Source organism: Oncorhynchus nerka, linkage group LG2 (genome assembly GCF_034236695.1).
Source record: "Oncorhynchus nerka isolate Pitt River linkage group LG2, Oner_Uvic_2.0, whole genome shotgun sequence".
Classification (NCBI taxonomy): domain Eukaryota; kingdom Metazoa; phylum Chordata; class Actinopteri; order Salmoniformes; family Salmonidae; genus Oncorhynchus; species Oncorhynchus nerka.
Window position 1 is genome coordinate 84,544,767 of NC_088397.1, and position 144,179 is coordinate 84,688,945.

Below are 144,179 nucleotides of genomic sequence, written 5' to 3' on the forward strand. Positions count from 1 at the left end.
CCCATGCCAAATGTTTTCATTTTCCTGAGGGAGAAAATGTTTTGTGCACTCTTCACGACTGTCTTGGTGTGCTTGGACCATGATAGATCATTGGTGATGTGGACACCAATGATTGTCAAAGACTCCAGCCACCCCAGTCATAGATTGTTCTCTCTGCTACCGCATGGCAAGCGGTACTGGAGTGCCATGTCTAGGTCCATGAAGCTTCTAAACAGCTTCTACCCCCAAGCCATAAGACTCCTGAACAGCTAATCAAATTGCTTCCCAGACTATTTGCACCCCTACCCCCATACACTGCTGCTACTCTCTGTTATTATCTATGCCTAGCCACTTAAATAAGCCTATCTGCATGTACATAATTATCTCAATTACCTCAACACCGGTGCAACTGCACATTGACACATTAACTCTGAACTGGCACCCCCTGTATAAAGCCCCGCTTTGTTATTTACTGCTGCTTCTTAATTATTTGTTTTTCTTATCTCTTTCTTTTTTTTTTAGGTATTTTCTTAAAACTGCATTGTTGGTTAAGGGCTTGTAAGTAAGCATTTCACTATAAGATCTACACCTGTTGTATTCGGCGCATGTGACAAATAACATTTGATTTGATTTAACATCGGCTACTGAGAGCGATATCACACAGTCATCCAGAACAGCTGGTGCTCTCGTGATTGCTTCAGTGTTGCTTGCTTCGAAGCGAGCATTAAAAGCATTTAGCTCGTCTGGTAGGTTCGCGTCACTGGGCAGCTCGCGTCTGGGTTTCCCTTTGTAGTCCGTAATAGTTTTCAAGCACTGCCACATCCGATGAGCGTCAGGTCCTGTGTAGTAGGATTCAATCTTAATCCTGTATTGACTCTTTGCTTGTTTGATGGTTCATCTGAGAGCATCGCAGGATTTCTTATAGGCGTCTGGATTAGTGTCCTGCTCCTTGAAAGCGGCAGCTCTAGCTTTTAGCTCGATGCGGATGTTGCCTGTAATCCATGGCTTCTGGTTGGGATATGTACGTATGGTCACTGTGGGGACGACGTCGTCAATGCACTTATTGATGAAGCCGATGATTGAGGTGGTGTGCTCCTCAATGCCATTGGATGAATCCCGGAGCATATTTCAGTCTGTGCTAGCAAAACAGTCCTGTGGCGTAGCATCCGCGCCATCTGACCACTTCTGTATTGAGCAAGTATTTGCTTGTAAGCAGGAATCAGGAGTATAAAATTATGGTCGGATCTGTCAAATGCAGGGCGGGGGAGAGCTTTGTATGCATCTCTGTGTGTGGAGTAAAGGTGGTCTAGAGTTTTTTGAGTCTGGTTGCATTATGTATGTGACATGCTGGTAAAACTGATTTAAGTTTGCCTGCATTAAAGTCCCCTGCCACTAGGAGTGCCGCTTCTGGGTGAGCATTTTCTTGTTTGCTTATGGCCTTATAGAGTTGGTTGAGTGCGCTCTCAGTGCCAGCATCGGTCTGTGGTGGTAAATAGACGACTACAAATAATATAGATGATAACTCTCTTGGTAGATAGTGTGGTCTACAGCTTATCATAAGGCACTCTACCTCAGACGAGCAATACCTCAAGACTTTAATATTAGACATTGCGCACCAGCTGTTATTGACAAAAAGACAAACACCACCACCCCTCGTCTTACCAGACATAGCTTCTCTGTTCTGCCGGTGCATTTAATATCCCTCCAGCTCCATATTCTTCATGTCGTCGTTCAGCCACGACTCTGTGAAACATAGGATATTACACTTCTTAATGTCCTGTTGATAATAGTAGGTCATCCATTTTATTTTCCAATGATTGCATGTTAGCAAGTAGGGGTTCATTTACCCCCACCCCCCTTTCTTTTTACACTGTTACTACTCGCTGTTTATTATCTATCCATAGTCACTTTACCCCTACCTACATGTACAAATTACCTCGACTTACCTGTACCCCCACACATTGACTCTGTACCGGTACCCCCTGTATATAGCCTCATTATTGTTATTTTATTGTGTTACTTTTCATTTATTTTTTACTTTAGTTTATTTAGTAAATATTTTCTTAACTCTATTTTCTTAAAACTGCATTGTTGATTAATGGCGTGTAAGTAAGCATTTCACGGTAAGGTCTACACCTGTTCTGCACATGTGACAAATAAAAGGTGATTTGATTTGATTACTTGTACATCATGCTGCCACATGCTACAGAAACAGGAGAGGCTTGTGCTCCTATCAGCCATTCCAGCTCACTCGTGCAAGGCTACTTACTTAGTTAAAGCTTGGAGGTACAATTAAACAATAAGGCCCAAGGAGGTGTTGTATATGGCCAATATACCACGGCTAAGGGCTGTTCTTATGCATGACGCAACGCAGGGTATATGTTGGCCATATACCACAAATCCCTGAGGTGCCTTATTGCTTTCATAAACTACTTGTTTACTGTTCTATTTATGGTTAGAGTTTGGCCACTAACCAAAAGCTTGCCGGTTTGAAAACCCAAGCCGACAAGGTGACATTTTTAAAATCTTAATGCAAAAAGGCACCTCGAGGGTATGTGGTATAGTAACTCAGTTTCGCATTGTGCATAAGAACAACCCTTAGGGGTGATATAGTCCCAGTCGGTAGATAGAACACCCGCCTGTGGGGAAAACAACCTGTGGTTTTTCAAGGTCAGGTTATATGAATACGGGCCTTGACCTCCATTTTTTTTGTTGTATGCTTGTTTTAGCCAATTACAAAACTACATTTTTAAAAAGTACAATATGTCTAAAGATGACTTTTCAACTTTGCCTTCTGCAGAGCATTCTCACTACTTAGAAAAACACATAATATTGTAGCTTCTCTCATGCCCATTTTCATGATGTTGCTAGCAGCCATGTGAGTCCTTGCTAGCTACCGCCAGAACATTAAGCTAGACAAGACCAACAACACAAACAAACAGACTATACAACTACAAGTTCTGAGTGGAGTTACAAACGGACTATACTAAACAAGTTAAACGTCTTACCTGTGATGAAATGTTTCCCATAAACATAGCTACGTGTAGACTACTTGGGCACTGGGTCCCTACATTTCCCACTCTCCCACCCCGAATAGCCTGAAGCCACAGGGCTCTTCTTGCAGGCTCTGTTTCCCTACATGGGAGCATTGCGAACCAAAGGTCAGAATTTTTTACCTGGTTACATGTATACCACGGTTTTCAGCCAATCGGCATCCAGGGCTCAAATGGCCCGGTTTATGATGGCCATTATAAAACGGGTTGGTTGAATCCTGGATGCTGATTGGTTGATAGCATCCATTCCTGAAAAATGTCATAATGCCATAATTCCATTTCAAGTATCAATGCAGATCCACTGTTACTTCCCCATGCTTCTTCCATAGCATTGTGCCTTTCTGTATTTTGAAAGTCCTATATCTTGGAAACTTGATTGGTGACATGCAACATTTGTTGGGACTATATCAACAGTGGACTAATGAAACAAATACCAAAATATAGTTTTTGAGTGGAACTTTCCTTTAAGTAAAGTGTTATTAACTGAACAAATTACATGTTTGAGTTACAGATCCACAAGTCTATCAATTCTCAGGTCTGCAGTACAGTGTACTTAGAGTAGAAAACCATTCAATGATTTTAGCTTAGAATGTATTGAAGCTGCATTTCAAGAGCTGCAAAGGATCCAAGTAAGCAGTAAGTTGCATGGTGTTCTTTGGCACTGGTGTGTTTCAGTGAATCTCATGGGCTTTTCATGCACATGTGCTATTGATCAGTCACACCTAATATCACCTAGCAGCCTGTGTCGAGCAAAACACAGCTGCTGATATATTAATGGTGTAAATCACAACTCTAGTCCCCGGAGCTGGAGCGGTGGTGGTGGTGGTGGTGGTGGGGGGTTTAAGAGGGGAGTTGTTGCTTTGTAAGCACTTCTAAACTGGTGCAAGTTGTGATTTAGCCCTTTTTTTATATAATCATCTGTCATAAAGACAACTTATTGCTGTCATATTGACTTAAATGTCTTTTCTCCATAACACACGAGGTCATCTTGTTTGAATAGTTGGTTACCTCAACTCTGATAATATAAGGACAAAAAAAAAATCGATATTTGCAGTCAGTTAGTTACCGTTATCAGATTTGGAATGTTGTCATGTCACCAAAATTACTACATTACTGTAAATGACAGGTGTCACAAAGTGGCATTGCAGTGGTGCGTTAAGTTACAGCCAGTCCCACTCCCCTCTCTATCTGCTGTCCAACAGACGTGAGTTCAAACAAATGTCTAATACTGTAGCTGGGCTCAAGTGAGCTTGCCTGGTTGCAATGGAACCAATGGAAGCGTCCTAAACCACGCCCACCTGGCACACTAAAGCAAACGCTCAAATATATGAACAATTTCAAATAGTATTTGAACCTGATATGCTGTCAAAACAAATCTAAATAGAAGCTGCTGCTGCCTGAGCTTATCCTGAAAGTCTGGGTCTTGGGCTCACAAGGGCCCCTTCAAATGGCTCCCAGAGGGCCCCAAGGCAGGAAGATGTCACGGAGGAACAGGAAGGAAAAGCCGGAGCAGCCAACACGGCAGAGGCCCTCCCTGTGGGGCCAGCAAGTGCTGGGTCAGTGCCAGTACTGACATCAGCCTGCCGAGCTGGGGTCCAGATGTCCAGCTTCTAATTTTAATTCCTGGGTGGGAAAACCTGGCATTCCATCATGTATTATACAAGTCTAGAGGGATAAACTGTAACACCAAGTCCCTAACAGCTGATAAGGTTACAGGAGAAAAGATGTTACACTGTAACAGTATGGCAACCTGTACTGTAATACCGCCAGACATGGAGGCTGTTGTTTTTATTGTTACGTACTTTTATTTTACCGAGTAAGTTGACTAAGAGCAGATATTTACAGCAGCAACCTGTACGTCGTTGAGAACAGAACATTTAACTGCCATGGGGTTAAGACGGAATAAAAGGAACTGTAACGGAATTCCTCTTCTTCAGAGGAGGAGTAGCAAAGATCAGACAAATATGCAGCGTGGTAAGTGTCCATAATGATATATTTAATAAATCAACAGAACAAAATAACAAAAGTACAAACAAACAACCGAAACAGTCCCGTATGGTGAAAACACTAACACAGGATACAACCACCCACAAAACACAATAGAAAACAAGCTACCTAAATATGGCCCCCAATCAGAGACAACGACTGACACCTGCCTCTGATTGAGAACCATACTAGGCCAAACACATAGAAATATAACAGAACAAAACATAGGAAAACAACATAGAATGCCCACCCCAACTCACGCCCTGACCAACTAAAATAAATACATAAAAAAGGAACTACGGTCAGAACATGACAGTAGCCCCCCCCAAAGGTGCGGACTCCGGCCGCAAAACCTGAATCTATAGGGGAGGGTCTGGGTGGGCATTTACCAGGGTGGCGGCTCTGGAGCGGGACATGAACCCCACTCCACCGTAGTCTCGGCCCACTTATGTGGCACCTTAGGAGTGGCAACCCTCGCCACGACCCCGGATTGGGGACCCTAGCAACGGGTCCGAATGGACAGGAGATTCCGGTAGCACCGGACAGGCGGGAGACTCCGGCATCTCCGGAGTGAAAGGCGATTCCGGCAGCTCCAGACCGGCGGCTCCGGCAGCTCAGGACAGGAGGGAGACTCCGGCAGCTCAGGACAGGAGGGAGCAACTGTAGGGAGGAGACGGAGAGACAGCCTGGTGCGGGGGGCTGCCATCGGAGGCCTGGTGCGTGGAGGAGGCACCGGATAGACCGGACCGTGGAGGCGCACTGGAGGTCTCGAGCACCGAGCCTGCACAACACTACCTAGCTGGATACTCCCTGTAGCCAGGCAAGTGCGGTGAGGTGGAATAGACCGCACTGGGCTGTGCTGGTGAACGGGGGACACCATGCGTAGGGCTGGTGCCATGTACACCGGCCTGAGGAGACGCACTGGAGACCAGATGCGCTGAGCCGGCTTCATGGCACCTGGCTCGATGCCCACTCTAGCCCGGCTGATACGAGGCACTACGATGTAACGCACTGGGCTATGCCTGCGCACCTTGGACACAGTGCGCCTCACGGCATAACACGGTGCCTGCCCGGTCCACCTCTCTCCATGGTAAGCACGGGGAGTTGGCTCAGGTCTCCTACCTGATTTAGCCACACTCCCTGTGTGACCCTCCCAATACATTTTTGGGGCTGCCTCTCGTCCCAGCCGCGCTGCCGTGCTGCCTCCTCATACGACCGCCGCTCAGCTTTCGCTGCCTCCAGCTCTGCCTTGGGGCGGAGATATTCCCCAGAATGTGCCCAGGGTCCCTTGCCGTCCAGAATCTCCTCCCATGTCCATGGGTCCCGAGATTTCTGCTGCTGCCCGATACCACGCTGCTTGGTCCTTTGGCGGTGGGTGGTTCTGTAATGGAATTCCTCTTCTTTAGAGGAGGAGTAGCAAGGATCAGACCAATGTGCAGCGTAGTAAGCGTCCATAATGATATATTTAATAAATCAACAGAACACTGAACAAAATTACAAAAGTACAAACAAACAACAGAAACAGTCCCGTATAGTGAAAACACTAACACAGGATACAACAACCCACAAAACACAATAGAAAACAGGCTACCTAAATATAACGACTGACACCTGCCTCTGATTGAGAACCATGCTAGGCCAAACACATATATAATATAATATAACCACAGAACAAAATATAGAAAAACAACATAGAATGCCCACCCCAACTCACGCCCTGACCAACTAAAATAAAGACATAGAAAAGGAACTAAGGTCAGAACGTGACAGGAACATATACATTTAGAAGTAAATTGTCTTGTCAACAAGTCCCAATGCATCAATTCCCATCTGCTAGACATTTGCTAAGGAAACCATGGGACAAATACATGGGGCTAATATTGTGATTCAGTGCCCTCCACCATACTTCGACCAAAACAAACACTTATGCTGCTGTATCTCAGACAATCGAGCAGGGAGCTTGCCCCCCCCCATTCAACTTAAAGCTTCCTGGCCAACTTGCATGTCAGGAGAGCTAATCACCATCAGACACGGCACTGCGGCGCTTTCATGAGACATGGCTTTGGATACTCTGCTTCCGAGTTTTTATGATCCTTTTTCCATGGTAGGAGGGTGGGGAGCCACCCAATCCAGCCAAGCAGTCCCAACCAGAGCCAGACAGAGGGAGGGATACAATGTGTGCGTGCATGTGTGTGTGTGCGTGGCTGTGTGTGTGCGCGTACCATAGAAGCGATACTGTTGACACACTCTCCACCCGACGGACACCCTGTGGGCTATTGTTTCTCTACAGTGTGAGGAAGGGAATGAATGCTCTGAGACATTAGCCCAGAGACAATGTCATTCTACCGGGGCCGGGCCCTGATTGCCATGTGTCCCTGGCTCCCGCTTCTGCCGCTGGGCCTCAGACCCAGGGTGGGGTCCTTAATGCAGAGGTGAAAAGGCAGCTAATTTCTAGCCTGATTTCTTCCCTGTCAAATTGTTTAAAAAATATGACAAGCAGCCCTTCAGGAGGAAGTTTTTTATTTTTATTTTTTATTTCACCTTTATTTAACCAGGTAGGCTAGTTGAGAACACCTTTATTTAACCAGGTAGGCTAGTTGAGAACACCTTTATTTAACCAGGTAGGCTAGTTGAGAACACCTTTATTTAACCAGGTAGGCTAGTTGAGAACACCTTTATTTAACCAGGTAGGCTAGTTGAGAACACCTTTATTTATCCAGGTGGGCTAGTTGAGAACACCTTTATTTAACCAGGTAGGCTAGTTGAGAACACCTTTATTTAACCAGGTGGGCTAGTTGAGAACACCTTTATTTAACCAGGTAGGCTAGTTGAGAACACCTTTATTTAACCAGGCAGGCTAGTTGAGAACAAGTTCTCATTTACAACTGCGACCTGGCCAAGATAAAGCATAGCAGTGTGGCAACAACACAGAGTTACACATGGAGTAAACAAGTCAATAACACAGTAGGAAAAAAAAGTCTATATATATTGTGTGCAAAAGGCATGAGGAGGTAGGCAATAAATAGGCCATAGGAGCGAATAATTACAATTTAGCAGATTAACACTGGAGTGATAAATGATCAGATGATCATGTGCAAGTAGAGATACTGGTGTGCAAAAGAGCAGAAAAGTAAATAAATAAAAACAGTATGGGGATGAGGTAGGTAAATTGTGTGGGCTATTTGCAGATGGACTATGTACAGCTGCAGCGATCGGTTAGCTGCTCAGATAGCAGATGTTTAAAGTTAGTGAGGGAAATAAAAGTCTCCAACTTCAGTGATTTTTGCAATTCGTTCCAGTCACAGGCAGCAGAGAACTGGAAGGAAAGGCGGCCAAATGAGGTGTTGGCTTTAGGGATGATCAGTGAGATACATCTGCTGGAGCGCGTGCTACGGGTGGGTGTTGCCATCGTGACCAGTGAACTGAGATAAGGCGGAGCTTTACCTAGCATGGACTTGTAGACGACCTGGAGCCAGTGGGTCTGGCGACGAATATGTAGCGAGGGCCACCCGACTAGAGCATACAGGTCGCAGTGGTGGGTGGTATAATGTGCTTTAGTAACAACACGGATGTCACTGTGATAAACTGCATCTAGTTTGCTGATTAGCGTATTGGAAGCTATTTTGTAGATGACATCGCCGAAGTCGAGGATCGGTAGGATAGTCAGTTTTACTAGGGTAAGTAAGTGTCGTCTGCGTAGAGGTGGATCAGGGAATCGCCCGCAGCAAGAGCAATATCATTGATATATACAGAGAAAAGAGTCGGCCCGGGAATTGAACCCTGTGGCACCCCCATAGAGATTGCCAGAGTACCGGACAACATGCCCTCCGATTTGACACACTGAACTCTGTCTGCAAAGTAGTTGGTGTACCAGGCAAGGCAGTCATCAGAGTAACCATCCATCACGGCGTAGTCATTCATCGTTGTCTTGCGCATGAGCATGGGCTCACTGGGGGGTCAAGAGGAGCTGCCCAACCATCAGGCCTGCTTGTATAATACCAGACACTAGGCACAAAGCCTCTCAGAGTAGGAGTGCTGGGACAGGAGGGTCAGGTTCCTCCTTTCCATGCCATCTTATTCATTACGATCTAAAATATTTGTTTTAATCCTAGATCAGCACTCTGAGGCGCTTTATGAATACGGGCCTTGACCTCCATCTACCATGAACTTAACGTTATGAGCCTTCTATACATCTCAATGTCAGAATGAATAAATCAGGAAATGGAATGCAGATCATGTTATTCAGTGTACTTTTCCTCTCTTGTAAACTTTAAGTGTATCTAATGGTTGCATCACCACAAAAGTGTAACTCTGTGCCGTACACTCATTGACCAACTATTTTCTGTATATTCTAACTTCGACATTAGATGGTGTGAATGACTTAAATGTGTAAAATGAGATCTAAGAGCCTATAAATCTGATATTTTTGTTGTCACTCAGGACAGCGATGGCTGACTCTTTCCCACCAGTTCCAATGTGTGTGTGAGAATGTGTGTGTTTTATTTTTGTTTTTACAGTAGCTTGGAAACTCTTCTGGCTGGGTAGATGACTAGACATCTAAAAACGTAAAGTAAGGTGGGACACAATTCATTTTAACACCAGGAGCAATTGTTAGGAGGATATCCTCAATCAAAGACCCTAAGGACCCAAAGACCGCAATGAATAGCCTCACTTACAGAAACAAAATAAAACCCTACATAATGTGGGATAATTGCTGTGAGGGTGCTTATTGTTGTTCTTAAGAATTGTCCGGCCAAACGTCTAGACGTATATCTGAAACATCTGCAAGCAGCATGATGACATTTCACATGGATCCAGTCTAACCTAACCATTTTGAAGTGGGAAGTGGCCATCCTAACCAAAAGGGGACAGCAACACAACACACATTTACAACTGTGTGTGGGCACAGCTAGGTTCAGTAGGCCGACTGTAGCCTACTTATAACTCACTGGCAGAGCATTCACAGATGCACGTTACATATTGCCCCCTTGTGGTGTAGCCTAAATAAAGTTTCTGTAGTGTTATATATAACATCTGTCTATACTCTGGAGTGTGGTGTAAAGAAAATTGCACGTCTGTTTAATGCAACTATATTAGAATGATGTTTTTATTCATTGCTCTTTGAATGAATTACCATTTGACTGTTGTCTGTTAGCTGATGATTCATGTCCAGCTGCCTCTTTTTATTTACATGTTTTATTTCACCTTTATTTACCAGGTAGGCCAGTTGAGAACAAGTTCTCATTTACAACTGCGACCTGGAAAAGATAAAGCAAAGCAGTGCGACAAAAACAACAACACGGAGTTACACATAAACAAACGTACAGTCAATAACACAAAATAAAAGAAAAATAGAAAAATCGATGTACAGTGTGTGCAAATGTAGAAGAGGAGGGAGGTAGGCAATAAATAGGCCATAGAGGCGAAAATAATTTACAATTTAACATTAAAACTGGAGTGACAGATGTGCAGATGATGATGTGCAAGTAGAGATACCGGGGTGAAAAAGAACAAGAGGGTAAGTAATAATATGGGGATGAGGTAGTCGGGTGTGCTATTTACAGATTGGCTGTGTACAGGTACAGTGATTGGTAGACTGCTCTGACAGCTGATGCTTAAAGTTAAAGAGGGAGATATAAGACTCCTGCTTCAGAGATTTTTGCAATTTGTTCCAGTCATTGGCAGCAGAGAACTGGAAGGAAAGGTGGCCAAAGGAAGTGTTGGCTTTGGGGATGACCAGTGCAATATACCTGCTGGAGCGCGTGCTACGGGTGTGTGTTGCTATGGTGAGCTGAGATAAGGCGGGGCTTTACCTAGCAAAGACTTATAGATGCCCTGGAGCCAGTGGGTTTGGTGACGGGTATGTAGTGAGGGCCAGCCAACGAGAGCATACAGGTCGCAGAGGTGGGTAGTATATGGGGCTTTGGTGACAAAATGGATGGCACTGTGATAGACTACATCCAGTTTGCTGAGTAGGATGTTGGAGGCTATTTTGTAAATGACATCGCCAAAGTCAAGGATCGGTAGGACAGTCAGTTTTACGAGGGTATGTTTGGCGGCATGAGTGAAGGAGGCTTTGTTTGCGAAATAGGAAGCCGATTCTAGATTTAATTTTGGATTGGAGATGCTTAATGTGAGTCTGGAAGGAGAGTTTACGGTCTAACCAGACACCTAGGTATGTGTAGTTGTCCACATATTCTAGGTCAGAACTGTCCAGAGTAGTGATGCTAGTCGGGTGGGCGGGTGCGGGCATCGATCGGTTGAAGAGCATGCACTTAGTTTTACAAGCATTTAAAAGCAGTTGGAGGCCACGGAAGGAGTGTTGTATAGCGTTGAAGCTCATTGGGGGGTTTGTTAACACAGTGTCCAAATAAGGGCCAGATGTGTACAGAATGGTGTCGTCTGCGTAGAGATGGATCAGAGAATCACCAGCTGCAAGAGCGACATCATTGATATAAACACAGAAAAGTGTCTGCCCGCATTCAATGATACCGAATTCCTAGCTGCAGACTAGTAATTAATATCAAAGACTTGTTTTTATTCTGTCGGTATCGATAGTCTAAGAGTTTAACCACGTGGTATGGTTAAACGATTCAGCAATGGTCTGCAACCTTTCTACTCCCGTGATTGAGAGAAACATGGTCTACTGAGAATTTCTCAAAGTTGGGTTTTATTCGGAATTGCAGAAAAGGGGCTGTCCCAGGATGCCTGACCCTAACTGGGCTCATGGGCGGTCCTCTGATTTAGTTAAACTCAAAAGGGAATTGGAGTTTCCTTCATTAAACAGTCCAAAATCACATTACACAATTTTACAAACAGTATCATACTCACTCATTCATCTTATACAACAATTAGATGTAAAACTCATATCTGAGGCTATTATATAAACAGCGTTATGGTAATGTGGCCACACTGTCTCCCATGAGCTTCCCCAAGTTGTAACAAACAGACCAGTCCGTAGCTGGATTCTTCACCTATCTTTTATACCTTCTCCGGGAACATAAATGTTGTTCGGACCTCAAGTTCTGTGAGGTGGAAGAAATTCCTTTGTTCTCTATGAAACTTCACTCTATCTCTATACTGTGTGGCCATGAGGATATCCTCTCCTCAGGAATTTACGACCTCTCTCTGACCACAGCAGCCTAGTTGAAGGAGGCAAGGGGGAGGCAGGGAGAGGGTGATGGTGCTTGCTGTACCCAAAGAGGGTAACGTCATGACATACCCCCCCCCCCCCTGGTGGTTTGGATCATGTTTGTCCTGCAAGTTAAAAATCAACATAAAATCATGAACATGTGATGTCCTGTTTGTAGATCATCGTTGCAGTCCCCTCTGGTGGTTGAACTTGGTAGGCTCCTCTGAAAGCGGAGCAGTTCACCACAAGGATGGCAGTTGATGTCCGGTTAGTGATCGCCGTTGCGGTCCCCTCTAGTGATGTACCTTGGTAGGTTCCCTGGAAGCTGCAAAGTATCCTAGGGAGGGCCAGGGGATGTCCTGGTTGGTTGATCACAGTTTTGGTCCTCCCCTTCTGGTGGTTTACCTTGGTAGGCTCCCTGACAGTGGGGCATGCCGCCACAAGGATGGGCCGTTGGTGTCCGGATTTGGGGTCGCCGTCCCGGACCCGTCGTCTGGTCGTCGTCCAGACTGGAAGATCTGGGCAGTAACTTAGGCAGATGTTAACAACGCACACACACACACTCATGAAATATATATATAATTACATTCATTCCCCAATGAGTGGCGTTGTGGCACTAAGTGATGTTTGTATGGGGACTTTGTTTATGGCTCTATCACTTCCTAAGTGTCAAAGGAACTGAACCGAAAAGGAATGAAAGCATAAACAAAAGATATACAAAATATAGTTCTCACACAAAAATCATATAATTGGACTGTATTTTATATACGTCCAATGTTCTGGCAAAATGACTATCATGGCATTGTCTCTAATGCCATATCTAGGGTTTTCCTACTTGGTGTGTTGCTTAGGCACTATCCTAAGTTGATAACTATATGATATGTATACAGCTGTAAGGCACTAGTTTTGGGCAGTCTACAGGGATGACCTATGGACTTCTGGGAAGAAAACTGGTGAGTGCTGAAGAGTCAAAGGCCTAGAGGTAAATGTTCAACTTTACTAAGGCTGGTATTTTGCTTGGATCCTTAAGTGATCCTAGCATAAATCCTAATTGGATGTTCCGTTGTGCATGTGCGTTTATGCTTTCACAAGCGCGCATGTCAAGGGAAGAAAACCAAGTATTCTGGCAGATTACAACTTGTTCAGAATGAGTCTGACGTAGTCGGGTAATTTTCAGGTCAATGCCTGGAGGTCAGTCAGAATTGGTGTCGAGGGAGTCTGTAGTAGTTTTTACTACAAGTCACTGTGTCTTCCACTATTGGAAGCAGGCGGTAGTGGTGTCAATATGGAGACCAGGGAAAGACCCTACTAGTCCTTTAAGCTATACGCCGATAGCGTTGACCTCTGACGTATGTAAACTATGAAAAGGATGATAACGGAAAGACTGAAATACTTTCTGGAGAGTAGAGGACTAATGTCACCTGATCAAAGTGGATTCAGGAAAGGCAGGGGAACAATGGATCCTGTACTGTGCCTTGAGTCAGTCATACGGAAGGCACAGGCAAATAAGGATGTGGTGGTAGCCATTTTCTTTGATGTAGAGAAGGCTTATGATATGATGTGGAAGGAAGGCCTATTTATCAAGCTGGATAACATGGGGGTAGGAGGAAGGGTTTTTAACTAGATAAAGGATTTATTTTTGGGTGCAATCAATACAAGTGAGGGTGGAGAGCTCTATGTCAGAAAGCTATGAGGTACCCCCCAGAGAAGTGTCATTAGTCCTTTTTTGTTCTCTATTATGATTGACGATGTGTTCTTAGGTGAGACCTGACATTGTGAGGTCATTGTTTGCGGATGATGGAGCGATGTGGAAGAGAGGTAGAAATATTACCCATACAGCCAGAAGAGTTCAAGAATCGATTAGTGAAGTAGAGCAGTGGTCCCTCAGGTGGGGCTTCAAGCTTTAATAAGAACAGTGGTTCAAAATAATTGGCAAGAGTTGTGGAACAGGGAGAGAGAGGGAAGACACCTATATAAAGATCCAGGAAAAGGTGGGGGCAGGGAGGAAAGTGTAGTCACAAGGCTGAGACTGGGACACACAAGTACATTGAAATGGCTGGGGAAACATCCAATTGGGAGGTGTGATCATTGTCAAGAGGAGATGGAGACAGTGGAATATGTTCTATTTCAGTGCCAGAAATATGTGAGAGAAAGGGAGCGATTATTATTTGATGTGAGGAGTAATGTGGTTGAAGAGCCAGGATTAAGTGAACTGCTGGGGAAATCTTCAGGGGATGTAGTATTTAATTATGTATTTTGTTTCCTTAGGGAGATGAGATTATTGGGTTGGATTTAGACCATTGCTGTCTCTGGTCCACATTCCAGTCCAGTTGGTGGCGGTTATGCACCTTAAAGTTGGTTGCCAACTGCCATATAAAATCCACAGAATAAGGAGACCAGCCTCACACTCCAGTACAGTAGATGGCGGTTATGCACCTTAAAGTTGGTTGCCAACTGCCATATAAAATCCACAGAATAAGGAGACCAGCCTCACACTCCAGTACAGTAGATGGCGGCATATGCACCTTAAAGTTGGTTGCCAACTGCCATATAAAATCCATAGAATAAGGAGACCAGCCTCACACTCCAGTACAGTAGATGGCGGCATATGCACCTTTAAATTGGTTGCGATCCGCCAAAAGAAGAAGAACAGCCGTGAGTGGCGGTAGTCGGCCATATTGTCCCTGAGACAGCAAAAATCATACGCAAGTACACCGGCGAGAGGAAAGGAAGGGATCCTGTCTTCACTCCGCTCTTTAAAAGAGGAGGTGGGTCACAGATTTTATCAAAGAGGTAACTAACTATACAATGGAAGTTTGGACTCTGGTTCAAATTATTTTATGAAACAAGCAGTCAGTTAGCTATCTAGCTAGTTTTCAAGCTTGCCATTGGGACTGGTGACTAACGCGTTAGCTCGCTGGGCTAGATGAGACTACCGGTAGCTAGCTACTGTAGTTGGATAACACAACTGTCCAATGTAGTTATTGCTGCCAAACTGCGCAAACCAGCCATGCGTTAGCTAGCTAGATATGTGAAAGTGCTAACGTTAGCTAGTATAGCTAATCTTTGAAGCAACCCCTCAGCGTTTCCTAATCTTGGTCTTGGCGACCCCAAGGGGTGCACCTATTGGTTTTTGCCCTAGTAGTACCACACAGCTGATCCAAATAATAAACTGATCGTTGAGCTTCGATCATTTGAATCTGCTGTGTAGTGTTAGGGCAAAAATCAAAACGTGCATCCCTTAGGATGGTCAGTAACGAGTTTGGGGATACGCTGCAACCTACAGTTGTTACATTGATTTCGTTAACGTTTTTATTTTAATGTTTTTATTTAACTAGGCAAGTCAGTTAATTAAGAACAAATTATTATTTAAAATGAAAGCCTACTTTTAAAGCCCCTCCGGCCAAACCCTCCCCTAACCCGTACGACGCTGGGTAAATTGTGCACCGCCCTATGGGACTCCCGATCACGGCCGGTTAGTGATACGGCCCGGGATGGAACCCGGGTCTGTAGTGACGCCTCTAGCAGTGCCTTAGACCGCCACTCGGGAGACGTTAGTCTAGCTAACTATCGTAACTACTCATGAGGCACTGAGCAAACAAACATTTATTATTCCTCAAGCTAGATACACATGTTTGTTGTCAAACCTGGCATTAGCACTGTTACCTACCGTTAGCGAGCTATATCTTAGCCAGAGGGTAGCAACACCACTTTTCCACAAAGGTGTCTTGCATCCATTGCAGAGATTATTTATTGCTACATCTTTTTCGAATTAAACTATGCTAACTTTAGAATGATGTGGAACTCGCCTGCAGCATGTTGGTTGAGGTTAATATTACATTGAAATCTGAAGGCAACTGTCACTCAGTGGTTGCTAGTTGCTCGAAGCAGAACAAATGCACTCTGTTACAATGGTGTCGTGACCCGGATCCACAGTTGGGCTCTGCCCAGCTGCTGAGGTAACTTCAAGGAGTAGGAGGTTGGTCTTTATGATGGGTGGGAGTTTGAGACAAAATATCTAAAGGATCATATTATTAAACATACTTTCCAAATGTGGGTTTGTTGTAGACCCACTGCCTCTGCATAACTCGTGTCACTTCATAATGACCAACCATCCTGCCCACCAGCACAATAAGTTGAAATGGAATTGTATATGACTTCTGGCTTCCCACGGATAGTTGCTAAAAGCACTTTAAGCCTAGGTCAGCTACATACTACATCACATCCGGCCGCATTTGGGATTCTCATAGGGCGGTACACAATTTGCCCAGCGTCATCCTGGGTAGGCCATCATTGTAAATAAGAATTTGTTCGTAACTGACTTGCCTAGTTAAATAAAGGTTTAAATAAATGAAAAGGCATACCTATGCCAACCTCTATACAGAGCTAGAGGATATCTTTGACAGGCACCAGAGTTATGACCGTTTGTTGTTGGCAAAGATAAGCGAAGGCTTGACTATTGCAGAGGAAATGGTCTATTGGCATGACATATGGATAGATCTCATCATTTATCAATAGAAGCCTATATATGAGTATGTATGAACATTTTTCTGAACAAATGGGACCTTCTGTTAGAGTATAAAAAGTCAAATGTGATAGTATTTTCACCCCTTTTTTTGTGTGTGTGGTGGTAATGATGAATTCCATCAAACTTTGATGATCAGGGCAGTAAGAGAATGGATTTTGTATTTTAAACTAAATCAATAGTTGCATAGCTTATCCCCACCAGCTTTAGTAATTAAACATTGTCAATACTTTATGGGCGCTGCAGTGACACATTTTAAAACAGCCTGCTGGTAATCAGGCCTTTAATTTAGTTTTCAACAACAAATGCAGTGTTGTAACAGTGCATCAAATTGCATTGCATTACACACACACACACACCTGTAGAGACTTTGATTGTCTGCACTGGTCATCAGTTCTGCGGGGAGTTTTTACACCCATGTCAATGACACATATTTGATCTGGCCTAGGTGATGGTCTCAAATATAACTGACATTGTCCCCCCCCCCCCTATCCCCCTGTTGTCTCAGCTGTCCTCCCCTGGTGCCCCCCACCCTACAGCCAAAGCTCCCCCTTACCCCCTGCCCTGCCAGGAAGAGGCCCCTGACCTGTTACCCCACCTTCCCTCTTCTCCCGCCTACTCTCTTCTCTCCTCATCCTTCTCTGCAGTAAGTGCACCCCCTCTCCTTTGCCAAGCTGTCGGACATGTCAGGACCCGTGCCGAGTCGGGCCCGCGTGTACACCGATGTCAACACACAACGGCCCAGGGAGTACTGGGACTATGAGTCCCATGTGGTGGAATGGGGGTATGCAGCGACCACACACATACACACAAACTCCCAGTCTCTAAATTAAGTCCGAAAATGTTGGTTGGTGCTTGCTAAACAAACGGATGACTTTCTCTTCTTTGCACATTGTAACTCTGCGGTTTAATTCCAATTTCCTTGAATTGTGTAATTGACAAAAACAATTCTGACCTCAGAAATCAAGATGACTTCCAGTTGGTGCGGAAGCTGGGACGTGGAAAGTACAGTGAAGTGTTTGAAGCAATCAACATCACCAACAATGAGAAGGTTGTGGTGAAAATACTCAAGGTAAGGCCACAATGAGAAATCAATATCATTCAGATCATAGATTTGCCATTTGATACAGACTCACATTGGCTTGTTGGAATCATATTGAAGTAAAACCACCCCGACAATCAATACAATTGGTCTTTAATTGTGTCCATAGCCTGTCAAGAAGAAGAAAATCAAGCGTGAAATTAAGATCCTGGAGAACCTCCGCGGAGGCCCCAACGTCATCTCCCTTGTAGACATCGTCAAAGACCCAGTGGTGAGTAGGAATGGTGGGGAAAGAGGTGTGAACTGTATTACGCTTTTAGAGGGGCTCCCATGACTTTAATGCAACAACCCCTTCTTTTCTTTCAGTCTCGGACTCCGGCCTTGGTCTTTGAACATGTCAACAACACAGACTTCAAGGTAAGATGGAGCATCCGTTTTAACCCCGGGGTCGTATTCATTAGACCACACCACATCAAAACGTTTTGCGTTTCTTACAAGTTCAGGTAGTCCGTCCTCGTTGCAGTCTGTTTTCTTCTGTTTCTTGACAGTGCACATCTCTTTTCTGAAACAAAGCCCTATGAAATCTCTTTTGGCGTGCATGTTGTTTCCCTGTACTCCAGTGTGTACATTTGAAGTCTGAGGTTTACATGCACCTTAGCCAAATACATTTAAACTCAGTTTTTCACAATTCCTGACATTTAATCCTAGTAAAAATGCCCTGTCTTAGGTCAGTTAGGATCACCACTTCATTTTAAGAATGTGAAATGTCATAATAATAGTTGAGAATTATTTATTTCTGCTTTTATTTCTTTCATCAATTTCCCAGTGGGTCAGAAGTTTACATACACTCAATTAATATTTGGTATCATTGCCTTAAAACTATTTAAACTATGGTCAAACGTTTCGGGTAGCCTTCCACAAGCTTCTCACAATAAGTTGGGTGAATTTTGGCCCATTCCTCCTGACAGAGCTGGTGTAACTGAGTCAGGTTTGTAGGCCTCCTTGCTCGAACACACTTTCTCAGCTCTGCACACACATTTTCTATAGGATTGAGGTCAGGGCTTTGTGATGGCCACTCCAGTACCTTGACTTTGTTGTCCTTAAGCCATTTTGCCACAACTTTGGAAGTATTCTTGAGGTCATTGTCCATTTGGAAGACCTGACTTCCTGGCGGCTGTTGCTTCAATATATCCACATATTTTCCAGCCAGTCCCTCCTGCAGGAAAGCACCCCCACAACATGATGCTGCCACCCCTGTTCTACACGGTTGGGATGGTGTTCTTCGGCTTGCAGGCATCCTCCTATTTCCTCCAAACACAACGGTGGTCATTATGGCCGAACAGTTCTTTTTTTGCTTCATCAGACCAGAGGACATTTCTCCAAAAAGTACGATCTTTGTCCCCATGTGCAGTTGCAACCGTAGTCTGGCTTTTTATGGCGATTTTGGAGCAGTGGCTTCCTTGCTGAGCGGCCTTTCAGGTTATGTCGATATAGGACTCGTTTTACTGTGGATATAGATACTTTTGTACCGGTTTACTCCAGCATCTTCACAAGGTCCTTTGCAGCTGTTCTGGGATTGATTTGCACTTTTTGCACCGAAGTACGTTCATCTCTAAGAGAGCCTTCCTGAGCGATATGACTGCTGTGTGGTCCCATGGTCTTTATACTTACTTTCTGACCCACTGGAATTATGATACAGTGAAGTAATCTGTCTGTAAACAATTGTTTGAAAAATTACTTGTCATGCACAAAGTAGATGTCCTAACCTACTTGCCAAAACTATAGTTTGTTAACAAGGCATTTGTGGAGTGGTTGAAAAACAAGTTTTAATGACTCCAACATCAGTGTATGTAAACAGGTTCAGTGCTGTCTTCGGGGGCCCGGATGTTTCATGTCTTGTGGTTCTATCCTCAATCACTGGTACACGATGATCCATTGGAATGGTTGCGTCAAGTTTGGTGTTCCGTAATAGGCCTAAGTGTTACCAGTCAGATGCCCAAGTTGATAGCTTGTGATTTGAATAATATGTGAACTCTTTGTATTAGATGATGGGTTCAGGTTGGTTAGACAGATATATGCATGGACTCTTCAGGGTTTGGTTAAATCACGGTATTGATTCATCTGTTTTTACTTGCAGCAATTGTACCAGACCCTAACTGACTACGACATCCGGTTCTACATGTTCGAGATCCTCAAGGTGGGTCTCGTAATGTTGTAATTTGGGTGTACTACCCCATTTCATTTGTGCTCTTAAAATGTATTGGAAGGCCCAGAGACTGCTAGACATGAGTCAGCATTTTCCTCTCCCAAAACAAGACCATTCGAGTGCTTAGAGTATAAGCCCCTTGTTTGTCTGACGGTTACATATTAACCGTCTATTTGCCCATCAACATGTTTGTGCGCCCACACAGGAAGAAAACGTCTGTTTTGTCATCTGCATTTCTTTGTTGATTAAATCCCCAGCCTCCTTGTTGTTAACATGCAGCCATTTTGGCTCTGTCCGCAGGCCCTGGACTACTCCCACAGCATGGGAATCATGCACAGGGACGTGAAACCCCACAACGTGATGATTGATCACGAACACCGCAAGGTGAGTGTTTATGACCAATGCGGCAGAGGCACGGTTATTTTCCCTCCACCCGATTTGCCCGTAGACGAGACCTTTGTCATTTTAACATTTAATGTGACAAAAAAAAAATACGCTAGTTTAAATGGAAATATTTTAACTCTTGATGAATCATGTTATGATGTATTATTGGAGCTGTAATACAAGCAGATATTGCACAACAACATTACAATGCCCAAGTAGTCCCTCCCCGTTTGTCTCTTTATGTTTGTTGTCCTAATAAACACAACCCTGTTCTGCTCCTCTCAGTATCGACTGTCTGTGTTTGTGTTCTTCCAGCTGCGCCTTATTGACTGGGGTCTGGCTGAGTTCTACCACCCGGGACAGGAGTATAATGTCCGAGTGGCTTCTCGCTACTTCAAAGGACCTGAGCTTCTGGTCGATTATCAGGTATGTTGTCTAGCTACTGTTCTTAATTGTCAAGCTCAGTCTATATTATTTTCTGTTGTGTAGATCACAGCTACATGCACACATACCCTTTTCACACCATTGAACCAAACTGCTGAGCTGGTTAAGCATCCACCGTAGTTACAGGAACCATGTACAACACGGCAATGTGAACTAAACAGGCAAATCTCCCATTGGTCATTCAAATCCATTTCATTAGATGGTCCCAATATTTCCCTAAGGGGCTGTTGCAAGCACCTCTTAAATTCTGACATCTTGGCTTATCTCTAACTCACTGATTTGACTGTCTTCTTCTTCCAGATGTATGACTACAGTCTGGACATGTGGAGCTTGGGCTGCATGTTGGCCAGCATGGTCTTCAGGAAGGAGCCTTTCTTCCACGGCCACGACAACTACGACCAGGTAAACACTATCCAATACGTTGTACACCATGTTTCAATGGTCTACTACGACCAGGTAAACACTATCCAATACGTTGTACACCATGTTTCAATGGTCTACTACGACCAGGTAAACACTATCCAATACGTTGTACACCAGACTCATATCAAACATCTCCAATCTAAAATCAAATCTAGAGTCTGCTTTCTATTCCGCAACAAAGCCTCCTTCACTCACGCCGCCAAACTTACCCTAGTAAAACTGACTATCCTACCGATCCTCGACTTTGGCGATGTCATCTACAAAATAGCTTCCAACACTCTACTCAGCAAACTGGATGCAGTTTATCACAGTGACATCCGTTTTGTTACTAAAGTACCTTATACCACCCACCACTGCGACCTGTATGCTCTAGTCGGCTGGCCCTCGCTACATATTCGTCGCCAGACCCACTGGCTCCAGGTCATCTACAAGTCCATGCTAAGTAAAGCTCTGCCTTATCTCAGTTCACTGGTCACGATGCTCCAGCAGGTGTATCTCACTGATCATCCCTAAAGCCAACACATCATTTGGCCGCCTTTCGTTCCAGTTCTCTGCTGCCTGTGACTGGAACGAATTGCAAAAATCGTTGAAGTTGGAAACTTTTATCTCCCTCAACAACTTCAAACATCTGCTATCTGAGCAGCTAACCGATCGCTGCAGCTGTACATAGTCTATCGGTAAATAGCCCACCCAATTTTACCTACCTCATCCCCATACTGTTTATATTTATTTACTTTTCTGATCTTTTGCACACCAATATCTCTACCTGTACATGACTATCTGATCATTTATCACTCCAGTGTTAATCTGCAAAATTTTAATTTATTCACCTACCTCATGCCTTTTGCACACAATGTATATAGACTCTCTTTTTTTCTACTGTGTTATTGACTTAATTGTTTACTCCATGTGTAACTCTGTGTTGTCTGTTCACACTGCTATGCTTTATCTTGGCCAGGTCGCAGTTGCAAATGAGAACTTGTTCTCAACTAGCCTACCTGGTTAAATAAAGGTGAAATAAAAAAATAAAATGTTTCAATGATCTACTACGACCAGGTAAACACTCCAAAACGTTGTGCGCCATGTCGCAAGGGCCCCATTCATTACAAGTGACGAGAATAACCTTGTCCCTGTTCAGGAGGGTGAAAGGTTCCAGAACATTCCGATGGAAACGGATTGTATACAACAGATTTGATTATGTCAGGTACTATAGGGAATCCTGTCAGTTCTATTCATGAATTATATTTCTCCATTTTTTTCTCCCTTTGTCAGTTGGTGAGAATAGCCAAGGTGTTGGGAACGGAAGACCTGTACGACTACATTGACAAGTACAACATAGAGTTGGAGCCTCGGTTCAATGACATTCTGGGAAGGTAGGTGGTTGTCTGTCTTTTACTAATGTGTGGTTTTCTGCACTTGTTTTGGGTAAAACCACCTCCTGAATCTAAACACACACAGCTGCTCTTAACCAGCTCTCCCCTTCCAGACACTCTCGTAAGCGGTGGGAGCGCTTCGTCCACAGTGAGAACCAGCAGCTGATCAGTCCTGAGGGTCTGGACTTTCTGGACAAGCTGCTGCGCTATGACCATCAGGCCCGGTTGACTGCCCGCGAGGCCATGGATCACCCCTACTTCTGTGAGTGTGGATGTTGAAGGTTTTTAAAGGTAGACTCAGCGATGCATGAAGTAAACAGCAATATCGGGTTGATTTCCGCAACAACTAAGAGTGTTGAAGTGCAAGGCTAAATTCCTTCGCTGTTCTGGTCCCGTAGATACCACGTTGTAATGACGTGAAGCGTACATGGCCAGATAATGTCTGGCTGTATGAGATCACAGTTTCGCATCACGCTCATTTGAATGTCTGCGGTGCTGTTCATGACAATGTCGGAAAGTTGAGAAACTTAATTTATTTAAAGAAATAATGTTTTCTCACATTCTGTGAGACAAATTTCTAGGTTGGTGATGATCTTAGAATATTCTCTGAAAGTTGCCCACATAATAATGATTGGAATGGAACTGCTGTGGGTTTGTTGATTAGATGAGAAAATGATTTAGTTGTGGCTGCACAGGAAAGATGGTCCCAACTGTAACCCTGTGTGCTTTGTTCTGTGGTGTTTTTATTATGTCTTTGAACCTGTGGTCCTCTATATGGCTCTATAGGCCAAGCTGCAGTTACAACAGCAAATAAAAGGCTTGTTATAAGTGGGGTTACTTCGCATTGCAACAAGGTTTCTCTTTAAAAGCAACTCACAGCTTAAACAGTTTAAGGGAGACTGATGTTCTGGTCTCTTCACATTTAGTTGGCTTTGATATCGTTTGTTTGTGCTAATCAGGGTTGTGTTCATTAGGGCAAATAAGCAAAACGTTTTGTAGTGGCAAAGAAAAACAAATGTTTCTTCTACCTCGTTTTACTCCGTTTTCATCCATTTTATATTTAATGAACATGGCCCAGTTCAAGGTGGTCATTAGTAGTTGCTTATGACTATCTACTTGCAGTAGCTGGAGACTAGGGACTCGACTGTTGTCGTGACTTGACTAATATTAATCTGATTACTTATCTAATCAACTAACTGTTTAATTGTTACCCGATTTTAAAATAACAATTAACTCATTAGGATTTGAGGCACCATGAGAGAAGTTCTTTTAGAGTTACCATCTCCTGAATTAAACTCTAAAAGGTCTTTACCTATCACATCTATAAACAGTCAACTTATTAATCATAACCTTGTATCATGTCATCATTCTGAACAGTCGTAACCTCCTTGCATCTGCAAAAACCAGAGCCTTGTGATTCAGTACTACACAAATTGGTTTATTTATTTACTAGCTAATTAAATGGTAACACAGAATAAACATGCACACTTAATATGTTAAACAGGTCCCTAGTGGAATGACAACAATATGGCTGCTTGTTACAAAAGATGGGATGGGGGGGGCAGAGAGGGACAGACACACTTAACTTTGGTACATATAGGCTGTATCACAACAGGCTGTGATCGGGAGTCCCATAGGGCAGCACACAATTGCCCCAGCGTCACCCGGATAGGGAAGGGTTTGGCCGGGGTAGGCCGTCATTGTAAAATAACTGACTTGTCTAGTTAACTAAAGGTTACATCTTTTTTAATTACAGTAATCATATACTTTGCACACAATTGCCTCCCTCTTTGAGTAAGAAGTCATGAATGTGTTTACGTGACATGCCTTGGTTCGTCGAGTATCTCTCTCGGAACCGGGCCGCCTTGGAAAGGGGGTTGGGCCTATTCACGGCACGCTTGCAAGGCACTGATTGTCCAAAAATGGTTCCAACAAGTCTTCTACTGTTCTTCTCTGTAGTTGTCTGGTATCTGGTGACTTGTCGTGTAGTACTGAACAGAACTACACTTTATTTTCCTTCCATTCGCTCCTGAAGATGATACATCGAAGATGGGCTAGCCAGCCGGTTCGATGGTTCCCAGTGGGGGGGTGAGAGTAGCGTAATTTATTTTGCAGCGCACGCCACAGGAGCAGTGTAGCGGGGCGGGGGGGGGGGGGGGGGATCTGGTTGAAGTCATTCATTGCAAACCTGATCTGACCTATTTGGATCCTCACAGGACAGTCATGACACTAGAGGTTTGTTCAATATGTGTTTTCTTGTCCTCACAGATCCCATTGTGAAAGAGCAGGGTCGCATGCCAGGGTCGGCTAACCTACCCTGTGGAAATACAGCCGTGAGCACAGCCAACATGATCACTGGTGAGCGCACACACACACACCAATCAGCCTGAATGCCCTCCCGGCTTCTCGTCTGATCTCCCATTACTCAGTGTTGAGGAGGATGTTTTGTCAGTGGGAGGCCGAGCTCGGCAATTTAATGGATTCAAGAAGTGAACTTGGTCTGTGTAAAGATTCGATGAAGCTTGGTCACCTGCTATATTTTCCCAGGAAAATGTCCTCAGTATGCTGTCATTGATGTTAGTCATTCCTCTAAAGGCCTTTGTAGACTGTACGTCCGATTCTATTTTTTACGATTATAACGTCACACTGTGCAATGTTACCAAATTAATATCTTTATCAACCTGGCCAGATTGTACGATTTGATCTAGTTCTGTCGTCACATTATGCAATTGGCTTGAGAGGCTAGGTCAACTGCTGCTGTGTGTTTGATCTATGCATCTGCCAGCAGAGCAAGCCTCTCTTTGCTTATGCACGTGTCAAGTGAGTTCGGGAAAAACTGAAGTATGCATCTTAGAAATAGTTTTCACATACAAACTTCATATGTCCAAGTTCAGAAGCAGCTGCCCCAAAATAACATGGTCGCTGTGGTAGAATGTTTATTTTGATTGGTGAGTTTTTCAAAATCCAATCAGGTAACCTGATTTCAGATGTTATGCAAGCAAGATTATTAGGGAAATCGTTCTTCTTGCACAGCATGGAAACGTTTCAATTAATCGGACTATTCACAATGATCGTATTATTGTGTGCCGGGTGTGTTCCTATTGATCAGTTACTGGGATCGGCTCAACACCGGCCACACGTGACTACGACTGCACGTAGTGTTACTTACAGGCTGACTACACTGCTCCTGTGGCGTGCGCTGCAAAATCAATTTAGATATCTATATTATTCAATTATTGCACCCACTCTGCTCGCGTGCGCCAATTAGCGTCTTGTTGCCAAGGGCTAAAATAGTCAGTTCCATTTCCGACGCAGATCGCGCTGCAAGTCCTGCCTCTCCTATCTCCTCATTGGTTTATAGAAGCAGGTACCCACGTGCCATCTCATTGGTTATACCCACGTGGGTGACCGAAAGACGAACGAGGTCAGTGGCGGTAATGCACCTAATTTATGAAAGTTGCCAATCGCAATATAAAGTCAAGAGCCTAGGAGGAGATATGATTAGAAATGATGCGGTTGACCGTTTTATGCGTGGATTAATTGTTGGGAGTAGAGGACCTTGTGCATTTCAGGTAAAATAACAACTCGATGTTTATATCCCAGGAGAAATTAGCTAGCAACAGCAAGCTAGCAAAATGGGACAAATTAGCCAGCATGTGCAAGCTAGCTAGCTAAATTGCCATAAAGGTTTAATGCTTTTTGACCTGTCCCCAAATGAATGTAATTGGTTCAGAATTTGTTTTGATATTTTAACCTGCGTGTCGTGATCGCGTTTGGTGTGGGGGGACAAAATAAATGTATGCACGATCGGCAGACATAGACCCTGTCACACTGATCAAGCCAAGACACCAGACTGTTGTTTATGACCTAAGAATTTGCCCGCGGCGTGCACATTATTTCCGGGGTGGCATAAGATGGCTAAAATCGTATTTTCAGCAAAGGCCTTTAAAGATGGGTAGTAAAATAATGACTATCACATTGTCATAATTGACATACTGTAATTTAATGCAATACATTTCAGAAGAGCTCAACTCTCACCATATTTGAGTGCATCCATTGTTATCTTTCCTATGTAACCCATTGGTTAATGTAGTCACTGCATCATCAGAACTCACTTGGAGTGTTTTCTAAGTAACCCGCATGCTTAGTTAAGCTAAATTCCCTGTCTTTCTCTCTAGGCATCTCTGCCTTGCCAGTCGCTACTGCCCTGGTCACCCTCACCGGCTCGCCCGTTCTCTCTGCTGCCACCAACACCCTGAGCGTCCCCGTGCCCGCCGCTGCTGGTCCCCCCCAGTGATTGCAACCAACAGGAGCCACTCACTCTGCCGGCCCGCGCCACCACCTCTACTCACTCACACAGTCCAACTGCCCTGAGATCCAGGAATGCCAACCTCTGAAGGCAGTCTCATCTGAACAATGTTAGTTTGTATCTCCTTTAATGAACTTGAGGTAAACAGACATATGAAATGAATGTTCTGTGTAATTGACACATACAGGTATTCCTTTCATATTGAAGTGACGGTGTGGCTGTGTGTGTGTGGCTGTGTCTTATGTTCACAAGCCAAGAATAAGTTACGAATCCACTGGTGATGGGGGTCCCTCCCCTTGCAACACGTTTTGTTTGTACATCACTGACAATGGTCACGCGAAGTAGTTAGCGGGAGGCAACAGGAAAGGACGGTAACATTCATACCAAAAGGAGCAGAAGCTGTAGTTTACTAATGCAATGTTATCAAACAAGACCTGGCTAGAACACCTTAAGCAATCCCCCGTGTTTAGGTCAATCCAGAACTCCATACCACCATTATAAAGACTCTTCCCCACGGCATTTGAAAGTGTTTGGTGCTGTTCTGTGCTCCAGTCGTGTGTTGAAACACTGAAGCCGCCTCACTCCACCTATACTAATGACACTTTAGTCTGAATAGTATGTCTTGCCTTTCTACCGAACTGGATACCTAGTCTTTTTGATGTAAGGGTTCCCTGACCGTTTTCTTTTTTTGTACTGAAATGCTATTGTGCTGGATGGGTTTAATTTGCTGTGGAAACGGTTTGATGTCAGTATTGTCATCCAAACCATTCGAAATCCAGACAAAGCCATCCGTTTGGTTAATTTGAAACGTTTCTCTCAAACTTGCTGCTTTACAGTTCCTTGAATTAATTCAAGTTGTAAAAAAACCAAAGTTTACTCAATCGTTTGGAAAAAGAGGAGACTGACCAAACGTTCGTTTTCTTGGAGTTACACAGAGTTATGTGGAGATAATATGGGGGAGAAAATATTTGTTAGATCACAACAGAATACAAAAGCACCGGAGTCCTGGTTAAGTTGGCTTGAAATGTTTTCTCTGCTGTTCGAACCTGAGGAATTGTTTTTTTTTTGTATTTAGTTTGTTTCGAGGCTAAGTTTCTTGATCGATCATCTGTTTAGCCAAACACTGAAGGATGTATTGAACTTGAACGGTTGAATTTTTCCTGTGTTAGTGCCAGAAATGGGAATCTTGTTTGAGTATAGCTGTACATATGCATCCTTTTTTCATTTGAAATCTCACAGCGTATGAAATACATGCATACATCGACATAATGAAGTTGTATGAGTCCTTACATCACTGTATATATTTTTGTCCGTATGTAGACTAGTATTTGAAAATATTTGTGTAAATAAACACATTTTATCAAGTATATCTGAGTTGGTATGTTCACACAGATTGTCTCCTGATTGTAAATCAATTTCCTTAATTATTGTATAATTTTGACGTCACTTCTACAGTATGCGTTTTTGTTATGTTTTTAAATTAATTGTAACGGTGATAATAAAACTGGTTGTTTGGATGCTGATTGTGGTCTAAGGCACTGCATCTCAGTGCTAGATGCGTCACTACAGACCCTGGTTCGATGCTGGGCTGTATCACAACCGGCCATGATTGGGAGTCCCATAGGGCGGCGCACAATTGGCTCAGCGTCGTCAGTGTTAGGGTATGGCCGGGGTAGGTCGTCTTTGTTCTTAACTGACTTGCCTAGTTCAAATAAATTGGACGAGCAGCGTGTTGGCCGTCACACACCTTTGCCTGCTAACAGTTCCATCTGAATGACCACTGCCCCTCTATAATAATATCATGTTTATGTTGCTGTGTGAATCATCTCCTGTATTTCGCTGTCTGAATCATCTCCTATATTTAGCTCAACTCGCACATTTCCCCCTGCTTCCAGCCTAGCATTTATACTGAACATAAATAAACGCAACATGAAACCATTTCAAAGATTTTACTGACTTACAGGACAAATAAGGAATCATTCAATTGTAATAAATTAATATAGGCCATAATCTATGGATTTCACATGACTGGGGAAATGGATATAAATCCGATCACAGAAACCTTTAAAATGAAATGGGGCTGTGGATCATAACCAGTCAGTATCTGGTGTGACCATTTGCCTCATGCAGCGCGACACATCTCCTTCTCATAATTGATCAGGCTGTTGATTATGGCCTAGGGAATGTTGTCTTCCTCTTCAAAAGCTGCGTGAAGTTGCTGGATATTGGCGGGAACTGGAACACGCTGTCGTACACTTCGATCCAGAGCATTCCACACGTGCTCAATGAGTGACATGTCTGGTGAGTATGTAGGCCGTGGAAGAAATCGGATATGTTCAGCTTCCAGGAATTGTGTACAGATCCTTGCGACAACGGGGCTGTGCATTATCGTGGTGAAACATGAGGTGATGGCGGCGGATAAATGGCATGACAATGGGCCTCAGGATCTCATGGTAGCTGTACATTTAAATTGCCATCGACAAAATGCAATTGTGTTTGTTGTCCGTACCATAAACCAACCGCCACCATGGAGCCCTCTGTTCACAACGTTGACATCCGCAAACCGCTTGCCCACATGACACCATACATGCGGTCTGCCATCTGCCCGGTACAGTTGAAACCGGAATTTATCTGTGAAGAGCACACTTCTCCAACGTGCAAGTGGCAATCGAAGGTAAGCATTTGTTACTGAAGTCTGTTACGATGCCAAACTGCAGTAGTCCATTAGCTGCTGCAGATGAGCATCCCTGAGACGATTTGTAACATTTTTTGCTGAAACTCTTTGGTTGCGGAAACCCACAGTTTCATCAGCTGTCTGGTTGGTTGGTCTCAGACGATCCCACAGGTGAAGAAGCCAGATGTAGAGGTCCTGGGCTGCAGTTGAGAGGTCGGTTGGACGTACTGCCAAATTCTCTAAAATGACATGTTAGAGAAATTAACAATTAATTATCTGGCAACAGCTGTGAAAACGTTATCCCCAGCACTACAGGGTGTCTTGGTGTTGACCACCTCTTTTTGAACGCCTGCTCAGAAGTCCTATGGTGATCAAACACACAGACATTACTGTACATCCACCGATGAGCAGTGGCCTCCTGCCAACCCTATTGGCAAACACCATGGAGACCAAGGTGGCGATCACTGACTACCTCCATGCCCACGGATGCCAGCACTGCTGAGGCATTACTCTCAAAGCCCACTGAATGAAAAACGGTTGAGCTGTTGAAGAGCACGTTGGGCTGACCGGTGAACTGATGAAAGATCACCAAGCCCAGCCCTATCATAGTCCTGATCCTCATGTTATCCAGCCGTTGTAAGAGGTGCACAATGCTGTACTGTGCGTTATCAAGTCTGTTGGAAACGGTTGCTGAATTCTCTACTTCGTGATCCTCAATGAAGCGAATAAGGCTTCTTTGGCTTTGAGCGTCTGCCCTTTGGCATTCTGCAGGTGCTCCAGCATTGGACGGGAGGAACCAAATGGAGACGAACTGAGCCAAAGTCAGCACGATGGCTGACCCAAACAGATATTTCCATCCATGTCTGGTATCAGACAGGATATAGTTCATGGCATAAGCTCCCAGAATGCCCACGGTGATAGACTTCTTTGGGTCCAAAAAAAACCTATGCTTGTCGGTGACCATCTCCAACACAAAGACACAGCAGGACATGGAGGAGATGCATATGGCGAAGCCCACCGTGATTCTTCCCACCACCAGCGCTAAGTAAGAGGTGCTAACCAGGACCAGACTCCCTGCCAGGATAAGGACGTTGCTGAGGATGATGGAATTCCTTCGGCCATAGTGGTCAATCAGCCACCCGCCGACCAGGGAAGCCTACAAGGCCCCAATCAGAAGGGTACTGACCACCGCCTCCTGCTGGACACAGGTGAGCTGGAACTAGGCCTGGAGCAATGCATTTCACTGTACTTGTGCACATGACAAAACTTTTGGAGTATATGAGTTTAACATGTTTAGTGTGAGTATAGGATTCATTTAGTGTACATTTGAATGATCCTTGGATGATGTGACACAATTGATCATGGTTTTGACCTAAGGTAAAAATGTCAAGGTGCAACAGAATGTACTAATTTGTGTCTATTTTCATATGTGTGCCTATATGGAGGAAATGTATATAGTAAAGCAGCTAAAAGAAAATGCTAATTTGTTTATCATAAATATATTCAATGTCCCATAAAACATTAGCTGTTAAAAACTACATTCATGTTTGGAGAGAGGTCATAAACAATACATATTCTTCATGTAGATATATACATGTTTGATATGCAATATATTGCTAATGAATCTGGCAAAAATCCAGGATAATGTGTAAACCCTATGTGGTATCTTTAATGATTATTCAGGCTTTATTACAGTTCTGCAGATGGCAGACTAAAACATTGAATAAGTATTGCATATTATTTTAGGCCTACTGTACATCAGTGGAGGCTCCTCAGAGGAGGAAGGAGGACCATCCTCAGTGAAATTCATAAAATTAAAAGGGAAAAAGTTATCATTTTTAGATAAAACTATACTAAATATATTCACATGTCAATTCTGTCCGTCTCTGGGTACTTTGACTTCAATACAAAACCTAGGAGGCTCATTGTTCTCACCTTCTTCCATAGACTTACACAGTTATAATGACAACTTCCGTCCTCCAATCTATCAGAGCTCTAAATTGTGTTAGAGTTGTTAGTGGTCATCTATTTAGGCAAACTTATTTGTATGTACAGTGCATTTGGAAAGTATTCAGACCCCTTGACTTTTTCCACATTTTGTTAAGTTACAGCCTTCTTTTAAATTGGATTAAATTGCCCCCCCCCCCCCCCAATCCACACACAATACTATTGACAAAGTAAAAATATATTTTCAGAAATGTTTGCAAATGTATGTATATATAAAAATAAAAATAAATCACATTTACATAAGTATTCAGATTATAGCCTCGAGTCTTCTTGGGTATGACGCTACAAGCTTGGTACACCTGTATTTGGGCCACTCAAGGACATTCAGAGACTTGTCCCAAAGTCACTCCTGCGTTGTCTCGGCTGTGTGCTTAGGTTTGTTCTCTCTGCACTTTGCTCCGTTCATCTTTCCATTGATCCTGATTAGTCCTCCCAGTCCCTGCCGCTGAAAAACATCCCCACAGCATGTTGCTGCCACCACGTTTCACCGTAGGGATGGTGTCAGGTTTCCTCCAGACGTGACACTTGGTATTCAGGCCAAAAAATGTAATCTTGGGTTCATCAGACAAGGGAATCTTGTTTCTCATGGTCTGAGTCTTTCGGTGCCTTTTGGCAAACTCCAAGTGGGCTGTCATGTGCCTTTTTAATGAGTGGCTTCCATCTGGCCTCTCTACCATAAAGATCTGATTGGTGGAGTGCAGCAGAGATGGATGTCTTTTTGGAAGGTTCTCCCATCTCCACAGAGGAACTCTAGAGCTTTGTCAGAGTGCCCATCGTGTTCTTGGTCACCTCCCTGACCAAGGCCCTTCTACCCCAATTGCTCCTTTCTCTGAGCTCTACAGACAATTCCTTTGACCTGATGGCATGGTTTTTGCTCTGACATGTACTGGCAACTGTGGGACCTTATATGGACAGGTGTGTGCCTTTCCAAACAATGTCCAATCAATTGAATTTACCACAGGTGGACTCTAATCAAGTTGTAGAAACATCTCAATCATCAATGGAAACAGGATGCACCTGAGCTCAATTTAGAGTCTCATAAATAAGATATTTTAAGATAAGATATCTTTGATATTTTTGTTTTTTATTCATAATACATTTTCAGAAATGTCTAGAAACCTGTTTTCGCATTTTCATTAGGGGGTAGTGTGTGTAGATTGCTGAGGATATATTTTTTTTAAGTACATTTTAGAATAAGGCTGTAACATAACAAACTGGAAAAAGTTAAGGGGTCTGAATACTTTCCCGAAGGCACTGTATCCATGTTACAGTGCTTGTTTACGGAAGGCAGATGGAAGCAACCACCTGTGCTAATTAGCTATCTATGGTGCTCAAACACCTGTGAGTAAGTGTAACTAGGGAGGAAGTGTAGTTCGTCGGCTGGAGGCACACAGCCGTATGGATCTGACCTTTTACAGTAAGTGTATCTTTTTTATTTTAAATACTATTTTTGCTAATATGAAAGATGAGTTCCATATGTTTCAAAAACCGTATTGCAAGTGATGGTTATTGATGATCTGTTTTAACATTTAGAAACGTCAGGATTGTAGTTCACATGGACCCACTGTAAGCAGTGCTTAGCTGAGAAACCCTTGGGATAATAATTCTTTCTTAATGCCTTGGGATCTTGAGAGCAACAAGCAGGCTAAATAAAAACCCTCACAGTAGTATATGTAAATAAATTATTGGCTGCAAAGCCCATATAAATGTTCAGTCTAATAACTAACCTCACAGTAGGCAGTATGGGCTATCATTTCCAGTTGTGAATTACATGTTTGATGTGACCTGGCTTGCGTTATCTCCAATCTTTTTTCAGATTTCGACTGATGGCATGAACATGATCAATTATGATCCTCTTCAGTTTTACGCCGAAACAGAAGGTGGCAGCAGTTTTAAATATATGTAATTGTGCCAACTGTCAGGAAGATACAGCGATTTGTAAACATGGCTGTTGAGGGGAACAGCGTGGCCCTACCGCAGTTTCTTAAGAAAATAGAACTGATAAAACAGGGTGCAGAAGCTCGTGTATATCGAGGATCATTTTTGGGCAAGCCAACCATTGTAAAAGAAAGGTTTCCGAAATTGTATAGACACCCGTTGTTGGATGAAAAACTCACACATCGCAGAACCGTGCAAGAGGTGCGCTCAATACTTCGCTGTCGAAAAGCTGGTGAGTAACGTTAGCCCAAGATGTAGCTGAGAAAAGCTCAACTCAGTTCTCTTATATCAAGGCGGAGTTGAGTTTTGATAACTGGTCGCGCGAAAATCCTACTTTTATTTAAAAAACGTACCAAATACGTTTTTGGAGACGTAGCGGCCTTGACCAACGCCTCATGTCCACCAGATGTAATGCGTTCCGTCGGAAGTCATTAATTGTCAATGGAGCAGTCCGCAACTCTACGTTATGGGGTACTGCAGTGCGTTCTGTATTTTCAACTCGTGCGTTGCTTTACCCTGCTGTGGTACAAACGGAAGTACACAAAGTACACAGACTCCACCTTGCTAGCTTTTAACCAACGATTTCAAAAAAAATAACTTACCCAAAAAAGACCTAGACGATAGGATGTCGTGTCAAATGGTAGCATATTAATCATAGTGGGCAGAACAAGCAAGGAGTTGGGCAGAGCCATGCACGAGTTTGTGAGATCCTATTGGCGCATTCTAGCATTCAGTTGCATATTTCCGTTATGGAATGTCTGAAGTTCATGTGTGCATTAACGTAATTCAATCTTGCACTCCTAAACGTAATTTTTTGAAAACTTTCGCAAAGGGTAAAGTCTTGGAGATTGTAGTTTTGGAAACATACAACTGTATCGACATCAAATGTTTAATCATTTAGAAAATGTGTCTGCCAAAATCCATCTCGTTCCATCTTCTCCCACTGCCTGCCACTAAGCTTTCTCTCATCACCATATTTTGTAGTGAGTGGAAACGCCAAGTGGATGCTTCACATGTAGTCTATACAGTGCATTTGGAAAGTTTTCAGACACCTTACCTTTTCCACATTTTGTTACATTACAGCCTTATTCTAAAATTGACTTAAAAAAAAAAAATCTCCCTAAAATCTAAACACAATACCCCATAATGACAAAGCGAAAACAGGTTTTCAGAAATATTTGCACATTTATTAAAAATATTTACCTAAGTATTCAGACCCTTTGTTATGAGACTTGAAATTGAGCTCAGAGTGGCCTGGAGGAACTCTCAGATCTGCCATTTCATAATCTGTCAACTTTATTTTCAGGCACTTTCACAGATAAACATTTAGCCTATGCACTAATATTTAGCTAATGAAAGAACTAACTTAACTTCTTACTTCAGTTACACATCACTATTCTCTCCCAGCTGTTTCCGTGCGCAATAGTCTATAGGCCTATGCACGCCTCTCCGCAGTAGGCAATTCCTCACCTCATGACATCCCAGCAAAAGCTATAGGACATTTATTTTTCTACTAGACCTAATAGTTTATTCGGGGAGAGAAGCAGGCTTGCTCTTGCTAATTGCTGAATGTAAAACAGGCCTACCGCATAGGCCAAATGTACTGTTGTATGCAGTCCGCACTGCCATGAATGATTCAACTGAAAATCAGAGGGAGCAATCTTTGGACAAGAGGTAGTGAGTGACTACAGGGGTTCTATGCAATCATTTTTCATCTTGAAATATATGTTATTTACAGAGCTGCTTCTCACTGCACAGGTGTCCAGAACTGGACAGCTGTCAAATCTTTCCAATAAAGGATGTTGATGATTGATAGGCCTATACTGTTCTAGCGCAGATCATACACTATATATACAAAAAATGTGGACACCCCTTTTTAAATGAGTGGATTCGGTACACCTGCATTATCTGCTAACCATGTGTATGTGACAAATCAAATTTGATTTTATTTCACTACCAAGTTCCAACCTGCCTCTGAAAAGGTCAGCGCAAGAACTGTTCACCGGGAGCTTCATGAAATGGGTTTCCATGGCCGAACAGCCACACACAAGCCTAAGATCACCATGTGCAATGCCAAGCGTTGGATGGAGTGGTGTAAAGCTCCCCGCCATTTGACTCTGGAGCAGTGGAAACACATTCTCTGGAGTTGTGAATCGTGTTTGACCATCTGACAGTCCGACGGACGAATCCGGGTTTGGTGGATGCCAGGAGAACGCTACCTGCTTGAATGCATATTGCCAACTGTAAAGTTTGATGGAGAAGGAATAATGGTCTGGGGCTGTTTTTCATGGGTCGAGCTAGGCCCCTAAGTTCCAGTGAAGGGGAATCTTAACTCTACAGCATAAAATGACATTCTAGAAGATTCTGTGCTTGCAATAGTTTGGGAAGGCCCTTTCCTGTTTTAGCATGACAATGGCCCTATGCACAATGCGAGGTCCATACAGAAATGGTTTGTTGGTATTCGGTGTGGAAGAACTTGACTGGCCTGCATAGAGCCCTGACCTCTACCCCATTTAACATCTTTGGGATGACTTGGAACACCGACTCTGAGCCAGGCCTAATCGCCCAACACCAATGCCTGACCTCACTAATGCTCTTGTGGCTGAATGGAATTCCCCGCAGCAATGTTCCAACATCTAGTAGAAAGCCTTCCCAGAAGAGTGGAGGCTGTTATTATAGCAGCAAAGGGGGGACCAACTCCATATTAATGCCCATGATTTAGGAAGATGTTCGAGCACGTGCCCACATACTTTGGCCATGTATTGTACATATCAGATAAGATACAAGCCTGTATATCCCTGATCTGTATTAGTGTCTAATTATACCCCCCCCCCCTTCTTTCTCATCCCCACCAATATATCTCTCTATCACTCTCTCTCTCTGTTCAGGCATATCTGCACCAGTCGTCTACTTTGTAGACTACACCTCCCACTGCATCTTCCTTGAAGACATCGTCGGCTCCATCACCGTACGAGACCACATCGCCTCCACCCCGCTCTCCTCTGCCCAGAAACTCCCAGAGGAACGCCTGGACCAGCTCGCTAAGAAGATGGGTCAGATACTGGCCAAAATGCACGATGAGGACGTTGTCCATGGAGACTTGACCACTTCCAACATGCTGTTGAAGGCGGGCACTGAGAGCGGAGAGACGGAGCTGGTCCTCATTGACTTTGGCCTGAGCTACATATCAGCGCTGCCCGAGGACAAGGGAGTGGATATGTACGTGCTGGAGAAAGCTTTCCTCAGCACCCACCCCAACACTGAGGCTCTGTTCGAGAAGCTGCTGAAGGCCTACGCAGCCTCATCCAAGAAGTCCCACGCTGTCATCAAAAAGCTTGATGAAGTTCGGTTGAGAGGGCGAAAGAGGTCGATGGTCGGTTGAGAGGGCGAAAGAGGCCGATGGTCGGTTGAGGGGGAGAAAGAGGCCGATGGTCGGTTGAGGGGGAGAAAGAGGCCGATGGTCGGTTGAGGGGAGAAAGAGGCCGATGGTCGGTTGAGGGGGAGAAAGAGGCCGATGGTCGGTTGAGGGGGAGAAAGAGGCCGATGGTCGGTTGAGGGGGAGAAAGAGGCCGATGGTCGGTTGAGGGGGAGAAAGAGGCCGATGGTCGGTTGAGGGGGAGAAAGAGGCCGATGGTCGGTTGAGGGGGAGAAAGAGGCCGTGGGTCGGTTGAGAGGGAGAAAGAGGCCGTGGGTCGGTTGAGAGGGAGAAAGAGGCCGTGGGTCGGTTGAGAGGGAGAAAGAGGCCGTGGGTCGGTTGAGAGGGAGAAAGAGGCCGTGGGTCGGTTGAGAATAGAAAGGTCGACGGTAGGTTAAAGGGAACCTACGAGATAATCTGTGCATTTATAATGACATGCCCTGTTTGGCACTGATTTGTTAAGTTCTATTTGATATTTGTATGGAAGCATAGAGACTGTCAGTGCCACAATTTTATGATACTAGAAATATTTGTTTTTGAAATAAAAGACTGCTCGCTTTTATTGGTTTGTGTTCTTTCAGTTTAGTTTAGTATGCTGAGAATCTAGAATGTGGTTCCTCAGTCAGCCCCACACAGTATGCAGGCAATGATTTCTCAATACTATTTCTATTGCGCCAATCACAATATTCACTGTTACGTAACGATGTCCATATTTGGTAACTTATGAGCTTTCCTGTGACTCAATTGGAGCATTGGAACGCACTTGACTGAGATCTGTGTCAAAGTTTACTTTCAGAATTGCTCTCCAGTCTCAATGCACTTGTCACAGTAAAAAACCCAAAGTGATTACCAATGAATAGTAGCTGGGATATTAAAAATGTCACTACGATTCTGCTCATTATTTTGCATTGTAAAGGTAAGAGGAAAAACTGACCAGTGTTTTGATTGTCTTTGTATTCTAACTACAGGTTTCTTCGGAGTAGTGGGACAAAGGTCAAAGTCAGTCCTAGTAGAGAGCAATAGTATTTGTCTTGGCTACGAAACAAGTTCTTAAACATTTTTTCACGTCTAATCTTTAACGTTGCATTACTACATTTATGGGAAGATATCTTACAGTAGCTGTTTCTGCTATGCATGTTTTTTTATGTAACAGAGAATAGCCTGTTTCATATCCGGCCGTGATTGGGAGTCCATAGGGTGGCGCACAATTGGCCCAGCGTCGTCCGGGGTAGGCCGTCATTGTAAATAAGAATTTGTTCTTAACTGACTTGCCTAGTTAAATAAATACATAAAATAAAAAATGTCAGATTTAATTATGGGGCAGTGGTCGAACCCCCAAGCTGCCTATGGGGAAATCTGCAAGAAGTGATCTGGTTGTTGGCTCTCATATTCCTGTATACTACCTACCCCTTGAGCAAGTCACTTTACCCCTAAGTGCTCCCAGGGGCGCTGCTCCCAATGTGTCCGGTTGGGTACGGTGACAGCAAAAAAAAAAAAAGTAAGCTTATCAGTGAAAATTGACCAAAAACATATTGTATCCTACGTATTGATTGTAAGTCAGGGTGATATCATAAAATACCTGCCAGCTACATGCCGCAGTCTCATGTGAACATTTTTCTTATTCAAATACTGCAGCAAGGCACTCAACCCCAAACTCTCATGACTGGCATAAAAAGATATTACCCAAACTGGTTTGTGTTTTGGACTGTAGGTGCAAAGGCCCAGTCTACAAAGAAGATCGCCATCTTAGCTGGCACTGATGTTACCTTAAACTGCTCTTTTAAGAAGCCTGAACATGTACCGCTGAAGAAAATCACGGTTGAGTGGGGGATGATGGTGGATAAAGAGACCATAAAGCACCTAGTGTATACGTTCCAGAACGAGAGTGCCAAGGTGCATCGTGAAGGGTCTCGAGTCGACCAAACGGGGTTCCTTCAGGGCAATGCATCCCTTCGTTTGTTCAACATGACCGTGGCTGATGAGGGACTCTACCGCTGTAGAGTGATCATCACTCCCAACACATACAAAGTTTCCTCACAGCTGGAAGTATCAGGTGCTGTCTGATGTTCTTTTAGCCCCTTTTGTACATTTTATCACCAGAACATTTTAGCCCAGCAGAAAATGAAGCAATGATAGGCAGTGGAGGCTGTTGAAAAGAGACCGGCTCATAGTAATGAGTGGAATGGAATGTGTTTGTTACTGTTCCAGTCATTACAATGAGCCGGTCCTCCAATTTTATTGACACCATCCTCCACTGATGCTATAATCGTATTTGTTATTGCTGTGAAAGTAAGTGAAATGGTTGAGAATAGGCCTCCAGTAGTATCCTAATGGATGTATCTTATTATTTACATAATGACATGGCTTTACCTTACACACACATGCCTAGTTCACAACTTCACACTCTGTGTGTACAATGTATTTAATTGTGTGTGAACTAGGCCACAGTGAGGGAAATTAATTCACACTCTTTACTCCACTTTTCCCTACAGCCAGACCCTCAGTGTCCCTCCCAGAGACCGCCATGGTGATGGAGGGGGAGGAACGGACATTGATGTGTGACATCACAGGATTCTACCCAGAGAATCTGGCTGTGACCTGGCTGATCCAAAATGGCTCCCGGGTGGCCCGTGGGAGCATGGCTCGCGGGGCCATCTCACGTGATGTGTGCACTGGAATGGCTGTGCCCAATCCAGACGGCACCTACAGTGTCAGCAGTCACATCACTGTCCAGGCTTCAGCCGTAGGGAGCGGAGGAGCCATGTACATCTGTCACATTGAACATAGGTCCTACCCTGATGGAAAATACAGCAAAAGCATCTTGTTGACTGTGCAAGGTGGGAAGCCAACACACCACTCTATCGGCTTTATATTGGGATTCAGAACAAATTATACTGGATTTTCTCCATGGGGAAATGTAGTTTGCGGCTCTGAGCATAAATGAAAATATTTCATTAAGCATACATAAACATAAAAACAAATACAGATAAATACAATGAGAATTTTAAAAAAAATGCAATTGGGTGTTTTAATAAGGATTCAACTGAACACTACTATACACATAGTGTATTTCAATGGACTGAAAGTCAATTTCAGTGTATTTCTAGTGTATTTTATCAACATGTACTTCTAACTCCTCTCTCATCAGATCCAGGGTTTCATGCTGTAACGCTGATGGTAGTTACTAGTCTTGTTAGTGTTCTTCTGGTCTTCTCTGTCATCGGTGGTGCAATGGTCTTCTACAGGTATTTTTACACAGGTACGTTTACATCCAAGAAGTGATTATTAAATTCAGGTGTGTTCTGTTGTGCTGGAACAAAAACCTGCACACCTTGTAGAATGGTGACTACTGATGTAGCATAGTGACTACCGACGTAGCATGTTGAATACCGAAGTCGCATGGTGACTACTGACAGCATGGTGAATACTAATGTAGCATGGTGACTACCGTTGTAACATGGGGACTACTGACAGCATGGTGACTACTGATGTAGGATGGTGAATACTGATGTTGCATGGTGAATAATAATGTAGCATGGTGAATACTGATGTAGCATGGTGAATACTGATGTTGCATGGTGAATAATGATGCAGCATGGTGAATACTGATGTAGCATGGTGAATACTGATGTTGCATGGTGAATAATGATGCAGCATGGTGAATACTGATGTTGCATGGTGAATACTGATGTAGCATGGTGAATACTGATGTTGCATGGTGAATAATGATGCAGCATGGTGAATACTGATGTAGGATGGTGAATACTGATGTTGCATGGTGAATAATAATGTAGCATGGTGAATACTGATGTAGCATGGTGAATACTGATGTTGCATGGTGAATAATGATGCAGCATGGTGAATACTGATGTAGGATGGTGAATACTGATGTTGCATGGTGAATAATAATGTAGCATGGTGAATACTGATGTTGCATGGTGAATAATGATGCAGCATGGTGAATAATAATGTAGCATGGTGAATACTGATGTAGGATGGTGAATACTGATGTTGCATGGTGAATAATAATGTTGCATGGTGAATACTGATGTAGGATGGTGAATACTGATGTTGCATGGTGAATAATAATGTAGCATGGTGAATACTGATGTAGCATGGTGAATACTGATGTAGCATGGTGAATACTGATGTAGGATGGTGAATACTGATGTAGGATGGTGACTACTGATGTAGCATGGTGACTACTGACAGCATGTGACTACGGACGTAGCATGGTGACTACCGAAGTCGCATGGTGACTACTGACAGCATGGTGAATACTGATGTAGCATGGTGATGACTGACAGCATGGTGAATACTGATGTAGCATGGTAACTACTGACAGCATGGTGAATAATGATGTAGCATGGTGAATAATGATGTAGCATGGTGAATACTGATGTAGCATGGTGATGACTGACAGCATGGTGAATACTGATGTAGCATGGTAACTACTGACAGCATGGTGAATAATGATGTAGCATGGTGAATAATGATGTAGCATGGTGAATACTGATGTAGCATGGTGATGACTGACAGCATGGTGAATACTGATGTAGCATGGTAACTACTGACAGCATGGTGAATAATGATGTAGCATGGTGAATACTGATGTAGCATGGTGACTCCTGACAGCATGGTGACTACCGACGCATCACAGTGACTACCGACGTAGCATGATCATTGTCATAATATTTGTGTATTTTTCCTCAGTTCCTCCCAGCATCTCTGACATCATCAAACCCACCATCGTTTATGCCATGAAGCCGACCAACTTAAAATGCACCATTAAAAGAGTACGACTGAGAGAGCTCAAAGTGAAATGGTACAAGATAACAGCCAACAGGGACTGTAACGCAGCTTCCAATAGCCAATCAAAGGCACTGTTGAGCCACAAGGACCTGAGTGACCAGGCTAACATCCACTCTGAGAGCACACATCACGTGTCCACCCTGTCCGTCTGTCTGTCAGTTAGGGAGGACCAGGCTAAGTACCTGTGTGTTGTGCTGTACAGAGGCAAGAAGATCACCAGAGAGACCACTGTGAGTGTAAAAGGTAATGTAATAATGTCATGGAATAACTATAATAATGTAATAACGTAATGTAACCAGTACGTCATGCTGAACTGTTCTGTGTTCAAAGTCGGGTAGTAGTACAAGCTTGAAGTGGGTCTTGAGAGCAATACAAATGAGTGGACATATTAACATTATATATAATATTTTATATACACTGTCATTCATAAAACACAACCAAAAAAGTCCATCCAACTGAATCTGTACCAATATCTAGAAATGTGCCACTTTTGACTTAACACACTGTTCCCTTCATTTTCCCCAGTGACTCCATCGTTCTTTCACATCTCCAGCATGCCTCAGATCCCAGAGGTGAAGAGGTTGCTGGTGCTCTGCTGTCGGGTCGAGAAGTTCTACCCGGACGACCTCCATCTCGAGTGGTCGAGAAATGACGGGGAGCAGGTGAGGACAGCCACTAACTATGGACCGTTCTCTGACCACGAGCGGATGTACAGCATGTGGAGTAAGATCGAACTGACAATAGCTCAGGAAGACGAGAAGGCGGTCTACACATGCCGCTTGTATCACTCCAGTTTCGCCGGGCCAGGATACAAAGACGTTCTCTACCATATTAACACACAAGGTAACTAATCAAAGACATGCTGTTCTTTTTAGCACAGGGGTCACAAACTCTTTTTTTCAAAATCGATGTGGCCTCTAACTCTATTTTAGTTACGTTTCTACATTTATCTCACAAATGTATTCAGACAATCAAAGCTAGGCTATATGGTGGTAATTATCATAATGTGTAGATGAAATATGAGTTGGAGGGCAAGTTTACATCCTGGAAATGGAATTCTATTTGTTGGTTTTCCTAATTTTGCTCAGAAGGCATCAACAGACAGAATATAGCTGATGGAGCTGTTATTCAAGATAGTCTTCTTCTGATAACTTTTTTGAGCAAACGTGTGTCATCAGTTATGTTCATTTGGGCTTATCATAGCAAAACTATTTTTGCAACTGAAAATGATAATTTCTTTTCAGACAAGTCCAAGTACTCCCTCCCTGTTTCAGGCAATTTATTCCATTTGATGCCTACTGTAATGAATAGGACCCATGTGTCTTCTTCACCAGGTACTCCTCCAAGCGTGATGTTCATCAAGTGTGAGCCACTACTCCCTCTGCTGGATGAGGAGTGCACGCTCAACCTCTGTGTCAAAGACTTCTGTCCTGAACAAGTGTCTGTCACATGGTTTAAGGACGGCCAGACGGTCCCCAACAGCCAGTTCTTCAACTCCCCACCCAGCCTCAACATCAATGGCCTCTACTCTATGTGGAGCTTCCTCAAACTGAGCCACACCTCGGAGGACTACGGCTCAGAGTTCAGGTGCCGGGTGGTCCACAGTGCCCAGAAGGAACCGGAGGAGAGGGTGTTCACACATCAGATCTCATAGTCACCTAGTCAAGGGAAGTCAGACCTTTGATCAAATACTGTGTTTGCACTTTTGGGACTTTTCTATTGGTTCCATTACAACAGGAAAGCTCAATAAAGGACGGCTCAAGTATTTGAAATGATTTCAAGTAGTATTTGAACCCAGGTCTGGGATGTATATAAGGATATTACCGCTAAAGTATATAGTATACCTAAGGTTATTTTTGTAAATTAATTTGATGCATTTATACTTGTTTTGTTAATTCTGTTCACTTTATCTTCTGATAGACTGTAAATATTGAACTGAAAAAGGTGCTTGCTCTGAACTGTCGTAGCATACTAGATATGCTCATGTGGGGCCTAAACTAGGAAAAGTGTCAGTACTACACCTTTTATATTGAGGTAAGTTAATCTAACAAACACAGGTTCGTAACCCTATATACTTACATCCTGCATACGGTATGAAAATGGCAGATTGATCACTATAAACACTTCAATTGGGGCGGCAGGTAGCTTAGTGGTTAGAGCATTGGGTCAGTAACCGAAAGGGTGTTAATCGAATCACCGAGCTGACAAGGTTAAAAAAAATCTGTCGTTCTGCCCCTGAACAAGGCAGTTAAACCCACTGTTCCTAGGCCGTCATTGTAAATAAGAATTTGTTCTTAACTGACTTTCCTAGTTAAATAAAGGTTCAATATTATTATTATGATTTTAATAATAATACAAATATTAATAAATATTTGTAATAATATATTTTTTAATAGTAACATACATTAAGTCAGAGCTCTGGGTCTTCAGTTTATGTATTATGGACAGACAAATTAAATCATCAATCAGTACCTAGATGGGTTTTAAAAGAAAAAAGAAAACAAGAACTAATCAAAACAAACTGCCAAAGCAGCAGCTACTCTTCCTGGGGTCCAGCAAAATTAATGCAAGTTTATACCATTTTAAAAACTTTACAATACATTCATAATTTTCACAACACACTGTGTGCCTTCAGGCCCCTTCACCACATATCTACAATACTAAATCCATGTGCATGTATAGTGCGTATGTTATCGTATGTGTTTGTGCCAATGTTTGTGTTGCTTCACAGACCCAGCTGTTCCATAAGGTGTTTTTTAATCTGTTTTTAAAATGTAATTTTACTGCTTTACAGTTACTTGATGTGGAATAGAGTTCCATGTAGTCATGGCTCTAAAAGTCTGTCCTGGACTTGGGGACTGTGAAGAGACCTCTTGTGGCATGTCTTGTGGGGTATGCATGGGTGTCCGAGATGTGTGCCAGTAGTTTAAACAGACAGCTCAGTGAAGTGGTTATTTCCTTAATTTACTTAAACAGTTTTTTCACTTTCTGTGTGTAACATTAATACCCACAGACATGACTGCTCAAGGCTAGGGTTGCAAAACGACCAGTAATTTATGTAATTAAAACAGGTCATTTATACTTGAATGACTTTTAAAAAATATATTAATTTAAAATTTGTCTTAATCGGGCCTCCCGGATGGCACAGTGGTCTAGGGCAGTGCTAGCTGTGCCACCAGAGACTCTGGGTTTGAGCCCAGGCTCTGTCGCAGCCGGCCGTGACTGGGAGGTCCATGGGGCGACGCACAATTGGCCTAGCGTCGGTCCGGGTTAGGGAGAGGCTGGTAGGGATATCCTTGTCTCATCGTGCACTAGCGACTCCTGTGGCGGGCCGGGCGCAGTGGTGCGGCTGGCTTCCGGGTTGGATGCGCGCTGTGTTAAGAAGCAGTGCGGCTTGGTTGGGTTGTGTTTCGGAGGACACATGACTCTCGACCTTGGCTCTCCCGAGCCCATACGGGAGTTGTAGCGACAAGACAGTAACTACTAACAATTGGATACCACGAAAAAGGGGGTTCAAAATACATTTAAAAAATGGTCTTAATCTTTACATCTTGTCCATGGGTTTGTAGTGGATAGACTATATGGTTCAAGAGAAAATACCCTACCTAATGAAAAAAAGCTAATCAACCATGACATTTTCAATGAACTCTGCAGTGTTTTTTTTCATAACTGCCACCAAAACAAAGTCATAGTAAAATAAATAACATCCTGAAACCCTGATCATGTTTTACAGCGTTGTAATTATATTTTTTATTTATTTTATATTTAAAACATCTTATATTTTACATGGACCTAAAATTCTTGAAAGTTTAGACATTTCTGGTTGTACAGTTGCCAGAAAATGAGTCTTTCCAATTGATTCTAACACACTGAATTCTGTCAGATAAATATGAATCCATACATGTTAAGGCATTGGGAGAGAAATTAAACTTTGAATGTTTTGAAAGTAGAACACTGATTTACAGTATAAAATACTTTTTGCAAATCTAAAAACACAGGTCCTACCACTCCCCCTTTGTTAAGTTAATATTTTATCTTAAAAATAATATAAAATATGTTATTATATGTTATCCACAGTTGCCCCTATCAGCTGGATTTTGTAGTGGCTTTTTCCCAGCAAGAAAACCAAATAATATCAAAATAATGTCACTCAAACAGAAGGAGGAACTACCAAAAAGTCACTGACCACAACCAAAATGAAACAAGTGGGATTTTAGCAGTGGTGTACCTAAGTAAAAAGTACTACTGGGTTGTTTAATATAAGGAATTTTAAGTTATTTATACTTTTACTTTTGATACTGAAGTATATTTAAAACCAAATATTTTTAGACTTTTACTGAAGTAGTATTTTACTGAGTGACTTTCACTTGAGTCATTTTCTATGAATGTATCTTTACTTTTACTTAAGTATGACCATTGGGTCCTTTTCCACCACTATTTTAGGAGGGGTTCTGAAAGACTCATGGGGGTGTCCACTGAAAGTTGACTAGCAACAACAACTGGAACCTAAAGACACCCACCATGAGCACCCACTAAATTTGCAGAAGAGGCAATCAAAAGAAAAACCTACACCAAACTGAAAGACAGGAAGCAGACCAGAAAGTGGAGCAAAATGAATACGGGGAAGATCAGACAAAGGAATGTTTTTCTAGAAATCCAATAGGGAGATATTTAGCCAAATTTAGCAAAATGAGAACCAATGTTGATCAACCTAATCACAATGGTTATAAACTAAACATAAAAAATATCATTTTCATGCTCAATACATTTTGGATAGATTATATAAATGTTAAGAAAATGTCAGATTACCAGAACTATCCTCTGCATGGACCCCTGTACTATATCTTAGTCAGAATACTTCTTACTGTTTGGGGGAAGCCACTTCATACTGTCAGCTTTCCTGATTGATGCAGATTGTTCCAGACCCCTGTATTTTCCTCTGGATATTGAGCTGGTCTCAGACTCAGTTATGAAACTCATAGAATTCTTTTGACAGCTTCCCAGAGACTGGCTACGAGATCTGTCATCTTCATTCACTGTGGAACAACACAACAAGATGGGGAGTTGGACACCGGAAGTCAGAGTAAGATAATATAAATTAAGTTACCAGCTTATAGCTTACTGTTAGGAGGAAGCCACTGATAGTTCTCTGCTCTCTTTCCTGGTTTTGTCAGCATCATCAGTCGTCCATTTCCTCCAGTGGATCCTGAGCGTATCTCGGATTCAGCTATGGAGCTCAGGGAGCCATATGCAGAGGTTCTCTGAGACTGGCTGTCAGATCTGTCATCTCCACTCACTGTGGTATAAAACAAGAACATTAATTAGAACCAGTGTTGATCAACCTAATCACAATGGTTATAAAGTAAACAAAATGGCAATGTTCATGCTGGAAAAATTGTGTTATTTGAATTTTAGATAGATTCTACATGTTTTTATCAAATGTCAGATTCGCAGAAATATACTCTGCATAGACCCCTGTACATCTTAGTCAGAATTATTCTTACTGTTTGGAGGAAGCCACGTCATACTGTCAGCTTTCCTGATTGGTGCAGATAGTTTGATCTGATCAGGAAACACATCTCCACTGTTTCCTGCCACCATCTCTTCTATCATCTCCAGCAGCTCTGTGACCTGAGTGCTATTACCCTCGTTGACATTGTTAAGAACATGATAACTGTTTTTACATTTCTCAACAAGCCACTGGAGGGCCTTCCCCTCACTTTCAATGTGCTGTTCAATGGCTGTGTTTCCCAGACAGTCCCCATAGGTGAACAGCACTATAGTGTGACTCCAGACTTTCTCACTGAGAAGCTCCAGGTGTTCCTCTATTGCTTTTCTTTCTCAGTGAATTAAACATCCCTCCGTATGACCAGGAGGAGAGTGTGGGGTCCTGGGACACACTGACCCACACTGTGCATAATCTCCTGTTTAACCATTCTAGGAGTGAACTCTATGTGGAGATTTCCCCACCAGCCTAGAGTGTCTACCACAGGGAGCTGCCTCCCTGCTACTTTTGAGCACCGAGCAGTTACCCTCAGGCACTCCTTTCTGCCCAGGATGGTGTTACCTGCTGAACTCTTCCCAGATAATCTAGCCCCGAGCAGCTACCCTCAGGCACTCCTTTCTGCCCAGGATGGTGTTACCTGCTGAACTCTTCCCATATAATCTAGCCCCGAGCAGCTACCCTCAGGCACTCCTTTCTGCCCAGGATGGTGTTACCTGCTGAACTCTTCCCAGATAATCTAGCCCCGAGCAGCTACCCTCAGGCACTCCTTTCTGCCCAGGATGGTGTTACCTGCTGAACTCTTCCCAGATAATCTAGCCCCGAGCAGCTACCCTCAGGCACTCCTTTCTGCCCAGGATGGTGTTACCTGCTGAACTCTTCCCAGATAATCTAGCCCCGAGCAGCTACCCACAGGCACTCCTTTCTGCCCAGGATGGTGTTACCTGCTGAACTCTTCCCAGATAATCTAGCCCCGAGCAGCTACCCACAGGCACTGATTTCTGCCCAGGATGGTGTTACCTGCTGAACTCTTCCCAGATAATCTAGCCCCGAGCAGCTACCCACAGGCACTGATTTCTGCCCAGGATGGTGTTACCTGCTGAACTCTTCCCAGATAATCTAGCCCCGAGCAGCTACCCACAGGCACTCCTTTCTGCCCAGGATGGTGTTACCTGCTGAACTCTTCCCAGATAATCTAGCCCCGAGCAGCACAATCCTCAGCACTGAGAGATGGACGGAGTCACCTGGCAGAGAGATAGAACAGACTTTTTAGGTGATGACATACATGACTATAGGAATGAAATGGCCATTGTTCGGAATAAACTGTTTGCTAAATTGATATTCCATTGACTGTTGCCATGTACATGAGACATACAGTATGTTGTAAGACATATGCCTTAGCTCTGTGTCAGAAGTTATAGTATATTGTGACACAGAGCAAAATAGGTACGTTTTTCAGCTAAATAACTATAAAATGTGCAAAAATTGACAAGCATCATTGACGTCAGATAAACATCCACATTAGTCTCACAATGATCTCTCTCTGTTGCTGCACCGTCAGTCTCCGTTTCACTCCCTCATCCTCTGCTTTCCTTCTGTCTTCAATCTTTTCTAGTATCCCTCTCTTTAGCTTATAAAGGCCTCTGTTTACTGTCACCATCTTCTCTGTCTTCTCCAGCAGCGCTGTGACATCTCCCCTGTTCTTAGTGTTAAGGACATGATACCTGTTATCACATTTCTCAACAAGCCCCTGAAGGGCCTTCCCTTCTCTCTGAATATGCTGCTCAATGGTCGTTTGTCCCAGTCTATCTGGGAACTAATTTATAGAAATGTGTAATTTCATTCGTAACTCACTTCTTTAAAAATACTGTATGTTTATTTTTTAAAACATTTTCATGCAAAATCCAACGTGAATAATACGTTTCACATGAAGTCCCAGGCATATAAATCACTTTTTGATTTCAACGTATCGGTATGCACAATTTATGATCAAATCAGGCCCCTGATATTTATGATATAATTGCTGTCAGTAGATGTTTTTGTCAACTTACTATTTTCAATGTAGTTGGGTATCGTTATACATTACATTTGCAAATCTGGTAATTTATATTAATAACAGCATTTTGGCAGTCAATATCTATAATATCTCTATTATTCCATGTTCAGTATTTACAATATAAACACCTACAACAAGGCAACAGTAAACATGTCTCCCCTCCACCTTGGTCCATTTACTAAATGTCAAACTAGACTACAGAGCCCCACAGTGGAGGTGTCATAACATCCTAGTGGTCAAACAGGGAAAAGGTTCCAATCATTTTTCCACTTTTTTTATTTTTACATCTATTGTCTGTGATTTACGTTCCATTTCTGCAGTACAGTTGATAACCATTGCTATGAATGCTAAGAAGCCAACCTTACTGAAGCATAAATCACTCGTTAGCCTATCCCTCTGTGCTGGCACAAATCTAATAATCACTGGGATCTTCTCAGGATGTCTCACCCTTGGCTCATACTTCTCTATTTTCTTCACTGCCTCAGCATATGTCACCTTCTGCGCTACTCTGACTCTGGCCACTTCAACCTGCCTCTCTCGCACCAGACACTCCCGATCCCCAGCAACATGGACACCCCTACAAATCAAATGAAATGTTTTTATAAAGCCCTTCTTACATCAGCTGATAACTCAAAGTGCTGTACAGAAACCCAGCCTAAACCCCAAACAGCAAGCAATGCAGGTGTAGAAGCACGGTGGCTCGGAAAAACTCCCTAGAAAAGCCAGAACCTAGGAAGAAACCTAGAGAGGAACCAGGATATGAGGGGTGGCCAGTCCTCTTCTGGCTGTGCCGGGTGGAAATTATAACAGAACATGGCCAAGGTGTTCAAATGTTCACAGATGACCAGCAGGGTCAAATAATAATAATCACAGTGGTTGTCAAGGGTGCAACAGGTCAGCACCTCAGGAGTAAATGTCAGTTGGCTTTTCATAGCCGATCATTCAGAGTATCTCTACCGCTCCTGCTGTCTCTAGAGAGTTGAAAACAGCAGGTCTGGGACAGGTAGCACGTCCGGTGAACAGGTCGGGGTTCCATAGCCACAGGCAGAACAGTTGAAACTGGAGCAGCAGCACACACACAACTTCTTCCCACCGAAACAACACAAGCCACCTGCTCCACCTGTCCCAACTAACATTTACCCCCACCACTGTTGGACGTTTATCATTGTTACAGCTGTTAATATGCATATATGATTCTTATTTATATTATATATATTTTTATTGTTGTTTCCTTAATTCATAACAATATCTAAAAAATCCACAGACTCTCACACACGCACCCCTATTGTATATATTTTCAATCTCTCCTTGTCCCAGTCTATAATCCCAAAATGTGTAAAACTGACCACAATTATCCCTGTTCCCAAGAGCTCCAATGTAACATGAATAAATGACTATCGCCCTGTAGCACTCACATCTGTAATGATGAAGTGCTTTGAAAGGCTGGTCATGAAACCATCAACACCATCTTCCTAGACCCACTCCAATTCGCATACCACCCCAACAGGTCCACAGATGATGCCATCGCAATTACACTGTACACTGCCCTATCCCATCTGGACAAGAGGAATACCTTCGTAAGAATGCTGTTCATTGACTACAGCTCAGCATTCAACACCATAGTACCCTCCAAGCTCATCATCGCAGCCCATCAGCCGCAGCCCGTCTGGTGTTCAACCTTCCCAAGTTCTCTCACGTCACCCCGCTCCTCCGCTCTCTCCACTGGCTTCCAGTTGAAGCTCGCATCCGCTACAAGACCATGGTGCTTGCCTACGGAGCTGTGAGGGGAACGGCACCTCAGTACCTCCAGGCTCTGATCAGGCCCTACACCCAAACAAGGGCACTGCGTTCATCCACCTCTGGCCTGCTCGCCTCCCTACCACTGAGGAAGTACAGTTCCCGCTCAGCCCAGTCAAAACTGTTCGCTGCTCTGGCCCCCCAATGGTGAAACAAACTCCCTCACGACGCCAGGACAGCGGAGTCAATCACCACCTTCCGGAGACACCTGAAACCCCACCTCTTTAAGGAATACCTAGGATAGGATAAAGTAATCCCTCTCACCCCCCTTAAAAGATTTAGATGCACTACTGTTCCACTGGATGTCATAAGGTGAATGCACCAATTTGTAAGTCGCTCTGGATAAGAGCGTCTGCTAAATGACTTAAATGTAAAATGTAAATGTAATCATCAAGCTGGAGGCCCTGCGTCTCAACCCCTGTGCAATTGGCTCCTGGACTTTCTGACGGGCCTCCCCCATGTGGTGAAGGTAGGAAACAACATCTCCACTTCACTGACCCTCAACACTGGGGCCCCACAAGGGTGCGTGCTCAGCCCCCTCCTGTACTCCCTGTTCACCCACGACTGCGTGGCCATGCACGCCTCCAACTCAATCATCAAGTTTGCAGATGACACAACAGTAGTAGGCCTGATTACCAACAACAACGAGACAGCCGATAGGGAGGAGGTTAGGGCACTCGGAGTGTGGTGTCAGGAAAATAACCTCTCACTCAACGTCAACAAAACAAAGGAGATGATCGTGGACTTCAGGAAACAGCAGAGGGAGCACCACCCATCCAAATTGAAGGGACAGCAGTGGAGAAGGTGGAAAGTTTTAAGCATACACATCACAGGCAAACTGAAACGGTCCACCCACACAGACAGTGTGGTGCTTCAACCTCAGGAGGCTAAAGAGATTTGGCTTGTCACCCAAAACCCTGACAAACCTTTACAGATGCACAATTGAGAGAATCCTGTCAGGCTGTATCACAGCCTGGTACAACAACTGCATCCCCCTCAACTGCAAGGCTCTCCAGAGGGTGGTGCCGTCTGCGCAACGCATCACCAGGGGCAAACTACCTGCCCTCCATGACACCGACAGCACCTGATGTTACAGGAAGGCCATAAAGATCATCAAGGACAACAACCACCTGAGCCACTGCCTGTTCACACCGCTACCATCCAGAAGGCGAGGTCAGTACAGGTACATCAAAGCTGGGACAGAGAGACTGAAAAATAGCTTCCATCTCAAGGCCATCAGACTGCTAAACAGCCATCACTAACTGAGAGAGGCTGCTGCCTACATTGAGAACCAATCCCAGGCCACTTTAATAAATGGATCAATTGCCACTTTAAACAATGCCACATTGTATGATATGAGTGATGCCGCTCGGCCATCACTCATCCATATATTTATATGCACAGTCGTGGCCAAAAGTTTTGAGAATGACAAAAATATTAATTTTCACAAAGTCTGCTGCCTCAATTTGTATGATGGCAATTTGCATGTACTCCAGAATGTTATGAAGAGTGATCAGATGAATTGCAATTAATTGCACAGTCCCTCTTTGCCATGCAAATAAACTGAATCCCGAAAAAATCATTTCCATTGCATTTCAGCCCTCCACAAAAGGACCAGCTGACATCAGTGATTCTCTTGTTAACACAGGTGTGAGTGTTGAAGAGGACAAGGCTGGAGATCCCTCTGTTATGCTGATTGAGTTTGAATAACAGACTGGAAGCTTCAAAAGGAGGGCGGTGCATGGAATCATTGTTCTTCCTCTGTCAACCATGGTTACCTGCAAGGAAACACATGCCGTCATCATTGCTTTGAACAAAAGGGGTTTACAGGCAAGAATATTGCTTCCAGTAAGATTGCACCTAAATCAACCATTCATCGGATCATCAAGAACTTCAAGGAGAGGGGGTAAAGTCATTTTCTCTGATGAATCGGATGCTTGGGGCATCCGGAAAAACGCTTGTCCGGAGAAGACAAGGTGAGTGCTACCATCAGTCCTGTGTCATGCCAACAGCAAAGCATCCTGAGACAATTCATGTGTGGGGTTGCTTCTCAGCCAAGGGACTGGGCTCACTCACAATTTTGCCTAAGAACACTGCCATTAATAAAGAATGGTACCAACACATCCTCCGAGAGCAACTTCTCCCAACCATCCAGGAACAGTTTGGTGACGAACAATGCCTTTTCCATTATGATGGAACACCTTGCCATAAGGCAAAAGGGATAACTAAGTGGCTCGGGAAACAAAATATTGATATTTTGGGTCCATGGCCAGGAAACTCCCCAGACCTTAATCCCATTGACAACTTGTGGTCAATCCTCAAAAGGCAGGTGGACCCACACATTTTGACAAACTCCAAGCATTGATTATGCAAGAATGGGCTGCCATCAGTCAGGATGTGGCCCAGAAGTTAATAGACAGCATGCCAGGGCGGATTGCAGAGGTCTTGAAAAAGAAGAGTCAACACTACAAATATTGACTCTTGCATCAACTTCATGTAATTGTCAATAAAAGCCTTTGACACTTATGAAATGCTTGTAATTATACTTCAGTGTTCCATAGTAACATCAGACAAAAATATCTAAAGACACTGAGGCAGCAAACTTTGTTAAAATTAATATTTGTGTCATTCTCAACTTTTGGCCACGACTGTACATATTCTCATTCACCCCTTTAGATTTGTGTGTATTAGGTAGTTGTTGGGGAATTGTTAGATTACTTGTTAGATATTACTGCACAGTCGGAACTAGAAGCACAAGCATTTCGCTACACTTGCGTTAACATCTGCTAACCATGTGTATGGTTACACTCTCTCTCTCTCTAACACACACACTCTAACACACTCACTCTCTCTCTAACACTCACTCACTCTCCATCTCACTCTCTCTCTCCTCTCTCTTATGCATCCCCATCTGCATTGATTGCAATTGGTGGTTCAGGCTCTTGTCAAACAGCATTACATATGTCCGTTGCCTGGACAACTCTCTGACTGTGAGGGACTTGAATGAAGTAAGGTGCGAGCCCAAATGTACTGAGATATGCACATATTATTTCGCCGCATGCAAATCTCCATGCAATTTGGCTGTCCGGGAACATGGTTGGGAAAACGAGGCTCGTGTCTATACATGACTTATAAGAATAGTGTGAGTTCGCCACTTTCAGAGCCCACGATACTCCAGCAGCTAGCATTTCATTCTTGTTTACCACAATCAATGTTTGCTTGGTAGCAGAGAAGGTGGTTGGCACGGCGGCTGACTCCGGGTTGAAGAAGCTAGTGATGAGGGTAGAGGTCGTCGTCACGTGCAACAGCACTGAGGTATTTTTTAAATCTTTCATGTGGGAAGTTAGCTCTGCCTCCCCCATGTTCCAAACGTTGAAATCTTTGCTGCACATCTTGCATCTTGCACGTCCTGTTTTTAATTAAAACATTTTTTAAACTTTAGCCAACTACAACTCATACTTCGACGTGTGTAGCCAAGCATTGTTGAAGGAACATTTACATGGCATAGCTAGCTATCTTCTAGCTTGCTAACTATGGAGGCTAGCTAGTCCAACATACAGTCCAACAAATGTGAGAGAGGGCAAATGCAGGGGGGGTCCCGACATTATACAAAAAATACAAAAACCATCCCACTCCACAGTTCAAATCACATCCCTAAACAGGCTCAGGTGCCTGTGAAGATGGAGCATTCATCAACAGGATTCCTTGTAATGCCTCTACTGTAAAATCCCTGAGTCCCAAAAATGGTGCCTATTTTTCCAGATTTCCTCTCTGTTTGCGCTGTGCATGTTAAGAAGGTCGACTGTGTAGCAATAAACGCCACAAAGTTCACCGTCTTAACATGCAACATGTCAGGATCCCTCTGTTGGCACAGAACATTATCTGATGTCTCTACTGCTACTACCATTAGTTCTTCAACTTTACTCCTTTCTTCCCTTATTCTCACCACCTCCTGATAGGAGACATGCTGGACAGCTCTTATTCTCAACACCTCCTGATAGGTGGACAGCCCTTATTCTCAACACCTCCTGATAGGAGACATGCTGGACAGCTCTTATTCTCAAAACCTCCTGATAGGAGACACGCTGGACAGCCCTTATTCTCACCACCTCCTGATAGGAGACATGCTGGACAGCTCTTATTCTCAACACCTCCTGATAGGAGACACGCTGGACAGCTCTTATTCTCAACACCTCCTGATAGGAGACACGCTGGACAGCCCTTATTCTCAACACCTCCTGATAGGAGACATGCTGGACAGCTCTTATTCTCAACACCTCCTGATAGGAGACATGCTGGACAGCTCTTATTCTCAACACCTCCTGATAGGAGACACGCTGGACAGCCCTTATTCTCAACACCTCCTGATAGGAGACACGCTGGACAGCTCTTATTCTCAACACCTCCTGATAGGAGACACGCTGGACAGCTCTTATTCTCAACACCTCTGTCTCCTTCACCCTATAAGGAGACTTCAGAAATTCAGGTTCATGTTCACCACCACAATTGCAGCATTTAGGCTCAGCTGGCATACGATACTCCTCCCGTCTACATATACTTGACACATGATCAAATAATTAGCATTTGTCAAATTGCATGGGTTTGCAGACGAAGGCAGGGTATCTCATGAAACCCAAATATACGTGAGAAGGGAGAGACTCTTCATTAAAAAAATCATAAAACCATGCAGGTCAGTCGGTGTGCACCAACCACTTGATCCAATTCATCACGTACTGCAAATCCTTTTAATTTACTTCTGGCGCCACCCCAGAGATAACACTCTTGATTGGCGCCATGCTTCAAAGATCCACACAAGACACAATTCACCCTATATCTTCTTGAGGTACAGAGCACGCTCCTTCTGTTGCAAAGATACACAACAAAAATAATAATAAGCCCACCGTTAACTCACAGTGATTTCTGCCAGCAGAGGAGAAGTGGGTAGCTGCAGTTTAATATGGCGGCTGGAGTATGTGTGAGTGGGTGTGTCTAAAGGAAAGCAGTGGGCACGTGGAAAGGAGGGGGTGTGTCTAAAGGAAAGCAGTGGGCACGTGGAAAGGAGGGGGTGTGTCTAAAGGAAAGCAGTGGGCACGTGGAAAGGAGGGGGTGTGTCTAAAGGAAAGCAGTGGGCACGTGGAAAGGAGGGGGTGTGTCTAAAGGAAAGCAGTGGGCACGTGGAAAGGAGGGGGTGTGTCTAAAGCGCTCTGCTATTGGTTTTAATTGAGTGGTGTTTTTTTCCTGTTTCTTACCACTCAATTACCGGTACATTGAACTACCATACTGCCAGAGTTTGGACTTGTGCTTTGAAGCCAGAGGATGAGTCTGAGTCATATTTCACTGTTAGTTTAACACAAATAATTTTAGATTTTCAGTTATAAAACTGACAATATATATATTTTTTAAGTACTGATGACTGGTGTATTACTGTTGCTTCATGCGTTGTATGAATGTGTTTACCATGACTGTCACCATACAAGCATTTCTCTACACTCACAATAACATCTGCTAACCATGTGTATGTGATCAATAACATCTGCTAACCATGTGTATGTGACCAATAACATCTGCTAACCATGTGTATGTGACCAATAACATCTGCTAACCATGTGTATGTGACCAATAACATCTGCTAACCATGTGTATGTGACCAATAACATCTGCTAACCATGTGTATGTGACCAATAACATCTGCTAACCATGTGTATGTGACCAATAACATCTGCTAACCACGTGTATGTGACCAATAAAATGTGATTTGATAGTAGGTAGCTACTTCCCACGCTGTTGCTGGACAGTAGTGCTTGTCACGCAAGTGCAAACAGCTCTGTGTCCCGGGGGTTGTTGCCCTTCATGCCCTCCACATTGAATATACTGTATGTGCATGTACAAGGTGATGTCTAGATGGTTATCAATATTAGTTATTAATTGTGTGGGCTGCTATCCTACTTGAAATCAAATCATGGAAGGGAATAAAATGGCCACACTAGCTACTGCCAACAACATGTGATATGATCAGGTCTCAGGCATGGCTATACAACACCTGTACACTGGTCGTCGGCTTATAGACTTGTTGTGCAGCCCAATCGGCTGCACAAAACGGGCTTGAGTGGCAACAAATCTGCCCAATTAGCTGATTCGAATTCCATACATCCACTCCTGTCGACACACCCACTCACCCATACTCCAGTTGCCATACTGGGCTGCAGCTACCCATACTTTCAGCAGAAGGCAAACGAGTAAGTGCAATGTCATTGATGGTCAACAGAAATGTTTCTTTAAAATATATTTGTAAACACCATTTAATTTATTCAATTGCAATCTGAGCACCTTTCGTTGACTGTTCCATTTATTCAGAATATGGTGGAAATGACATCTGTAGTCCTGTGATCTGCGTTGTCCTGTCTGGCTAAGTTAGTTAAAGGTTGGGCGCTCGGAATACCAGGGTTGTGTTTAATTCCTGCTGAGTTGCCAATACATACAATGTAAGTAGGCCTACTCACTGTTATAAGTTGCTTTAGATAAATGTGTCTGCTCAGTGGCATATATTTTATTTATATACTATTTATTGAACTCCGCGACCATGTCACTATTCACTTTACAATACAGTCATACTTGACATAGCACATGGTAGTGTGTCTGATAGCAAAATGGTGAAATAGTATTACTGTTAAACAACAGCAAATATTACATACATTTGCACCAAACTTTTGTAACAATATTTTATAGAGTCGCAGTTCAAATGGGAACTGAAGCATGTTCCACAAGCAGACCCTCATCACAACTACAGTTTGAATGGGAACTGAAGCATGTTCCACAAGCAGACCCTCATCACAACTACAGTTTGAATGGGAACTGAAGCATGTTCCACAAGCAGACCCTCATCACAACTACAGTTTGAATGGGAACTGAAGCATGTTCCACAAGCAGACCCTCATCACAACTACAGTTTGAATGGGAACTGAAGCATGTTCCACAAGCAGACCCTCATCACAACTACAGTTTGAATGGGAACTGAAGCATGTTCCACAAGCAGACCCTCATCACAACTACAGTTTGAATGGGAACTGAAGCATGTTCCACAAGCAGACCCTCATCACAACTACAGTTCAAATGGGAACTGAAGCATGTTCCACAAGCAGACCCTCATCACAACTACAGTTTGAATGGGAACTGAAGCATGTTCCACAAGCAGACCCTCATCACAACTACAGTTTGAATGGGAACTGAAGCATGTTCCACAAGCAGACCCTCATCACAACTACAGTTCAAATGGGAACTGAAGCATGTTCCACAAGCAGACCCTCATCACAACTACAGTTTGAATGGGAACTGAAGCATGTTCCACAAGCAGACCCTCATCACAACTACAGTTTGAATGGGAACTGAAGCATGTTCCACAAGCAGACCCTCATCATAACTACAGTTCGAATGGGAACTGAAGCATGTTCCACAAGCAGACCCTCATCACAACTACAGTTTGAATGGGAACTGAAGCATGTTCCACAAGCAGACCCTCATCACAACTACAGTTCAAATGGGAACTGAAGCATGTTCCACAAGCAGACCCTCATCACAACTACAGTTTGAATGGGAACTGAAGCATGTTCCACAAGCAGACCCTCATCACAACTACAGTTTGAATGGGAACTGAAGCATGTTCCACAAGCAGACCCTCATCACAACTACAGTTCAAATGGGAACTGAAGCATGTTCCACAAGCAGACCCTCATCACAACTACAGTTCGAATGGGAACTGAAGCATGTTCCACAAGCAGACCCTCATCACAACTACAGTTTAAATGGGAACTGAAGCATGTTCCACAAGCAGACCCTCATCACAACTACAGTTTGAATGGGAACTGAAGCATGTTCCACAAGCAGACCCTCATCACAACTACAGTTCAAATGGGAACTGAAGCATGTTCCACAAGCAGATCCTCATCACAACTACAGTTCGAATGGGAACTGAAGCATGTTCCACAAGCAGACCCTCATCACAACTACAGTTTGAATGGGAACTGAAGCATGTTCCACAAGCAGATCCTCATCACAACTACAGTTCGAATGGGAACTGAAGCATGTTCCACAAGCAGACCCTCATCACAACTACAGTTTGAATGGGAACTGAAGCATGTTCCACAAGCAGATCCTCATCACAACTACAGTTCGAATGGGAACTGAAGCATGTTCCACAAGCAGACCCTCATCACAACTACAGTTTGAATGGGAACTGAAGCATGTTCCACAAGCAGACCCTCATCACAACTACAGTTTGAATGGGAACTGAAGCATGTTCCACAAGCAGACCCTCATCACAACTACAGTTCAAATGGGAACTGAAGCATGTTCCACAAGCAGATCCTCATCACAACTACAGTTCGAATGGGAACTGAAGCATGTTCCACAAGCAGACCCTCATCACAACTACAGTTTGAATGGGAACTGAAGCATGTTCCACAAGCAGACCCTCATCACAACTACAGTTTGAATGGGAACTGAAGCATGTTCCACAAGCAGACCCTCATCACAACTACAGTTCGAATGGGAACTGAAGCATGTTCCACAAGCAGACCCTCATCACAACTACAGTTCGAATGGGAACTGAAGCATGTTCCACAAGCAGACCCTCATCACAACTACAGTTCGAATGGGAACTGAAGCATGTTCCACAAGCAGACCCTCATCACAACTACAGTTTAAATGGGAACTGAAGCATGTTCCACAAGCAGACCCTCATCACAACTACAGTTTGAATGGGAACTGAAGCATGTTCCACAAGCAGACCCTCATCACAACTACAGTTTGAATGGGAACTGAAGCATGTTCCACAAGCAGACCCTCATCACAACTACAGTTTGAATGGGAACTGAAGCATGTTCCACAAGCAGACCCTCATCACAACTACAGTTTGAATGGGAACTGAAGCATGTTCCACAAGCAGACCCTCATCACAACTACAGTTTGAATGAAAAAACAACAAAACATTTGTATTAATATCAGAATGGCAATGGTAACCTATAAACCATCATGTTCCAATCAGGTGCATCAACATATTTCCTATTTGTGGTCATAATTATGTCATATTCACCAAATATCCGGTAACAATTTGTGGTGTGTGCATATAACACATAATTAATTTGGAACTGAACCATAGGCCTAAATGCTAACCATACATTTAATGAACATAAGTAGATGGGCTTACAGTATAAAGGCCTACATTCTATGTAGGGGTTTTGGTTGTAGATACCTTTATTTTCACTCACGATAGCAACATGCAAAATATGCTTCAGTTCCTTCAGAAAGCATGCCTTCAGCCTTTTGATTGTCATTTACATTCATCAATTTCCAAGACACTAAACAAACATTATAAAGATTACACAAATACTTGGCAGAAGCATAAACACTTGAAGTAGATTGTTGAAATAGATGTTTTTGGAAAGCAATCCACAAACACTGATAGCTACACTTTCATGTTGCTCTCAATTCAAAGATTCATAATACACAATTTACAGATACAGTATGAAAGGCATTGGAAAGGGGATGGCAGCTTACTACACTATTAAATCATGTTAGGATAAACCTATGCAAACTCAATTACTACTGAACAGAATTGGCTATAACTAAATAAGCGTCTGTAATACGGAACTGAGGACATACTGTAAGTGGAAGCAAAACAATTAGTGAACATCATGTCACCTAGTCTCATACTAAGCGACTTAAATATAACAGTAAAGGGAATTGTCCTGACTTGACATTAATCGGAAGACTTATTTATCTAATCTAATTTATCTAACTAACTATGTTTAATTGTTACCCGATTTAAATTAATCATGTAACAATTAACTAATTAGGATCTGAGGCACCACAAGAGCGGTTGTTTAAAGAGTTACCATCTCCTGAATTAAACTCTAAAGGTCTTTACCTATCACATCTATAAACAGTCAACTTATTAATCATAACCTTGTATCATATCATCATTCTGAAGAATCGTAACCTCCTGCATCTGCAAAAACCTGAGCCTCACTTATGAATGCATGACTTGTCACTGCAAAGTTTATGTAAAACATTGATCTCTAATGGCTCCTAAAAATCAAATCCCTCTCTTAACAGAAATACTTTCATCATTTTTCATATTACATGCACAACACATAGGATGGACACGTCATATATGCAGTGGGTATACTTTCCAAGTTACATTATTTCCTTTATAACAATTTTAATGACATCACAAAATAACAAAGTGAACATTCCCAAGTTATATGTTAGAAATATTGTTCCAGTATTTGATATTTGAACGTGTTAGAGTTTCATCTGGAAAAGTCTCTGAAAAAAAAGGCACATTCCTTTGGTGAATTTGGAGAGGGACCTGAATCTTCTCTCCTTGATTAACAACAGGTCATGAGTTGTTAATCCCCCTAGTTCTTTCCTTCCCACTCACTGCGGGTGAGAGGGGGTCTGATTTAAGTTATTCATTGCAAACCTGATCTGACCTATTTGGATTCTTGTGGACAGTCATGACAGAATCAATGCTTTAAAACAAATAATTCAACTCATATGAAGCAATTAATCTTACGTAGTCAATATATATGTAATTATAAGTGCTAAATATACAGTACCAGTCGGTTGGAAGCAACAATCTCAAATTTGGACTCATCAGACCAAAGGACAGATTTCCGCCCGTCAAATGTCGATTGCTCATATTTCTTGGCCCAAGCAAGTCTCTCCTTCTTATTGGTGTCCTTTAGTAGCGGTTTCTTTGCAGCAATTCGACCATAAAGGCCTGATTCACAGTCTCCTCTGAACACTTGATGTTGATTTGTGTCTGTTACTTGAACTCTGTGAATAATTTATTTGGGCTGCAATCTGAGGTGCAGTTAATTGCCAATTTCTGAGGCTGGTAACTCTAATGAACTTATCCTCTGCAGCAGAGGTAACTCTGGGTCATCCTTTCCTGTGGCAGTCCTCATGAGAGACAGTTTCATCATGGCACTTGATAGTTTTTGCAACTGCAAAGTTCTTGACATTTCTGGATTGACTGACGTTCATGCCTTAAAGTAATGATGGACTGTCATTTATCTTTGCTAAATTCAGCTGTTCTTGCCAAAATATGGTATACTTGGTATTTGACCAAATATGGCTATCTTCTGTATACCACCCCTACCATGTCACAACACAACGCTTTCAACACCTTGTAGAGTCCATGCCCCAACAAATTGAGGCTGTTCTGAGTCCAAAAGGGGGGGGGGTCCAACTCAGTATTAGGAAGGTGTTCCTAATGTTTGGTATACTCAAGTGTATATTTACTCAAGAGATAAAGGATCTTACATTCTTATAGTTGGTTTGGAATGTTAGTCAGTCAAAGATGAATTTACATTGAGAGAATGTACAACAAAAAAAAAGGAAAATTTAAAAATGTTCCTTTGACATAAAGGTCAACCATCAATACACGATTTGGTCCCTAATTGCACAAAATTGACCAAAAAACACATCTGTCAACCTTCAAATGCACCAACAAGGTTAGCGATTTAACACCAGGTTCATATGTGAATCTATTTCTTCTAATCCATCTAAAGGCCAACTAAAGAGATTTTTTTATGAGAAACCATCAACATCTAATACACAAAACAAAACAGTTCATTTTGACAGGAAATCATTTGAAATCTAGGCCATGTGGTCAATGTCTATGTAAAACACACTCTTTTTTAATTTTTTTTTTACTTAATCAGGAATCACAATAAGGAACGTGAAAAGAAAATACTGCGTTGGTGGAACCGTTCTCAGCTAAAGTCCCGGTTGGTGAGTATCATCGGGGCGACCACGGTCCAGGTATAGAGGGTAAGGCACACCCAACTGGAGGAGATCTTCACCCAAACCGCCGGCCACTTGCTGGTCATGGCATTGTAGTCTGCATCAGGACTGCATGGGAAAAAAATAAGATTTGTATATATAGTCATATCTGAACAATTGTTACGATGTGAATCTGTAAGAGAAATATCCATGGAAGAAGTATTGCGTTGCAGTGTTGCTTTGTGGTCACTTTCATTTTAGAGAGATGGAGCGGTCTCCATTGAAATATAACATGTTGAACTATAAAAGAACACAATGTGTAATTAATGTTATTTCCTCGTTAGTGTCAAAACATTGTGGTTCCTCCCTATTTTTGACGAACACAATGGGATCACAAAAGTTCAACTTCACCTCAAAATGTGCACGACCAAGTTTGACAACATGGCCGTGTCTGAAAATGTCACTAGCTGTCAAATCCTTGCTCCCTCTGTCCTTATTTTCTCAATTATCTTCAAAGCTCATTGGAGGAGGTTCTCAGAGTGTGGAACCTTGGATCCTCTCCAAGGTGTACCAAGAACAAATCCTCAAAGGGAATTAAGGAAACAAGGACGGAGGAAGCAAAGACTTGACAGCTAGTAACGTTTTCAGACACAGCATTTCACAACGTTGGTCATCTGTGTAGTTTGGCCATACTGACCTGTACCAGTTGGTGAGAGTCATCATGATGTAGAGCGAAGCGAGGAAGAGCATGAAGTGGAAGAAGAAATAGCTGTACTGGACCGTGTCCCTCTCGTTATCCTCCACACGCCTGGGTCCCGTCCCTCCCTCCTCGTCCGGGGTGCTTGCTTTACTCTCCTCCAGGATCACTGTGTCGTTAGAGGCCATGGTTAACTTGTTCACCTGGCTGGTGTTGGACGAGCGGATGCTGCAAGGAAGTACACATTTATAGGCATTATAATAAGCACTATAATTTCATTAGCAATTATAACATAACATGTAAAGCATTTATAATGATGGGTTCTGACTAACTTTAAATATGAAATATCCTTATTCATGTTACTGAGGGAGAGAGGGGAATGCAGAGAGTTAACATTCTGTCAGAACATGTTATTGTTAGATATTAGGTATCATATGGAGAGGAGAAGGGCAACAGTTTGGTTTCAGTTGTTGGATTGTAATTTGAAATACTTGCTACACCAGACGTTAATGGTTATCTGTAGGAGGAATGTATATGGTGTGGTCAATGGAGGTTGGATATGAGCCAGGAGCTTGGAATGTTACTGAGTAAATGAAAAGGTTTTGGTCACTGATAAGGGTGGATAGCTCAGGATTAGTGAGGAATGGGGGTTGAGGTCAGGTCAGGTCACATGCAGGAACAGTTTATTACCCATATCACTTAACTTTCTGCCAAGCAACAGAGATGTATTGGCTGTCTCACCATACGAGGAAGGTTTAAATGTGTAAATGTGTTTTTGTCTGTTCAGCTGTCCGACCCATTTGGGGAATAAACTTGGTTTGAGCTTTTCCTAGTTGTCTGTTTTACTCTGTTTATTTAGAATCTAACAATAAGCATGGGTAAGCATTTATAGGTATTTCTAATTATTGTAATATAAAATATAACCAAAGTGGATTGATATCAGCTGATGTACGAAGGGCTATATAAATACATTTGATTTGATTTGATTGCATTAGCGCTTTCAGAGTGCTCAAACTGCAACCTGAAATTCTAATTATGTGAATGAGGGGGTCACCACATCCACTAATACTGTGAGGCACTGACAAATGTACTTGACTTATATTCCCCAAACCATGATGTGCTGTAGCTGTACCCAAGTCTGCCTTGCTGACCAATCACACCTGGAATAGAGGATGCAGAGGATGAAGATGGCCAATCCCACAATGCTCTGGGTGTCCCACCACTGCAGACAGGGGGAGGAGAGGATGGGCTCTTCAGTGCCGATGATCACCACAGTCGTCTGGTTCTCGATCTCCAGTGGGGCCAGTGTGGGCACCAGTGTCTGCTGGAAGATGCTCAGCAGGCTGGGGTTGCATGTACGGTCTAAAGGGGGCCCGGGGGGTGGTTGCCCAACAGGGGAAAAAATGTAAGACTTTGAGATGAAATTTTTCTCCCTTTCATTTTTATAGATATATTTTAATGAGTTGTAATCATATCATTAATCCATGAGAGGGGGTGTTGATTTTTCAGTTTGACTCGAGCTGAACAGGTGAATTTACAATTTTCGTGGGCAATGTAGAGTTTAAGCAAGTACGTGTTTGTAATTGAGAATTTATTTGATAGTACCCAGTAGTTAGTCATATAGAGAAGCATTTAAACTATTGGTTAATTAAGTATGACTTAATAATGAACAATAGATGAACAGGTAAATGATGCTGTTGGGGTAGCAGCTATAACAGTGTCTCTTACCAGGCTCGTTGGTCATGGCCGACCAGGTCAGATACATGGTGTACATAGTCATGAAGGAGGACTGGAGTAGACCGGATCGGGGCTGGAATTTCTAAAAATAATTAAACAAAACTGTGATTTACAAACGGATTCCAAAAATGTGTTTTTTTCTTCCATGATTTTATTATGATTGATATCAGGGTTTCCCAAACGCGGTCCTGGGGCACGTTTTGGTTTTTGCCCTTGTCCAATTCTTGATGATTATTTGAACCAGCTGTATAGTACCAGGGACCCTTGGGAGGCCCCAGGACCGCGTTTGGGAAACTCTTCTCTATATTAATATCACTGTATTGTTGGGAAAGAGCTCTTGAGAAAGGATTTCACAGTACTGTTTTACACCTGTTGTATACTGTGCACGTGGCAAATAAACGTTGAAACTTGAACATGATGACATTGTCAAATTATGGAAAAATCACATTGATTAACTCTTTGGTCCTATCACTGTTCACTTACTTACTAATGGCACTGCCTACTCCAGACTAAAAAAAATTAAATCATATGAGCAAAAAAAAAAAAAAACATTTTATTTGGAATGCTAAGCCAGACAAAATTAAACATGCCTACTTATATAATGAATATGAGTTTGGGGGCTAAAATTATTAAATATTAAATCTTTAAACCCCTCACTAAAAAGCTTCACTCATACATAAATTATACTTAAACCCCAAATAGTTCTCCAGTAGATTATTAAGAAAGGCTCATCCTTTGTACAAAAATGGCCTTTTTGTCTTTATACAGATTATAATTATACAGATTACAATACAAAAAGGAGTGGGAGGCCCCGGTGCACAACTGAGCAAGAGGACAACTACATTAGAGTGTTAAGTTTGAGAAACAGACACCTCACAAGTCCTCAACTGGCAGCTTCATTAAATAGTACCCACAAAACACCAGTCTCAACGTCAACAGTGAAGAGGCGACGGGATGCTGGCCTTCTAGGTAGAGTTCCTCTGTCCAGTGTCCGTGTTATTTTGCCCATCTTAATCTTTTATTTTTTTGGCCAGTCTATGTTTTTTTCTTTGCAACTCTGCCTAGAAGGCCAGCATCCCGGAGTAATGTACTTGTCCTCTTGCTCAGTTGTGCACCGGGCCTCCCACTCCTCTTTCTATTCTGGTTTGAGACAGTTTGCACTGTTCTGTGAAGGGAGTAGGACACAGCATTGTACGAGATCTTCAGTTTCTTGGCAATTTCTCACATGGAATTTCTCAGAACAAGAATAGACTGACGAGATTCAGCAGAAAGTTATTTGTTTCTTGCCATTTTGAGCCTGTAATTGAACCCACAAATGCTGATGCTCCAGATACTCAACTAGTCTGAAGAAGGCCAGTTTTGTTGCTACTTTAATCAGGACAACAGTTTTCAGCTGTGCTAACGTAATTGAAAAAGGGTTTTCTAATGATCAATTAGCCTTTTAAAATGATAAACACAACGTGCCATCGGAACACAGGAGTGATGGTTGCTGATAATGGGCCCCTGTACGACTATGTAGATATTCCATTAAAAAATCAGCCGTTTCCAGCTAAAATAGTCATTTACAACATTAACAATGTCTACACTGTATTTCTGATCAATTTGATGTTATTTTAATGGACAAAAAAATGGCTTTTCTTTCAAAACCAAGGACATTTCTAAGTGACCACAAACTTTTGAACAGTAGTATATATGTAAAATGTGTCTGTAAAATGTATGTAAACATAGCAGAAAAGCTGTAAAAAAAACAAAAATATTTTTGTCCTCCGAAGAGGGGGGGATTGGTGGAGGGGTTAAAAATCAAATATATATATACAGTGGGGCAAATAAGTATTTAGTCAGCCACCAATTGTGCAAGTTCTCCCACTTAAAAAGATGAGAGAGGCCTGTAATTTTCATCATAGGTACACTTCAACTATGACAGACAAAATGAGAAGAAAAGAATCCAGAAATTCACATTGTAGGATTTTTATGAATCTATTTGCAGATTCTGGTGGAAAATAAGTATTTGGTCAATAACAAAAGTTTATCTCAATACTTTGTTATATACCCTTTGTTGGCAATGAGAGGTCAAACGTTTTCTGTAAGTCTTCACAAGGTTTTCACACACTGTTGCTGGTATTTTGGCCCATTCCGCCATGCAGATCTCCTCTAGAGCAGTGATGTTTTGGGGCTGTTGCTGGGCAACACAGACTTTCAACTCCCTCCAAAGATTTTCTATGGGGTTGAGAACTGGAGACTGGCTAGGCCACTCCAGGACCTTGGAATGCTTCTTACGAAGCCACTCCTCCTTTGGCGGTGTGTTTGGGATCATTGTCATGCTGAAAGACCCAGCCACGTTTCATCTTCAATGCCCTTGCTGATGGAAGGAGGTTTTCACTCAAAATCTCACGATACATGGCCCAATTCATTCTTTCCTTTACACGGATCAGTCATCCTGGTCCCTTTGCAGAAAAACAGCCCCAAAGCATGATGTTTCCACCCCCATGCTTCACAGTAGGTATGGTGTTCTTTGGATGCAACTCAGCATTCTTTGTCCTCCAAACACGACGAGTTGAGTTTTTACCAAAAAGTTTTATTTTGGTTTCATCTGACCATATCACATTCTCCCAATCTTCTTCTGGATCATCCAAATGCTCTCTAGCAAACTTCAGACGGGCCTGGACATGTACTGGCTTAAGCAGGGGGACACGTCTGGCACTGCAGGATTTGAGTCCCTGGCGGCGTAGTGTGTTACTGATGGTAGGCTTAGTTACTTTGGTCCCAGCTCCCTGCAGGTCATTCACTAGGTCCCCCCGTGTGGTTCTGGGATTTTTGCTTGTGATCATTTTGACCCCACGGGGTGCGATCTTGCGTGGAGCCCCAGATCGAGGGAGATTATCAGTGGTCTTGTATGTCTTCCATTTCCTAATAATTGCTCCCACAGTTGATTTCGTCAAACCAAGCTGCTTACCTATTGCAGATTCAGTCTTCCCAGCCTGGTGCAGGTCTACAATTTTGTTTCTGGTGTCCTTTGACAGCTCTTTGATCTTGGCCATAGTGGAGTTTGGAGTGTGACTGTTTGAGGTTGTGGACAGGTGTCTTTTATACTGATAACAAGTTCAAACAGGTACCATTAATACAGGTAACGAGTGGAGGAAAGAGGAGCCTCTTAAAGAAGAAGTTACAGGTCTGTGAGAGCCAAAAATCTTGCTTGTTTGTAGGTGACCAAATACTTATTTTCCACTATAAATTGCAAATAAATTCATAAAAAATCCTACAATGTGATTTTCTGGATTTTTTTAATCCTAATTTTGTCTGTCATAGTTGAAGTGTACCTATGATGAAAATTACAGGCCTCTCTCATATTTTTAAGTGGGAGAACTTGCACAATTGGTGGCTGACTAAATACTTTTTTTTGCCCCACTGTATATATATATATATATATAATAAATAAATAAAAAACATGATGAAAGTGACATCTGAGTAGGCATCAGTGGAGGTTTCTCCAGGTAGGAAAGGGAGGATGGATTCAAAATCCATCCTCAAACGTCACCAGCCGCCACCTACTGGTAGACGTGTTATAATTAGGGCCTGAATCTGTTCTTAAACACAAGTCTTTTAAGACGTACTTCAAGCCTTATCCCCGAGGCGTCACTGTTAACCTCAGCAGTCACCAGGAAATCAATACACAGGTGGGTCACACTCATGATTAAAGTTAAATGTCAAAAGCATACCATAAACATTTAGCAGATAAAGGTTCAGCCTACGCTCCCCAAACGCTAACCTTAACCACTACAAGGGCAAATGCTAAAAACTGACCTACAAATGAAATGATGAATATGAACGTTAAATGAGCGTTTAATGAACACCTAATGAGGGCTTACCTGTACTCTGGGCAGGATGGACACGACAGAGGCTACAGCACAGAGAATCATGTTGAAGCTGATGAAGAACTTGTTGAGCAGACAGCCCTTTGGCTGAGTGTAGAACAGGTACATCAGGACAACGGCGATAAATGACATGATGTAGTTGAGTCCAGTTACAGCGAGCAAGGCAGGACAGAAGAGGACAGAGAGAATCAGATTCTAGTTGCATTGTTTTTATAAAGCAGGACAGATTCTGTCATAGAGCATTATATAGTGTCAGCACTATTGACCCCTGACCTTATGATACAGTTCACCATGTATTTACCTGCTTGAGTTGATATTACATACTTTACTAAAAAAGTACCAAGTGAATACTTGCTAAAACAGGACTTGAGTTTGAGTTTATTAAAATTTTTACAGGTAGAGTGCACATGAATCAACGTAAAAGTGCGGGTTTTAGCAGCGGCTAATTTTCAACCGCAGTCCCTGGGCAAGTTATTAAAAACTATTACAATAACAATACAGACAAACAATGAGCAGTGAGCACATGCAAAGCAACATAGGACAAGCAACACGTAGCACGCAGACAGGGAAACATAGGACAAGCAAGACACACCATGCAGACAGAGAAACATAGGACAAGCAACACATAGCATGCAGACAGAGCAACATAGGACAAGCAAAACATAGCATGCAGACAGAGAAACATAGGACAAGCAACACGTAGCACACAGACAGAGAAACAGGACAAGCAACACGTAGCACGCAGACAGGGAAACATAGGACAAGCAACACTTAGCACGCAGACAGAGAAACAGGACAAGCAACATGTAGCACGCAGACAGAGGAACATAGGACAAGCAACATGTAGCACGCAGACAGAGGAACATAGGACAAGCAACACGTAGCACGCAGACAGAGAAACAGGACAAGCAACACGTAGCACGCAGACAGAGAAACATAGGACAAGCAACATGTAGCACACAGACAGAGGAACATAGGACAAGCAACATGTAGCACACAGACAGAGGAACATAGGACAAGCAACACGTAGCACGCAGACAGAGGAACATAGGACAAGCAACACGTAGCACGCAGACAGAGGAACATAGGACAAGCAACACGTAGCACACAGACAGAGAAACAGGACAAGCAACACGTAGCACGCAGACAGGGAAACATAGGACAAGCAACACTTAGCACGCAGACAGAGAAACAGGACAAGCAACATGTAGCACGCAGACAGAGGAACATAGGACAAGCAACATGTAGCACGCAGACAGAGGAACATAGGACAAGCAACACGTAGCACGCAGACAGAGGAACATAGGACAAGCAACACGTAGCACACAGACAGAGAAACAGGACAAGCAACACGTAGCACGCAGACAGAGAAACATAGGACAAGCAACATGTAGCACACAGACAGAGGAACATAGGACAAGCAACATGTAGCACACAGACAGAGGAACATAGGACAAGCAACACGTAGCACGCAGACAGAGGAACATAGGACAAGCAACACGTAGCACGCAGACAGAGGAACATAGGACAAGCAACACGTAGCACGCAGACAGAGAACCATAAACCAAGTAACACGTAGCACGCAGACAGAGGAACATACACCAAGCAACACGTAGCACGCAGACAGAGAACCATAAACCAAGTAACACGTAGCACGCAGACAGAGGAACATACACCAAGCAACACGTAGCACGCAGACAGAGGAACATAAGACAAGCAACACTTAGCATGCAGACAGAGAAATAGCACAAAAAAGCAACAAAACAAAATACATAAAAGCAACAAGGAGAATGATGGAGTGCTGCATCAGATGACCTGGCCTCCACAAAAACCCAATTGAGATGGTTTGAGATGAGTTGGATACGGGGTGAAGGAAAAGCAGCCAACAAGTGCTCACCATTATTGGAGAAATTCTTCAAGACAGTTAGAAAAGCAAAGCTGTCATCAAGGCTAGTGGCTACTTTGAAGAATCTAAAATATATTTTGATTTGTTTAACACTTTGTTGGTTTCTAAATGATTCCATACGTGTTATTTCATAGTTTTGACATATTCACTATTATTCCACAATGTAGAAAATAGTAAAAAATTAAGAACAACCCTTGAATGAGTAGGTGTGTCCAAACTTTTGACTGGTACTGTATATCTCTGTATCATCTGCATACATTTGAACTGCAGACCCAGTACAGACAGAAGGCAGATCATTAATGTATAGAATTAACAGGAGGGGCGCCAGTATTGACCCTTGGGGCACGCCCACATCATAGCTGAGAGTGGGCGACAGCTTATTGCTCACTCTGACACACTGAGTTCTTCCTTCAAGGTATGATTTCATCCATCTCAAGGCATTGAGGTAAAAGTTAAACTTGGACAGTTTTGTGATGAGAACCTCATGGTTAACAGTATCAAAAGCTTTCCTTAGGTCTAGAATACAGCCCCAACAACTTCAAATAAAACATCACATCAGCATCTCTAATCAGCAAAATGATTTAGCCAATCATAAACACTTGTGTGTTGATGCTCTTTTATTCTGCCCTTTTTTTTCTCCTTCATTGTATTGTTTGACTGCTAACTACGTGTGTTGCCATTGTAAGTTGACTTCCTTAGCAGAGGGTCAGGCAGACTCACCTGCATACCAGCCCCTGGAGTTCCCACTCTCCATGTTATCCACCCAGGACTCATTCCAGGAGTGGGCAAAATCCACCAGCAGAACCAGCTGGATCAGGATGAAGAAGAACGCCCCACAGGTACCCACCACGAACCACACTGCACACACACAAAGAGACCATCATCGTATCACAAATATCCACAAGCACTGCTAAGTATAAAGTTACTAGTATATTACAATTACAACTAATTCAATGATTAATTGTGTGTATCAACAAATAATTTTCTTAATAATCCAATAAATTGTAATATCAACAATTAAAAGTATATCACTAATGTTTATGCGGATTGTGCATGGTCAAGTGCTACATCGATAAATCATAATAAATAGACAAATGTTCTGACAAATTCTTTATTTAAATTGGGTCAATCTTACGGTGAGTGAAAGGCCCCTCAGGGATATAAAAGGCACCGACTGTCACTGCAACCATGGTGGCAATCTTAAAAAACCAAAACCTGCATGGGGGAAGGAAGTCATTCGTCAACCGAATCCCTTTTGATAATGTTTTCATAGACTTCATGAATCATTATAAAAAGTATGTAAAATAACTATGAAATAAAAAAAATAATAGTATGATCTTTCAATAATGCCACTCTTGATGTGGTGTACAGATAGAATACAAAATCATATATATTGACAGTATCAGCATTTTTCAAAACGCACATATTACATGGTTATTTGTTGCATGGGTATACCTAGTAAATATACATGGATAGGCTTATGATGTACATGTCTGAAAACTTGTTATTGCTTTGCCATTATGCGGTATTATGTGTAGATTGATGAGGGGGAGAAAAAAATAAAAATAATTTTAGACTAAGGCTGTAACTAGGGATGCACCAATGTTATTTTTGGCCGATACCGATATCCAATATTTTCCTTGCAGAAAAAACAGTACCGTTACCCGATATTTACAATTTTAGCGGCCTTTTAAGCATTCTTAAGGCACTGCATCTCAGTGCAAGAGGCGTCACAACAGTCCCTGGTTCGAATCCAGGCTGTATCACATCCGGTCGTGATTGGGAGTCCCATAGGCCAGTGCATAATTGGCCCAGCATCGGCCGGGTTTGGCCGGGGTAAGCCGTCATTGTAAATAAGAAATTGTTCTTAACTGACTTGCCGAGTTAAATAAAGGTTACACACATTCACCACACTGACCCAAAATGTATTTTGTTGGCATTTACGTATGTCCCCATTACTAGTAAAACATAATCAAAACCTATTTCTTTCACTTACTTACTGTGCTGTTTTGTTGTTCATTTGTTCAGTCGTTTCTTTCTCAAACAGGATTTCATCATACATATCAAGCAGTGAAGTTTCAGCTGTCAGTGCGCACCGAGGAAGAGAGGCCACGGACAATCACTGTGTCCATTTCCATCTTGTCCAGCCATGTCTGTAACATTTCACGTAAACCCTGTTTCTTGTCTGCATCGAAGTAGCGGTCTTTGTACCTGGCATCGAGCATGGTGGTGACACAGTAAAGAGGCTCAGAGGTAATGCCACCGAATCGCTTGTTCAAAGCCTTGAGTACTTATGTAAGTTTCAACCAGACGTTCTGTGTGGGCAGTTTGTTGAGCAGGCGTTTCAATGCCATGACAGAGGGTATCACATCTGCTGCAGACGCAGTTGATTAGCTTATTTCTCGAGACAGTTGTTCGAATGGAGCTAGGAGTGTTTATCTTTCCAGCAGCGGTATGAGAAAGAGCACATTGATGAGCAATACGGCTTTCCTCAGTATGAAATCCTCGTCGACCCACTGTACCGTCAGACTCAGCATATTCATGTCTGTGTGGGCAGTTTGTTGAGTTTGTTTGATTTGATTTGATTTGGCTGACGTCGCTGGTCCAAATCTTAGTCGGGAAGCTAATAGCAGTGACGCCCATAGCAAGTAGCTCATGGATGTGAATGTCAACAATACTGTGTAACTCCGGTAGGGCAACATCTGAAAAATAGTGTGTACCCGGGGCTCGATCAGTCGGTGAAAGACAACATCATCCACGACAGAGGACGGTTGATTGTCAAAGGGCAATGAATTCTATTATCTTGGCGTTAATGGGTTTGGCCTTTGAGTTGTCTCGCTGAAATGTTCTTACTTTTTCAAGTGACTGCTCGACTTGAACTTGTTTAGTTGTTGGAAGTGTGCGCTTAGTATTTTTCTGCTTTTGTTCTGTGTAACGCTGTATTTTTCGTGGCGTCATTACATCATCTACCTATGGTATATAGGTATACACGTCATCTACCTACGGTATAAAGGTATACACGTCATCTACCTACGGTATATAGGTATACACGTCATCTACCTACGGTATATAGGTATACACGTCATCTACCTACGGTATATAGGTATACACGTCATCTACCTACGGTATATAGGTATACACGTCATCTACCTACGGTATATAGGTATACACGTCATCTACCTACGGTATATAGGTATACACGTCATCTACCTACGGTATATAGGTATACACGTCATCTACCTACGGTATATAGGTATACACGTCATCTACCTACGGTATATAGGTATACACGTCATCTACCTACGGTATATAGGTATACACGTCATCTACCTATGGTATATAGGTATACCTCATCTACCTATGGTATATAGGTATACACGTCATCTACCTATGGTATATAGGTATACACGTCATCTACCTATGGTATATAGGTATACACGTCATCTACCTATGGTATATAGGTATACACGTCATCTACCTATGGTATATAGGTATACACGTCATCTACCTACGGTATATAGGTATACACGTCATCTACCTACGGTATATAGGTATACACGTCATCTACCTACGGTATATAGGTATACACGTCATCTACCTACGGTATATAGGTATACACGTCATCTACCTACGGTATATAGGTATACACGTCATCTACCTACGGTATATAGGTATACACGTCATCTACCTACGGTATATAGGTATACACGTCATCTACCTACGGTATATAGGTATACACGTCATCTACCTACGGTATATAGGTATACACGTCATCTACCTACGGTATATAGGTATACACGTCATCTACCTACGGTATATAGGTATACACGTCATCTACCTACGGTATATAGGTATACACGTCATCTACCTACGGTATATAGGTATACACGTCATCTACCTACGGTATATAGGTATACACGTCATCTACCTATGGTATATAGGTATACACGTCATCTACCTATGGTATATAGGTATACACGTCATCTACCTATGGTATATAGGTATACACGTCATCTACCTATGGTATATAGGTATACGTCATCGGTACATCTACCTATCTACCTATGGTATATAGGTATACACGTCATCTACCTATGGTATATAGGTATACACGTCATCTACCTATGGTATAAAGGTATACACGTCATCTACCTATGGTATATAGGTATACACGTCATCTACCTATGGTATAAAGGTATACACGTCATCTACCTATGGTATATAGGTATACACGTCATCTACCTATGGTATATAGGTATACACGTCATCTACCTATGGTATATAGGTATACACGTCATCTACCTATGGTATATAGGTATACACGTCATCTACCTATGGTATAAAGGTATACACGTCATCTACCTATGGTATATAGGTATACACGTCATCTACCTATGGTATAAAGGTATACACGTCATCTACCTATGGTATATAGGTATACACATCATCTACCTATGGTATATAGGTATACACATCATCTACCTATGGTATATAGGTATACACGTCATCTACCTATGGTATATAGGTATACACGTCATCTACCTATGGTATAAAGGTATACACGTCATCTACCTATGGTATATAGGTATACACGTCAGCTTTGACATCGGTTTTGCATATCGGCGTTAAACTAGACATCGGGCCGATGCAGATGTTGGCGTTTTTTGCCAATATCGTCCAATTCCGATATGCTCACGAATATATTGTGCATTCCTAGCTGTACCTAACGTAACAAAATGTGAAAAAAGGAAAGGGGTCAGAACACTTTCCAAATGCATTGTATATGAATAGGCTTATGATGTATTGCTGTTACTAAAAATTCTAGTGCAGTTATTCTCCTCTGTTTCAGAGAGGCACGGTGGCCTAAAGCACGTTAGCTCAGGGACCTGTTCTGTAAGAGATTATTTTATTAATATTGCCAATGGTTGTTGTGACAGTGCCTGTAGCAGTGTGATAGTCATACTGTATGACAGAAAATAGTCAACAAACAAGGGTGTCTTAGCAGTACTCGTCGCCAAACCCACTGGCTCCATGTCATCTACAAGACCCTGCTAGGTAAAGTCCCCCCTTATCTCAGCTCGCTGGTCACCATAGCATCTCCCACCTGTAGCACACGCTCCAGCAGGTATATCTCTCTAGTCACCCCCAAAACCAATTCTTTCTTTGGCCGCCTCTCCTTCCAGTTCTCTGCTGCCAATGACTGGAACGAACTACAAAAATCTCTTAAATTGGAAACACTTATCTCCCTCACTAGCTTTAAGCACCAACTGTCAGAGCATCTTACAGATTACTGCACCTGTACATAGCCCACCTATAATTTAGCCCAAACAACTACCTCTTTCCCAACTGTATTTAATTTATTTATTTATTTTGCTCCTTTGCACCCCATTATTTTTATTTCTACTTTGCACATTCTTCCATTGCAAAACTACCATTCCAGTGTTTTACTTGCTATATTGTATTTACTTTGCCACCATGGCCTTTTTTTGCCTTTACCTCCCTTCTCACCTAATTTGCTCACATTGTATATAGACTTGTTTTTTTATATATTTTTTTTTACTGTATTATTGACTGTATGTTTGTTTTACTCCATGTGTAACTCTGTGTCGTTGTATGTGTCGAACTGCTTTGCTTTATCTTGGCCAGGTCGCAATTGTAAATGAGAACTTGTTCTCAACTTGCTTACCTGGTTAAATAAAGGTGAAATAAAAATAAATAAAAATCTCCACATGTGTGGTTCCCACCATGAAGCATGGAGGAGGTGTGATTGTGTGGGGGTGCTTTGCTAATGACACTGTCAGTGATTTATTTAGAATTCAAGACACAATTAACCAGCATGGCTATCACAGCATTCTGCAGCGATATGCTGCATCAGATGACCTGGCCTCCACAATCACCCGACCTCAACCCAATTGAGATGGTTAGGGATGAGTTGGACCGCAGAGTGAAGGAAAAACAGCCAACAAGGACTCAGCATATGAGGGAACTCCTTCAAGACTGATAGATAAGCATTCCAGGTGAAGCAGGTTGAGAGAATGCCAAGAGTGTGCAAAAATGTCATCAAGACAAAGGGATGACTACTTTAAAGAATCTCAAATCTAAAATATATTTAGATTTGTTTACCACTTTTTTGGTTACTACACGATTCCATATGTGTTATTTCATATTGTAGACAGAGACTAAAACAAGAAGCTCCTGCGCTCAGGTCTGTTCAACGCTGGTCCGACCAATCTGATTCCACGCTTCAAGACTGCTTCGATCGATCACACACATCCGCATTGTGTCCAACAACAACATTGACAAATAAGCTTATTCGGTGAGTGAGTTCATTAGAAAGTGCATTGACGATGTTATACCCACAGTAACGATTAAAACATTCCCAAACCAGAAACCGTGGATTGATGGCAGCATTCGTGCGAAACTGAAAGCAGCGAACCACTGCTTTTAACCAGGGCAAGGTGACCGGAAACATGACCGAATACAAACAGTGTAGCTATTCCCTCCGCAAGTCAATCAAACAAGCTAAGCGTCAGTATAGGGACAAAGTAGAGTCGCAATTCAACGGCTCAGACACAAGAGGTATGTGGCACGGTCTACAATCACGGATTACAAAAAGAAAACCAGCCCCGTCGCGGACCAGGATGTCTTGCTCACAGACAGACTAAATAACGTTTTTGCTCGCTTTGAGAGCATGCGCAGACCAGCTGGCTGGTGTGTTTACGGACATATTCAATCAATCCTTATCCCAGTCTGCTGTTCCCACATGCTTCAAGAGGGCCACCATTGTTCCTGTTCCCAAGAAAGCTAAGGTAAGTGAGCTAAACGACTACCGCCCCGTAGCACTCACTTCCGTCATCATGAAGTGCTTTGAGAGACTAGTCAAGGACCATATCACCTCCACCCTACCTGACACCCTAGACCCACTCCAATTTGCTTACCGCCCCAATAAGTCCACAGACGACGCACTCGCAACCACACTGCACACTGCCCTAACCCATCTGGAAAAGAGGAATATATATGTGAGAATGATGTTCTTCGACTACAGCTCAGCATTTAACACCATAGTACCCTCCAAACTCGTCATCAAGCTCAAGACCCTAGGTCTCAACCCCGCCCTATGCAACTGAGTACTGGACTTCCTGACGGGCCACCCCCAGGTGGTGAGGGTAGGTAACAACATCTCCACCTCGCTGATCCTCAACACTGGGGCCCCACAAGGGTGCGTTCTGAGCCCTCTCCTGTACTCCCTGTTCACCCACGACTGCGGGGCCATGCACGCCTCCAACTCAATCATCAAGTTTGCGGACGACACCACAGTGGTAGGCTTGATTACCAACAACGACAAGACGGCCTACAGGGAGGAGGTGAGGGCCCTCTGAGTGTGGTGTCAGGAAAATAACCTCACACTCAACGTCAAAAAAACAAAGGAGATGATTGTGGACTTCAGGAAACAGCAGAGGGAGCACTCCCCTATCCACGTGGAGAGGGTAGTAAGTTTTAAGTTCCTCGGCTTACACATCATGGACAAACTGAAGTGGTCCACCCACACAGACAGTGTTGTGAAGAAGGCGCAGCAGCGCCTGTTCAACCTCAGGAGGCTGAAGAAATTCGGCTTGTCACCAAAAGCACTCACAAACTTCTATAGATGCTCAATCGAGAGCATCCAGGCTGTATCATCGCCTGGTATGGCAACTGCTCCGCCCACAACCGTAAGGCTCTCCAGAGGGTAGTGAGGTCTGCACAACGCATCACAGGGGGCAAACTACCTGCCCTCCAGGACACCTACACCACCTGATGTCACAGGAAGGCCATAAAGATCATCAAGGACAACAACCACCCGAGCCACTGCCTGTTCACCCCGCTATCATCCAGAAGGCGAGGTCAGTACAGGTGCATCATAGCAGGGACCGAAAGACTGAAAAACAGCTTCTATCTCAAGGCCATCAGACTGTTAAACAGCCACCACTAACATTGAGTGGCTGCTGCCATAATACTGACTCAACTCCAGCTACTTTAATAATGGAAATGGATGGAAATTGATGTAAAAATGTTTCAGTAGCCACTTTAAACAATGCCACTTAATATAATGTTTACATACCCTACATTACCCATCTCATATGTATATGTATATACTGTACTCTATATCATCTACTGCATCTTTATGTAATACATGTATCACTTGCCACTTTAAACGATGCCACTTTGTTTACCCTACATTACTCATCTCATATACTGTACTCGATACCATCTACTGCATCTTGCCTATGCCGTTCTGTACCATCACTCATTCATATATCTTTATGTACCTTCTCCCCCTCCCCCCCCCCCTTAAAAGACCTAGATGCACTATTGTAAAGTGGCTGTTCCACTGGATGTCATAAGGTGAAAGCACCAATTTGTAAGTCGCTCTGGATAAGAGCGTCTGCTAAATGACTTAAATGTAAATGTGACCTCATTATGACATTAGTTACAAGCAGTGTACATTTTCAGTTAATAATAACAATAAAGGCTATTCACCTTAATACTGACTTTTAAGTCAAAGTTGGCGTAGTAATAAATATGATTACATCTAGGCCTTTACTTTTTTATTTTTTCATGTATTTTTTTAGGGGGTGCATCATGTGATGGGTGGTTACCCGTTGTGGATGGCAGAGCGTGGGTCTCGGCTGTTCTTCACGTTGATCATAATCAGAGCGAACAGCAGGAAACACATGCTCATGCCGAAGCACACCCGGTACACGGCTTTATAGCCCACAAAGATCTCACAGTTCATGTTGGCATGGATTCCTGGGATAGAAGAGCCTGCTCCGTCTTCACAGAACCCAGGAATCTACAGGCACAGATAGACATTCTCACAAACCATTCAGGCCAGTCTAATCTACTGTAGACAGCATTATTATAGTCTAGCTGTGCGATTCTGTATTCAATAACCTAACATTTTCACTCTGGTCAACAAGAAGTTGGCTACTATCATGAGAGACTGTACCATAAAAGTAAACTTTTCATGTACAGTATTATAACCATTCATACAACTATGCTCATTTAGTTAAGTCTTAATTATATTATAGTCAAAATGACTAAGACTTAGTCACATTTGTCATTTGAATAATGATTTAGTGTAGTTATTGTCAACATGATGAAAACAGTGGGACATTTTTTATCAACTAAATGCCCTTTCATTTTAGTTCCATCATATTTGTATTGCCTCAACCTATAGTGAACATAAATAACTGACTTCCATGAGCAGAAACATACACAGCCTTGTCTTACCTATATATTTTTCTGCATAACATCCTATTCTCTTCCCAACGCAGAAATATGACAAACATATGCAATAATAATAATAATAATAAATGACAGAAGAATTATCTGGCCATTTAAATTCCTAATTCAACCTACATAGATATTACACATTACATACAAAACAGACGAGAGAGAGAAGCACAATCACCAGATGGTGCTGCAAAGTATTGGCAAAGTACAGTAGTATTTTGCATTTCCTTCACTGGGTCGCATCATTGCCATTGTTATCAACGTTCCAGATGCTGCAGCCACATTGTTGTCCAAAAGAACGGGGGCTTATGGATGTAAAATGCAGGCCGATGTGGCTCAACATAAATTATTTATTTCTTTGATTAGCTATAGTTTTTTTCTGGATTTATTTAGTCAGTTATTGTCACGGCAACTGCCACGGGAAAATATGTGTTTGACGAATATTTTTGTCATTATTTTTGTTGACGAAATTAGCATGGTCATAAAGTCATTCAACGTTCCCAAAAATAAAGGAAACATGAGTAAATGAGGGAGACAAAGTAAATTGAAAGCAGGTGCTTCCACACAGGTGTGGCTCCTGAGTTAATTAAGAAATTAAAACTTCCCATCATGCTTAGGGTCATGTATAAAAAATGCTGGGCAGCCCATTATTTTGGCTACCATGACTAGAAGAAGAGATCTCAGTGACTTTGAAAGAGGGAGCATAGAGGGTGTAAAGGGTTTGTGTGTCTCAGTCACCAGATCTCAACCCAATTGAACAGTTATGGGAGATTCTGGAGCGGCGCCTGAGACAGCGTTTTCCATCACCATCAACAAAACACCAAATTATGTAATTTCTTGTGGAAGAATGGTGTCACATCCCTCCAACAGAGTTCCCGGACACTTGTAGAATCTATGCCAAGGCGCACTGAAGCTGTTCTGGCAGCTCTGGTGGCTCAACACCCTTAAAACACTATGTTGGTGTTCTGTTATTTTGTCAGTTACCTGTATATGTACATTTTTAAATTTAGAATGACAGTATACACAGAGTTGCAATGTTAATGCAGCCTCAATATGCAGTAAGTTGTATCTCTGTAGGCCCCTACTGTTCTATACTTTGTGTGACTTAACCCTTCCCACCAATAGCCTCCCCAGGTATTCAAGCATTACTAAAGCAACCATTTACCATGTACGCAAACATCTACTATGACACATCATGGCTCATCATCTCATGCACACACACACACTGGGTGTTTCTCAATATGCATACTAGCGCACTCCGAGCACGCAATCTGGAGCACGGGAGTGTCGGAGCATGAGTCCAAATCAAAGTACCCAAAACGGAGCACGGAGGGAACTTCTCGGATGCGTACTCCGCTGAACACATTTCGAAGCATGCATTGTTGTATTCGGTGCATGTGACAAATCAAATTTGATTTAAACGAACAGTAATATGATGCAACCAATAACAAAAAAACAACACAACACTTGTTGACATTAATGGCGGCCATTACATGAGCTGAAGTGAGAGAAAATAAACTGATTTTCGGAATGAAATGTTGCCCAATCAAATCTAATGTTACCTGACTACAATATTGTATCTTGAAAACAGTAATAAATACATGCTGTGTTCATTTTGGTATGTTTACCTGCTTACAATACCCACTGTAGTGTGCGTAGATTGCAAGCCCATAGTAAGTCAATAGGGCCAACTGGCTAACTACGACTAAATATTGTTATCTTGTTTTGTCTCTATTGTCATTGTCCTGCCTAGAAGATGGTTCAGTGAATGGGGAGGTGCAGTGTGTGTGAGGTAATACCTTAGGGGGAGTGGGAGTGCTTCTCAAATGTAATGTATTATGCGTTCTCCACACTCGCCCTCACAAGAACGGACTCAAGAGAATGTCCTCGGAGCATGAGAGTGTGGAGAGTTTTTTATTTATTTGTATTTATTTCACCTTTATTTAACCAGGTAAGCTAGTTGAGAACAAATTCTCATTTATGCGACCTTTATACAACCTCATTCATGCGACCTGGCCAAGATAAAGCAAAGCAGTGCAACAGAAACAACACAGAGTTACACATGGAGTAAATAAGCGTACAGTCACTAACACAATAGAAAAAAAGAAAGTCTATATACAGTGTGTGCAAATGGCGTGAGGAGGTAAGGCAATAAATAGGCCATAGTAGCAAAGTAATTATAATTTAGCAGATTAACACTGGAATGATTGATGAGCAGATGATGATGTGCAAGTAGTGATACTGGTGTGCAAAAGAACAGAAAGGTAAATAAAAACAATATGGGGATGAGGTAGGTAGATTGGGTGGGCTATTTACAGATGGACTATGTACAGCTGCAGCGACCGGTTAGCTGCTCAGATAGCTGATGTTTAAAGTTAGTGAGGGACATGTAAGTCTCCAACTTCAGCAATTTTTGCAATTTGTTCCAGTCTCTTGCAGCAGAGAACTGGAAGGAAAGGCGGCCAAATAGGTGCTAGCTTTGGGATGATCAGTGAGATATACCTGCTGGAACGTGTGCTACGGGTGGGTGTTGTTATCGTGACCACTGAGCTGAGGTAAGGCGGAGCTTTACCTAGCATAGACTTATAGATGACCTGGAGACAGTGGGTCTGGCGACGAATATGTAGCGAGGGCCAACCGACAAGAGCATACAGGTCGCAGTGGTGGGTGGTACAAATGGCATTGGTGACAAAACGGATGGCACTGTGATAGACTGCATCCAGTTTGCTGAGTAGAGAATTGAAACTATTTTGTAGATGACATCGCCGAAGTTGAGGATCGGTGGGATAGTCAGTTTTACTAGGGAAAGTTTGGTGGCGTGAGTGAAGGAGGATTTGTTGCGAAATAGAAAGCCAATTCTAGATTTGATTTTGGATTGGAGATGTTTGATATGAGTCTGGAAGGAGAGTTTACAGTCTAGCCAAACACCTAGGTATTTGTGGTTATCCACATATTCTAGGTCAGAACCGTCCAGAGTTATGATGCTGGTCGGGCGGGCGGGTGCGGGCAGCGAACGGTTGAAAAGCATGCATTTGGTTTTACTAGCGTTTAAGAGCAGTTGGAGGCCATGGAAGGAGTGTTGTATGGCATTGAAGCTCGTTTGGAGGTTAGTTAACACAGTGTCCAAAGAAGGGCCAGATGTATACAGAATGGTGTTGTCTGCGTAGAGGTGGATCAGGGCATCAAGCTAACTCCTCCCCCTTTGGCAGTCTATCTTGACGGAAAATGTTGTAGTTGGGTATAGAAATCTCATAATTTTTGGTGGCCTTCCTAAGCCAGGATTCAAATACGGCAAGGACATCAGGGTTGGCGGAGTGTGCTAAAGCAGTGAGTAAAACAAACTTAGGGAGGAGGCTTCTGATGTTAACATGCCAAGGTGCCAAAACCAAGATTTTTTCGATGACAGAAGTATGGTAGTATGTATACTGAAAAAAGGCATTGATTGGCACGCCTCGTACCTTTTTTAGCTGCTTGTCCACTCCCGGTGACAGCATGATGCAGGCTATAATGGTCCCTAGCAACAGGATGAAGGCGTAGATGACTCGCGTCACCGTGGAGTTCTTGCTCTGGGGACAGCACCTGCACAGCAAGCATGTCGCACTGCTACACAGACACGGCACCTAGAGGGAAAGAGATAGGGAAAAACCATTGCCAAACGTTCCTGAAACATATTAGGTCAGTTAGGGACAAGCCAGTCGATGCAGACTGATTAACCTTAGTATTGGCACTTGCAGCAATGTGGTAGTAGACAGGAACCGAATTCAAACGCAATCAAAACAACCCAATCAATTTTTGTCTTTTTCTTTTGAGATTTATTTCAAATTGCCCTGGGTGCTAGTCTGAGAAATGTGCTTCATCTTCTCTGAGAGGTCTAAAATCTGAGGACAAACTTGTCAACTCCCTCAAATGCTAATATATATATATTTTTAAATTGGCGGTGTTGGTTGTGTAGTGGTTGTGGTAGTTGTGGGTTTTATGTGTAGTATAGCATATTGGCCTTGGCCAACACTTATTACCTGGGCCCGAGACAAAGAACGACCGTATAACTTATCACTGAGCTGTGCCCAAAAGAGGACCAACGCTCTTTTGTCCTCTTGTTGTTACAATATGATATTTTGCTCGAGGCCCCGGGCTATATGACAAAAAACACTGTGTTGCAAGAGAAGTGACACAATTTTCCTAGTTAAAAGAAATTCATGTTAGCAGGCAATATTAACTTAATATGCAGGTTTAAAAATGTATACTTGTGTATTGATTTTAAGAAAGGCATTGATGTTTATGGTTAGGTACACGTTGGAGCAACGACAGTCCTTTTTCGCGAATGCGCACCGCATCGATTATAAGCAACGCAGGACATGCTAGATAAACTAGTAATGTCATCAACCATGTGTAGTTAACTAGTGATTATGATTGATTGATTGTTTTTTATAAGATAAGTTTAATGCCAGTTAGCAACTTACCTTGGCTTCTTACTGCAATAAGAATGTGTTCTTAACTGACTTGCCAAGTTAAATAAAGGTGTAAAAATAATAATACCATTTTTAAAATTCGGCCAAACCGGTGTCCAAAAATACAGATTTCCGATTGTTATGAAAACCTGAAATCGGCCCTAATTAATCATCCATTCCGATTAATCGGTCGACCTCCAACAATAAGAAATATAATTGCATTTATTTATATTATCAAGGTGAGACTGAACATGGGAGAGAAACAGAAGGAGAGCCACCAGAGGAGGATCAAGGGGACCAAATGCTTCGACATCCGGGTGAATGACTAGGCTTGGAAGAAGGACAAAAGGAAGGCGAGACCTGGGAAACCTTGCTGCTCTTTCACTGCCATCCGTTAAGGTGAATATAAACATCTCTGAGGATAACTATTTGCATTTGCCTCACCGTGGTGGGCTGCAGTGCCATGCTGTCAGCAGTACCAATACGGGCCCAGGGGTTTCTCCAAATAGTCCATCTCAAGGCTAACGACTGGGACTTGTTAAGTAACCACTGCTTCCAGGTAGGTACTGTTAAGGTGTATGACTCCAGTGGTCATGACACCACTCTGGAGTTTCTCTCACAACTCATCACGCTCTTATCTTTTCCATAGCCCATCCCTTACCTCCCTCATCAACCCCGCTGACATAAACAATGAGAGACAGGTATCCTTTATTTTCTGTCTGCCATTAACATTATTGCATGTCTAATCAAACATTTCAATTAAATCATTCAATAACTGTATCTTTACATAGATGTAAACAAGCAAACACACAGGTTTATCAGCCATCTCCTACCCTGTTCCCTTTACTCTGCTCCTGTTCTCCAGGACCTAGGAGTTTCTGCCTAACACCCAGACATGGATCCACCTGATGTCCTCCATTATCAACCACCCTACAACTTTTCATTACATCAGCTACTGTTATTGTCATGTTGTCATTATCTGCTAAGAAAAAGCAAGAAAACTATCATAATGGGCATATCATGTGAGATACACAGATGAACTAAAAACACTAGCACTGCAAACACTCAGAACAAAGAGAGCAGCAGCGCCTGGACTTTGCAGTCTCCCTCTTCGAGTCCCGCTTCTGAGACTGGCTGCCTGTTGAGAACAAGTGACAGGCAGAACCTCCCATCCACACAGCAACCACCTTTTCTCTATTCTACACACCAGAATTCAGTAGTTCAGTCTGATTGCCATGTGAGTGTACAAAAAATCAGTGAAAGTAAATTTCACACATGTACCAAAAAATATATGAATGTTTATATATTTAAATCTAAAACATTGCCAGATTGGTTTTCACAGCTGTTTCAAAAGTTGTTCATTATTATAAATTGTAAAGTATCCCTTGATGGTATTTGTTAGTTCAAAATTATTCATTGTTGTATCCTAGAACATACAATAGATATATATTATACCACAAGGGAGTACTTATGAGCTATGATTTTTTTAAACCATAATATAGCACTACTGAAATAATATTATTTCAGTGTAGATAAGGGAAGGCCTGTTAAAAGTGAAAAGATGCCAGCAAGACAAGCCAGTGTATGAATCAAATAAATTAGCATATGCATGTAGTGGAAATTAACTGTTCTCTTGACTTCTGATTGAGACATACTGAAACAAATACCCTCCACACTTCACTCCTAACCGAAGTGGATGAATTTTTTAATATTTTATTTTACCAGGCAAGTCAGTTAAGAACAAATTCTTATTTTCAATGACGGCCTAGGAACAGTGGGTTAACTGCCTGTTCAGGGGCAGAACGACAGATTTGTACCTTGTCAGCTTGGGGGTTTGAACTTGGTTGCTAGTCCACCGCTCTAACCACTAGGCTACCCTGCCGCCATAAATAGCAACAGTGGTGTTATAAGGGGGTTTTGTCTCTAACCGTTCTCTTCACTAATCAGTAAATCATAGTACAAAGTTCTAGTAGGAGAAACAGATTCTAAGTGATTTGATAAGCCTCTGTAGAAATTGTGTGGAAGAACATACTCTTTGGGGACCAACCAGGTCAACCTGCGCTAAGGTAATTAACCTCGAGCAGTGTGGGTGCAATAATTGAATAACATAGATTCCTAACTTTATGTTGCAAAGCCTTCGGTGTAGTCAGGGTATTAGAAAAATACTTGTCATCTACAGTCCATGTTAATTCATGGCAGTATTTTACAGCACAAGGAAGACGTTAGGTAACTTGGTGAGAGGCATCACGAGGCTCAATTCTGGCACTTATCACCCCCCCATACCGGTCATCCTACTGCCTCTGATCTGGCGGACTCACTAAACAAAAATGATTTGTTTGTGAATTATGTCTGAGTGTGCCGTCTGGTTTGCTTAATAAAGAATTTGAAATGATTTATACTTTTACTTTTGATACTTAAATATATTTAAAACCAAATATTTTTTTACTTTTACTCAAGTAAACGTTACTATTTTACTGGGCCACGTTAAATTTTTTCTGTTAGGGTATTTTGACTTTTATTCAAGTATGCTGATTGGGTACTTTTTCCACCACTGATCCTGACAACCTTGTATGAGTTCACCTCAGCTGCACTTGCCTGGGATACTCAGCCATTCTTTCATACGTGTCAACCTGGTTCTTGTTCACAAATATGGTCGTGATGATATACGAGAAGCACCTTACCCAGCTTGCGAAAGAAAAGGCCCCAAAGACAGCTCCCATAATGTTCTGATTTCGGCACAAGATGGCACTCAACCTCTTTAGTGGTTTTCTTCCTGGAACGGTACACGTTACTTTTCTGTCCTGGACTCTCATTGTAGATATAATTTGAGTACCAACTTTTGAAAATACTAAATATTTTAACTAAATTATTTCGTTGTAGTGCTGTACAAGCGATTGCTAGACTAAATCCTCAACTGTGCGCAATCTTCTGTGATTTCCTTCCGTTGAACGTTGTTTCCCAATGCGTCACACAGGATGATGTCACTACTTTCAGATAAGTACAGTCTATACAATGTTGCTGCAACGGTCCAATCGGTTTCATCTCTTAATGCTGTCATTGGTCTAAAATCAAATGTTTGAATTCCAACCTCAACATACTGTAGCGACCCGCACAGACAGCTGTGTGTTATGTGCTAGGCTAGGAGGTGGTTGTGTTGTACTGACCAGTACCCGGTGTTCGCGGGGTCCGACATGTCAATCAACCTGCTATCTGCCAATCACGGGAATGCCTGGAATGTTCTGATGCCGGGCATCCTGGTGGTTGGCGGAGTGGCGTGGAGGGGGGTTGGGCATTGGAAGTTAAGACCAGGTTCAGCCTTTGTTCTCTCTCTCTCTTACGTCTGGGCTTCACAAGAGAAGGTCACGATTGGCTTGTGGGTTATCTGTCATCTATTTGGCGTGTGCTACGGCCCAAACAGTAGCCTGTGTAAAGTTGGTTCAATAAACCGTCAATTCGCAAACTCAAGCCTCTGTCTGGACAATTGTTCATTTATGATCTAGTCAGGTCATTACATTGGTGTCAGAAGTAAAAACGTTGATACAAGTTAGCCAGCTAGCTAGCTGACTTATGTGGCTAGCTACCGTAGGTGAGAACGGGGATTGAAAATGCTTCGAGGGAATCCGAAAGTGAAGGTTGAGGTAGGGGACGATTATGGCCAAGGAGGTGCGTGTGAGTGGACGTCGGGGGTTCTGTCTGAGGAGATCGCCAGGGCGTCGGAGCGCAGAGGCCGCTTGAGGGAGGACGTTAGAGTGATGGTGGCTGAAGCGGGCATGAGTGCTTCGTCGAGTGTATTTCGCGCGGATTCTGGTGGGCGGACCGAAGTGGCGACGTCGACGGCGTGACGAGGAATCTGGGGCTCAGGATGTAAACAAACATGGCGGCGCCCAGTTCCCGGCTGCGTCCGTATCTGTTAAGACCCCGAAGTATTCCGGTAAGGCGGATTGGGAAGCTTTTCATGCTCAGTTTGAACTGTTAGCTCATTTTAGGGGTGGTCGGATGAAGAAAGGGCACTGCAGTTGGCTTTATGCCTCACGGATGAAGCTCTGGCCTGTTTGATATTGATTAGCCCCGAGGACAGGCATGATTATGGTGCTCTAGTGGGAGCACTGAGGAGGCGCTATGGACAGTGTGTACAGCCCGGGCTACTGCGCTCCGAACTGAGGAATAGACGCAGGCAGCCTGGAGAGCCTCTACGGGTGCTAGCTAATGACATTGAGAGCCTCTCTCGGCGGGCATATGCTCACATGCCCCCCCTCCGTGCAGAGCGAGCTAGCACGGGACCAGTTCATACAGGCGCTCTCCCCTACGGAGCTGCGCATACAGACCCAGCTGGCTCATCCTGAGTCATTGCAGACAGCCTTGGAGATGGCTTTGGAGAGGGAGCTGGTGTGGGCTGGGGCTTCAGCTGGGGCTTTGGTGGGGGTGCAGGGAGACACACCCTCTGTGCGAGCTGGGGGGCAGAGCAGCCCGGAGCCGGAAAAGCTTGGGTGGCCGAAATGACAGAACTCATTCGGGCTGTGTCGCTACAGGCGGCACGAAACACAAGCCCTGGTCCCAGGGTCTGCTGGGGTTGTGGCCAGCCAGGCCATCTGCGCCGAGATTGCCCCATGTCCCCCAGAGCTCAGGGAAACGGCTCGGGGTCCGCATAGACCGGGTAGTGCGGACCCCTGGCTTTCTATCCCAGGAGGAGCCCACCGGCACAGACGGGGAAGCAAGGCTCCACTTCCCCCAGAAGCAGACGAGGGCAAGCGGAGGGAGCCTGTTGTTGTGGTGGGCCGGACCTGTGTTGGGGACTTTTGTCATGTCCCTGTCACTGTGGAGGGGGTGCCCTGCTCCGCCCTGGTGGACACTGGGTCCACAGTAACCCTGGTGAGGCCAGATATTGTGCCAGGTTGGACTCAGTGTGAGCCTACAACTGTGCAGCTCCGCACAGTCACAGGTGAGCTGGCACCCATGAAAGGGAAGGGAATAATGACTCTGACAGTAGGGGGCAGGACTGTGCGTCATCCTGTGTGGGTGGCGGCTGTGCAGGACCCTTGTATCCTGGGGTTGGACTTTCTTAGGAGCACAGGCTGCCAGTTAGACCTAAATAGGGGCACACTGAGCTTCCAGGGAGGGACGGAAGTCACCATGGCCCCCCTAATGTCACATTCACTCAACCCAACAAACCCTTTACTCCAACAGTTAAAGCAGCAGAGACTCATGGCTGCGCCCCCCCCCCACAGCTGTGTGTGACTTTTCCCCAGTCCCCCTGTCACCTACGGCGGTGTGTTACATTCCCCCAGCTACCTACATGACACAGCCCTCTGTGAGCCCGGGCCGCACCCCCAGCCCAGCTACCCCAGATGGGAGAGGAGAGGACACTGTCTGCAGTGAGGGAGATATGGGGAGGAACTGTGTTGGTCTTGACCCTGAGCAGCAGGAACGGTTGTGGCAGTTGCTGTTTGAATTCAGAGACAGCTTTGCGTTGAGTGAGGAAGAGGTGGGTCAGACTCTTCTGGTGCAGCATGAGATCGACACAGGTGATGCTCGACCCATCAAGATGCGTCCCCGCCGTATCCCGCTGGCACGCCAGGAGGCGGCAGACAAGGCTGTGTTGGAGATGCAGCGGGCAGACTTCATTGAGCCCTCAGACAGCCCCTGGGCGGCGCCAGTCGTCATGGTTCCGAAGAAGGGGGACAAGCTGAGGTTCTGTGCGGACTACAGGCGGCTGAATGAGGTAACCAGGAAGGACTCATACCCCATACCACGTATCGATGAGTCGCTGGACCTGGTTAGGGGGTCCTCCTGGTTCTCCTCACTAGACCTCCGCAGTGGCTACTGGCAGGTGCCCCTCTCCCCAGAGGCCAGAGCCAAAACTGTGTTCTCCACTAACAGAGGACACTGGCAGTTCAAGGTCCTGTGCTTTGGCCTGTGCAACGCTCCAGCTACTTTTGAGCGTTTGATGGACAGGGTGCTGGATGGCATCCCCCAACAGCAGTGTCTGGTATACCTCGATGACATCCTGGCCCATGGCAGCTCCTTCCAGTCAGCCCTGGGGGCGCTACGGCGTGTGCTGGAGAGGGTGGCTGCCGCAGGTCTGAAGCTCCACCCCGAGAAGTGCCACTTCATGAGGAGAGAGGTGTCCTTCTTGGGCCACCGAGTGGGGAAGGAGGGGATCAGCACCATGGAGGACAAGGTAGGGGCTGTCAGAGACTGGCCCACCCCCACCGACCAGCGTCAGCTGAAGAGCTTCCTGGGCCTGGCCTCGTACTACAGGAGATTTGTACGGGGCTTCTCAAGCGTTGCTGCTCCACTGATCCGCCTGCTGCCGAAGGACAAGGCTTTCACTTGGACAGTGGAGTGTGAGGAGGCGTTCAACACCCTCAAACGTGCACTGATCGAGGCCCCGTGCTCGCCCCCTGACCTCACCTTGCCCTTTATCCTGGACACAGACGCGAGCAATGTGGGCATGGGTGGGGTGCTGGCCCAGGTGGGGCCAGAGGGGAGAGAGTGGTGGCGTACTTCAGCAAAACATTTGACAAACATGAGCGCCGCTACTGTGTCACCCGGCGGGAGCTCTTGGCTGTTGTGGCTTCCGTCAAACACTTCAAGTACTACCTGGGTGGTCTGCCCTTTACTGTAAGGACTGACCACTCTGCTCTCCAGTGGCTCATGTCTTTCAGAGAGCCAGAGGGGCAGGTGGCACGCTGGTTGGAGGAGCTTCAGCCGTATGACTTCACGGTGGTGCACAGGGCAGGGGCACGCCACTCCAACGCCGACGCCATGTCCCGTCGGCCCTGTACTGCAGACGGCTGCCGCCACTGTGAACGGAGAGAGGGACGGGAGAGAGAGCTGCGGGCAGAGGAGGGTGTCTGTGCCACAGTATGTCGGGCGAGCGGGCCTGTCTGCTGTGAGCTGCAGACTGTCGACGTGGCTGAATGGCGGCAGCAGCAGGGACGGGACACAGACCTACAGCCAGTGCTACAGTGGGTAGAGGCGCAGGTGAGGCCACCATGGGAAGAGGTGACAGCGCTCACTCGCGACCAAAGGGTTGTGGTCGAAGTTTGAGAGACTGCGGCTGGCTGATGGCGTGCTACAGCGGGCATGGAAGGAGTCAGCTACGGGAGAGGAGAGGTGGCAGGTGGTGGTCCCAAAAGCATTGCGGGAGGCTGTGCTCCAGAGTACTCATGGGGGTGGGGACTGGACACTTTGGGGTCACAAAAACACTGCGCCGTCTCCGTCAGGGCTTCTACTGGGGGCAGCACAAGAGGGATGTGGAGGACTTTTGTCGCCGCTGTGACAACTGCACAGCGAGAAAGGGCCCCCAGGCCGCTCTCATGCTCAGCTCCAACAGTTCCCAGTGGGGCTCCCATGGAGAGGGTGGGAGTGGATGTAGTTGGGCCGTTCCCCACCACAGACAGTGGAAACCGCTGGGTGCTCACGGCCATGGACTATTTCACAAAATGGCCCGAGGCCTATGCTCTGCCTGACCAGGAGGCAGAGACCATCGTCGACGCCTGACAGCGTGGATGTTCAGCAGGTTTGGAGCTGCAGAGTCCATCCACAGCGACCAAGGCAGAAACTTTGAGTCCCGTGTGTTCGCCACCATGTGTGAGAGGCTGGGTATGCACAAGACCCGCACTACTCCTCTCCATCCTCAAAGTGATGGCCTTGTGGAGCGCTTCAACAAAACGCTTGGACAGCAGCTGGCCATCGTCTCTTCCAAACACCAGCGTGACTGGGACAAGCACCTGCCTATGGTCCTCATGGCATGCCGCTCCGCTGTCCAAGACTCCACCTCCTGCACGCCTGCCCTCCTCATGCTGGGGAGAGATCCGCACCCCTGCGGAGATGGCGTTTGGTCGGCCCCTGGATAGCCCTCATGTTCCTCCGGGGCCGGAGTATGCCCGGAGACTCCAGGACCGCCTGGAGACAGCCCACACCTTCGCCAGAGAGCAGCTGGTGAATGCAGGTGTGAGGCAGAAAAGGAACTATGACGTGCACACCCGGGAAGGCACTTTGTGGCTGGGGAGCTGGTCTGGGTCTACAGCCCCTAAGGAAAAAAGGCAGATGCCCCAAGTTGGACAGTCACTGGGTGGAACCCTGCAGTGTCCTGGAGAGGGTAGGGGAGGTTGTGTACCGGGTGCAGCTTCCTCCCAGGGGGAGAAAGGTGGCACTGCACCGGGACAGGTTAGCCCCATACAGAGGGGCCTCTTCTCCCCAAACCCCAGGAATCCCCACAATTCCCCTCTCTGGCAATGACATTCTCCAGGCACCCACCCTCAGGTGCCGCAGACAAGGCTCCAGACAGCCCACTCCCCCTGTCTCCCCCCCTGTGTCACCGCGTGGTTCCCCAGAACCACGGACTGTATTACCCGTTCCCGCTTCCTTGTCCCCCATATCCCTGCCTTCATCCCCTGGTTCCCAGAGGGGCACTCTGCGACCATCACGGCCACGCAGGCAAAGGAGACCTCCGGGTCGCTTCAGAGACTTTGTTTGTTCCCTCGGGGACGAGGGACTTTGTGTTGGGGGGGCTGTGTAGCGACCCGCACAGACAGCTGTGTGTTATGTGCTAGGCTAGGAGGTGGTTGTGTTGTACTGACCAGTACCCGGTGTTCGCGGGGTCCGACATGTCAATCAACCTGCTATCTGCCAATCACGGGAATGCCTGGAATGTTCTGATGCCGGGCATCCTGGTGGTTGGCGGAGTGGCGTGGAGGGGGGTTGGGCATTGGAAGTTAAGACCAGGTTCAGCCTTTGTTCTCTCTCTCTCTTACGTCTGGGCTTCACAAGAGAAGGTCACGATTGGTTTGTGGGTTATCTGTCATCTATTTGGCGTGTGTTACGGCCCAAACAGTAGCCTGTGTAAAGTTGGTTCAATAAACCGTCAATTCGCAAACTCAAGCCTCTGGACAATTGTTCATTTATGATCTAGTCAGGTCATTACAATACAGTATAAGCTATAGTTTATTTAGTAAACTACACACACAAAAATCTGGCATCAATTAAAAATAAAAAAAACATGAACATATTCCTTTGAGTAACTGTCGGATCTAATTTACATTTTTGATAAAAAATAAAACTTGGCATTCAACTTCCCATGAAAAAAATAAAAACAATATATACATATTATGTTGTCATCTTCAGGAAACAAGTTATATAGGTGAACACAGAATGTACCTTGGTAACACTTTATTTGAACTGTACATCACAACAGTGTCATATTATGGTCATAAACATGACATAACAAATGTCAAAAGATGTAAAGGCATCTTATGTCACTGACTGTCAAGTGACAAGGCAGTGTCATTTTTCATGTACTGTAAACAGTTAAAGGTGTAATGACATGTTGACATAGTTCATGTAACTTATTATGAAGCTGTCATGACGTACAGTGTTACTCAGTTATCGGTCATGACGTACAGTGTTACTCAGTTATCGGTCATGACGTACAGTGTTACTCATTTATCGGTCATGACGTACAGTGTTACTCAGTTATCGGTCATGACGTAAAATGCTGTCCAGATATCCATTGGCATGGCATAACCTCCAAGAAATAAGGTAGCTATATCGATCCAGTACGAGTAGGTAGATGATGTTCAAGAGAAACTCTCACACCCCCCTGTAGCAATATCCTGTATCGTATGTCCATAACACCCCATACCGTAGCAGAATCAAGAGTGATGCCTCTGTAATATGGCTGGACAACTCAGTCTCCTGTCCAACAGCTCCCTGGTGTGACCACATTCACAACAACACCTTTGACCAGCCGAGGCCCCATACTCCTTCAAAACCTAATAAAAGAGAGAAGTCATTAACAAAACAGATATTTCTCATCCAAGCAAAAAGGCCACCTTTACAGAAAGAAAGGTAATTTTCGGTAACCATTACAGTGGTCACTCAGAGTAATGCAGCTCATGGTCAGGTCAGGATTTGGAACAGAGGACCACTCACAGTGCTCACCTCCCTTGCCTCTCTGTCCTGCATCTCCATACTCTTCTTCTGTAATTTCACTGCCCACGGCGAAAGGCTGGAAGAAGACTGCTCAAACTTGACTCTGCCGTTGGCGCTCTTGGCACTGCCAACTCTGTTGGCCCCATTGCGGGTGGCGAGAGCAGCCGGGGCAGACCGGGACCCCCTAATGGACAGAGGGACGATGGAAGAGGAGACTGAACTGGAGGGGAGCGTTTGAGGCCTCGTAGCGCCCCTCTGGCTTAGCCTCTTGTTCATGACGAAGGCAAAGGTCCTCTGCTCCTCGTTCAGCTGACGCATGCAGGTAAGCTGCTGCTGCTCCAGCCTCTTCAGAGTCTGAGAAAGAGAGACCGCAAGGGAGGAAGTCACTAAATGGCCATGTTGGAATGGACACAAGTAGCAGTGTCATTTGATCTGTTGAGCAAGTGCATAAGATATTTGTTCTTTATCTTGTCAGTTCAGATTCAAACCTATAATCGTCTGTTCTCTATCCATGGAATTAGTCCACTGCACCACCAGGATGGAGCTAGCATGCCATGTTTTTTACAAAGCTGGTCATTTTAGTATTTTCAAACAGACCACATATCAAAGGAAACAAGAACTCATTAAGATCGGGTGTGGCCAATTAGTGGGCGCGACCAACACACCTGAATTAACTTAACAAAATACAGGATAGAGGGAGTTTTGTTGATGCTGAGAACAGAATGTATGTTCTTAAATAACATTCTTAGAATGTTCTCTGAACGTTAAAGTTCTCGTGTTTTTTGTATAAAAAGTTTTCTTAACGTTCTCTGAACTATTTGGGAACATTCCCAATATCGAACCAGTTGGAGAACGTTCCTAGAATATGACCAAAATTTAAATGAAATGTAACCATGTTTGAACTTTTACGAAACATTCTGGTAGCCCTTTACACTCGTAACCGTGTACGGGTTGATCATGGCCAATTTGGGCACTGATAAACCCCTGAATTGGAGAGCAATTGCTGTACAGTAACATGCTATACATGACATTAGAACTCTGATCTGTGCTTCACAGCGCTGTATGGGTTTTGACTGACAGCAGTTATGAACTTGAGCACCTCTCGCAACAAGAAGTTGCCCCCATCCCTCACGCTAATTGGGCCACTTTTGTGTTGTCTGAGTGAAGGAAATGCTTATTGAAGAGGACTATGTACAGGATTTTGAAAGATGAAACGCACTTCACATTTCCATATCATAAAACTCTTGCCATACGCAGTGTCAACGTTTATGATCACTATGTTTGATGTACAGTTACAAGATGACATGGCGTCATACCCTGGTTTGTTCTGAACAGTCGTGTTGGCAATAGAACAACCTATCAACTAATGCACACTTGACCCATATTGCGATTTATAATGGACGTTTTTGGATTGTGTAAACAACAACAGTAATTGTGTGATTGCTGGGGTTGTGTTCGAGACAAAATAATGAAGAGTGTGCTTGCTCTAGTTCCTCAACAGCACAGCTGGGAGAGCTAAATGAGTGAATGAAGGAAACTAAGACTGAACTCTTTGGCCTGAATGCCAAGCGTCACGTCTGGAGGAAACCTGGCACCATCCCTACGGTGAAGCGTGGTGGTGGCAGAATCATGCTTTGGGGATGTTTTTCAGCGGCAGGGACTGGGAGACTAGTCAGGATCGAGGGAAAGATGAACGGAGCAAAGTACAGAGAGATCCTTGATGAAAACCTGCTCCAGTGCGTTCAGGACCTCAGACTGGACAACAACCCTAAGCACACAGCCAAGACAACAAAGGAGTGGCTTCGGGACAAGTCTCTGAATGTTCTTGAGTGGCCCAGGCAGAGCCTGGACTTGAACCCGATCGAACATCCCTGGAGAGACCTGACAATAGCTGTGCAGCAACGGTCCCATCCAACCTGACAGAGCTTGAGAGGATCTGCAGAGAAGAATGGGAGAAAGTCCCCAAATACAGGTGTGCCAAGCTTGTAGCGTCATACCCAAGAAGACTAGAGGGAGTAATCGCTGTCAACAGTGCTTCAACAAAGTACTGAGTAAAGGGTCTGAATACCTATGTAAATGTGATATTTCCATTTTTAAAAAAAAAATACATTTACTCATTTAAAAAAAAAAAAAAAAATGTGCTTTATAAATCTACACAATACCCCCATAATGACAAAGCAAAACATTTTTATTTTGCAAATGTATAAAAAAAAACTGGAAATATCACATTTACATAAGGACTGTAATGTAACAAAATGTGGAAAAAGTCAAGGGGTCTGAATATTTTCCGAATGCACTGCAGTTGAAGACTCTTATTTGAGTCATAAAAGTGCATTGAAATTTACTTAGGAACTGTGCACACTTTGCTGAGGTTTGAAGCCACAGAGACATGAGTTAGTCCTCTCACTCAAACTCTTGCCTAGCCCACATTTTCCAGGAATATACTTATCATGCTACTAAGTGTATCCAGAGTATTTTCAGATTTCACTATCAACAAATGCAGCAAAAAGTAAAGTAAATGTAAACTGCATATAAAATCAACAGTGTGATGTTTGGATTCTGTTTTGTGTCAGGTGAACTGTTGTGTCCTCACCTTTGGTCTAATAATTTCCCCATAATTTCCAAACAGTTCCCTTTCAATTGATAACATTGTTATCCAAAAGCTTTTCATATTTCTTCTGTAAGAAACATTTCAATTTAGCCCTATCCATATTGGCTAATTCCCACGAGTGTAAAGGGTTAAACTGAAAATGAATAAGTCACAATCTAGTCTCACTGCCTAGACAATTATTTACAAAGTTAACAGAGCAGTAACTGGAATTATTAAAAGTCACGTGATGCTTCTAACTTTCAATGTGAAAGTGAATATATGCTTACAGGAACATGAAAAGGCCATTTTTTTTTCTTTGTAAAATATACAAGCCCAGTAAAAGTACAATTGTATGCTATACGTTTATAAGATTAAACATAAGTCTAAAAATGTGGGTTATATTCAAACAAGCGAATCGGAAGGAACATTTGAAAATACAAAATAACACAATAAAAAGCAGAACGTTACCTTCATAAGTTGCTTCTGTTCCTTTATGAAATTATTGTTCACAGTTTGAGAAGCGGTCATTAAATCTGAGGCACAGAGGGAATAAATTGGATCGCTTCTGTAAAGACATGCCAGCGAGAAGGATGGATTGGCATCCATTTCGTATCTTAAGAACTATCAACGACAGGAATCAACTGTACTTTTCAACTTCAAATAACCTATTCCCAGTTGATATGCGGGCTACAAGTGCATGCGACTGTAAGCGCAACAATACTTGAAGCATGCAGTCTGTTGGTTCCCGCATTCGATCGTAGGCTATTGCCCCCAACAGCATATCATCAGCAACACTAAAGAAGTACTTCCGGGTCAAGGAATTTCGGAACTGTTCAAAATAAAAGTCTCCCACGTAATAGTAGAAAAGTGCCTTTAACCTGTATTTATTCAGGATGTATAAAAATCATTAACAGTTATTTATATTTGTTCATATTTTCGTGACGTTTACATTAAATGTTGGGTTTAGGTCAAATAAATGGCCCCAATTCAAATAACGTGCATTATTGTCTTATAGAGAAACATGTGTATTTGTGCTGATGTTAAAGTGGGGTGGGCAGTACTCAGTACGGTCTGTAGAATGGTGTCATTTCATGGGGCTCTGAATAATATATGTTACTGGGGTTTTACTCTGGGTGACTGGTCTCAGATTCTCCCGTAGGCGAAGAAGCCAGATGTGGAGGTACTGGTCTGGTCTGCGGTTATGAGGCAGGTTGGAAGTACTGCCAAATTCTCTAAAACAACGTTGGAGGCAGCTTATGGTAGAGAAATTAACCTAAAATTCTCTGGCAACAACTCTGGTGGACATTCCTGCAATCAGCAAGCCAATTGCAAACCCTCAAAACTTATGTGTTGTGTGACAAAATTGCACATTTTGGAGTGGCCTTCTATTGTCTCCAGCACAAGGTGCACCTGTGTAATGATCATGCTGTTTAATCAGCTTCTTGATATGTCACACCTGTCAGGTGGATGGATTATCTTGGCAAATGAGAAATGCCCACTAACATGGATGTAACAGGGATGTAAACAAGCTCATCAAACATGGGACAAACACTTTATATGTTGCGTTTATATTTTTTCTTCCGTATACTGTACATCACTATTTTCTGAATGCAATAAGTGATTAATTAGAGCTGATCAAGTGAAACTGCTCTCCTCACTTTAATAAGGCCATTTCACAGTTTGAAGCATTGATTTCAGGGACATTTTCACAATCCATTCATAAACATAAACAACTTAATTACAGTGGTGTAAAGGACATAGTTTAACGTTTTGTTCAGGAAATTCTACCTACAAATTTCTTAGCAAATTATCGACGATACATTCAGAGTCTATGTTAAAATCTTTCCAGTAAGTGTGATGCCCAGGCAGTGTATGGCCAGACTACAAAACAACTGATAGTAGAACTGAGGGACATTTCTACAGACAGCATGGACCAATACCTTGTTGGTTTCAATCAAAACCAACAGAACAGAGCATGTGATATATCTAATAATTCAAAGGGCTCTCAACATTCAAGTTGTTATGTAACCTATGCCCCACAGCCTGCTTGTAAAAATGGGCATGGCTAGGATCAAATGACCTAGAAGCTTTATTCTACCTTGCATATTTAGCAAACATACATATACTATTTCCAGTATAGTCACATTTTCAGACGAATACCCATTTGAGAAATTGCATTCAAGTCATGGCCAGCTTTGGCACATAAACTGCACTGAGACATCAACATTGTCAGTGGGCTATAGTTTAGAATTACTCAACAAATTGCTGTACAAAGACACATTTTGTCTAGTTTCATATGACAGGATAAGTAGTGTAGAGGTCCTCCACTTCAAGTCAAATCACATTTCATTGGTCACATACACTTTGGTCTGAAAGAAGTAATTTACTTATGCACTGTCGAATTGAAGGACTGTGATTCCTCTCAACATAAAGACATTTCTAAGCCAACTCAGAGGAAACTGTTTTCAGTAACCACTGAGGATCTTGATAAAATAAGAAATGGCAATTGGTTCAGTGATAAGATAATTGATTTCGTGTCATACGATTAGCATTTTACCACAGACTTTTAAGACTTCCGAAAACCGGAAGTCTGAATGTGCTAGTGTTGCTGCGTGATGCCACTCCTATACATCTACGTAGGATACCCAACCCCCGACCACTAGAAACTTTTTTTTCTAAAAATAAAATAAAGTTCTATGAACGCACCTTTGCACCATAGCCTACTTTTTGGTAGTATATGTTTTTTCAGTGTCGCACCAGAAAAATAAACAGGCCCATAAAAAGTATAACTATTTTTCCCCAATGGAAATTCAGTAGAAACTTGATTTCAAAGTGTTACAATTGCTCCATCTTGAGGGGATATAATAGAATGTTATTCAAGATTATTAAAAAAATATATTGGGTTTATAATTCAGGTTTTTCTGCTAACAAACAGTTGGTGATACATTTGATTACAATTACTGCCCAGGAGCAGTTGTTGTTGGGGGTTACTTGCGCCATGTTTGTCTTTCTAAATGTTTATGGAATTTCAATTTAAAAAAATTTAAAAAAAGTATAATTCTAAAGCAATGACTTTTATAAAAAGTCAAATCTGAAAAAGCTTTAATTTAACAAAATCCATAACTTAAGTCAATTATAACACATTTCTGATTTTCCACAAAAACGTTGAGAAGGGCCGAAGGACGTGTGTGGATTTTACATCCCTGCAGATGTTGTAATTGTCAAAGTATCTAGAACGATGGACAGTGTCCACAGTGGCAAGGTTGGTCTTTGCTCTGTAGGTTTTTGCCTTCTCTGTGAAAAACACATGCGCCGAATACAACCTTACCGTGAAATGCTTACTTTACAAGCCCTTAACCAACAGTGCAGTTCAATAAATATTTACTAAATAAAATAAAGTAAAATTAAAAAGTAACACAGTAGAATTACAATAACGAGGCTATATACAGGGGGCCTAGTACCTAGTAAATGTGCGGGGTTACAGGTTAGTCAAGGTAATTTGTATATATAGGTAAGGGTAAAGTGACTATGCATAGAGGATAAACAGTGAGTAGCAGCAGTGTAGGGGGGGGGGGGGTGTCAATGTAAATAGTCCAGGTGGCCATTTGATTAATTGTTCAGCAGTCTTATAGCTTGAGGGTAGAAGCTGTTAAGGAGCCTTTTGGACCTAGACTTGGCGCTCCAGTACCGCTTTCCGTGCGGTAGCAGATAGAACCGTCTATGACTTAGGTGACTGGAGTCTTTGACAATTCTTTGGGCCTTCCTCTGACACCGCCTGGTATATAGGTCCTGGATGGCAGGAAGCTTGGCCCCAGTGATGTACTGGGCCGTACCCACTACACTCTGTAGCGCCTTACGGTCAGATACCGAGCAGTTGCCATATCAGGCAGTGATGCTCTCAATGGTGCAGCTGTAGAACTGGTATCTGCTGAAATAAAGGAAACACCAATGTAAATGATCTTAATAGGGCATCGAGCCACCACGAGCCACCTTGGCAAAGATTTTACACAGAGAGAGAGAGAGAGAGAGAGAGAGAGAGAGAGAGAGAGAGGAAATTGGGTCCCCTCTTGTCTCAGCCTCCAGTATTCATGCTGCAATAGTTTGTGTCGGGGGCTAGGGTCAGTCTGTTATATCTGGAGTATTTCTCCTGTCTTATCCATTTACATTTACATTTAAGTCATTTAGCAGACGCTCTTATCCAGAGCGACTTACAAATTGGTGCGTTCACCTTATGACATCCAGTGGAACAGCCACTTTACAATAGTGCATCTAAATCTTTTAAGGGGGGTGAGAAGGATTACTTTATCCTATCCTAGGTATTCCTTAAAGAGGTGGGGTTTCAGGTGTCTCCGGAAGGTGGTGATTGACTCCGCTGTCCTGGCGTCGTGAGGGAGTTTGTTCCACCATTGGGGGGCCAGAGCAGCGAACAGTTTTGACTGGGCTGAGCGGGAACTGTACTTCCTCAGTGGTAGGGAGGCGAGCAGGTCAGAGGTGGATGAACGCAGTGCCCTTGTTTGGGTGTAGGGCCTGATCAGAGCCTGGAGGTACTGAGGTGCCGTTCCCCTCACAGCTCCGTAGGCAAGCACCATGGTCTTGTAGCGGATGCGAGCTTCAACTGGAAGCCAGTGGAGAGAGCGGAGGAGCGGGGTGACGTGAGAGAACTTGGGAAGGTTGAACACCAGACGGGCTGCGGCGTTCTGGATGAGTTGTAGGGGTTTAATGGCACAGGCAGGGAGCCCAGCCAACAGCGAGTTGCAGTAATCCAGACGGGAGATGACAAGTGCCTGGATTAGGACCTGCGCCGCTTCCTGTGTGAGGCAGGGTCGTACTCTGCGGATGTTGTAGAGCATGAACCTACAGGAACGGGCCACCGCCTTGATGTTAGTTGAGAACGACAGGGTGTTGTCCAGGATCACGCCAAGGTTCTTAGCGCTCTGGGAGGAGGACACAATGGAGTTGTCAACCGTGATGGCGAGATCATGGAACGGGCAGTCCTTCCCGGGAGGAAGAGCAGCTCCATCTTGCCGAGGTTCAGCTTGAGGTGGTGATCCGTCATCCACACTGATATGTCTGCCAGACATGCAGAGATGCGATTCGCCACCTGGTCATCAGAAGGGGAAAGGAGAAGATTAATTGTGTGTCGTCTGCATTGCAATGATAGGAGAGACCATGTGAGGTTATGACAGAGCCGAGTGACTTGGTGTATAGCGAGAATAGGAGAGGGCCTAGAACAGAGCCCTGGGGGACGCCAGTGGTGAGAGCGCGTGGTGAGGAGACAGATTCTCGCCACGCCACCTGGTAGGAGCGACCTGTCAGGTAGGACGCAATCCAAGCGTGGGCCGCGCCGGAGATGCCCAACTCGGAGAGGGTGGAGAGGAGGATCTGATGGTTCACAGTATCGAAGGCAGCCGATAGGTCTAGAAGGATGAGAGCAGAGGAGAGAGAGTTAGCTTTAGCAGTGCGGAGCGCCTCCGTGATACAGAGAAGAGCAGTCTCAGTTGAATGACTAGTCTTGAAACCTGACTGATTTGGATCAAGAAGGTCATTCTGAGAGAGATAGCGGGAGAGCTGGCCAAGGACGGCACGTTCAAGAGTTTTGGAGAGAAAAGAAAGAAGGGATACTGGTCTGTAGTTGTTGACATCGGATGGATCGAGTGTAGGTTTTTTCAGAAGGGGTGCAACTCTCGCTCTCTTGAAGACGGAAGGGACGTAGCCAGCGGTCAGGGATGAGTTGATGAGCGAGGTGAGGTAAGGGAGAAGGTCTCCGGAAATGGTCTGGAGAAGAGAGGAGGGGATAGGGTCAAGCGGGCAGGTTGTTGGGCGGCCGGCCGTCACAAGACGCGAGATTTCATCTGGAGAGAGAGGGGAGAAAGAGGTCAGAGCACAGGGTAGGGCAGTGTGAGCAGAACCAGCGGTGTCGTTTGACTTAGCAAACGAGGATCGGATGTCGTCGACCTTCTTTTCGAAATGGTTGACGAAGTCATCTGCAGAGAGGGAGGGGGGAGGGGGAGGAGGATTCAGGAGGGAGGAGAAGGTGGCAAAGAGCTTCCTAGGGTTAGAGGCAGATGCTTGGAATTTAGAGTGGTAGAAAGTGGCTTTAGCAGCAGAGACAGAAGAGGAAAATGTAGAGAGGAGGGAGTGAAAGGATGCCAGGTCCGCAGGGAGGCGAGTTTTCCTCCATTTCCGCTCGGCTGCCCGGAGCCCTGTTCTGTGAGCTCGCAATGAGTCGTCGAGCCACGGAGCGGGAGGGGAGGACCGAGCCGGCCTGGAGGATAGGGGACATAGAGAGTCAAAGGATGCAGAAAGGGAGGAGACGAGGGTTGAGGAGGCAGAATCAGGAGATAGGTTGGAGAAGGTTTGAGCAGAGGGAAGAGATGATAGGATGGAAGAGGAGAGAGTAGCGGGGGAGAGAGAGCGAAGGTTGGGACGGCGCGATACCATCCGAGTAGGGGCAGTGTGGGAAGTGTTGGATGAGAGCGAGAGGGAAAAGGATACAGGTAGTGGTCGGAGACTTGGAGGGGAGTTGCAATGAGGTTAGTGGAAGAACAGCATCTAGTAAAGATGAGGTCGAGCGTATTGCCTGCCTTGTGAGTAGGGGGGGAAGGTGAGAGGGTGAGGTCAAAAGAGGAGAAGAGTGGAAAGAAGGAGGCAGAGAGGAATGAGTCAAAGGTAGACGTGGGGAGGTTAAAGTCGCCCAGAACTGTGAGAGGTGAGCCGTCCTCAGGAAAGGAGCTTATCAAGGCATCAATGTGTCCAGTGTCCTGTGTGAATTTAAGTATGCTCTCTCTAATTCCTCTCTCTCTTTTTTTCTCTCTCTCTCAGAGGACCATGCCTCAGGACTACCTGGCCTGATGACTCCTTGCTGTCCCCAGTCCACCTGGCGTGCTGCTGCTCCAGTTTCAGCTGTTCTGCCTGCGGCTATGGAACCCTGACCTGTTCACCGGACGTGCTACCATGTCCCAGACCTGCTGTTTTCAACTCTCTAGAGACAGCAGGAATGGTAGAGATACTCTGAATGATCGGCTATGAAAAGCCAACTGATATTTACTCCTGAGTTGCTGACCTGTTGCACCCTCGACAACCACTGTGATTATTATTATTTGACCCTGCTGGTCAAATAATAATAATCACAGGGGTAGAGGGTGCAACAGGTCAGCACCTCAGGAGTAAATGTCAGTTCTGTTATAATCTGGCCACCCCTCATAGCCTGGTTCCTCTCTAGGTTTCTTCCTAGGTTCCAGCCTTTCTAGGGAGAATTCTACACCGTGCTTCTACACCTGCATTGCTTGCTGTTTGGGGTTTTAGACTGGGTTTCTATACAGCACTTTGTGACATCAGCTGATGTAAGAAGGGCTTTCTAAATAAATTTGATTGATGATTGATTGGGTAGCAGGAACGTGGAATTTGAACTATTTTTGATTCCTGTCCAGTAACTATTTATATTATAGTCCACCATCTGTGACATCAGAAGGCAGACTTTATAAATGAATGGACAGAGGCAGGCAGTTTGCTAACACACCACCATAAATGGCATCGCAGCTTTCCTGAGATAGAGAGAGAGAAGAAACTGGCTAACCCCTGATGATGGACCGACGAGACGCTATGCTCGTTAGTTCCTTGTTGTTATGTATCGTCACTCAGTTGAAGCCTGACAAACTCAGGAATTTCCTCACGAATTCAAGTTATCAATCATCTTAAAATGGTTTATCTTGTTCTTGGAAGAAAATGGACAGTTGATGGAAAGTTCAGCCTGATCGCCAGCTTTAGGCTGGCGAGAATAGTATAAGGTGGTTCACAAACTGATACTAAACGTTCTAAAACTAGAGCAGTGTGGTAGAGCTGAAAGCACACGACTGGATGTTCGCGGTCACAGGGATGCTGGGGGTTGAGGTGCTCTATGGTGAGACGTTGGGGAGTTGTGTATTGCATAACATATCTTTGACTGCAGGAGGCAAGAGATTGAAGACCTCTAGGCTATATTGCACAGAATTAGCAGAACTCCTTGGTTATGTATTTTGTCTACACAGCAACAGTCTAAAGGAAATTACAACAGAACAAAGGTGGAAGTGATGCTGTAAATGACCAGCTTATGTTTCATGTGGGTAATATGTGTGCAATACATCCTGTGTGACGATCATGGTGTAATTTACTGACGGGGCTCGGTGGAACCTACCACAAATCTTTTTGTGTTGTTTCCCATGAGAATTAGCACATCTAGTTCAGAATCCTGGATTAAATGATTTGCAATCGAAATAGACCACCCCAAAAGTTTGACCATCATTGTTTTACTGTATTAGTAGGGTTGCAAGCATTCCCGAAACTTTCCAGAAATTCTCAGTTTTTTAAAAGAAATCCTGGGTTAAAAATTCCGGTAGGAGGATTCCTTTGTGGCTAATTCCCTGCTGACTCCAGAAAGCCTCGAACCGGAAGTTACATTACAACCCTGTAAGTGTTACGCCTGCACCCGCTCTCCCTGGCTCTCGAGGGTGCCAGGCTGCCCTTCATTACGCACACCTGTCACCATCATTAGCGCTCACTGGACTCACCTGGACTCCTTCACTTTGTTGATTGCCTTCCCTATTTCTGTCTGCTCCGTTATGTGTTCATGTCCAGATGTAGTCCTGTTCCTTGTCCGTTGCTAATTAAATGTTCACTCCCTGTACCTGCTTCTCGTCTACCAGCGTCAATCCTTACAGAATGCTGACACCACTAAAAGAAGCATCAGGGAGTTTTTGTTTTTGTTTTGGTTGGTGAAGTCGGATCCGAGTGCCATTGCCGAGGGAACCGGGGGTGCCTCAGCTAGCTCGCCAGGCTTCCATTCCTGAGCTGGCTCGAGAGGTGCTCACCCCACGTCATACTTCGGCCGGCCCATCAGGCTCCCATGCCTCAGCTGGCTCTCCAGGCTCCCATGCCTCAGCTGGCTCTCCAGGCTTCCACTCCTTAGCTGGCTCGAGAGGCGCTCACCCCACGTCATACTTCAGCCGGCCCATCAGGCTCCCATGCCTCAGCTGGCTCTCCAGGCTTCCACTCCTTAGCTGGCTCGAGAGGCGCTCACCCCACGTCATACTTCAGCCGGCCCATCAAGCTCCCATGCCTCAGCTGGCTCTCCAGGCTCCCATGCCTCAGCTGGCTCTCCAGGCTTCCACTCCTTAGCTGGCTCGAGAGGCGCACACCCCACGTCATATTTCAGCCGGCCCATCAGGCTCCCACGCCTCAACCATTAATGTCATTATATGTTCATGTCCAGACGCTGTCCTGTCCTGTTCCATGTCCGTTGCTAATTCAATGTTCACTCCCTGTACTGGCTTCTCATCTACCAGCATCCAGCCTTGCAACAAGTTAACACAAAAGTACAATAAGATATACAGTACAGTCGCACACAAAAAAGCTTTACAGCGTACAGTCATTAAAAGGCAGCTGGATAAAACCTTTCTTCCACACACGTCACTGCAGTTCATCCTCCTACTGTAAACCCCTCTGTGTTAGGTGTGGTGCCAGCTGTGCAGGGGTCCCATGCCACAACTGCCCCTGGCCCGTGCCACGCTGCCCTCCAGAGGTGCTGGACAAGCGGAGCTACTGCTAGGTGTGTGCCAGGCAGGAGGTTGAAGGCTGAACAGAGAGGTTTGTGTGTGACAGTCAAATGTCTTCCATTATGTGAACATGATAATGATAATAAGAGCTAGATTGGAGAGAGATGTAAGACTGTATCCCATTTTTTCATGCACAGGAAGTCTTTGACTGAGACCAATGTTGATTACCCAATTCCATAAATAATAGGAACATAGCCTAACTACTTCCAAATTCTCTTGTATTGTGAACAGCAGCCAAGGGTAATAATCCCACAATCTCCCGACGGACACAACAAGCATTATCAGCATTAATGTTAATAGAGGGCAGCCATACAGTATCTTCTCCCTAGACCACATACACTATCCATTTGCCTCAAGTACTAAACTGATCAAAGTTCACTCTTCCCCTCCCCGTCTCACGACCTGTCTACTCCTCTCTCTGTGCCCAGGCTGGAACTCGCTGGGCTGTGAAGTGTACGGAATGCGCTTCGAGGAGGGCCAGACATTCCAGCAGTTGTGTGCACAGGTGTGCCACTGCCTGGTTGGTGGGGTGACCTGCGTGTCACTGTGCAGTAATGACCTCCAGGTGCCTGCCGCAGCCAACTGCCCCAACCCCCAGCTAGTGCACCAGCCAGGGAGGTGCTGCAGGGAATGGGTCTGTGACAGCCTAGGCAACAACATTTACCCAGACACCATAGCAGTAGGACAGTACTCAATAGGCGAAAGGCAAATAAGACTTCAACTTTTTCCTATTTGAATGAGTAATTGGGTGACACACATTTAATTAGCATATTTCCAAATGCACGACCAAGATGCAGGGCTCATTTGCTCATCAAAATCATGACATTCTATGGTCCAACTTTAACTTGCAAAATGCAAGAACCTCTATGGTTCAGTCAAGGCATAACACCTGTGAGGTTAAGGTTAGCATAAGGCTGTAGGAAAGCTTGAAATACTGTAGAAAAACAGAAACAATGTTTTGAGAGCCTCATGGGAAGCAAACTGGCGATGTTTTATCACAACTTCCGCCGAAGTCGGCTCCTCTCCTTGTTCGGGTGGCGATCGGCGGTCGACGTCACCGGCTTTCTAGCCATCGCCGCTCCCTTTTCCATTTGTTTTGTCTTGTTCCCTGCACACCTGGTTTTCATTCCCTAATCACACTGCCTGTATTTATTCCTCTGTTCCCCTCCATGTCTTTGTGTGAAATCATTTTTGTTACATGTTCGTGTGTACGCGCCAGGCTGGGTTTTCCCGTTATTCCGTGGCTTTTCACGAGGGATGTTAATTGTACAACATTTGCTCAATTTTTGTAAATGTTTCGCGCATAGCACTTTTACCTTTGGCTGGAGGTTTTGACCCAGTGGCGTCTGTTTTATTTGCCTCTGCCAAATTAAGTGGGCTCCTGTTCACAACTCTCTGCTCTCCTGCACCTGACTTCTCCACCAGTAGCGCACACCGTGACATGTTTGGAGTCTAAGCCACAGTTCACGCCCTTTACCCACCCTGCCACAAAACCCTAGCAAGCAAATCTGCTACAATTTGCTAATACACATTCTACTGCACACTTGTTGGCAAATGCCACACCTCCCAACCAATGTTTCCTCTAATTTTGGGGGGCAAATTTCTGGTCTGCTGTGCGCAAACGAACATTGTGAAAATTCTGTGCAACTTCCAGTGCGATTTTACTGTGACTAAGGTTGTACCCGCTTTAAGTTACAGTTTTAACAGTGGCTAAGTAGGCTACTTTGGCTATTTGATCATAATGTAGGCCTACCAGAGTGGTCTACCATCAAAAACAATGTAGAAAATGCATCCCATAACATTTTAACATGGAAGTAGCTGTTCTATCATTCAGCCTACAGTAGCAGCCAATGTGTGGAGTTCAGACAAGAAGGTGACTGAAAATGTTTTTGTGTTATTTAATGCAAGAAACCACAAATAAAATGAATTATTATTCCCATACCAGTGTTACAGAGAATCAGACAAATTAGGCTACCCTCTGCCTATTGGCTACTTAGCTTACATATACTTGACTCAAAATACAACACTGACCCTTTAAGGCAAAAAAAAGCTCTTTACCTGACTTTCTTTTCAAAGATGTCTAGAAATGTACCTGTTTTGTGCTCTTGTAGGACGCAATCACTCCCCGATTGCTGACTACAAATGATTTATAACTGGGCTAATAACTCACTAACTAGCAAAGAATATGAACAAAATGTGCACATGTGGCTAAATGCAGCTCTTGCTTTCACCACAGCTGTAAAAACAGTCCAGTTCAAAGTAAATGTCTTAGATCCATATATGGCAATGGTCTAATTGCATAGAGGCCTACTGCAGCTCTGATTGGTTATGCCGCACAGGTCTGTGTAGAATACAGGCTAAGTCTTGCACAATAGAATCCTACTCCAATGTGTTCCACCCAGAGCCGGAACTAGAGTTTTATACATGGGATAGCCAGGGGGTGGCCAAGGTTACTTCAGGGGGTCCAATGGCCATGACAGAAAATGCATCCTATGATTGCTGATTAGAAGTAGAAGTGATAATTCATTTAACCCAGAGTTCTTCAAAGTGGCAGATAGTGTGGTCTAAAAGAGTTACTTCACTAAAATTCTTTAATAACATACTATGATCAGTCAGTGTCTCTACCTCGGAATTACAGCTCTCTCTCTCTCTCTCTCTCTCTCTCTCTCTCTCTCTCTCTCACACACACATTCACACACACACACGCGCACACACACACACACACACACACACACAGAGATTTGGGTCACTCTGTTTTCATGAATATATCATCTGGGTCTATAAGTGTTAAACATACAAATCAAATCAAAAATCAAATCAAATGTATTTATATAGCCCTTCTTACATCAGCTGATATCTCAAAGTGCTGTACAAAAACCCAGCCTAAAACCCCAAACAACACACAACGCAGATGCTCGTTGGTGCGCGCGAGCAGTGTGGGTGCAATAATTGAATAACATGGATTTCTACATTTATTTTGCGATGCGCACGACGTGTCCGGTCTGGTCAGCATGTAAGCATCCAATTACCCACATTTTAGTGTAATCTCAATCTTAATTACAAATCCCCATTGTCATGACTGTACCTTAAAATCAACTACCAGCCTAAATGACTAGTTAGATCATAGCTAGCCCTACTCTGCAGTAAGTAACTTAGCTAGCTATCATTTCTTACACCTTTACGATAGCAAACAGGCAATCTGCAAATTGTGGTCATCTTTTGAGTAACATTAACAGATTGATAATAACACTTGTTCATTTTGAGTTAAAGTACAAAAATCTAACTGAGATAATTTATTTCAAATTGCTGAATGTCAACTTTCTGAACACTGACAACCTACTAGTTACCCCACATTAGCTAAACATTCATGTACTGTAACTTACAACACTGCACTGTATATGCGTATATTACTCGCACAGATGCAAACATAAGCAACAAAATACACAGAGAACTGTATCCCTTGGTCAAAATGTTGAAATGTAGTAACTACTTGCTTAAAGTCTTGAAATAACTTAGGTGCTGCAAAGACATGTACTGCTTGTTTGCCATGACAAAACATCTTGAAGCCCAAAACCCAGAGGAATTAGGATGCATTTCAGATATTTCCTGTTTGACAAAAGGGAGCAGTTCAATTGAACCTGCAAGGCAGTATTTACACAGTAGCATTCCAATGGAGTAATAACATCATTGAGACTCTGTTTTTGGTTAACACTTTCATTGAACCAGGTTTTACATAAAGCATTCATAACACCTTTATGAAAGCAGTCATAACAGTTTATGAAGGTTACAGTATCATTCATAACAACGTTCTTAACACATGTTATGACTGGTTTCATGAAGGTGTTATGAATGCCTTATGTACGGATACCCCCTTCAAGTAAAGTATTACCCGTTTCTGCAGCTAGCCTATTGTAGATGCTTCAAAGGTGTGGAGTGTGTGCAAGGAGTCCAGTACTTACAGCACAGCAGTAGACAGGCTGTTTTGAATCCTGCAGTCAAATGTAATAAAGCATTTGAAACCACAATATTCACATTTAAAACCTCCTAGATTTAAAGACCCTGTTTTGGGGACCTGCATGGTTCCGGTACCAGTTCCGACCAGCATTTTTGCTTATAAATCGATCTGTGGACAGCATAGATTGAAATGGCTTGCATTGAGCGGTCACCCTGATTCTCACGGGCACAGCAGGATGTGAAATCTGACACCACTTGAAGCTGGGATGTCGCTACCTCACAGCCACTAATAGAATCCTTACATCGTAGTGCAGCTGGAGAGAGAGGTTTCATCCCTGTAGCACACTCAGAGATCGATTTATAGCCAGCAATTTTACATTTGAAACAAAAATCCTTTCTGTTTGTCATAGACGGACAAGGTTCATTTGAGCTAAAAGGCGAGTTCCTAACGAGTTCAGGGAGACAAGCTAGAGATCTGTGAGGCGTCCACAGAGACAGGGGTAGACGCTTTGCTCAAGAGAGACCATTACATGTTGACCACACCGCTCGCATCATGTACGCGAGAGTTGCAAAATACATTTACACATACATGTTATTCAATCATTGCACCCACACTGCTCGCACGAGTCAATGAGCGCCTGCGTAGCCAGGTGCTAAAATAGAACTTGGTTCTATTAGTGATGCTTGACGCCTTGCAAATCCTTCCTCTCACATCTCCTCATTGATCTTTAGGAGCATATACCCATGTGGGTGATTGAAAGATGAACTGGGGTCCACACTCCAGTCCAGTCCAGTTGGTGATGGTAATGCACCTTAAAGTTGGTTGCGAACCTCCATATAAAGAAGAAGCCTGAAGGAGGAGAGATGACTAGAAACAAAATTGGTTTACCCTTTTATCTGTGGATTAACTGTTGGAGTAGAGGACCTCCATTTCAGGTAAAATAACAACACAATGTTTATATTCCAGGACAAATTAGCTAGCTAAATTGCCATAAATGTTTGCTTTTCGATCTGTCCACAAATTAATATAGTTGGTTCAGAGTTCGTTTTGATATTTCAACCTGCGTGTCCTGATCGCGTTTGGTGTAGGTGGACAAAATCAACATGCGTGCGATGGCGCACTCGGACACTCGGACACATTCGGACGCACTCGGACACTTGGAAGCACTCGGACACTCGGACGCATTTGGACGCACTCGGACACTTGGACGCACTCGGACACTTGGACGCACTCGGACACTCGGACGCATTCGGACACTCGGACGCATTCGGACGCACTCGGACACTTGGACGCACTCGGACACTCGGACGCATTTGGACGCACTCGGACACTTGGACGCACTCGGACACTTGGACGCACTCGGACACTCGGATGCATTCGGACACACTCGGACACTTGGACACACTCGGACACTCGGATGCATTCGGACACTCGGATGCATTCGGACACTCGGACACTTGGACGCATTCGGACACTCAGACACTTGGACGCACTCGGACACTCGGACGCATTCGGACACTTGGATGCATTCGGACACTCGGACACTTGGACGCACTCGGACGCATTCGGACACTCGGATGCATTCGGACACTCGGATACTCGGATGCTCGGACACTCAGACACTCGGACGCACTCGGACGCATTCGGACGCACTCGGACACTTGGACGCACTCGGACACTCGGATGCATTCGGACACACTTGGACACTTGGACGCACTCGGACACTCGGATGCATTCGGACACTTGAATGCATTCGGACACTCGGACACTTGGACGCACTCGGACACTCGGACACTTGGACGCACTCGGACACTTGGATGCATTCGGACACTCGGACGCACTCGGACGCATTCGGACACTCGGATGCATTCGGACACTCGGATACTCGGATGCTCGGATGCTCAGACACTCGGACGCACTCGGACACTCGGACGCATTCGGACACTCGGACGCACTCGGACACTCGGATACTCAGATGCATTCGGACGCACTCGGACACTCGGATGCATTCGGACGCACTCAGACGAATTCGGATACTCGGACACTCGGATACTCGGATGCTCGGATGCTCAGACACTCGGACGCATTCGGACACTCGGATACTCGGATGCTCGGATGTCCAGACACTCGGACGCACTCGGACACTCGGATACTCGGATGCTCGGATGCTCAGACACTTGGACGCATTCGGACACTCGGACACACGAGCTGTGTGTTCAGCATGTTAGAAAATATGCACTAAACATACAAATATGTATTTTACAGTTGGTAAAGGAAGGTGAAATCTTTTAGTCAGTCATTCTATAGTTTGAATATACTATATTTAAATTCAAAATGTCTTTGTTTCAGGTGCATGTAAACAACTGAATAACGTGAGAAAAGGGAAACCCGCACACTGCTCTTGCTAGTAATCACTCTTTATTAAGCTTTACATATCGGCCTCTTGGCCTTTGTCAGAGCTTTTTGTATTATACTATATTAAGAAAGAATATAAGTCATTCCAAGCCTTATTCATACAGTTTTGTTGAATAGGAAATACATATAAAAATATTTGACATTTTTATCATATTTGTACTGTGTACTTGAGTTTGTCTCCTGTGACTACACCTCAGCAATTTATAACTATTTTTACCAGAAAGGTGAGATTTCTGCCTTTCTTGGAGTATGCAACATTACTCGTTATTGTTTATGGCCCTCTCATGGTAAATAAATCCTTTTGGGGATTATTTTGATTACATTTTTAAAATCAAATTTAGTTACATTAAACTGGTTAATGAACAATATATGTTTTTAATTAATTATTCATTAAATGTATTTTGTGTGTATTAGCAAAGCCATATCCAACCACAATAACGTCACATGCCAAACCCCATGAGGCCAAAAGGCATCACATTGCCCTTGTCTTTCAACACGACCCAGTGGAAAGACCACCAGAGAGGGAGAGGTTGCATCAGGACTTTGGTGGTGATGCAGCTCACTCTCAGGGTTAAGTACCTGAGCTACAAACTGCATCAAGCAGATCCCAGACTGGAGCCTCTGCTCCCACAGCTGTGTTCCAGGTGTCTTCACCCGCAGCTCAAACCAGAACTTGGCCTGCCGCTCATAGACCCAGACCAGACTGTGCCAAGTCAGGTTATGGCAGGCCACTGTCTTGCAGCACAGCAGGTCGCTTGAGGTGAGTGGGAGCTATCTTCACCTTTCTTTAACTCAAACACTTTGCAAATACTCTTACTGCTCAAACTGTCGGGATTTGTTTTAAGGTTGGTTCAGATAGGATGGATTTCCACTCCAGATGGTTGGTTCAGGTAGGGTGGATTGCCACTCCAGATGGTTGGTTCAGGTAGGATGGATTTCCACTCCAGATGGTTGGTTCAGGTAGGATGGATTTCCACTCCAGATGGTTGGTTCAGGTAGGGTGGATTGCCACTCCAGATGGTTGGTTCAGGTAGGATGGATTTCCACTCCAGATGGTTGGTTCAGGTAGGGTGGATTGCCACTCCAGATGGTTGGTTCAGGTATGATGGATTGCCACTCCAGATGGTTGGTTCAGGTAGGATGGATTGCCACTCCAGATGGATAGACAGTTTGTGCATTTCATTCTCGTACCTCACTTTTTGGCAAATGAGAATAATTACTTGATATGTTTTACAATTATACCTTTACTTAGATTTAACTTTACTTACATTGACCATCAATTGATCATACATCTATACCATCAGAAGAATTGCGTTATGAAGAACAGCAGTGAAAGTTATCGAAATATTTCATAGTTCATATTGATCAAATACGAGTTCATGAGAGAGATCAATCAGAATCATTCAATGTTATCAATAACTGTCTGATGCCAACTAGGCTAGGTACAGTATGTCTATTCAAGGGAACGGGTACCTGCAAGAGCAGCTATATGTCTCCTTTACCCATTCGTCTGGAGCACCAGGGCTGTTTCAGCACGCGGGTCTGTAGACCCCGGTTCTGTGGCCTACAGTGTCTGGGCGGCCGCTGCTGCAGCCCATACTGCACCAGGACTGTCCGCATGGCCTTTCATTGCCCCCAGGGCCAGAAGAGCCACCAGCAGGTGATGTTGATTGAGTCCTGCTCCTGCCACCACTACAACTGTCCCCATTCACAGCCTACAGGAGAGCCATACCCTGGCTTTAAAGTATAGGACCATGAAGAGTGAAACAGCCCCAACGCCAGAGGTAAGCAGGCCCTGTCTGAAGATACTGGACAACACTCTAAGCAGCGAATCGAAGGGTAGGATTAAATCAAACTTGCACTGCGTGCTTCCTGCACTGTTGAAAAAGCACCATTAATTTTTACCCTGGAAACATTCTTAAATTCTTTGCATTACTTCAAATACATTTGAATGTGTAATAACAATGTTAATTTTTGACCAATGGTTGGGTCCCTTTAATTGAAATTTCTTCAAGATTCTTAGAAAATGTTTGTGAGTGAGTGAGAGAGTGAGTGTGAGAGAGAGAGAGAGAGAGAGAGAGAGAGAGAGAGAGAGAGAGAGAGAGAGAGACTAATTGATGGATGCTGAGGTGGAAGTCTATTGCAGCTGTGTCAGTTTCCTCAAAGTAGACATGGAACTGAAACTACAGTAGGTAGTTACTGTAAGTAAGAATAGGTTACTGTGGATTCCAAATTACCTTTGTCTGCAAGCTTAGCTGTGAGTCATAATTCCTATAAAATGTTATCAATTACAGTTGAACCAAATACATTTAAACTCAGTTTTTCACAATTCCTGACATTCAAACCTAGTAAAAAATCCCCTGTTTTAGGTCAGATAGGATCACCACTTCATTTTAAGAATGTGAAATGTCAGAATAATAGTAGAGATAATGATTTATTTAAGCTTTTATATCTTTCATCACATTCCCAGTTTGTCAGAAGTTGACATACACTCAATTAGTGTTTGGTAGCATTGCCTTTAAATAGTTTAACTTGGGTCAAACGTTTCAGGTAGCCTTCCACAAGCTTCCCACAATAAGTTGGGTGAATTTTGGCCCATTCCTCCTGACAGAGCTGGTGTAACTGAGTCAGGTTTGTAGGCCTCCTTGCTCGCACACGCTTTTTCAGTTCTGCCCACAAATTTTCTATAGGATTGAGGTCAGGGCTTTGTGATGGCAACTCCAATACCTTGACTTCTTTGCCCTTAAGCCATTTGCCAAAACTTTGGATGTATGCTTGGGGTCAGTGTCCATTTGGAAGACCCATTTGCGACCAAGCCTTAACTTCCTGACTGATGTCTTGAGATGTTACTTCAATATATATATCCACATAATTTTCCTTCCTCATGTAGCCATCTATTTTGTGAAGTGCACCAGTCCCTCCTGCGGCAAAGCACCCCCACAACATGATGCTGCGACCCCCGTGCTTCACAGTTGGGATGGTGTTCTTCGGGCTTGCAAGCTCCCCCTTTTTCCTCCAAACATAGCGATGGTCATTATGGCCTAACAGTTCTATTTTTGTTCTATCAGACCAGAAGACATGTCCCCATGTGCAGTTGCCAACCGTAGTCTGGCTTTTGTATGGCGATTTTGGAGCAGTGGCTTCTTCCTTGCTGAGCGGCCTTTCAAGTTATGTCGATATGGGACTCGTTTTACTGTGGATATAGATACTTTTGTACCTGTTTCCTCCAGCATCTTCACAAGGTCCTTTGCTGTTGTTCTGGGATTGATTTGCACTTTTTGCACCAAAGTACGTTCATCTCTAGGAGACAGAACGCGTTTCATACCTGAGTGGTATGATGGCTGCGTGGTCCCATGGTGTTTATACTTGCGTACTATTATTTGTACAGATGAACGTGGTACCTTCAGGCGTTTGGAAATTGCTCCCAAGGATGAACCAGACTTGCGGAGGTCTACAATGTTTTTTCTGAGATCTTGGCTGATTCCTTTTGATTTTCCCGCGATGCCCTGAAAAGAGGCACTGAGTTTGAAGGTAGGCCTTAAAATAGATCCACAGGTACACCTCCAATTGACTCAAATTATGTCAATTAGCCTATCAGAGGCTTCTAAAGCCATGACAATTTTCCAAGCTGTTTAAAGGCACAGTCAACTTAGTGTATGTAAACTTCTGACCCACTGGAATTGTGATACAGTAGATGTCATGCACAAAGTAGATGTCCTAACTGACTTGTCAAAACTAAAGTTGGTTAACAAAGAATTTGCGGAGTGGTTGAAAAACAAGTTTTAAGACTCCAAGTGTTTGTAAACTTCCGACTTCAACTGTATATTATATTTTAAGTAATATTGTTATTATGTTATGATACAATGACCAAAAAGCCGCCTGGATTACTATCTTGTAGATCGGTATTGATAATAACTAAAACATCACCAATAAAATATTGAACGTCTCACATTCAAGCCTTTATAGCCTATTGTTACTTATATCTTGCAGAAATAACTGTACTCTAGCTCTGCTAATTTCCTTCTGGATACAGTATCACATTGCTTCCAGTAAACTATGGAATTAAGGAAGTGCCCACGCAGGAAGTGGGCGCTCAATGAGCAAAATTACATTGAAAATACATATTTTAGAATTAATTTCCAGAATTTTGAATCAGGTTCATTTTAGGTGTGTTATACGGACATTGAAAATATGTAACTTACTGATGTTGAAGATACATATTTTACAGACATTGAAAATAGGTATTTTACAGATGTTGAAAGACGTCCTTTTTTGGTCATTGTTCCTATGGCCATCTTTAAATCATACATACATTCACTTACATTTATACTGAACAAAAAAATAACGCAACATGTAAAGTGTTGGTCCCATGTTTCATGAGGTGAAATAAAAGTTACCAGAAATATTTCAGACGCACAAACAAAAACATTGTCTCAAATTTGGTGCATACAAATTTGTTTACATCCCTGTTAGTGAGCATTTCTCCTTTACCAAGATAATCTATCCACCTGACAGGTGTGGAATATCACAAAGTTGATTAAACAGCATGATCATTACACAGGTGCACCTTGTGCTGGGGACAATAAAAGGCCCCTCTTTTGTCACACAGCACAATGCCACATATGTCTCAAGTTTTGAGGGAGCGTGCAATTGGCATGCTGACTGCAGTAATGTCCACCAGAGCTGTTGCCAGAGAATTTGATGTTAATTTCTGTACCATAAGCTGCCTCCAAAGTCGTTTTAGAGAATTTGACAGTACATCCAACTGGCCTCCCAACCACAGACCACGTGCAACCATGCCAGATCAGGACCTCCACATTCTTCACCTGTGGGATCGTCTGAGACCAGCCACCTGGACAGCTGATGAAACTGAGGAGTATTTCTGTCTGTAATAAAGCCCTTTGGTGGGGGGAAACTTATTCTGATTGGCTGGGCCTGGCTCCCCAGTGGGTGAAATCAAGACCAAATTTGAACCAAATATGGATGTCTATAATTGGTTCAGGCCGGAAGTCTGTGGACTTTGAAATCAATACAAAAAACGACATTTTTGGACGTTAAAATCAAGGCCAGGGCCAACTGACCAAACGCATATGTCTTTTCAACGTCCATTGACTTCTGTACTCACTGGGTGTAATATCTTTGGTTTCACCATGCTCAACATGATGGTGGACGGCTGCGATTTACGATGTGTTTCCGTGACCAAGTTTGATTTCATTCACTTCTGGGCGTCATCGATTCATATTCTATAGCTTGTGTTTAAACTTCACTTTGATCAAAAAGACGGGGAAATGTCAGATGACAACAGCACACACGTTCTCAACATGACCGCATGTGAAGGAATTAACCTTCGTTTTACGCACAGATTTTTACCTGCTGTGTTCATGCTGGTGTTTGTCGTCGGGACATTTGCAAACTTCTGTGGGTTAAAAACTGTTTGTACAAGCTGGAAGAAAATTGGGAGTATAAACATATTCATCCTCAACCTTGGAATAGCTGACTTGCTGTACTTATTTACCTTACCATTTTTGGTTGTCTATTACGCGCTAAACAGTAAATGGATATTTGGACAAACATTCTGCAAGATCACCAGATTCTGCTTCAATTTGAATCTCTATGGCAGCATTGGGTTCCTGACATGCATTAGTATCTATCGATACCTCGGTATTGTGCACCCAATGAAAGTGATGGGAAAAATCCACACTCGCCACTCAGTCGCAATGAGTTTTCTTGTCTGGATTTTGGTTTTCATTCAGATACTTCCCGATATGTTCTTTGACAAGACAGCGCAAAATTCCTCATATTCGTGCTATGACTCAACAGCCGACGACTTTATCAAGGATTACCTTCCGTACAGTATTGGCTGGACCATTACCGGATTCGTTATACCATTACTGATCATTCTGGCTTGCTATGGACATATAGTAGTGGTCCTTGCCACCAAAGCCAATGTCAATACTTTGTTGAAACAACGATGTCTAAAACTAGTCATCATCTTGACTGTGTTGTTCTCAATTTGCTTTATCCCTTATCATGTTTTGAGAAATCTAAATTTGAAAATAAGGATTTTGAAAATGGAAGGCACCTGCAAAGCAAGCTTCGATGATATTTATGTTGCTCATCAAATCAGCCGCGGTCTGGTTTGTATGAATAGCGCAATCAATCCGTTAATTTATTTAGTTGGAAATGATGATTTCATAATGCGTTTTCATAATCTCAGCAAACAAGCCAGGATGTCTCTTGTTCAATGGACTGGTGCTGTGATTTACCGCAACACACCCGAGGCAGATCCAGCAACAGAAGAATCTTAACCAGTAAACTTTGACCAGCTAGTTATTTAAAACCTAAACTTGACTGTCAGCTATTCTAGTATTTGATGTTGTCTACGCCATTATTGTACCAAAGGCCTGTAAGTATGTACATATGCTATTCTTTACACTTTATGTATCATTCTCAGAGTATTTTATTGTGTAAACGTGAGATCCTTTTTGTGGTTGAATGCCCTTGTGTACAGTGAAATAATGTGCCATGCATTTAGTCAGTGATATGCAGAGCTAACTACTGGTTTCCATAACTATCTTAGATAAAAATGTGTAAATACCCTTGTGTAAAGTGAAATACTGTTCCATTCGATTAGTCAGTGATATGCAGGGATATGTCCCTGAAATAAACATCAACTCAATATGCATTTCAGATATTGCATAATAATTCCATGCATTCCAGCAGCTTATTACACATAGCCTACCAGATGGATTATTTATCTCTGTTGTCCATAAATAATAAAAAGGTATCAAGCTCAAAGGACTGTCCATCTTACCTTGTGCTTGAGATAATATCTACTCCTCCACAAGTATTGTCTTCCCAGGGGAAACAGAAGATTTGAACTCATTCCCTTAAGGGGAACAATCCCTCAACACAAACATGCACTGGAAATGTATGTCCTATATGTTTATTCATGTCATATGACTGGTCAGGTGCTTTTCAGGTGCGGGTTACAGAACGGGGCCTTGAGGCTCACTTTATTGAGAAGACTGAACAAACATAGTGTTAAAAAAATATATATAATTAAAACCTCATGGCAAATAGAGCAGTGAAAATAAGAGAACAACTACTAGTTTCCAGAGCTATCTTATATAAAAATGTGTCTACTCTCTCTTAGCAGACACAGACATTTTTTTCTCTCATCCTTACATAAAAGAGGGAGACTGTTTAACTGGCTAGGATGATAGCAGTTTATACCCTGGATAAATAACTTTCATGTAAGAACAGTTGATAAAAACAAAACAAACCACAAGTCTGCTAGCATTCGAGTACAAGGAGTGGCTTGTCAGCACAAAACAAGTCTGTTTTTTAGGCTAATGTTAGTTGCATTGTCCACTTAGACTTATGAGCAGGAGTAATAGTAAATAGTGAATGACTGAATCCTCCAAGTCAAAGTTAGAGATTGATGATAAATAATCTAATTTAATTCACCCAGGCGTATTCAGAAGTTTCATTCTCCAGCAGCAAAAGCATGCAGTGATATTTCTCTCCGCTCTGTCACTTTCACAGACCACTGAGAGAATTTCTGAGGACGCTGGGATTGACATTAAATCAAATCAAATCAAATTTTATTTGTCACATACACATGGTTAGCAGATGTTAATGCGAGTGTAGCGAAATGCTTGTGCTTCTAGTTCCGACAATGCAGTAATAACCAACAAGTAATCTAACTAACAATTCCAAAACTACTGTCTTATACACAGTGTAAGGGGATAAAGATTATGTACATAAGGATATCTGAATGAGTGATGGTACAGAGCAGCATAGGCAAGATACAGTAGATTGTATCGAGTACAGTATATACATATGAGATGAGTATGTAAACAAAGTGGCATAGTTAAAGTGGCTAGTGATACATGTATTACATAAGGATGCAGTCGATGATATAGGGTACAGTATATACGTATGCATATGAGATGAATAATGTAGGGTAAGTAACATTATATAAGGTAGCATTGTTTAAAGTGGCTAGTGATATATTTACATCATTTCCCATCAATTCCCATTATTAAAGTGGCTGGAGTTGAGTCAGTGTCAGTGTGTTGGCAGCAGCCACTCAATGTTAGTGGTGGCTGTTTAACAGTCTGATGGCCTTGAGATAGAAGCTGTTTTTCAGTCTCTCGGTCCCAGCTTTGATGCACCTGTACTGACCTCGCCGTCTGGATGATAGCGGGGTGAACAGGCAGTGGCTCGGGTGGTTGATGTCCTTGATGATCTTTATGGCCTTCCTGTAACATCGGGTGGTGTAGGTGTCCTGGAGGGCAGGTAGTTTGCCCCCGGTGATGCGTTGTGCAGACCTCACTACCCTCTGGAGAGCCTTACGGTTGAGGGCGGAGCAGTTGCCGTACCAGGCGGTGATACAGCCAGCCAGGATGCTCTCGATTGTGCATCTGTAGAAGTTTGTGAGTGCTTTTGGTGACAAGCCGAATTTCTTCAGCCTCCTGAGGTTGAAGAGGCGCTGCTGCGCCTTCTTCACGATGCTGTCTGTGTGAGTGGACCAGTTCAGTTTGTCTGTGATGTGTATGCCGAGGAACTTAAAACTTGCTACCCTCTCCACTACTGTTCCATCGATGTGGATATGGGGGTGTTCCCTCTGCTGTTTCCTGAAGTCCACAATCATCTCCTTAGTTTTTGTTGACGTTGAGTGTGAGGTTATTTTCCTGACACCACACTCCGAGGGCCCTCACCTCCTCCCTGTAGGCCGTCTCTTCGTTGTTGGTAATCAAGCCTACCACTGTTGTGTCGTCCGCAAACTTGATGATTGAGTTGGAAGCGTGCTTGGCCACGCAGTCGTGGGTGAACAGGGAGTACAGGAGAGGGCTCAGAACGCACCCTTGTGGGGCCCCAGTGTTGAGGATCAGCGGGGAGGAGATGTTGTTGCCTACCCTCACCACCTGGGGGCGGCCCGTCAGGAAGTCCAGTACCCAGTTGCACAGGGCGGGGTCGAGACCCAGGGTCTCGAGCTTGATGACGAGCTTGGAGGGTACTATGGTGTTGAATGCCGAGCTATAGTCGATTAACAGCATTCTCACATAGGTATTCCTCTTGTCCAGATGGGTTAGGGCAGTGTGCAGTGTGGTTGAGATTGCATCGTCTGTGGACCTATTTGGGCGGTAAGCAAATTGGAGTGGGTCTAGGGTGTCAGGTAGGGTGGAGGTGATATGGTCCTTGACTAGTCTCTCAAAGCACTTCATGATGACGGAAGTGAGTGCTACGGGGCGGTAGTCGTTTAGCTCAGTTACCTTAGCTTTCTTGGGAACAGGAACAATGGTGGCCCTCTTGAAGCATGTGGGAACAGCAGACTGGTATAGGGATTGATTGAATATGTCCGTAAACACACCGGCCAGCTGGTCTGCGCATGCTCTGAGGGCGCGGCTGGGGATGCCGTCTGGGCCTGCAGCCTTGCGAGGGTTAACACGTTTAAATGTCTTACTCACCTCGGCTGCAGTGAAGGAGAGACCGCATGTTTTCGTTGCAGGCCATGTCATTGGCACTGTATTGTCCTCAAAGCGGGCAAAAAAGTTATTTAGTCTGCCTGGGAGCAAGACATCCTGGTCCGTGACTGGGCTGGATTTCTTCTTGTAGTCCGTGATTGACTGTAGACCCTGCCACATGCCTCTTGTGTCTGAGCCGTTGAATTGAGATTCTACTTTGTCTCTGTACTGACGCTTAGCTTGTTTGATAGCCTTGCGGAGGGAATAGCTGCACTGTTTGTATTCGGTCATGTTGCCAGACACCTTGCCCTGATTAAAAGCAGTGGTTCGCGCTTTCAGTTTCACGCGAATGCTGCCATCAATCCACGGTTTCTGGTTAGGGAATGTTTTAATCGTTGCTATGGGAACGACATCTTCAACGCACGTTCTAATGAACTCGCACACCGAATCAGCGTATTCGTCAATATTGTTATCTGACGCAATACGAAACATATCCCAGTCCACGTGATGGAAGCAGTCTTGGAGTGTGGAGTCAGCTTGGTCAGACCAGCGTTGGACAGACCTCAGCGTGGGAGCCTCTTGTTTTAGTTTCTGTCTGTAAGCAGGGATCAACAAAATGGAGTCGTGGTCAGCTTTTCCGAAAGGGGGGCGGGGCAGGGCCTTATATGCGTCGCGGAAGTTAGAGTAACAATGATCCAAGGTTTTTCCACCCCTGGTTGCGCAATCGATATGCTGATAAAATTTAGGGAGTCTTGTTTTCAGATTAGCCTTGTTAAAATCCCCAGCTACAATGAATGCAGCCTCCGGATAAATGGTTTCCAGTTTGCAAAGAGTTAAATAAAGTTTGTTCAGAGCCATCGATGTGTCTGCTTGGGGGGGGATATATACGGCTGTGATTATAATCGAAGAGAATTCTCTTGGTAGATAATACGGTCTACATTTGATTGTGAGGAATTCTAAATCAGGTGAACAGAAGGATTTGAGTTCCTGTATGTTTCTTTCATCACACCATGTCTCGTTCGCCATAAGGCATACACCCCCGCCCCTCTTCTTACCAGAAAGATGTTTGTTTCTGTCGGCGCGATGCGTGGAGAAACCCGTTGGCTGCACCGCCTCGGATAGCGTCTCTCCAGTGAGCCATGTTTCCGTGAAGCAAAGAACGTTACAGTCTCTGATGTCCCTCTGGAATGCTACCCTTGCTCGGATTTCATCAACCTTGTTGTCAAGAGACTGGACATTGGCAAGAAGAATGCTAGGGAGTGGTGCACGGTGTGCCCGTCTCCGGAGTCTGACCAGAAGACCGCCTCGTTTCCCTCTTTTTCGGAGTGCAGGCCTAGTGGATGACTGTTTGTGTTATGAGAAAACGGTGCCAAAATAAGTCTAATTTAATTTGAAGTCTGCAGTGCAATGTCTGGAATCTACGGCATTGATCATTTATAGCTAGGAAATGACCTCACCAGGTCAGCAGGTTAAGAAAACCATCAACCTACGATTTGCTATTAAATCAGATCAAAGTTTATTGGTTGTGTACTCAGTTTAGCAGGTGTTATAGTGGGTGCAGCAAAGTGGTTATGTTACTAACTTCTAACAATCTAGTCAAATGTCAAACAATTCAAATGAAGGGGGAAGAAAATCAAAAACGGAAGTACCAATCTGATTAACAACCCAAATACACTGTAGCAGTAATCAAATGCAATCTACATGTACAGAACCAAACAAAAGTTTGAACACACCTACTCCTTCCAGGTTTTTAAAAATATTATTCTTACTGTTTTCTACATTGTAGAATAATAGTGAAGACATCAAAACTATGAAATAACACATGTGGAATAATTTAGTAACCAAAAAAGTGTTAAACAAATCAAAACAGATGTTATATTTGAGATTCTTCAAAAGCAGCCACCACTTGCCTTGATGACAGCTTTGCACACTCTCTGTCCAAACTTTTGACTGGTACTGTATGTACACCGAGGGAATTTACACAAGATCAGCTAAGAATAACAGTATGACAATGAGTAACAAGGGGTTGACATGATAGCACAAACAGATCTGTGACCAGGCTAAGGAACTTCTATCAGTCACACATACTGTACAACAGAGTTCAATGTACTCATTTATCTAAAAAACACTTGTTAAAGTGGCGATCGGCAGTAGAAACAATAACAAAGCGTACTCCACGCCCATATTCTGGTAAAAAGCTGAGGGATGTTGCTGTAGAACATTTAGTTTGTCACATGCTTCGTAAACAACAGGTGTAGACTAAGCCAATAGCTTCATTTAATGTAACCACTCTTAAATTCATAGACATAGCTATGGATGCAAGGACTGACCATCCATTATATAAAACCTGTCTTTTTAACCATGTTTGAGGCTATACTGTGTTTGTTTACATTTACTTGGTGTAAACATTGGAGTAAGAAGCTTATATTTGGGGTTTTGACGGGGTTCGATAGTTGAACTAAGCTCATGAGGCATTTATACGTTATATTCTTCAAGAATCGGTGGCTACATATCGTTAATTTAAGTCCAGAAATGTATGTAGCAACTGCTGATTGCCATTTTAAAGCCTTACCACAATACACCAATTTCAATAGTACACTGGACAAGTGCCAAGGACAGAGGCGTGCTGTAGAGTGTGTACAGTGTACAGACTCTACGTGTTTCATGATCAGGGCTGGCCATGCAAGACAAGGGAAACTCCAAACACCTGCTTGTCTCCAGCGGTGACTGTAAATAAAAGTCTAAATGGTAAAAATGGCCACCATTTACAAGAACAGACCTGATAAAATCTGTTCCCCTCACAACAGCTGTTTCTGGTCAATAAAACAAGCAACCCCACCCTTCCCTCCAAAACACATTAATCACACAAAGTAAAACAGGAAAGTGTGTGGAGATAATGAGGGGGGGGAACCCATAATGACTGCAAAATTGTCATTCATTCTTTTTGACTTCTACAGCATCTCTGTCATATCCTTTGTCCTGTCCAGTAGATCTGGGTTCAAATGCTTTTTGAAAATCAAGTTAAAGTATTTGAACGTTTTTGAATGATTTCAAAAAGCATTTGAACCCAGGTCTGATGTCAAAGCCATGGCAGTTTTGACTACAGATGTAGGATCTTACTTTGTTCACTCTTTTGTTGCTGAGAATGTTCCTGCACAGCAGGAAATGCAAATTTGTAGTGTATAGATAGATACACACATGGCGATGCGTGACTTAACGTCATTCTATAAAAAATTTGGATATGCTTGGTTGGTAATTTTTAACATACTTCCATCTAGTCTTAAAGTGGAACTGACAGGGTTTTAGCAACATGAAATCTTATTAAAGAAGAATATTACACCTTTTTTTAACATTCTCTGACAAGCGAGAACTGAGATATGGTCATTTTCATGTGTTTAGAAATTCACAGAATGTTTGGGAATGATGTATAGTAAGGTACAGTATTTGTGAAAATTCTATAGTAATATAGAGGGAAAGTGGCCGTGCGTTTGGACAATTAATAGACACTGCAGTAAATAAAACCTAATAAAAACATTGGTCTTGTCCAGGACAGGAGTCTATACAGACCGGTGCGCCATAGCCAATCAGAGCTACAGTAGGCCTATATGCAAATAAGCCATTTCCCACACGATGCTGCTATCATTTACTTTGAACTGGACTATGAAACTTGTCCTCCTGCAACTTGCCTGCCCGCCCATTTGATCAAAGCCAAATACATTTTATTGACAACTAAGAGATATGCTAACTGTGGATAACAGTCGTACAAGTTCAGCATAGCTAGCAACATGATTCACATTTCTTTGCTAGCTAGCCAAATGACACCTGCATCTCTAGCTGTAGTCACCAAAAAACGATATGAGGGGAAAAAGTCGGTCGCTTACCCACTCCTCCAATGACATGACATCCTCCCAGCAGATAGCTAGCTAGCTAACGTTAGGCTCCGTGTTTCTAGCTTGCTAAATAAATAGCTAGATACATAAATATATACGCTAGCCCAGGGGTGTCAAACGCAATCAGTGCAATGGCCATATTGAAAAAACATAACTAATTCGAGGGCCAGACATAGCCTATTTGGTTTTACAAAATAATGTGCAACTGCAACCCAAACTGGCCATTGTTTTATTAGAAACAATATGTTCCTTTATAAAGTCCACTTACTGTACCTAGACCAGCGTCACCAACCTTTTCTGATTTAAGATCACTTTCTGGGTCAAAATGCAACCCAAGATCTACCGCTCAGATTTTCTTAAAAAGAGGACTTAAACATTGCAACATTAACCAATTAAAAATAGTTCTGCAGCAATGAGGTTTGCGCAGTAGGCTATCACTACATTATCACTGCATATTGGCTATGCTTGAATTGCCTTGCCAATGTTGTTATTCTCAGACCATTTTGAAATTATATTTACAAATGTTAGGTATATGATCACACTGGAAATAGATCATTTGTTGTATTACTTGTTAGGCACAGCTGAGTGAGCATAATATATATATATATGTTTTTTACTGGACTGATGGCCTGCATCTGCTGGTCAGTCTGAGGGGAGGGCGCAGCGGTGAGGCTGCCTCTCATCCCTCCTCTCACCCTCTCTCTCTCTCCTCTCTGCCTCTCATCCCACTCACCATCCCTCCTCTCACCCTCTCTCTCTCTCTCTCTCTCCTCTCTGCCTCTCATCCCACTCACCATCCCTCCTCTCACCCCTCTCTCTCTCCTCTCATCCCACTCACCACCCCTCCTCTCACCCTCTCTCTCTCTCTCCTCTCTCTGCCTCTCACCCTCTCTCTCTCTCCTCTCTGCCTCTCATCCCACTCACCATCCCTCCTCTCACCCTCTCTCTCTCCTCTCTCTCTCTCTCCTCTCTGCCTCTCATCCCACTCACCATCCCTCCTCTCTCCCTCCCTCTGCTGAGGGGACACAGTCTTCCAGCTGATGGAGAAACTTAGTCACACTGCATTATTTCTGCCTCGTGCACCAATTTATGTTGTTACTCCTATGACCAGAGAAAGTAAAATATTCCTTGATATAAAAAAAAGACATGACACAAATTATAACAACGCAAGTTTATTGAAACACTTTGCTATCATTCATAGCACCTGCTGTTCTAGTTGTAGCGTGAATGGAAGTAGGGAGAACACGCATTTTATGGCATATAAAACTGTTGAACAAAGTGTTGGCAGTGCTGAATAACAAGTTAAATATTACTCATTTAAACAGCAGCTCATTGCTGTATTCATTGAGTCTCTCTCTATTCATGGTTTTAAAAGTGTCCTGTGTGTTCAAGACTTATTTTCAAAGTCTATGGCGTGACGAAACTGTGCAGACAGCTATCTGATTGGCCAGCGGTAGACCTATAGGAGCACTTGATTAGTCCTCTTGGCCTGCCGGGTAGGCAGAGTTCTACCTTCAGACACTCAGCTGACCCATCCCTGGATTTGTGTTAAATGCTCTACAACAAAGCTTTCTTAGTGTCCAACAAGTTTTCTCTGCCCTTAACCTTGTTCTGAACACCTCCAAAACAAAGGTCATGTGGTGTGATTACCTCTGAGGGTTTAGAGCTTGAGCTAGTCACCTCATACAAGTACTTGAGTGTGGCTAGAAGGTACACTGTCCTCTCAGCACATATCAAAGCTACAGGCTGAAGTTAAACCTAGACTTGGTTTCCTCTATCGTAAATGCTCCTCTTTCACGCCACATGATTCAGATGACCATCCTACCCATGCTAGATTACGGAGACGTAATTTATAGGTCGGCACGTAAGGGTGCTCTCGAGCAGCTAGATGTTCTGTCACGCCCTGGCCTTAGTTATCTTTGTTTTCTTTATTATTTTGGTTAGGTCAGGGTGTGACATGGGGGATTTATTTTTTTGTCTGGTCTAGGCGTTTTGTATGTTTATGGGGCGGTTATCTGTCTGGGTAGTTTTGTATGTCTATGGTTGCCTAGATTGGTTCTCAATTAGAGGCAGCTGTCTATCGTTGTCTCTGATTGGGAACCATATTTAGGCAGCCATATTCTGTGGGTACTTTGTGGGTGGTTGTTTCTTTGTGTTCTCTGCACCAGATAGGACTGTTTTGGGGTTTTCCTAGTTTGTATTTGTGTAGTGTTCACGTTATCGTCTTTTATTAAACATGTTGAACACGAACTACGCTGCATTTTGGTCCTCTCCTTCGACGGAAGAAAACCGTTACATGTTCTTTAACATTCGGCCTTCAGATTTGCCACCAATGCTCCTTATAGGACACATCACTAAACTCTATACATCAAATCAAATATTATTTGTCACATACACATGGTTAGCAGATGTTAATGCGAGTGTAGCGAAATGCTTGTGCTTCTAGTTCCGACAATGCAGTAATAACCAACGAGTAATCTAACCTAACAATTTCACAACACCTACCTTATACACAAGTGTAAAGGGATGAAGAATATGTACATAAAAATATATGAATGAGTGATGGTACAGAATGGCATAGGCAAGATGCAGTAGATGGTATAGAGTACAGTGTATACATATGAGATGAGTAATGTAGGGTATGTAAACATATAAAAGTGGCATCTCTGTATACCCGTCACAAGACCCACTGGTTGATGCTTATTTATAAAACCCTCTTAGGCCTCACTCCCCCCTATCTGAGATATCTACAGCAGCCCTCATCCTCCACATACAACACCGGTTCTGCCAGTAACATTCTGTTAAAGGTCCCCAAAGCACACACATCCCTGGGTCGCTCATCTTTTCAGTTTGCTGCAACTAGTGACTGGAATGATCTGCAACAAACACTCAAACTGGACAGTTTTATCTCAATCTTCACTCAAAGACTCAATCATGGACACTCTTACTGACAGTTGTGGCTGCTTTGCGTGATGTATTGTTCTCTATCTTATTGCCCTTTGTGCTGTTGTCTGTGCCCAATAATGTTTGTACCATGTTTTGTGCTGCTACCATGTTGTGCTTCTGCCATGTTGAGTTGCTACCATGTTGTTGTCATGTTGTGTTGCTGCCTTGCTATGTTGTTGTCTTAGGTCTCTCTTTATGTAGTGCTGTGTTCTTGTCGTGATGTGTGTTTTGCCCCCCACAGGAGGACTTTTGTGAGGCCGTCATTGTAAATAAGAATTTGTTCTTAACTAACTTCCCTAGTTAAATAAAGGTTCAATAAAATAAATCAAAAGACACATGAAATGGTTAAAAATGGGAATACTTCACCTTCCCAGCACTATGGCTGCTGAATCAAGTGCCCCTACCACCAACAGCGGAAAACATTCTAATAAATAGGAACGCAAGGTTTTATCATTGTTGTTTTTTACAGAAATGTTTGATGAGTCACTAGGAATGGCTTGGAGATCGACCAGTTGATCGAGATCAAAGTAGTTACACCAATTAGAACAAGATGAACTTCTCTAGCTAACGTCAACTAATTGGCAAAAAAGCTAGAGGTGAACAAACAGTGACGTCAGTTTAATGCGACAGCTTTACTATCTTTACTGTCAGTGTTAGCAGGTCAGGTAACAAATTAGTGTCATCCAAATCATTTGTTGTTGTAACATCCAAGTATGTTAATAATGACACGTGAGGCAGCTGAAAGCGTTTATTGAAACAACAAAAAAAGTGTCAGTTTAGGATGATGCCAAAGTTAGGCTAATTACATGGGAGTAACAGGAGTACCCTATGGCTGTAGGCTACATGGGGGCATGGTCACGTTTTTATTCAGGGTTTAAGAAGGCTTCAAATGTGTGTAATTTCCACTTTAAAATGTCAGACTTTGCCCAAATGAAAAATGTATCATTCGCTACAAAAATGTCTATTAATTACAATGCCCAGAATAATTCACATTTCCTGTTGCTGCAGGATTATTTGCCTGCTGTAGCAAACTGGCTCAAATTAAGATCATACATCTGTAGGTGGTATACAGCTATGACCTGAAGTTACTTTTTTGGAGCAGGTTAGGAGATTTAACATGGCAGGTTAAGAGAATTAACATGGCAGTTTAAGATAATTTACAAAGCAGGTTAAGATAATTAACATGTCAGGTTAGGAGAATTAACATGGCAGGTTAAGATAATTAACATGTCAGGTTAGGAGAATTAACATGGCAGGTTAAGATAATAAACATGTCAGGTTAGGATAATAAACATGGCAGGTTAAGAGAATTTACGCAGCAGGTTAGGAGAATTAACATGGCAGGTTAAGGGAATTAGGGTTAGGATTAGTTAAAATGGTCTCCTAACCTGCTACGTAAATGTAATTCTGGTCTTGGCTATACTCCATCTAGTCACAAACAGCTCTGGCCCCTTGTGGTCAACGTGTCCTGTCTTTGCAGTGATCAACAGGATCTGGAAGCTGCTCATTCATTAATCTGCAGTCCATGACACACAGCACTTCCTCTCTGGTTTGCATTTTGGCTCATGACACGGCAGTAAACAGGATTACACAGTTGAAGAGGAGGATGTGATATGATAGCACAAACAGATATGGGACCAGACTAGGGAAAGACAGAGTAACCCCCTGGACTCAAGAACTTGAACTTGAAATGAACTGGAGAAATTTCCGCACAATAATGCTGCACTTTAGTGCCCAGTGCCCTTCTGGTGAAATAATTGACACATAGCCAACATGACACAATGTAAAAACTAGGAAGTATGGGTGTGTTCTTGGGCTTAATGCTGCAAGGTTCTTATGCACTATGTTCTGTTATAATCTCCTCCCGGCACAGCCAGAAGAGGACTGGCCACCCCACATAGCCTGGTTCCTTCTCTAGGTTTCTTCCTAGGTTTTGGCCTTTCTAGAGAGTTTCTCCTAGCCACCGTGCTTCTACACCTGCATTGCTTGCTGTTTGGGGTTTTAGGCTGGGTTTCTGTACAGCACTTTGAGATATCAGCTGATGTACGAAGGGCTATATAAATACATTTGATTTGATTTGAAATTGGATTTGACTATAAACATGCACATATTTCACAATACCCTCTTATCTGTCTGGTACGTGGGAGGCCGGATATGAGATTGACTGTGAAAGAATGGAGAGGACGACAATTGAAACTTCACTTCAACTTCTTTAATGTCATGATGTACACTGGAGAACATGACAGAGTATTATAAACCCATAGATTTAGGAGAAGGTCGTAGAGAGTTCCTCCTTTTATTGTCACACAAGACTGCTACTTGAACGGGTAATATAGAATGGTGGATAGACAGTATGCAAAATAGAAATGACGTTTTTACATAGACAGGAGAAGATTAATCATGTCTGGAAAATGAATCATTGAAACATATCAATCTTATATCTGCCTGATAACAGGCAGGCTAAACCATGGGATTTGTCAAATAAAACGAAAAGCAGTTTGCAGCTGTCTGATAACAGGCAGGCTAAACCATGGGATTTGTCAAATAAAACGAAAAGTAGTTTGTAGCTGTCTGATAACAGGCAGGCTAAACCATGGGATTTGTCAAATAAAACGAAAAGCAGTTTGTAGCTGTCTGATAACAGGCAGGCTAAACCATGGGATTTGTCAAATAAAACGAAAAGCAGTTTGCAGCTGTCTGATAACAGGCAGGCTAAACCATGGGATTTGTCAAATAAAACGAAAAGCAGTTTGCAGCTGTCTGATAACAGGCAGGCTAAACCATGGGATTTGTCAAATAAAACGAAAAGCAGTTTGTAGCTGTCTGATAACAGGCAGGCTAAACCATGGGATTTGTCAAATAAAACGAAAAGCAGTTTGTAGCTGTCTGATAACAGGCAGGCTAAACCATGGGATTTGTCGAATAAAACGAAAAGCAGTTTGTAGCTGTCTGATAACAGGCAGGCTAAACCATGGGATTTGTCAAATAAAACGAAAAGCAGTTTGTAGCTGTCTGATAACAGGCAGGCTAAACCATGGGATTTGTCAAATAAAACGAAAAGCAGTTTGTAGCTGTCTGATAACAGGCAGGCTAAACCATGGGATTTGTCAAATAAAACGAAAAGCAGTTTGTAGCTGTCTGATAACAGGCAGGCTAAACCATGGGATTTGTCAAATAAAACGAAAAGCAGTTTGTAGCTGTCTGATAACAGGCAGGCTAAACCATGGGATTTGTCGAATAAAATGAAAAGCAGTTTGTAGCTGCGTGATAATAATGAACAATGGAGTATTTTAAAGGATCTTCAAAACAAGTCTGTTCGCTCTGGGAAATATACAGTATGTGAAGAGATACATTCTCTGAGATTCACCAGTGTGAGTGAAATGCATATCAATGATCTGTCATCACATTTATATTGCTTTCTGCCTATTTTAGACAATTTGCTCTTCTGTCTCAGCATACCTGTACATGTTGCTTTTGTTTCTAAGTGTTAGTGTTTTCTGTATTATGCTGGTTATGAAAGTTTGGGTTCTTAAGGCCTCATAAGAATTGTTATTGGTTGGTTATCATTGGTCATAGTCATTAGTTACCCAATTAATATAGGTCATTCTTAGTACAATAATGGCATGTTCAGCTTAAGGGTGCGTTCGTAAATTCAATCTGGAGTGCCAGAGTGGGAATAGTATAGGGAATAGAGTGCTATAGGGAATAGTATAGGGAATAGAGTGCTATAGGGAATAGAGTGCTATAGGGAATAGTATAGGGAATAGAGTGCTATATGGAATAGGGTGCCATTTGGGATGCATACATTGTTTTGTCTAGGGCTTACTAAGGCCTCACACGTGTTTTCGTAGATAAACACATTATAAATATTAGCATTTTCCATTTGTTAGCGGAGAATCAATCCCTACTGCTCATTTTTATTTATTCTTTTTTTTCTCTCCTTCATTTAACCAGGTAGGCTAGTTGAGAACAAGTTCTCATTTACAACTGCGACCTGGCCAAGATAAAGCAAAGCAGTGCGACACATACAACAACACACAGTTAAACATGGAATAAACAAACATGCAGTCAATAATACAATAGGAAAAGTCTACTGTATATACAGTGTGTGGAAATGAGGTAGGATAAGGGAGGTAAAGGCAATAAATAGGCCATAGTGGTGAAATAATTACAATATAGCAATTAAACACTGGAGTGATAGATGTGCAGAAGATGAGTGTGCAAGTAGAGATACTGGGGTGCAAAGGAGCAAAATAAATAAAATAAATAACAGTATGGGGATGAGGTAGTTGGATGGACTATTTACAGATGGGCTATATACAGGTGCAGTGATCTGTGAGCTGCTCTGACAGCTGGTGCTTAAAGTTAGTGAAGGAGATATGAGTCTCCAGCTTCAGTGATTTTTGCAGTTCGTTCCAGTCATTGGCAGCAGAGAACTGGAAGGAAAGGTGGCCAAAGTAGGAATTGGCTTTGGGGGTGACCAGTGAGGTATACCTGCTGGAGCGCGAGCGCGTGATTTATCGGTGGTGACAGTGTTTCCTAGCCTCAGTACAGTGGGCAGCTGGGAGGAGGTGCTCTTATTCTCCATGGACTTTACAATGTCCCAGAACTTTTTGGAGTTTGTGCTACAGGATGCACATTTCTGTTTGAAAAAGCTAGCCTTTACTTTCCTAACTGCCTGTGTATATTGCTCCGTAGCTTCCCTGAAAAGTTGCATATCGCGGGGGCTATTCAATGCTAATGCAGAAAGCCACAGGGTGTTTTTGTGCTGGTCAAGGGCAGTCAGGTCTGGAGTGTTCCTGGTTAAAAAAATTGAATGGGGCATGTTTATTTAAGAGGGTGAGGAAAGCACTTTTAAAGAATAACCAGGCATCCTCTACTGACGGAATGAGGTCAATATCCTTCCAGGATACCTGGGCTAGGTCGATTAGAAAGGCCTGCTCGCTGAAGTGTCGATAAGAAAGGCCTGCTCGCTGGAGCGTTTGACAGTGATGAGGGGTGGTCGTTTGACCGCAGACCCATTACGGACACAGGCAATGAGGCAGTGATCGCTGAGATCCTGATTGAAGACAGCTAGGGTGTATTTGGAGGGCAGGTTTGTTAGGATGATATCTATGAGGGTGCCCGTGTTTACAGATTTGGGGTTATACCTGGTAGGTTCATTGATAATTTGTGTGAGATTGAGTGCATCAAGCTTAGATTGTAGGACGGCCGGGGTGTTAAGAATGTCCCATTTTAGGTCATCTAACAGTACAAACTCTGAAGATAGATGGGGGGCAATAAATTCACATATGGTGTCCAGGGCACAGCTGGGGGCTGAGGGGGGTCTATAGCAAGCGGCAACGGTGAGAGACTTGTTTCTGGAAAGGTGGATTTTTAAAAGTAGAAGCTCAAATTGTTTGGGCACAGACCTGGATAGTAAGACAGAACTCTGTATGCTATCTCTGCAGTAGATTGCAACTCTGCCCCCTTTGGCAGTTCTATCTTGTTGGAAAATTTTATAGTTAGGAATGGAAATTTCAGGGTTTTTGGTGGTCTTCCTAAACCAGGATTCAGACACGGCTAGGACATCCGGGTTGGCAGAGTGTGCTAAGGCAGTGAATAAAACAAACTTAGGGAGGAGGCTTCTAATGTAAACATTCATGAAACCAAGGCTTTTACGGTTACAGAAGTCAACAAATGAGAGCGCCTGGGGAATGGGAGTGGAGCTAGGCACTGCAGGGCCTGGATTAACCTATACATAACCAGAGGGACAGAGGAAGAGTAGGATAAGGGTACAGCTAAAGGCTATAAGAACTGGTCATCTAGAACGTTCGGGACAGAGAGTAAAAGGAGCAGGTTTCTGGGCACGGTAGAATAGATTCAAGGCATAATGTACAGACAAAGGTATGGTAGGATGTGAATACAGTGGAGGTAAACCTATGCATTGGGTGACGATGAGAGAGATATTGTCTCTAGAAACATAATTTAAACCAGGTGAGGTCACCGCATGTGTGGGAGGTGGAACTAAAGGGTTAGCTAAGGAGTATTGAGCAGGGCTAGAAGCCCTACAGTGAAATAAGGCAATAATTACTAACCAAAACAGCAATGGACAAGGCATATTGACATTAGGGAGAGGCATACGTAACCAAGTTATCATTGGGTCCAGTGAGTAGCTGGGCGAGCTGGTCATAGTCATTAGTTACCCAATTAATATAGGTCATTGTTAGTACAATAATAACCTATATGATTGCATAACCACAGTGTATTACGTGAAACAGCAGTGTATTAAGTTAAACAGTGTATTAAGTTAAACAGTGTATTACGTTAAACAGTGTATTAAGTTAAACAGTGTATTAAGTTAAACAGCAGTGTATTACGTGAAACATCAGTGTATTAAGTTAAACAGTGTATTACGTTAAACAGTGTATTAAGTTAAACAGTGTATTACGTTAAACATCAGATTGTTTGATTGTGAGTAACCCTGACCACAGAGATGCTATACCACACAAAGTGCACAAAAAAACGTGTTTACTTCACCGTCAAAGCACTGCTCGAACGCAAAGTATCAACAATGTATTTCATCTGCAATGGCAAAATTGCGTAAAGATAGTGGGATTCAGATATGACTTCATTGTTTTAGCAAAATCCACAGAGTTATGAAACTATGGTGCACAACATGGTTCAATACGCCAATATACTGTATCCTTTTTATTTAATTCCACGGTCTTGGAGCTAAAATTGGGATCATGTAGTTTACTCTGCTAAAGACAATGCAAAAAAGAGATCAATGTACAATACGGCGAACAAGGCATTTGTGACAAGTGCATGGGAGCCGCCATAATTATGGACATCCACTATTATATTGAAATGTCCATGTTTATGCTGCTATTGGAAATGAAAAACCTTCTTCACTCTCTCCACAGTTATGTCTGGTATGGCCATATGGCTAGGTGGCAGACATAACAATGCCATAACAACATATCAGACACATTCTCAAGGACAATATTTGTTTTGCTCTGTATCATGATTAAAGGACTAGGCTCGAATCCCCAAAATCTTGACAATGTCTTTTATTAGAGAGATAAAAAAAATTAAAATGTCTTTATTTTCATATTGCTATGCACTCATGCCACGCTAGCCCTTTACCAGGGGAACAGCCTCCTCCTCTTCTCCTGGCTCCCGGTGAAGCCCCCTGGGGATAGTGGCATGGTTCTGAGCACCATGGTGTCATTCCAGAACCCGTAGACCAGGCAGCAGGCGTCAGCCCGCTTCACTGTGAACTCGTAGCACCTTTGCGGCAACAGGTTGTTGACCTGTATGCAGTAGGAGTTGCAGGTCACCGTTCCTAGCTGGTTCCCTTCCTCCGTGTTGGTCGGCTGGAGGAGCTTGTAGCGGATCTCAAACTGTTCCCCAGGCTCCTGCTGCTCCTGCCCGGCCATTTCCCAGTGCAGCCGGGCGCAGTCGGCCAGAGCCTCCGAGCGTGACGTGTCGAACATCACGGGCATTTTGACGGACAGCCTCAAATGGATCTGGGGTACCTTAGCGTTTCCCGTCTCGGAGATGAGCCGGTGCTTTGTGTGCAGCTCCCCGGGCATCAGTGTCGAGTCAAAGTCCGTGAACGCCTTAATGAGATGCGCTATCCTCCCATTTATGTGTTCGACCTCTTGATCGCCATAGACGCTCTGGCTGGCTATGGCCTCCATTTCCACTTTGCCCTTACAGAACTGCTCGTAGAGCTCTTCCAGCAGGCTCAGCTGGATCTGCACCTGGCTGTGGCCCAGCTTCTTCATCCGCTGGAACTTCCAGGGATCGATGAGGTGGAGGATGGTGGAGTTGGACAGGTAGTTCTGCTGCTGGTCTGGTTGGTGGAGTGTGTCCTGGCGCATGACCTCCAGGTAATAGGAGCACTTATTGAGGATGTCCAGTTTGGACTTGCACTGCTTGATGTTACAGGGGTTGAGCTTAGTGGAGAGCAGCTGTGTGACCCGGTCATGGAGGTCTTTGAAGGTGATCCATTTTTTCGGGTCCATGCCGGGGCTGTCTCCTCCCTGGCCACCAGCGCAGCGTGTCTTCATGGGTTGGCGCTGATCGCTTACGTCACTGTCATCGCTCGGGGGGGTCATCATTCTTTTCATGTCAGCTGCAAAACACACAAGGAGATTTTCCTTCATCATATAATTAAACATCTCTGTCTGTATTACTTTGGCGAGCTACATGTTTTCTCTCTTATGTAAAGATTAAACTGAATTAAAAAAAACATGATGTTTTATTGTCATACACACCGGATAGGTGCAGTGAAATGTGTTGTTTTACAAGTTCAGCTATAATAGTACGGCGCCCCTGGAGCAAATGAGGGTTAAATGCCTTGCTCAAGGGCACATTGACCAATTTTCCACCCTGTACACTCTAACCTATGGGTGAAATTTGTATATATAATTGTGTATGTGAGCACTCAGAAGAGTGTAGAAGATTTCTGTGGATGGAAACATCGTCAATAAAGGTGGTAATTGGACGCATACACAGTGTGCAGGACTTTCTGTTATTTTTAAGTATACCTCATTAGCCAGGCGCCTAGTTTTTTTTAAGGATGAGCATATGACCACAAACTTTTCTTTACAGTGAATGTACTCTGAAGATTGATAAGCAACAACAACTTGGCTAGTTATTTATTTGTTCAGGCTCCATTGAAGACAGATTTGAGACTTCTTCTTTCAAGAGAAAAGCCACAAACTGTCAACCTGTAAAGAAAAATGTTGTGGTTCACCACTTGACAGTTGAAATGATGCAACATTAAGGGAAAAAACGAATAGGCTAGAGATCCACTGTCTTCTGGCAGATGGTGTTATTCTAACGTGAAAGCTGTCGTGCCATCTGACCTAAGACAATGCTAGAGGTCATGAAATAGGCCTAAGTACAGGGCCTTCAGAAAGTATTCATACCCCTGGACTCTTTCCACATTTCGTCTTATTACAGCCTGAATTTTAAATAGATTAAATGAATGTTGTTTTTGTCACTGGCCTACACACAATACCCCATAATGTCAAAGTGGAATTTCTACAAACTAATTTAAAAAATGAAAAAAAAAAATGTCTTGCATCAAGAAGTATTCAACCCCTTTGTTATGACAAACCTAAATAAGTTCAGGAGTAAAAATGTGCTTAACACGTCACATAATAAGTTACATGGACTCACTCTGTGTGCAATAATAATGTTTATCATGATTTTTGAATGACTACCTCATCTCTGTACCCCACACAATTAAATGTAAGGTCCCTCAGTAGAGCAGTGAATTTCAAACACAGATTCAACCACAAAGACCAGGGAGGTTTTCCAATGCGTCCCAAGAAGGGCACCCACACACCCACACACTCCACCACTCAGACATACTTTACAGATAGCCAGGGGCACACTCCACCACTCAGACATACTTTACAGATAGCCAGGGGCACACTCCACCACTCAGGCATACTTTACAGATAGCCAGGGGCACACTCTACCACTCAGACATACTTTACAGATAGCCAGGGGCACACTCCACCACTCAGACATACTTTACAGATAGCCAGGGGCACACTCCACCACTCAGACATACTTTACAGATAGCCAGGGGCACACTCCACCACTCAGACATACTTTACAGATAGCCAGGGGCACACTCCACCACTCAGGCATACTTTACAGATAGCCAGGGGCACACTCCACCACTCAGACATACTTTACAGATAGCCAGGGGCACACTCCACCACTCAGGCATAATTTACAGATAGCCAGGGGCACACTCCACCACTCAGACATAATGTACAGATAGCCAGGGGCACACTCCACCACTCAGGCATACTTTACAGATAGCCAGGGGCACACTCCACCACTCAGGCATAATTTACAGATAGCCAGGGGCACACTCCACCACTCAGGCATACTTTACAGATAGCCAGGGGCACACTCCACCACTCAGACATACTTTACAGATAGCCAGGGGCACACTCCACCACTCAGACATAATTTACAGATAGCCAGGGGCACACTCCACCACTCAGGCATAATTTACAGATAGCCAGGGGCACACTCCACCACTCAGACATAATGTACAGATAGCCAGGGGCACACTCCACCACTCAGGCATACTTTACAGATAGCCAGGGGCACACTCCACCACTCAGGCATACTTTACAGATAGCCAGGGGCACACTCCACCACTCAGACATACTTTACAGATTAAGCATTTGTGTTTAATGAGTCTGGCAGATCAGAGGCAGTAAGGATGACTGAGATGGCCGCCTCGCTTCGCGTTCCTAGGAAACTATGCAGTTTTTTGTTTTTTTACGTGTTATTTCTTACATTAGTACCCCAGGTCATCTTAGGTTTCATTACATACAGTCGAGAAGAACTACTGAATATAAGATCAGCGCCAACTCACCATCAGTACGACCAAGAATATGTTTTCCGCGACGCGGATCCGGTGTTCTGCCTTACAAACAGGACAACGGAATGGATCGCATGCAGCGACCCAAGGAAACGACTCCGAAAAAGAGGGAAACGAGGCGGTGTTCTGGTCAGACTCCGAAAAAGGGCACATCGCGCACCACTCCCCAGCATTCTTCTTGCCAATGTCCAGTCTCTTGACAACAAGGTTGACGAAATCCGAGCAAGGGTAGCATTCCAGAGGGACATCAGAGACTGCAACGTTCTCTGCTTCACAGAAACATGGCTTACTGGGAAGACGCTATCCGATGCGGTGCAGCCAACGGGTTTCTCCACGCATCGCGCCGACAGAAACAAACATCTTTCTGGTAAGAAGAGTGGCGGGGCGTATGCCTCATGACTAACGAGACATGGTGTGATGAAGGAAACATACAGGAACTCAAATCCTTCTGTTCACCTGATTTAGAATTCCTCACAATCAAATGTAGACCGCATTATCTTCCAAGAGAATTCTCCTCGATTATAATCACAGCCGTATATATCCCCCAAGCAGACACATCGATGGCTCTGAACGAACTTTATTTAACTCTTTGCAAACTGGAAACCATTTATCCGGAGGCTGCATTCATTGTAGCTGGGGATTTTAACAAAGCTAATCTGAAAACAAGACTCCCTAAATTTTACCAGCATATCGATTGCGCAACCAGGGGTGGTAAAACCTTGGATCATTGTTACTCTAACTTCCACGACGCATATAAGGCCCTGCCCCGCCCCCCTTTCGGAAAAGCTGACCACGACTCCATTTTGCTGATCCCTGCCTACAGGCAGAAACTAAAACAAGAGGCTCCCACGCTGAGGTCTGTCCAACGCTGGTCAGACCAAGCTGACTCCACACTCCAAGACTGCTTCCATCACGTGGACTGGGACATGTTTCGTATTGCGTCAGATGGAAATATTGACGAATACGCTGATTCGGTGTGCGAGTTCATTAGAACGTGCGTCGAAGATGTCGTTCCCATAGCAACGATAAAAACATTCCCAAACCAGAAACCGTGGATTGATGGCAGCATTCGCGTGAAACTGAAAGCGCGAACCACTGCTTTTAATCAGGGCAAGGTGTCTGGTAATATGTCCGAATATAAACAATGCAGCTATTCCCTCCGCAAGGCTATTAAACAAGCTAAGCGTCAGTACAGAGACAAAGTGGAATCTCAATTCAATGGCTCAGACACAAGAGGCATGTGGCAGGGTCTACAGTCAATCACGGACTACAAGAAGAAACCCAGCCCAGTCACGGACCAGGATGTCTTGCTCCCAGGCAGACTAAATTACTTTTTTGCCCGCTTTGAGGACAATACAGTGCCACTGACACGGCCTGCAACGAAAACATGCGGTCTCTCCTTCACTGCAGCCGAGGTGAGTAAGACATTTAAACGTGTTAACCCTCGCAAGGCTGCAGGCCCAGACGGCATCCCCAGCCGCGCCCTCAGAGCATGCGCAGACCAGCTGGCCGGTGTGTTTACGGACATATTCAATCAATCCCTATACCAGTCTGCTGTTCCCACATGCTTCAAGAGGGCCACCATTGTTCCTGTTCCCAAGAAAGCTAAAGTAACTGAGCTAAACGACTACCGCCCCGTAGCACTCACTTCCGTCATCATGAAGTGCTTTGAGAGACTAGTCAAGGACCATATCACCTCCACCCTACCTGACACCCTAGACCCACTCCAATTTGCTTACCGCCCAAATAGGTCCACAGACGATGCAATCTCAACCACACTGCACACTGCCCTAACCCACCTGGACAAGAGGAATACCTATGTGAGAATGCTGTTCATCGACTACAGCTCGACATTCAACACCATAGTACCCTCCAAGCTCGTCATCAAGCTCGAGACCCTGGGTCTCGACCCCGCCCTGTGCAACTGGGTACTGGACTTCCTGACGGGCCGCCCCAGGTGGTGAGGGTAGGCAACAACATCTCCTCCCGCTGATCCTCAACACGGGGCCCCACAAGGGTGCGTTCTGAGCCCTCTCCTGTATTCCCTGTTCACCCACGACTGCGTGGCCATGCACGCCTCCAACTCAATCATCAAGTTTGCGGACGACACAACAGTGGTAGGCTTGATTACCAACAACGACGAGACGGCCTACAGGGAGGAGGTGAGGGCCCTCGGAGTGTGGTGTCAGGAAAATAACCTCACACTCAATGTCAACAAAACTAAGGAGATGATTGTGGACTTCAGGAAACAGCAGAGGGAACACCCCTATCCACATCGATGGATCAGTAGTGGAGAGGGTAGCAAGTTTTAAGTTCCTCGGCATACACATCACAGACAAACTGAATTGGTCCACTCACACTGACAGCGTCGTGAAGAAGGCGCAGCAGCGCCTCTTCAACCTCAGGAGGCTGAAGAAATTCGGCTTGTCACCAAAAGCACTCACAAACTTCTACAGATGCACAATCGAGAGCATCCTGGCGGGCTGTATCACCGCCTGGTACGGCAACTGCTCCGCCCTCAACCGTAAGGCTCTCCAGAGGGTAGTGAGGTCTGCACAACGCATCACCGGGGGCAAACTACCTGCCCTCCAGGACACCTACACCACCCGATGTTACAGGAAGGCCATAAAGATCATCAAGGACATCAACCACCCGAACCACTGCCTGTTCACCCCGCTATCATCCAGAAGGCGAGGTCAGTACAGGTGCATCAAAGCTGGGACCGAGAGACTGAAAAACAGCTTCTATCTCAAGGCCATCAGACTGTTAAACAGCCACCACTAACATTGAGTGGCTGCTGCCAACACACTGTCATTGACACTGACCCAACTCCAGCCACTTTAATAATGGGAATTGATGGGAAATGATGTAAATATATCACTAGCCACTTTAAACAATGCTACCTTATATAATGTTACTTACCCTACATTATTCATCTCATATGCATACGTATATACTGTACTCTAGATCATCGACTGCATTCTTATGTCACTAGCCACTTTAACTATGCCACTTTGTTTACTTTGTCTACATACTCATCTCATATGTATATACTGTACTCGATACCATCTACTGTATGCTGCTCTGTACCATCACTCATTCATATATCCTTATGTACATATTGCTTATCCCCTTACACTGTGTATAAGACAGTAGTTTTGGAATTGTTAGTTAGATTACTTGTTGGTTATCACTGCATTGTCGGAACTAGAAGCACAAGCATTTCGCTACACTCGCATTAACATCTGCTAACCATGTGTATGTGACAAATAAAATTTGATTTGATTTGATTTGGATGTTCTCTTGATAAGTATGCGAATTGGACCATTTTTAAGCATTCAAAATGTAACGAGTACTTTTGGGTGTCAGGGAAAATATGTGGAGTAAAAAGTAAATATTTTTCTTTAGGAATGTAGTGAAGTAAAAGTTTTCAAAAATATAAATAGTAAAGTAAAGTACAGATACTCCCCAGAGCTACTTAAGTAGCACTTTAAAGTATTTTTACTTAAGTACTTTACACCACTGATCCTTCCTAACTCAGTTGCCAGAGAGGAAGGAAACCGCTCACCATGAGGCCAATGGTGACTTTAAAACAGTTACAGAGTTTAATGGCTTTGATAGGAGAAAACAGGATGGATCAACTATATTATAATTATTCGCAATACTAACCTAATTGACATAGGGAAAAGAAGGAAACCTGTAAAGAATAAAAATATTCCAAAACATGCATCCCATTTGCAAAAAGGCACTAAAGTAATACTGCAAAAAAATGTGGCAAAGCAATTAACTTTTTGTCCTGAATACAAAGTGTTATGTTTGGGATAAATCCAATACAGCACATTACTGAGTACCACTCTCCATATTTTCAAGCATAGTGGTCGCTGCGTCATGATATGTGTATGCTTGTAATGGTTGAGGACTGGGGAGATTTTCAGGATAAAAAAGAAATGGATGGAGATAAGCACAGGCAAATTCCTAGAGGGAAACCTGGTTCAGTCTGCTTTCCACCAGACACTGGGAGACACTGGGAGATTAATTCACCTTTCAGCAGGACAATAACCTAAAACACAAGACCAAATCTACACTGGAGTTGCTTACCAATAACAGTGAATGTGTCTGAGTGGCCCGAGTTACAGTTTTGACTGTAATCTGATTTTAAATCTATAAAAACACCTGAAAATGGTTCTCTAGCAATGATCAA

The 144,179-nt window shown here is 43.6% G+C and overlaps 6 protein-coding genes, 1 pseudogene and 1 gene segment (V, D, J or C); 4 read left to right on the forward strand and 4 right to left on the reverse strand.

Moving 5' to 3' along the window:
• The first annotated feature begins 14,810 nt into the window (after window positions 1–14,810).
• Window positions 14,811–28,223, forward strand: LOC115143868 (casein kinase II subunit alpha-like). 4 transcript variants are annotated; one of them, XM_029684306.2, is made up of 13 exons: window positions 14,811–14,918; window positions 17,323–17,459; window positions 17,636–17,747; window positions 17,887–17,988; window positions 18,084–18,134; window positions 19,855–19,914; window positions 20,224–20,307; window positions 20,623–20,733; window positions 21,052–21,153; window positions 22,447–22,547; window positions 22,661–22,809; window positions 24,816–24,905; window positions 26,726–28,223. In XM_029684306.2, exons 2-13 carry the CDS (start codon window positions 17,359–17,361, stop codon window positions 26,842–26,844), a joined length of 1,182 nt encoding a protein of 393 aa, XP_029540166.1. In that variant the 5' UTR covers window positions 14,811–14,918; window positions 17,323–17,358; the 3' UTR covers window positions 26,845–28,223. The 4 variants fall into 4 exon arrangements, with proteins under 4 accessions (XP_029540166.1, XP_029540157.1, XP_029540192.1 ...); XM_029684297.2 differs by having other exon boundaries at window positions 14,815–14,918; window positions 17,184–17,459; XM_029684332.2 differs by lacking the exon at window positions 17,323–17,459 and adding an exon at window positions 17,184–17,321 and having other exon boundaries at window positions 14,826–14,943.
• Window positions 27,558–32,172, reverse strand: LOC135572954 (solute carrier family 2, facilitated glucose transporter member 10-like; annotated as a pseudogene).
• Window positions 32,173–33,448: 1,276 nt separating this feature from the next.
• On the forward strand, window positions 33,449–37,452 carry LOC115146325 (EKC/KEOPS complex subunit TP53RK). Its single transcript, XM_029688342.2, has 2 exons — window positions 33,449–33,707; window positions 36,364–37,452. Exons 1-2 carry the CDS (start codon window positions 33,482–33,484, stop codon window positions 36,855–36,857), a joined length of 720 nt encoding a protein of 239 aa, XP_029544202.1. The 5' UTR covers window positions 33,449–33,481; the 3' UTR covers window positions 36,858–37,452.
• Window positions 37,453–37,540: 88 nt separating this feature from the next.
• Window positions 37,541–45,422, forward strand: LOC115143895 (Ig mu chain C region-like). The segment is given in 7 exon segments: window positions 37,541–37,806; window positions 38,602–38,943; window positions 39,383–39,727; window positions 40,039–40,149; window positions 41,604–41,945; window positions 42,228–42,545; window positions 43,037–45,422. Coding segments are annotated over 7 exon segments (1,842 nt in total).
• A 14,834-nt stretch (window positions 45,423–60,256) lies between these two features.
• Window positions 60,257–83,945, reverse strand: LOC115143908 (serine incorporator 3-like). Its single transcript, XM_029684373.2, has 9 exons — window positions 83,789–83,945; window positions 79,694–79,887; window positions 72,193–72,272; window positions 71,781–71,915; window positions 69,146–69,318; window positions 65,271–65,361; window positions 64,703–64,904; window positions 63,543–63,770; window positions 60,257–62,974 (listed from the first exon to the last, which is right to left on the reverse strand). Exons 1-9 carry the CDS (start codon window positions 83,822–83,824, stop codon window positions 62,836–62,838), a joined length of 1,278 nt encoding a protein of 425 aa, XP_029540233.1. The 5' UTR covers window positions 83,825–83,945; the 3' UTR covers window positions 60,257–62,835.
• Window positions 83,946–93,709: 9,764 nt separating this feature from the next.
• Window positions 93,710–120,168, reverse strand: LOC115143923 (uncharacterized). Of its 3 annotated transcripts, none has more exons than XM_029684414.2 (3): window positions 120,079–120,168; window positions 94,715–95,068; window positions 93,710–94,554 (listed from the first exon to the last, which is right to left on the reverse strand). In XM_029684414.2, the coding sequence occupies exons 1-3, from the start codon at window positions 120,148–120,150 to the stop codon at window positions 94,435–94,437; spliced, it is 546 nt and encodes a 181-aa protein (XP_029540274.1). In that variant the 5' UTR covers window positions 120,151–120,168; the 3' UTR covers window positions 93,710–94,434. The 3 variants fall into 3 exon arrangements, with proteins under 3 accessions (XP_029540274.1, XP_029540265.2, XP_029540257.2); XM_029684405.2 differs by lacking the exon at window positions 120,079–120,168 and adding an exon at window positions 97,773–98,081 and having other exon boundaries at window positions 94,724–95,068; XM_029684397.2 differs by lacking the exon at window positions 120,079–120,168 and adding an exon at window positions 97,773–98,081.
• Window positions 118,290–120,062, forward strand: LOC115143916 (P2Y purinoceptor 1-like). Its single transcript, XM_029684384.2, has one exon. The coding sequence runs from the start codon at window positions 118,553–118,555 to the stop codon at window positions 119,570–119,572; it is 1,020 nt and encodes a 339-aa protein (XP_029540244.1). The 5' UTR covers window positions 118,290–118,552; the 3' UTR covers window positions 119,573–120,062.
• An 11,595-nt stretch (window positions 120,169–131,763) lies between the features above and the next one.
• On the reverse strand, window positions 131,764–137,844 carry LOC115146332 (fibronectin type III domain-containing protein 11). The gene has a single exon (XM_029688353.2). It carries the CDS (start codon window positions 137,739–137,741, stop codon window positions 136,698–136,700), a length of 1,044 nt encoding a protein of 347 aa, XP_029544213.1. The 5' UTR covers window positions 137,742–137,844; the 3' UTR covers window positions 131,764–136,697.
• Between the last annotated feature and the right edge of the window lie 6,335 nt (window positions 137,845–144,179).

Bases quoted from the DNA above. Each gene is read 5' to 3' on its own strand.
- LOC115143868 (XM_029684306.2), top strand. From the start codon at position 17,359: ATGTCAGGACCCGTGCCGAGTCGGGCCCGCGTGTACACCGATGTCAAC. The intron at 20,308-20,622 runs GTGAGTGTTTAT...GTGTTCTTCCAG, and splicing joins TTGATCACGAACACCGCAAG to CTGCGCCTTATTGACTGGGG. The intron at 22,548-22,660 runs GTAGGTGGTTGT...CTCCCCTTCCAG, and splicing joins TTCAATGACATTCTGGGAAG to ACACTCTCGTAAGCGGTGGG.
- LOC115146325 (XM_029688342.2), top strand. From the start codon at position 33,482: ATGGCTGTTGAGGGGAACAGCGTGGCCCTACCGCAGTTTCTTAAGAAA. The intron at 33,708-36,363 runs GTGAGTAACGTT...CTCTCTGTTCAG, and splicing joins ACTTCGCTGTCGAAAAGCTG to GCATATCTGCACCAGTCGTC.
- LOC115143908 (XM_029684373.2), bottom strand. From the start codon at position 83,824: ATGCTGTCACCGGGAGTGGACAAGCAGCTAAAAAAG. The intron at 65,362-69,145 runs GTAAGCCCTCAT...AATTATTTTTAG, and splicing joins CCATCCTGCCCAGAGTACAG to AAATTCCAGCCCCGATCCGG. The intron at 62,975-63,542 runs GTCAGTATGGCC...TTTCCCATGCAG, and splicing joins ACTCTCACCAACTGGTACAG to TCCTGATGCAGACTACAATG.
- LOC115143923 (XM_029684397.2), bottom strand. From the start codon at position 97,910: ATGGATGCCAATCCATCCTTCTCGCTGGCATGTCTTTACAGAAGCGAT. The intron at 95,069-97,772 runs GTAACGTTCTGC...TCTCTTTCTCAG, and splicing joins AACAGAAGCAACTTATGAAG to ACTCTGAAGAGGCTGGAGCA. The intron at 94,555-94,714 runs GTGAGTGGTCCT...CTCTTTTATTAG, and splicing joins AGGCAAGGGAGGTGAGCACT to GTTTTGAAGGAGTATGGGGC.
- LOC115143916 (XM_029684384.2), top strand. From the start codon at position 118,553: ATGTCAGATGACAACAGCACACACGTTCTCAACATGACCGCATGTGAA.
- LOC115146332 (XM_029688353.2), bottom strand. From the start codon at position 137,741: ATGTTTAATTATATGATGAAGGAAAATCTCCTTGTGTGTTTTGCAGCT.